The sequence below is a fragment of the Prunus avium genome, chromosome 7 (genome assembly GCF_965620075.1).
Source record: "Prunus avium chromosome 7, drPruAviu1.hap1.1, whole genome shotgun sequence".
Classification (NCBI taxonomy): Eukaryota; Viridiplantae; Streptophyta; class Magnoliopsida; order Rosales; family Rosaceae; genus Prunus; species Prunus avium.
In genome coordinates this window covers 25897059-26034831 of record NC_142290.1, presented here as the reverse complement: position 1 = coordinate 26034831, position 137773 = coordinate 25897059, and the positions used below count along the sequence as shown (strand labels likewise).

The 137773-nt window shown below is 37.5% G+C and overlaps 20 protein-coding genes and 2 pseudogenes across 28 annotated transcripts; 6 read left to right on the top strand and 16 right to left on the bottom strand.

Moving 5' to 3' along the window:
• The first annotated feature begins 725 nt into the window (after positions 1-725).
• Positions 726-3052, top strand: LOC110746782 (large ribosomal subunit protein eL6x). The gene is made up of 4 exons (XM_021947027.2): positions 726-1059; positions 1165-1271; positions 2135-2316; positions 2738-3052. The coding sequence occupies exons 1-4, from the start codon at positions 803-805 to the stop codon at positions 2891-2893; spliced, it is 702 nt and encodes a 233-aa protein (XP_021802719.1). The 5' UTR covers positions 726-802; the 3' UTR covers positions 2894-3052.
• A 171-nt stretch (positions 3053-3223) lies between these two features.
• On the bottom strand, positions 3224-6695 carry FTIP1 (C2 calcium/lipid-binding plant phosphoribosyltransferase family protein). The gene is made up of 2 exons (XM_021947024.2): positions 6197-6695; positions 3224-6102 (listed from the first exon to the last, which is right to left on the bottom strand). Exon 2 carries the CDS (start codon positions 5932-5934, stop codon positions 3547-3549), a length of 2388 nt encoding a protein of 795 aa, XP_021802716.1. The 5' UTR covers positions 5935-6102; positions 6197-6695; the 3' UTR covers positions 3224-3546.
• A 14432-nt stretch (positions 6696-21127) lies between these two features.
• LOC110745411 (polygalacturonase inhibitor-like) lies at positions 21128-22792 on the top strand (annotated as a pseudogene). The gene is made up of 2 exons (XR_015837062.1): positions 21128-21920; positions 22001-22792. The product of XR_015837062.1 is annotated as a polygalacturonase inhibitor-like (transcript).
• A 2656-nt stretch (positions 22793-25448) lies between these two features.
• Positions 25449-27185, top strand: LOC110745412 (polygalacturonase inhibitor-like). The gene has a single exon (XM_021945495.2). It carries the CDS (start codon positions 25538-25540, stop codon positions 26528-26530), a length of 993 nt encoding a protein of 330 aa, XP_021801187.1. The 5' UTR covers positions 25449-25537; the 3' UTR covers positions 26531-27185.
• A 2789-nt stretch (positions 27186-29974) lies between these two features.
• Positions 29975-31319, top strand: LOC110745413 (polygalacturonase inhibitor). Its single transcript, XM_021945497.2, has 2 exons — positions 29975-30561; positions 30709-31319. The coding sequence occupies exons 1-2, from the start codon at positions 30021-30023 to the stop codon at positions 31158-31160; spliced, it is 993 nt and encodes a 330-aa protein (XP_021801189.1). The 5' UTR covers positions 29975-30020; the 3' UTR covers positions 31161-31319.
• Positions 31320-31377: 58 nt separating this feature from the next.
• On the bottom strand, positions 31378-34587 carry LOC110745414 (alpha/beta hydrolase family protein). The gene is made up of 5 exons (XM_021945498.2): positions 33797-34587; positions 33077-33161; positions 32797-32966; positions 32281-32555; positions 31378-31822 (listed from the first exon to the last, which is right to left on the bottom strand). Exons 1-5 carry the CDS (start codon positions 34170-34172, stop codon positions 31646-31648), a joined length of 1083 nt encoding a protein of 360 aa, XP_021801190.1. The 5' UTR covers positions 34173-34587; the 3' UTR covers positions 31378-31645.
• Positions 34588-37885: 3298 nt separating this feature from the next.
• On the bottom strand, positions 37886-39900 carry LOC110745409 (3,9-dihydroxypterocarpan 6A-monooxygenase-like). Of its 2 annotated transcripts, none has more exons than XM_021945494.2 (2): positions 38838-39900; positions 37886-38498 (listed from the first exon to the last, which is right to left on the bottom strand). In XM_021945494.2, the coding sequence occupies exons 1-2, from the start codon at positions 39800-39802 to the stop codon at positions 37904-37906; spliced, it is 1560 nt and encodes a 519-aa protein (XP_021801186.1). In that variant the 5' UTR covers positions 39803-39900; the 3' UTR covers positions 37886-37903. The 2 variants fall into 2 exon arrangements, with proteins under 2 accessions (XP_021801186.1, XP_088112170.1); XM_088256044.1 differs by having other exon boundaries at positions 37886-38529; positions 38875-39899.
• Positions 39901-41793: 1893 nt separating this feature from the next.
• Positions 41794-43927, bottom strand: LOC110745416 (cytochrome P450 93A3-like). The gene is made up of 2 exons (XM_021945500.2): positions 42972-43927; positions 41794-42486 (listed from the first exon to the last, which is right to left on the bottom strand). Exons 1-2 carry the CDS (start codon positions 43884-43886, stop codon positions 41851-41853), a joined length of 1551 nt encoding a protein of 516 aa, XP_021801192.1. The 5' UTR covers positions 43887-43927; the 3' UTR covers positions 41794-41850.
• A 2274-nt stretch (positions 43928-46201) lies between these two features.
• Positions 46202-48444, bottom strand: LOC110745415 (cytochrome P450 93A3-like). Its single transcript, XM_021945499.2, has 2 exons — positions 47429-48444; positions 46202-46946 (listed from the first exon to the last, which is right to left on the bottom strand). The coding sequence occupies exons 1-2, from the start codon at positions 48341-48343 to the stop codon at positions 46311-46313; spliced, it is 1551 nt and encodes a 516-aa protein (XP_021801191.2). The 5' UTR covers positions 48344-48444; the 3' UTR covers positions 46202-46310.
• Positions 48445-54029: 5585 nt separating this feature from the next.
• LOC110773140 (cytochrome P450 93A3-like) lies at positions 54030-56217 on the bottom strand. The gene is made up of 2 exons (XM_021977650.2): positions 55250-56217; positions 54030-54835 (listed from the first exon to the last, which is right to left on the bottom strand). Exons 1-2 carry the CDS (start codon positions 56153-56155, stop codon positions 54203-54205), a joined length of 1539 nt encoding a protein of 512 aa, XP_021833342.1. The 5' UTR covers positions 56156-56217; the 3' UTR covers positions 54030-54202.
• Positions 56218-58113: 1896 nt separating this feature from the next.
• Positions 58114-60082, bottom strand: LOC110773142 (3,9-dihydroxypterocarpan 6A-monooxygenase-like). The gene is made up of 2 exons (XM_021977652.2): positions 59124-60082; positions 58114-58899 (listed from the first exon to the last, which is right to left on the bottom strand). The coding sequence occupies exons 1-2, from the start codon at positions 60039-60041 to the stop codon at positions 58270-58272; spliced, it is 1548 nt and encodes a 515-aa protein (XP_021833344.2). The 5' UTR covers positions 60042-60082; the 3' UTR covers positions 58114-58269.
• Positions 60083-61972: 1890 nt separating this feature from the next.
• LOC148293232 (uncharacterized) lies at positions 61973-63591 on the top strand (annotated as a pseudogene).
• Positions 63592-75216: 11625 nt separating this feature from the next.
• UVI4 (uv-b-insensitive 4) lies at positions 75217-77941 on the bottom strand. Its single transcript, XM_088243921.1, has 3 exons — positions 77794-77941; positions 76947-77361; positions 75217-76160 (listed from the first exon to the last, which is right to left on the bottom strand). Exons 2-3 carry the CDS (start codon positions 77346-77348, stop codon positions 75774-75776), a joined length of 789 nt encoding a protein of 262 aa, XP_088100047.1. The 5' UTR covers positions 77349-77361; positions 77794-77941; the 3' UTR covers positions 75217-75773.
• A 1364-nt stretch (positions 77942-79305) lies between these two features.
• RABA4D (RAB GTPase homolog A4D) lies at positions 79306-81869 on the bottom strand. The gene is made up of 2 exons (XM_021945320.2): positions 81323-81869; positions 79306-79909 (listed from the first exon to the last, which is right to left on the bottom strand). Exons 1-2 carry the CDS (start codon positions 81547-81549, stop codon positions 79468-79470), a joined length of 669 nt encoding a protein of 222 aa, XP_021801012.1. The 5' UTR covers positions 81550-81869; the 3' UTR covers positions 79306-79467.
• A 2151-nt stretch (positions 81870-84020) lies between these two features.
• LOC110745232 (transcription factor bHLH130-like) lies at positions 84021-87003 on the bottom strand. Of its 2 annotated transcripts, XM_088243919.1 has the most exons (6): positions 85943-86998; positions 85178-85281; positions 84936-85103; positions 84647-84712; positions 84482-84550; positions 84021-84398 (listed from the first exon to the last, which is right to left on the bottom strand). In XM_088243919.1, the coding sequence occupies exons 1-6, from the start codon at positions 86499-86501 to the stop codon at positions 84324-84326; spliced, it is 1041 nt and encodes a 346-aa protein (XP_088100045.1). In that variant the 5' UTR covers positions 86502-86998; the 3' UTR covers positions 84021-84323. The 2 variants fall into 2 exon arrangements, with proteins under 2 accessions (XP_088100045.1, XP_088100046.1); XM_088243920.1 differs by lacking the exon at positions 84936-85103 and having other exon boundaries at positions 85943-87003.
• A 2769-nt stretch (positions 87004-89772) lies between these two features.
• Positions 89773-90542, bottom strand: LOC110745236 (defensin Ec-AMP-D1-like). Its single transcript, XM_021945322.2, has 2 exons — positions 90408-90542; positions 89773-90220 (listed from the first exon to the last, which is right to left on the bottom strand). The coding sequence occupies exons 1-2, from the start codon at positions 90469-90471 to the stop codon at positions 90027-90029; spliced, it is 258 nt and encodes an 85-aa protein (XP_021801014.1). The 5' UTR covers positions 90472-90542; the 3' UTR covers positions 89773-90026.
• A 2618-nt stretch (positions 90543-93160) lies between these two features.
• Positions 93161-93823, bottom strand: LOC110745235 (defensin Ec-AMP-D1-like). Its single transcript, XM_021945321.2, has 2 exons — positions 93691-93823; positions 93161-93558 (listed from the first exon to the last, which is right to left on the bottom strand). The coding sequence occupies exons 1-2, from the start codon at positions 93752-93754 to the stop codon at positions 93365-93367; spliced, it is 258 nt and encodes an 85-aa protein (XP_021801013.1). The 5' UTR covers positions 93755-93823; the 3' UTR covers positions 93161-93364.
• A 5295-nt stretch (positions 93824-99118) lies between these two features.
• Positions 99119-102831, bottom strand: LOC110745231 (Leucine-rich repeat protein kinase family protein). Its single transcript, XM_021945318.2, has 2 exons — positions 101180-102831; positions 99119-100015 (listed from the first exon to the last, which is right to left on the bottom strand). The coding sequence occupies exons 1-2, from the start codon at positions 102489-102491 to the stop codon at positions 99378-99380; spliced, it is 1950 nt and encodes a 649-aa protein (XP_021801010.1). The 5' UTR covers positions 102492-102831; the 3' UTR covers positions 99119-99377.
• A 2468-nt stretch (positions 102832-105299) lies between these two features.
• On the bottom strand, positions 105300-109925 carry WDR55 (transducin family protein / WD-40 repeat family protein). 2 transcript variants are annotated; one of them, XM_021945313.2, is made up of 15 exons: positions 109585-109925; positions 108933-109213; positions 108777-108841; positions 108605-108692; positions 108448-108520; positions 108262-108368; positions 108104-108146; positions 107941-107997; positions 107717-107793; positions 107486-107534; positions 107348-107394; positions 107182-107255; positions 106614-106669; positions 106244-106364; positions 105300-105591 (listed from the first exon to the last, which is right to left on the bottom strand). In XM_021945313.2, the coding sequence occupies exons 2-15, from the start codon at positions 109058-109060 to the stop codon at positions 105509-105511; spliced, it is 1068 nt and encodes a 355-aa protein (XP_021801005.1). In that variant the 5' UTR covers positions 109061-109213; positions 109585-109925; the 3' UTR covers positions 105300-105508. The 2 variants fall into 2 exon arrangements, with proteins under 2 accessions (XP_021801005.1, XP_088111980.1); XM_088255854.1 differs by lacking the exon at positions 109585-109925 and adding an exon at positions 109302-109422.
• A 393-nt stretch (positions 109926-110318) lies between these two features.
• On the bottom strand, positions 110319-115181 carry LOC110745229 (OVARIAN TUMOR DOMAIN-containing deubiquitinating enzyme 4-like). Of its 5 annotated transcripts, XM_021945316.2 has the most exons (9): positions 114967-115181; positions 114833-114852; positions 113596-113647; positions 112605-112934; positions 112359-112469; positions 112106-112227; positions 111672-111712; positions 110842-110940; positions 110319-110652 (listed from the first exon to the last, which is right to left on the bottom strand). In XM_021945316.2, the coding sequence occupies exons 3-9, from the start codon at positions 113618-113620 to the stop codon at positions 110481-110483; spliced, it is 900 nt and encodes a 299-aa protein (XP_021801008.1). In that variant the 5' UTR covers positions 113621-113647; positions 114833-114852; positions 114967-115181; the 3' UTR covers positions 110319-110480. The 5 variants fall into 5 exon arrangements, with proteins under 5 accessions (XP_021801008.1, XP_088100321.1, XP_021801006.1 ...); XM_088244195.1 differs by having other exon boundaries at positions 112359-112934; positions 113596-113661; XM_021945314.2 differs by having other exon boundaries at positions 112359-112934; positions 114967-115180.
• Positions 115182-115889: 708 nt separating this feature from the next.
• LOC110745227 (uncharacterized) lies at positions 115890-121433 on the bottom strand. The gene is made up of 13 exons (XM_021945312.2): positions 121167-121433; positions 120985-121089; positions 120728-120883; positions 120459-120575; positions 119866-119976; positions 119622-119684; positions 119400-119526; positions 118333-118415; positions 118006-118222; positions 117625-117752; positions 116827-116901; positions 116531-116651; positions 115890-116110 (listed from the first exon to the last, which is right to left on the bottom strand). The coding sequence occupies exons 1-13, from the start codon at positions 121302-121304 to the stop codon at positions 116007-116009; spliced, it is 1545 nt and encodes a 514-aa protein (XP_021801004.1). The 5' UTR covers positions 121305-121433; the 3' UTR covers positions 115890-116006.
• Positions 121434-124321: 2888 nt separating this feature from the next.
• LOC110745226 (Cornichon family protein) lies at positions 124322-126642 on the top strand. Its single transcript, XM_021945309.2, has 4 exons — positions 124322-124396; positions 125101-125282; positions 126317-126439; positions 126564-126642. The coding sequence occupies exons 1-4, from the start codon at positions 124322-124324 to the stop codon at positions 126640-126642; spliced, it is 459 nt and encodes a 152-aa protein (XP_021801001.1).
• Positions 126643-137773: the final 11131 nt, after the last annotated feature.

Sequence of the window (137773 nt, the reverse complement as noted above, 5' to 3'; positions counted from 1 at the left end):
ATATATATATATATAAGATGAACAACATATCATATCACCAAATATAATCATATCACGAAACATAATCGTACCACCAAATATAATCATGCTTTTATTGGACACATAACCAAACATTTGCATATTTATTCATACCATCCTTTAATTTTTATTTTTATTTTTATACTTATTATTTTTTAAAATTATTTATTAAAATGTATTACGGTCTAATTATGTAATAACCTCAAAAATGATACTTGGTTTTATTATTTTTGTAGAAAATTTTATTAAGTTGTGTGACTTTATTAGGTGTTTTATGAATTTGGTTTGATGTGAAAATATTGAAATTAAGTGAGTTTAATCTCAAATTTGGACTAAAATGCCCATATGATTAAGTTTATGATTTTTTTCGATTGAAGTAGGCCCGTTTTGGCCCGGCCCATGAGTCGGGCTTGGGCTTTGAATTTTCTAAAAAAACCCGGCCCGGCCAGGCCCATTGACGAGGGTCAAACTTGGTTGTGTGTGTGAGAAATCCCCTCGCAGTTTAGACTATTGGTTGTATAAAAAATAAAAAAATAAAAGACACAAAAAAAAGCCCCAAAAATTGGTCCCAAATGGCCTGCTGCAAAATTTCTCAGATCTGCTAACTTTAGGGCTTGTGAGATTGATACAGAGCCCAACCCAATGCATCTTTCAACCAGCCCAATAAAATACAATTCAAAAAATAAATAAAACCGCAATTAGGGTTTTCCTTCAACCCTGCTACACTTTCTCTATCGCAACTTCGCAAGCCGTAGGTTTCAGACAGAGACTGTGCGAGCTCGCAATGGCGGCAAAAGCAAGAAACCCCAGGAAGACCCGAAACCCAGATCTGGTTCGTGGGGTGGGTAAGTTCTCGAGGTCCAAGATGTACCACAAGCGTGGTCTTTGGGCCATCAAGGCCAAAAACGGCGGCGTTTTCCCACGCCATGACGCGAAGCCAGCGGCTGAGACCCAACCCCAGAAGCCGCCCAAGTTCTATCCTGCCGATGACGTCAAGAAGCCGCTTGTCAACAAGCGCAAGGCTAAGCCCACCAAGCTCAGGTTCTTTTTTCCCTACTCTTATTTTTTTCGAAGTAGAGAAAATGGGTTTGATTTGTTATTAATTTTAATATATTTTTTGTTTCTGATTTGTTTGTTTTTATACAGGGCTAGTATTACACCAGGGACTGTGTTGATTATATTGGCTGGAAGGTTTAAGGGCAAGAGAGTTGTTTTTCTTAAGCAGCTCCCATCTGGGTTGCTTCTTGTTACTGGTGAGCTTGCACTTCCGTTTCTCTTTTAAACATTTTCTGTTGTGTTTATGGTTTGGTTTGTTTTTGGTTTTGGTTGAATGGTTCTGGAAGTTTCAAATGAATTTTATGACTTTTTATTTTTATTGATGTTACTTTAATAGGTTAGAAATAGCATATTTCTTCATTTTCTCAATGACGAGTTTGATAAAATCAATCCTGATTTCTGCCAAATGCCAACAACCATGTTGTATAGCAGTACCAGTAAATTTGGCGCAACAAAGGTAGTTCCTTTTGTTGTAAGTTATTGCAAACCGCCCCCCTCCAATGCACACTGAGCTTGTGCCCTCTCTTGTTGAATCGGATATTTTGTAGGTTGGGGGCTTTGAGTGGGGTATGTTCAAATAGGGTAGTGGGTAAGGTGTTGCTAATTTTGTGCTTATGAATTTGAAACTATGCCGGAAGATGAAATTCTTCTTGGGAAATAATGATCTATTACATGAAAGCGGAATATTTTTGGGGAAAGAGAAAGGCATGAACATTAAAGGAATTTCCCTTCTGTAACAGCATAGAGAGATGTGAGTGTATCAATTTGTGAATTGTCATCTAATATCTAAGTTACATGGTACTTTTATGCTGTTAACTTTTATAAACATAGGTTTGGCATTGGTTTATCCAGTGATTTGTTCATTTTTTCTTATCAAAAGATTTGTTCATTGTTGTGTTTAAGTTGAGTGCTTTTGTGGATTTGCTCATTTTTAAACCATTATTTACTTTTTAATTGCAGTGGTGGGGAATGGGTTTCTAGTTTCTGGTGCTTGCCTGCTCCTTGACAGAACATGTTTAAGTGTATTTCTAACTTGATAGCTGGTTTTATGCCATTGCAGGGCCCTTCAAAATTAATGGTGTTCCTTTGAGACGTGTGAATCAGGCCTATGTGATTGGCACCTCCACCAAGGTTGACATTTCTGGGGTGAATGTAGAAAAGTTTGATGACAAATATTTTGCAAAGGAAGTTGAAAAGAAGAAGAAGAAAGGGGAGGGAGAATTTTTTGAGGCAGAGAAAGAGGTTAGATTGATTGTTTCTTCACTTATACTCCTCTGCCATTGTTACTACTGTCTGCATGGAATTTAAAGTCGTTCTGTTTGGCAGTGCCATCATGGTTTTTTAATTTTGTCTATTATTTTTATCATGGCTCCAAATACCATGTAATAAAGTACTATTCTTATACTGTTATTTATAGGTTCCCCTTGAAATTGTTTCGCTCCTCCCCCTTATTGATTCTTTTGGTTTCTCTCTACCATTTTCATTTGCTTTTATCCATGCAAAACACTCATCTGTTAGCTACAAGCGTGATTTCTTCTACTTGTCATGTTCAAGTTTGCTATTGGGTAGTATGTAAATTAGTGGAGAATAATGTCCATCATCGTGCCAGCTTCTGTTGGAATTTTTCATTCTTTATAAATAATATTTTCCCAACAAATTGTAGGAAAAGAATGTGATCCCACAAGGAAAGAAGGATGATCAGAAGAGTGTTGATGCTTCATTGATAAAGTCCATTGAGGCTGTCCCAGACTTGAAGACATACTTAGCGGCGAGATTCTCTCTTAAGTCAGGCATGAAGCCTCATGAGCTCGTGTTTTAGACCATTATCGCAGATTATCAGTGACTCTGTATTTTCATTTTACCAGAATATCCAAAATTTTGTGTTGATTGGTTTTACATGCATTTGGCCATTTTGATTTATGGTAAGACTTTCGTGGTTCAGTTGATATAATCATAAACAGATCTTGGCCTTTGTCAATGTTTGTGTTCATTTTCCGTCCACTCGAGTAATGTTAGCTCAGAATGAATGCTTTTTATATGAAGCTTTAAATTAATTTTCCAAAAAGAGTAAAGAAAAGCATGAACATATCTTCATGTTATGTCTAACCATCGTCAAACGAATTTTCATATACACGCCTAAAGCAATATGGAAGCCGACACCAGTTAGTTTCTTTCTTGTGAATATTTCTTGGCATGTTACATTGGTGCAAATTAACACCGCAAATTTACATTTAGATATTTTTTTTGGTTGGCAACACAGAACTGGAAATCCTGAACATGGCAACACAGGATAAACTTTTATTGCCTCATTTTAAAGGGAATTTAATTTCTAAACACAGATGTTACAGAACCACAATCAAATCAAATGATAAAATACTAGAAAGCCATGTTACTCAAATAGATACAAAGAGTCCGGATGTAGGAATTAGCATGCTCTACTATTTGGTTATCTACCCCCCTTATATATGATTCTTAGAGCATGCTATCGGCACGAGATGGCAGCCTTCGGAAGAAATTGCTTGGTACTGAAGGTAGCTTGCTTCGGAATCTAGGATGCCTTAGCCAAACCATCCCAGCAGCCAGAGCAATCATCTTAAAAGGTGTCACATAGAGCACCACAGCAGCAATAAGACACAAAAATACAAACAAGCTACTTGCTCTTGGATCTCTCCAACTGAGCACAGCCTGGAACCTCTCCCCCTGAGTTGCAATGTCTCCAACCACTGTCTGAATTCTTCCTGCCACGCTCCGTAGTCTGTCGTATCTCATCCGCACCACATCTTGAGCCTTCGAAGTAGGGAAGGTGTCAAACTCTTCATCCATTTCATCCGGGTGAACTGCCTCTGCCCATGAAAGTTTAGTGTCCATGTGAGGTGGATGCCTTGGACGGAAACGAAAATTCCATAATCCGATGAGAAACATATAGAGAAAGATAGTTGGCAGGATCAGTTCCGGGTAGCAGATCAGTAGGAAAAACAGGAAATGGACTAAAACTGTAGTGATTGGGTTTTTCCAGTGACGAACTTCACCGAGCCAACTGCTCATGGAGATAAGGCCAGAGAATAAAGAGACAATTCTGAAAAAATTAGCTTTGCTTCTTCTCATGCTCCACATGTGGGAATCTACATCTAGCATGTACTCCACAACCTCTTTCCTTAGTTGTGGTTCAGCCCTGGCAAGTCTCACAGCCACAATGTTCATTGCCTGATATCTCAAACTGTCTAACTGGTTTACAGTGAATGGATGCAGATAATGCATTTTTGGCAGTAAGGGGTGGCCATAGAGGTAAATTATATTAGCTAGTGAGAGACAGGTAAATCTTACTGCTAATTGGAGTTCCCCCATCTTTTTTAATCCGGTTGGTTGTAGAACAAGAAGGGGATAAGAGTTTGTGTAAATCCGATCCATTTCCAGGGTTGATAGCCGGATTCTTACCTTGCCAATTCTTGAATCATTTTTACCTCCACTGCCAGAAGTTGGTTTCTCATTTCCACCGAGGTGGCAGTTGTCGAAAACTCCCAATGTAATCACCGTGCAAGGGTCGTAGACCTCCCATGTATATTGTTCATTCCACTTGGGATTGAAGCTTTCAATGATTGTTCTGGTCCTCACCCATTTCTGCCCATACTTGGCTACACAGTAAGCATCTGTTGTTGCTTTACCATCCTTGTTTTTCATTGGAAGAAGACCTTGAGCGCTTAAGATCCCGACTTCAAGAATCCCAATTGGCTGCTTCCATAGCTCCCTAGCAGTAGGCCTCACATCGCTTATGTACAAGGTCGATTCATCTAGTACGTGGTAAGCACCCTCAAGACAGACTCTGAGATGGACCCTGGTTGAAAACTTGAGTTCATGCCTCTTGTCTCCCTCCAGCGCACCGAAACCAAATTTTTCAAGGTTGAACCAACGAGAATGGATTGCCCTGTGATCCAAGCGCCTTTCAAAGATGGTCAGGGGAAGGCTTATTTTTCCCACCTTTTCATCTTTTGCGGCACTCACTTTATTTTCAACTGTAAGTACAAGATGTTCTTCAAAAGGTTCTGCTGCTACAAAGATCAAATCTTCGTTCCACATGGGATTGGCTGTCCTTGTTGGACATATCTTTGTTTTAAGTGTTTGATTTCCAACATGAGCCTTGACATAAGCTTGTGGTGGTTGGCTTCTATCATGTGGCTGCACATCCTGAGCTTCAATGACATTAACTCTGAGATACCACAGCTTTGGTGAGACATAAACCTTGGACCGAATGCTGAAAACTCCCTCTCCATGAACTGACGAAGCATCTGAGTGCCAGGCTTCTGGGAAAGCTTCATCAGCCTGTGTACCCATCCAAACTGCAAGCATAACCTCTCCTCTAACCTTAGTATCGCCTTGCCGGTCTTCTAATCTATACCATTGAGGTGCCAAAGGACTATCTGGTGGAACTCTAGTTGGCACTTCATTCATGTCAAACAACACCTTCCCCACATAGTCATCTCTTGCCACCATCGCTTTGTCTTTGACATAAACTTCAAGTATGGAAGCTTGAATCTTCTCTTTTGAAAAAGCAAACACTTGGTTCCATTCAGGGTTTGTTTTCTTCTCAAAATGCTGTGTTTTGCCCTTATAGTTCCCCAGCTTCACTCCTACATATGGATCACAGATTCCTGTCACAGGGTTTGTTGGAAGATCTTTGGCTTTTACAACTCTGACATACAGATAAAACATCTGCTCAACAAGGTCATAAGTGCTTGTAGCTCTTTCGCTGCTAATCCACCCTCCTCCACCGCGTATTCCTCCATGTGGCCAGCGTTCTCCAAGATGGGGTTTCGTGTCCTTCAATTTGTAGTCCTCTTGGTTAGGTGCTGCTTGTGACTTCATTGGTCCAAGACTAAATGCTTCCCTTCTGGAAATGAAATGTCTGCTGTTATATATTCGGTACCAGCAACGTTTTCAACAAGTCTTCTGTTCCCCTCTTGTATCTTGCTTAGTTGGAATATGATTGGAGTGGTGGTTCAGTATCCTTCAGAGCTCCAGAAGCTCTAGCCCCTGAAAAAAGTTTGTACATCAGTATTAATTATGGCAGGTATGCTGCAAAAGAAGAACTCTATTATTCAAATATAGATTTTGAGGTTCCTCTCACCTTTAACATACAAGAAACACTTCAATGCCAAGGATTGCTGCCTCAGAAAGAAATTCCCAACCCTGAAAATGCGCTTTTACCGGCTTTATTGTTGTGATTATGAGGAACTTGAGATCTTTGAGATTAGAAAGGAGGTTCTGATTCTTAAGGCTTAAGGTACAGTGCTCTGAGTTCTGTTTCTCTGGTTTTAAGAGCCACCCTCTACAATCAAGTTAGATAAGATAATCCTTCATTTTTTGGGCATCTGCCACCTCCACTACCAGTTTGGCATTGCCTTTTTGGCTGCTGTCATGTAAATTAAAAAGGAATTTTTTATATTTGAAGGCATGATTTGATTGAGAATAACTGATGCATAGAGCCAGGAAGTGTGAGAGTGAAGGTATTTGCTATTTCTTTATGTATTAATTTTTGTAATGGACCAAGTAATGCCACTCAAAAACTGTAAAGAAAAACAAGAGGGTTGATTAGTTGTCCAAAATTCCATATTTCTGGAAAGAGATATAGATGCCCTACTTGAGAGGACAAAGATGGTCTTTTAGACTTCAAAGTTCAAAACGTAGTGACAGTGCAACTTCACTTTCCTAGATTCTTTCAGCTTTTTTTGTTGTTCTTTTATAAAATTGTCAAACTTCATAAGGAACAACTCAGATTGCCCTTTACTCTACCTTCCTTGTTTTGTAGATTTCAGCATTCATGACCAGGGCATTCTTGTAAGTTTGTTCCAAGTGCATCGCTTGGACTGTTATGGCAGTTCTCTTCTTCTTCCTGCAGAGCTAAGACAAAGCAAAGCAAGAGGAAAAAAAAAGGAAAGATAAAGAAAATTAAAGAGCTAAAGCAGTTGTGGTGAGCTTAAAAGAAGCGCAAAAGCATTGCAGAAAGAAAGCTTAAGGGCAAGTCACCTTGCACACAAAGATGCTTTGCCCATTATTCTCTTTAATAAATGTATAAATCTCTGACTGAGAATGTTACTTTTCTTCCGTTGATTAAACGGAAATTTCAGGGACCCTTCTCAGTTGGTTTGCAAAACTTTTTACATGCAACAGGTGCTTACACACATCATCATTCTCATAATAACCCCGTCCGTGATCAAAAGAGACCGTTTTTTGTGAGAAATATGTTATGTACAAGAATTATTTCTTGGTTAGGTTAGGTCTGGAGATGACATAATTCATCTAAGCAGGGGGCGGAGCCTCACTTCGACCTGTATAAGGATGTTTTTCTCCTATTGTTGCCCTCAATGTAATAATTTATATCGTTGTCCCCACGAGAAATAAAGCTAGCTCCACCACTGCAGCTAAGACACTTTGTTATTAACTTGAAGCATATTGTGCTGAACCACTAATGCTTTGTTCAGAAGAGTCTGAGCAATACCTTCATCTTCTGCTGCTTTTTGTTTTTCCTTAAAAAAGAAAAAGAACAGTGAAAGGTTCGATGGAGGTTTTTTTTTCCCGTAAAGCTAGACTGCTAGAAGATATAAAGAGGCCACTTTTAATTGGCAATATAAGTCTGCAGCACTTGTTGCCATCATGAAGTCATGATTTGTCCTTCACGAATCTTTGGTAGCTAGAAAAGAATTATCTAGCTGCTCAACTTATAATAAAGTGTTCTATTAGTATAATCATGTCTATAATCAAGCGTTATCATTACTTTAATGTTAGAAAATTTGCAAAATAAAAAGAATAACCTCCTTTTGTTTGAAAAAATAAAGAACGCTTTCCGCACTTCCAATAGAACACTTTATTTAGTATATAAGTGGTCGCAAAATGTACTTGAGTTGGGTTTTGCACCGGTCGCACTAGGGCCCGTTTGGTTCATGGGAAAGGAGGCTTAGGGATGGGAAAGGAGGCTTAGGTATGGGAAATCAATTGCTTTCCCATGTTTGGTAAATTCGGGCATGGCAAATGGTTGTCTAGCACATGAGAAAGTAGGGGGGAAAGTGAACCTCTCCTCTCAACTTGGGTTTTGTTTTCCCTCATCATGGGAAAGTTTGGGAAAATGAGCCAACATTCAATGCACATTTTTCATGACAATTTTGTCCCCATGAACAATTTAGAATTACAATGTATCATTAAATGCATTCTTTTTTTATTTGATTTAATATGGGTATAATTGAAAAATTCTTGGATGAGACTGTGACATAGGGTATGTAGCCCTATACTAGAATTTTTCTAGCACTGGAAAGTGGCTTGGACAGTGAGTTATAGCATTTCTGGCCTCAGGCTGACCATGAAGAAATAAAAATGTAGCATCTATCTAAGGTTTAGAGGTCAACAATACACAATAAAGCAAAAATAGATCACCAATTTCAACTCACAGAAACAAAGAAATAAAATTCTCTGCTTGATTGCCCAACAATCATAGGAACCAATTCAAAAGTTGAAAAAGCTTTAAAATGCAGTCATGCATGCATAGAATAGCTTTAGCCAAACAAAGCATAGCAATATGAAATCATGTTGATCCAAACCCATAATGTGAAAGAATCCAAACCTGAAAGTTTTCTTCTCTAACCAAAGAATTGGATTGAAAGTTTGACGACATTGAGCAAAACTAAGAAAACCAAAGATCTAGATTTGGCAAAGAGCGAAGAAAAACAAAGAAAAACAATATTAACAATGAGGGGTTAATGCTTGTGAATGCAATTATGCAAGCATGGGTTTGGCAGAGAGCCATTGGCGCTGCTCCATTAATTTTAAGTTTCTTAAGTCATTGGCCTCCACAAAAAGAGAAGGCCTTTTTTGTTTTTAATAATTTGTTATTTTCAATTTCTTTTTTTTTTTTGTCTACGTAGACACGCATAGGCTTAAACTTTCATCCATCCAATGCGATTGAATATAAAATTTCTTCCGACAAAGTAGAGACTAAATATCACTTGACTAAATAGTCAATGATTTATCTCCTCTTCTTTAGCTATCGTTTTTTTTTCCCTAACTTGTTCTTTCGGTTGAGAGGTGGACCGAAGGTGAAACAAGCAGAGAAACAAACTAACACAGCACAACCCTGCCTAGGCCATTCCTCCTATGCCATCATCAGCTAGGGAAAAAAAAAAACAGACAAAAACCTTACCGTTTCATCCTTGGCGGACCCAGGATTTGAAAATGACATGGGCTAAATTTACCTTACGTACAAACTTATTGAAAATTTGACGGTACGAATGAATTTCATTGATAACAAAAAAAATTCACGAGGGACATAATGAGCCTTACCCCTCAAAAACTCCGTATCCGATACCGCTATTCAAATAACATATATTTAAAATAATATATATTCAAAATAGTCATTTTCCAAATTAGCATAATTGTTACTAGAATTCCCCAAAAAACAATAGCCCAATACAAAGGTGGAAGTAAAAAGACCTTTGTGGAGTTGAGAAGAAGCAGCCTTGGAACTGGTACAATCGATCGATAAGAATGTTGGTTTTTTTTTTTGTTTGGTTAGCCAGCCTAGTGGGGATTAGTTAATAAGATTGGCCTATGCTAGGGTATTATTTTAGTCTTTGAAAAAACAAGTCTCCTGGGCTATAGCCCAAGTTAGCTTGTTAGTAGTATCGTCCCTAATCATTAGAGGGTGATTAATTAAGTCATCCTTTGTAGTCTTCTAGATTTCAATGTGGAGAGAGTAGATTGTAAAATGGTAAATTGGTGTCCAAAGACAATTAGTTTGAGCTGAGGGAGTAAACAGAAGGGCGTTGTTGGATGATTAGTAATTTTGTTGTTGTTGTTGTTGTTGGATGGAGTAAACAAATTAGTAATTTTGTTTTGGTGTTCGGAAAATGTTCCCAAATATCAAGTAGTGTCCAAAGAAACAAGGGTATCCAAAGACAAAATTGGGTGTGAAAAAGTCGCAAGCCCAACTGAAAGCTATGCCCAAATTGGACGAATGTTCAAGAGGTCCATTTTTCTCCGATATGACGAGCTTCATAACAAGGGGATATGTTGATGGGTGTATCTGGCCATAATAATAGCTCTGTAATTGATTTGAGAGCTATTAACGACTCTCTTATTATAACCCTCAGTACAGTCTCTCTGCTCTGTTGAAACCAATTGTGTCCCACATCGGAGAGAGGGAAGGAGAAAGAGTACTTTAAATAGAATTACCCCACTCCAATTAATACCGAGGCCTTTTGTGATAAAACCCCACACCTGAGGATTGTGCAGGTGGTAAAGTGGGGACAGTATCGGTGTTGTTGGAGTGGGCCCTCGGCCCGTTAACCTGGAAAATTTGACATGGTATAAGAGCCTAGGTTTTCTTGTGACCTGTGTTTGCGTTCTCCTTGCAATTGATGTGCTCTCCTCCCCTCCTCTTCAAGGGGGGGAGGGGGAGTGAAAATGATATGTTTATTGACGTATCCCCATTACCTTGATGTATTCCCATGAAGATATAGCCTATTTCTTGACTCTGACGACCTCTTCAGGGGGAGAGGAGGAGTGAAGAGAAGTTGTTTGTGTGAATTAGCTAAAGTTGATATGGAAGAATTGTTGCTATTGCTGTTGTCGTTGTCGTTACCTCTACTACTGTCGTTGATGTTACCGTTGCCGTTATTGTTGCCGACTTGAGAATTCGAAGTTAGGCCCATCTGCTCTTGTAACTATTAACTTGTTCTATCATATTAAATGACCCTATTGTTATGATGGTGTTGTACAGATCGAATATAATTCAACATGGTTATATAAATCACTTTAGATGTAAGGAATATAAACCCCCATCTTAAGTAATCGGGTTATTCGCAGCAATGGTCCTTCAACTATACCCGTAGTTACACTTTGGTCCCTCAATTCAATTATTAGTTGCAGGGGTCACTCAACTAGGTGCTATGTTGCACCAGTAGTCCTTGTTTGTACCCAATTTTGGTCAATGGACCAAGGCCTAGTTTGGGATTGCTGTCACTTTTAAAAAAAGTTGCTTATGCTGTGCTTTGAAAATAATTAGCTGTAAAGTAAAGCAGCTCCATGTTTGGTAAACAATATTTTTAAAGTGCTGTTAGTACAAAAAGTAGTGTAAAAGCGTTTGGTAAATTTTAATATAAAATTGTTGTAACTGTGAATAATGACTAAAATAGACATGATGTTAAAAGTGTTATGTACTAATCATGTGGTGGTAGTTGTAGTGATGGAGTGGAGGTGGTGGTAGTGATGAAGGTGGAGTTGGTGGTTGTGGGGATGGCGGTTGTGGAGGTGGTGGTGGTGGTGGCAGTGGCAGGATGGTGGTAGTTGTAGTGATGGAGTAGAGGTGGTGGTGGTGATGAAGGTGGAGTTGGTGGTGGTGGGGATGGCGGTTGTGGAGGTGGTGGTGGTGGTGGCAGTGGCAGCATGGTGGTGGTGGTGGTGTTGGTTGTGGAGGTGGTGGTGGATTTGGAGGTTTTGGAGGAGGAGGAGGAGGTGGTGGTGGTGGTGGTGGTGATGATGTTGGTTGTGGAGGTGGTGGTGGATTTGGAGGTTTTGGAGGAGGAGGTGGTGGTGGTGGTGGAGGAGGAGGTGGTGGTGGAGGTGGTGGAGGTGGTGGTGATGTTGGTTGTGGAGGTGGTGGTGGATTTGGAGGTTTTGGAGGAGGTGGTGGTTGTTGTGATGGTGGTGGTGGAGGTGAAGGAGGAGGTGGTGGTTGTGGTGGTGGTGGTGGAGGATGAGGAGGAAGAGGATGTGGTGGCGGTGGTTGTGGAGGTAGTGAATGTGGTGGTGCAAGTGGTGGAGTTGGATGTGAAAGTGGAGGTGGTGTCATTTTTTAAAATGAATGATGGTATTTTGGGAATTAAAAAAATTCATTAAATGTTCATCTCTGCTTCTTTTGAAAGCAGCTTTGAAAAGCAACTCAGAGCCTGCTTTTAAAAGCTGCTGTCAAAAGGCCATTGCTTTTAAAATAATCGGGATATTTTCTTTTTACCAAACACCTTAAACTGCTTAACTTTAAAGTGAAGTAGGTTTTTGGCGAAAAAAAGCAATCCCAAACGGGGCCCAAAACTGGTTACTTCCCCAGAAAAAAAAAAAAGAATGTGGCAAGGGCCCAAGCCCAATAATTGTTTATGAGGTGTTTTCTTCAAAGAACTTTTTATGATTTGTAACAAACACCGAAATAACCAAAACTGAGGCCCAAGAGCAGAAGGCCCAAAAGGATTGGACCACTGACAAGTGAAAAAATTGGAAATTGTTCCAAACCCACACGAGATTAGAGAAGGAACATCAACATTAAATGACGATTTGACTTTTCTCTCTTCCAATAAGAAAAGCCAGCCGCCGAAGGAAGCCACCAAGCCAGAAGCCAACTTGCACATCAAATCGCCAAGGACGAAGACGCTTCAAACCAAGAAACCAACTTGAAGAACCGGTGGTTCTCGTCAGAAAGATCGATCTCCCCCTCTATGGACCAGTTGGACGTCGAATCAGCAAGCTGACTTTGGACAACAGGCAAATATCCTTGCTCAGTCATCATCACTTAAGGCCTCTTCTGCTCCTATAAATAAAGAGCTTCCAGCACAGAAGAAGGGGACTCTCTCTCCAAAAACCAGACGCAACGTCTTAAAAAAGCACTCAAGGCATTCCAGTCATCTCGTTCGGACTTCAGATAGCCAGACGATCCCTGTGTTCATCTTTTTATTTCTCTGCCATTTCCATGGTATGATTAACTTCGGAAAATGTTCAGTTTGAATTTGTATAATTTAGCCGGCTATGAACCCTAAATCACCATGATAATGTACTTTTTAGTTTGGAATTAATAAGCATGGATCTCTGTTGTTTCTGTCATTAATTTAAGAACTAAGTAAATGAGAATGATGGAACCCATATCTAAAGAACTCTATTCTGCTTATGTTTGCTTCCATTTTCATATCTGTGATATTTAAGCCATTTCCCGCTTTCTTTTAGTTACACTATAACATCACGAAAGGTTTTAGCCCGAATCGGGCCGCATAGGCTTGAGGGATACAAACCGGTTGGGCCCGAAAGTCATATAGTTGGGCCCGAAATTGTGGTTAAATTATATATAAAAATTTAAATTCAGACTTAGGTTCGTAAACCCGCGTGAGGTGTTTGCTGACCAAGAATTTTGTCTTTTTCCCTTGCTTGGATAGGTGTTGCTCGCACCAGCCATAGCCGACATATACACGAGAGAAAGAATTGTGAAGTTCTCTTAACTGGGGCATAGAAAAGAACCAAATCAGGCCAGTACCCCACCTGGTGCACAATGGCTTGAATAGAAGTTCAGGAAGAAGGCGCAGACTCCACAAAATATCAACCACGCTCGCTCATACTAGGTCTGTTGGACTGGTCATATACCCAACAGTGGCACGCCTATAAAGCAGAACCCATGAATCAGAAGAATTTCAGGAGTTAGGCCCAAGACAGGGCTGGGCTGGATTTCTTGTCAACCTGATTCAACTTTCAATTTTGTTGAATATTGAAATAGCATCTGCGTGGGCCAAAAAGGAAACAATCGGGGCATTGGTGTAGGTCTAATAGCTCCTGTATTCTTTCGAGCACGCCCACTACGACATTGGGCGAAAAGAATACTTGACAGGAGAAGAGATCCAACAGTCCTTCCGTCAAATTCTGTTAAATTTTCTGTCAAAAGTGAGGGTAAATTCGGAAATTCATACACAATCCTCCTTATCCTCCACAACTTTAAAATTTGTAAATTTGGAAATTTGGAAATTCAAATTGAATATCAAATAATTAAAATTCCCACGGATCTGCTACACAAAACTTCAAAACCCTAACCCACCAACCCCTCTTCCCTCTCAACCTCCCTTCTCCTAAATCACATCGGTCTTCCATAATCTTCAAACCCAATTCAAATACACCAATTTAAAACCTGACCCTTTTGCGGAACACACTTCCTGAAAATTGGTTGGTGCACTCTTAGTGACGAATCCAATGTCCTTTTTGCAGATTAGTCATGAAGCTCCGGTTACTGGAGGATTTGGTGCTGAAATATCTGCTTCAATTGTCGAACGTTGCTTCCTAAGGGCAAGCACCAGTCTTCGCCACTACTTTTTTCTATTTAGATATTTCAGTGGTTTGCTCTTAAGCTCTTGGAGGATAACTTGATCTTTGAACTTTTGTGTAGTTGGAAGCACCTGTTGCGACAGTATGCGGTCTGGATACCACATTTCCTCTTGTATTTGAGCCCTTCTATATGCCCAACAAGAAGAGCCACTAAATCTGACTCATGGGTGCTAAAATTTGTAGACTTTTGAAACAGAAACGAAAAAGGGTAAGTGCTGAAATGATGAATCTTTGGACCTCCCCGAGGGAGCAAACAAGAATGGAAGGATGAACCATAGGTTCGGCACAAGAGGAATCTTTCTTAGACTCGGTTCGCCGTCAGTTTGCAAACCATCGAGAGGTTGAGAGGGAAGAGGGATTGGTGGCTTCTTCTTAATTGAATTTTTTGGTGTCGGCAAGGATTGAGTTGCAGCAATGGAGGGTTGTGGAGGAAGGGGAGGGTTGTGGATGAAATTCCGAATTTATCCTCACTTTTGACAGAAAATTTAACAGATTTGACGGAAGGACTATTGGTGCAACATAGCACCTAGTTTAGTGACCCCTGCAACTAATAATTGAATTGAGGGACCAAAGTGTAACTACGGGTATAGTTGAGGGACCATTGTTGTGAATAACCGTAAGTAATCAAACAAGATTTTATGAGATTTTAGTATAAAGTATACATTGATTTATTGAGGTATCAATATTGGTATATAAACTGTATCTTATACTGAATTGGATTTTCACATTTTGATTTGTTAGGCCATCTCCAACCATGTTGGGGCTAAGCTCAAATTTCCACCCTCCAAAATACAACTATTCATATATTTTCAGGACTCAAATTTTTTTTTCCTCCAACCTTGCAGACTCATAATTTGAGTCTGCAACTTTATTAAATTGTTTAAGAATGATTAACCATTAATTTTTTTTTCTTGTTAAGTTTTCTTGACATTATTTTTGTTTCAATACTCGTGATTTAATTTTCTAAACATTTTAACCTAAAAAAAATTAAAATTCCAAAACATAATAGAATTTCACTTAAAAATAAAAACAAGTATAACACCATACGTATGCCCGGAATAATTCGAACCCTTCATTGAAGCCATTGCCATAATTTTCTTCCATTTTTACTTTTACTTTTACTTCATTGGATTCCTTTATCCTCATTCAATAATGTTCTGAACTTTTGCCCACCTCCACTTGTGTTCTTCAATTATTTTCTGAACCCTTTCCCATCTCCTATTGTCTTGTTTCAATCATGTTCTGAACCATTGCTCAACTTTGTCCTTCTCACTTTATTGGATTCCCTTATCTTTCCCTATCTTTTCCTATCTTCATTCAATTATTTTCTGAACCATTTCCCATCTTGTCTTGTTTCAATCACGTTCTGAACCATTGCTCATCTTTGTTCATCTCATTTTATTGGATTCCCTTATCTTTCCCTATCTTTTCCTATCTTCATTCAATTATTTTCAAACATGTAGGTTATCTCATTCTCTTGTCTATTTAAGAAGTGTTATTCTACTGAATTGACCACACAATCTCCTTCAATTCTCCTTCTTACAATGAATTCACGTGGGAAGACTATACAAAATTTCTTCAATGATGATTCTGATGATGATGACCTTCATCAACAGAGGGTTGCCGTTCAACACCATACGTTTTTGCTGGAGCAATATGCTCAACAATCCAAACATGGTGGTTCTGTTGCAGGCCGTGAATACAAGAATCGGAAGAGAGAAAAACATCATAAGAGTCTCATGGAGGACTACTTCTATGAAAGACCACTTTATTCCCAAGTAGACTTTCGCAGGCGGTTCCGCATGAGAAGAGAGCTTTTCTATCGCATCTTGAATGATGTTGTTGCACATGAGCCATACTTTACCCAAAAGATAGACGCTTGTGGACGACAAAGTGAATGGCTATTTATAGAGTTTGGAATAAGTTTTGGGGTTGGATCTAACTTAGATTAATTATAAATATTATTTTGACCGTTGGATTTAAATTTAAGCCGTTGGATGTGAAATTTTACTGTTGTGATTGCCTAAAATGAATCATAATCGTTGATTTTATAGCTGTTGGAATATATATATATATATATATATATATATATATAAAGCATATTAGATTATTTGAAAAAGTAGCTGTTGGCCATCAATAAAGGAAATGGGAATATGCTTTTTTGCACCTATCAGTGGGCTGGCCATCACGTGGGCTTCCAGCCGAAAAAAAAAATTAAAGCAAATTTTGGGCCCACAAAATTATCAGTCCAGGCATAAAAGAGACTGGAATTCCAGTCTAGTTTTGAGATTTCTCAAATTTTCACCCCCCAAAATACATGGGTTGGAGAAGATTTTTGAACTCAAAACTCAAAATTTGAGTTTCCACCCCTTGGGTTGGAGATGGTCTTACAGACTCATAATTTGAGTCCGCAACTTTATTAAATTGTTTAAAAATGATTAACCCCTAAATTTTTTTTCTCGTTAATTTTTCTTGACATTATTTTTGTTTCAACATTCTTGATTGAATTTTCTAAAAATTTTAACATAAAAAAATTAAAATTCCAAAACATAATAGAATTTCGCTTAAAAATAAAAACAAGTACAACAACATTTTATTTCATGGACTTTGAAAGTAAAAACAAGTAGCACACAATTTATTTTAAAAACAATGGAACCACACGATTTTTTTAAAAGCGGCCATCTTCAGAGATAGAAACCCACCCTTTGCACAATGCCTCATCTTCTTGTGGTTTCCAATTGACACCTCTTTGGGGTTTTGGGGCCATTCTCAACAAGAATGAAAGTAGAATGAAAAAATATAACAAAGGGAGAAAGGAAAAAAGAAGAAGATTTTTTAGTGGATTATTTACCAAATGAATGACTATTTATAGAGTTTGGAATAAGTTTTGGGGTTGGATCTGATTTATATTAATTGTAAATATTATTTTGACCGTTGGATTTAAATTTGAGCCGTTGGATGTGAAATTTTACCGTTCAGATCCTGATCGTTGATGTAAAATATAGCCGTTGGAATTATAAAAAAAAAAAAAAAACAATACAGCTTTTGAATTCAGCCGTTGGAATCATCTTTGCTGGAGCTGCCAGCTGTTGCGCACAAAGCTGCTGGCCAGACAGCTTTGCTATCAAGCGGGGCCCAGCTCTTTTTCTTCTTCACATGGTCTTCCAAACAAAGCTTTAGGCTCCACACAAAATACCAGTCAAGGCAAAACTTGGACTGGAATTCCATCCCAAAGTTGACATTTCTCAAATTTCCACCCCCCAAAATGTCACATCCCAGGATCGGCTCCGCCGTAGCACAATATTGTCCGCTTTGGGCCCCCCTCTCTACCCTCACGGTTTTGTTTTTGGGAGCTCACGAGCAACTTCCCAGTGGCTCACCCATCCTGGGATTGCTCTAGCCCCCAACTCGCTTAACTTCGGAGTTCCCATGACTCCGAAGCTAGTGAGCTCCCAAAAGGCCTCGTGCTAGATGGAGGCGGGCATGTACATATAAGGCACATCACCCCCTCTCCGTTAGTCGATGTGGGATCTTACAATCCAACCCCCTTAGGGGTCCGACGTCCTTGTCGGCACACTTGCACCACACAGCAAAGTGGCTCTGATACCAAATTGTCACATCCCAGGATCGGCTCCGCCGTAGCACAATATTGTCCGCTTTGGGCCCCCCTCTCTACCCTCACGGTTTTGTTTTTGGGAGCTCACGAGCAACTTCCCAGTGGGTCACCCATCCTGGGATTGCTCTAGCCCCCAACTCGCTTAACTTCGGAGCGGAGTTCCCATGACTCCGAAGCCAGTGGGCTCCCGGAAGGCCTCGTGCTAGATGGAGGCGGGCATGTACATATAAGGCACATCACCCCCTCTCCGTTGGTCAATGTGGGATCTTACACAAAATACATGGGTTGGGGAAGAATTTTGGACTCAAAACTGAAAATTTGGGTTTCCACCCCAATTGTTGGAGATGGTCTTAGGAATTTGATTTTCTAGTATTTTTAATTGAATCCAAATGGGGATACTTCTATATTTACATTTTAAATTACAGTAAATGTAGTGATATAAAAATATATTAAAATAAAAAAAACAAGATATTTACTTAAATGCTTTGGATGGAAATAAGGAAATATGAAGCAAGGTCTTAAATATCGATAGTTTCGGAAATATCGGTGGTTCAAAAACACGGAAATATCGATGGAAATATCAGGAAAATATCGATATCGATAAAAATTGGATAAAACCACGGAAATTATGATAAATACATGGAAATTTTTAATGAAACTTTAGAAGAAGTTTATTTAGTCAATCATCTATTATTTTGACACAAAAAATTGGAAGGAAATGCATTGCATAGTGGGTTTGAGTGATTTTTGATTATATTGCGAGCTGACAAACACGGTGACTTAGAAAATCTGGAGTAATTAATGAAAGATAATTAAACAACCCATAGTAATTTATTTATTATTTTTTAGTACAATATTTTACACTTTATAAATTGCATGGTAAGATACATGAGTAACCTTATTTCACGTTATTCACTGGCCATGATATTCTTATATTTATTATTTATCAAAAATTGAAAAATAATTAAAGATGTAAACCAACTTGATTTGTCATGAAAATTAGACACTTTATCATGCTTAAAAAATAATAGTGAAGATTGAAAATTAACTAAGAACATAAATGAATTTATCCAAGGAAGAATTAAATAGGAAATAAAGAAAATGATTATAGAGATTTAAGTAATTAAGCAACAATTTGAATGGGAATTTAGTAATGTAAGTACTTATAATGAATAATAAAATAATCAATAACATTAAATGGATTAAATAAAAAAGAAATAAATTATATTAAGTAATTAAGTAACTGATCAACAATATAACACAATAAGTAATTATGTTAATTTCTATTTTGAGAAACAGCTCCCAGGTATTATAAATACGAGATTCCATAGTTTATAATCATAAAGTGATGACTAGCGTGGTGGTTAAGAGGCTACAAATCTTGGAATGGGGAGAGTTCGAAACCCTGTGTGCGTGCTTGAGTGACTTTAATTGATTTCTTTAATTTTTGAAAGTTCATATCACAATATTATTGATATTTTGTTCCTTGATATAAAGCAATGGGCGAGCCGTCTAGGCTTGTGGGTAAACTAGCCTTGTGGGTAAACTAGCCTGATCCAGAAAGCTCACCTAAGCTCAGCTCGATGTGCAGGCCCGAGCTGACCCCTTTGAACCCTCGGCTCGGCTAGAAAAATAAAAAAAACCCATAAAAGCCTAGCTTGAATTGAAAATTTTCGCCGTACGATCTCTACTTGGAACTATTAACTTGTTCTTTCATATAAAATGATCATATTGTTGATTCATTATGATGTGACTTTGTGAGAGCAGTAAATTATTTTAGGCTGAAAACAAAGGCTAAAGGCCGTTTGGTAATGTTTTTAGAGCCCATATCCCGTTTACGTTTCCTGTTTTTGGGCAAATACATGTTCGGTGGATCGTTTTCGTTTTCCCTTAGAAAATATTTTTTGAAAACAAATCCAACTTTGTGAACAAAAGTTGAAAACGATAAAATGTTGTTTTCAATTTCAACATTTTCGTTTTCTGAAGATACGAAAATTTATTTTGTCCCTATCTCTCTTTCTCCAATTAACTAAAGAGCACCACTGTGAAAACCATCTCCTCCGATCCAAACCAATCATCGTCAACAGCCATTGCTGACCCTGAGTTCAGGCTGGTCTACCCATTCCAGTTTGCAGTGCCGGCACCGCCAGAACTAATTGATGTTGGAGAACCACTAAACAGTGAAACCAAGAAGAGAGAAGAGATAGATTAATTTTAATTTTTTTTTTTTTTTTTTTTTATAGAGAATAGGGATAGATACAGTACATCAAGGTGGGATCTGGGAAGGAAGAAGAAACGAGAAAGGAGAGAAAAAAAGGGGGCCTAGGAAGGAAGAAGAAAAGAGAGGAGACAAGAGGAAGAAAAAAAAGGAAAAGAAATGGGGCCTAGGGGAAGGAAGAAGAAAAGAGAGGAGAGGAGGAAGAAAGAAAAAAAAAAGGTGGCCTGGGAAGGAAGAAGAAAGAGAAAGGAGAGAAGAGGAAGAAAGAAAGAAAAAGGAAAAAAAGGAGAAAAAGAACATAGATAGGATAATTCTACCTTTAAAAAACATTAGAATTTTTTACTTGTTAAATTATATATATAAATTTTTTGTTTATAATAATTTCAACCTTTAAAAAAAATCATATTTTTTGGGGGTTAAATTATACATTTTTCATTGTTATGTTACCATACACGTTTTCACTTTTGTTTTTTTAGAGTGTATTCTAATTAAGCTACCAGATGTATTCTCAAATTTTGAAAATGCAAATTCATTTTCTTATTTTCATTCTCTAAAAATATTCTCATAAAACATTCTTCGAAAACGTTACCAGACGGGCCTTAAAGAGAAGAAAAGATAAAGAAAATTCAAGCGGAAGCATTTTTGGTGAGCTCAAAAGAAATGCTTTTGCTTAAAAGAAGCGCAAAAGCATTGCAGAAAGAAAGCTTTAAGTCATAAATCGCCCGCCACCAATTCATCAGTATTTTTTAAAGACATAGGATCAAAAGGATATATATACCAAGGTTTCATATACCATACAATCAATTAAATTATCTGAGATTTAAAGAGATACAATCAATTGAATTAGCCAGATCTCAGCACACAATATATAAACATTAAAGTGAGAGCCCTCATTTTTCACTTGTTGAAGTTCTCAGCACAACATAAGTTGCAGCCAGCAAACCTAAAGTTTTATAGATTTGGCACACAGTCTTGAATGGATATATATATATATTAGGCCCTCAGTTTTGGCACTCCACCTTTGGCTACCCAAATCATGTTCCAATGGATTCCACATTTTTAATTTCCTAATCGTAGTCATATATAAGTGAATTGGTAACATATTACACTCAATCTAACCTTCAGCAAATGAGAGAGAAACCATGTTCCGTTGGATTCCACATGTTTGAATGTACTACATGGGGCAAGGCATGGTACTTCTGTGATATCCATTAATGCCTCCTATAAGGCCTTCACCTAGTGTCCAAACTCCAAAACCTTTCGTCATTATAACTTATGAGCACAATGCAATACCCATAAATATCCAACACTTCTTTGAATCACAATCACATTTCTCATCCAAAACCCAAAAAATGGATCTCAACCTCTCAACCCTCCTCTGCTTAACCCTACTTTTCTCCACCATCCTAAACCCAGCTCTCTCCGAGCTCTGCAACCCGAAAGACAAGAAAGTCCTCCTACAATTCAAGAAAGCCTTCAACGACCCCTACATCTTGGCCTCATGGAACCCACAGACAGACTGCTGTGACTGGTACTCTGTCACCTGTGACTCCATCCACAAACCGCATCACTGCTCTCACCCTCTTCTCCGGCGGACTCTCTGGTCAAATCTCTCCCCAAGTTGGCGACTTGCCATATCTTGAATTGAAACCCTAATGTTCCACAAGCAACCCAATCTCACTGGCCCAATTCAACCCTCCATTGCCAAGCTTAAGAGCCTCAAGGAGCTGCGCCTCAGCTGGACTAACATCTCAGGCTCTGTCCCTGACTTTCTCAGCCAACTCAAGAACCTCACCTTTCTTGAACTCTCATACAATAACCTCACAGGCTCCATCCCCAGGTCACTTTCTCAGCTTTCAAACCTCGGCGCTCTTCATCTAGACCGTAACAAGTTCACAGGTCTCTTCCAAATTTTCGTATAATTATCTTGATGTCGATTTTCTGTTAACATCCATATTTAAAGCCTTGCTTGCTTACAGGTCCTATTCCGAAGTCATTCGGAGAATTCCATGGCAGTGTTCCAGCTCTCTATCTCTCCCACAACCAGCTCTCAGGCAAGATACCAACCTCATTAGCCAAACTGGACTTCAGCACCATAGACTTCTCCCGGAACAAGCTCGAAGGTGATGCATCCATGCTCTTCGGATTGAACAAGACAACCCAGATTGTGGGTCTGTCGAGGAACTTGCTGGAATTTGATCTGTCAAAGGTGAAGTTTTCGAAGAGCTTGTCTTCCTTGGATCTCAACCATAACAAGATCACAGGCAGTATTCCAGTATGGCTGACCCAAGGGGATTTGCAGTACCTGAACGTGAGCTACAACAGGTTGTGTGGTCAGATTCCCGTGGGTGGGAAGTTGCAGAGCTTCGACTCCTCGACGTATTTCCATAACCGATGCTTGTGCGGTACTCCACTCCCAAGCTGCAAGTAATTCCCCCCGGCTATGGAAGATTAAATTTGGCCAGCAATTTCATTACCACTTTGCAGTTATATACTTCTGTTTGATAAAATAAGGGCTTCATGCAATAATCTACTAGTGCGAAACAGGCTACAGCTTCTTCTAATAACCAAGTAGTAAGGAATTAATAAGTTTTGTTTTGTGTGCCAACAAATCACTTGCTCAAAATGAAAATAGAGTAATGCTTGGGTGAGAGGGCAGCCCTATACTAGAATTTCAATGGCACTATAATCTGGCTTGGCTTGGACAGTGAGTTAAAGCACATTACATTGAATTTGCCAATAGCTTTGGTATCTAAGGTTTAGACGCCAAAACTACATAATAAAGCAAAAATAGATCACCAATAATTTCAACTCATAGAAACAAAAAGAAATAAAATTCTCCCAACAATCATATAGGAACCAAGTAAAATTTTGAAAAAATCTTTGAAATGCAGTCATACATAGAACATATAGCTTTAACCAATGCGAAAGAATCCAAACCTGAAAGTCTTCTTCTCTAACCATGGGCGCTGCTCCCTTAATTTCAAGTTTTTTTTAAGTCCTTGGCCTCCACAAAAAGAAAAAGCCTCTTTTGTTGTTAATTTGTTATTTTCAATTTCCTTATTTTTTTTGGTCTACGTAGACGCACATAGGCTTAAACTTTCATCCATGCAATGCGATTGAATATAAAATTTCTTCTATAAAATAGAGACTAAATGTCACTTGACTAAATAGTCAATGATTTATCTCCTCTTCTTTAGGTATCGTTTTTTTCCCTAACTTGTTCTTTCGGTTGAGAGGTGGACCGAAGCCGAAACAAGCAGAGAAACAAACTAACACAGCACAACCCAAGCCTAGGCCAGCTATGCCATCATCAGCTAGAAAAAAAAAAAAAAAAAGAACCAGACAAAAATCTTACCGTTTCACCCTTATAATCATCAGAGGGTGATTAATTAAGTCATCCTTTGTAGTCTTCTAGATTTCAATGTGGAGAGAGTAGATTGTAATGGAAAATTGCTATCCAAAGACAATTAGTTTGAGCTGAGGGAGTGAACAGAAGGGTGTTGTTGGATGATTAGTAATTTGTTTTTTATTTTTTGTTTTTTTTTGTTGGATGGAGTAAACAAATTAGCTAGTAATTTGGTTTAGGTGTTCAGAAAATGTTCCCAAATATCAAGTAGTGTTCAAAGAAACAAGGGTATCCAAACACAAAATTGGGTGTGAAAAAGACGCAAGCCCAACTGAAAGCTGCGTCCAAGTTGGCCGAATGTTCAGGTGGTCCATTTTTCTCCAATATATGACGAGCTTTATAATGAGGGAATACGTTGATGGGTGTGTTGAGGGGTTGGATTTGGCCATCTAATAATAGTTCTGTAATTAATCTTATAGCTATTAAGGACTCTCTCATTATATAACCAACTAGACAAACTCTAGCCCCTTCTCTCCCAAAAAAACACTCCTAGAGCCGTTTTCACTTTGAGGGGGGAGGAAACCACTGTTTTCCCTTCCCTCTCCCCTCTTCTCTTCCGCCCTTTTCCTCTTCTCCCATTTTTCAGAGACAATGATTTACCTATTTGTCTTCGTTTTGTTATGATTTTCCTCCAACCATCACAAGCGGCTACATCTCGGCATCAGATCTCCACCACCATTCTTTTTGCGGTTTCTTTATGTTCGGAATAAGTCGCATAGACTCTTTGGGTTCTCTGTATAGTTTTCACCTCTCTTTTTGTGAGAGTTTTTCACATCTCTTCCGTGAGAGCTTTTGGATTGGTTTATCTCTTTTTTATTATTCTGAGTTTGCAATCTTAGTTGGGATGCCTATGCTAGAGTTTCTTCGATCCTACGTGATCGTTAGTGGAGGTGGACTAGATTGTCTTAATTTTACTGTTAGATTGCTCTGTTATTATAATGGCCTTTTGTGGCTAGTTTGTATTAGCCTTTTATGACTAGTGGCTTTTTTGGCTGAATTATAAATTTAATCCTAAAATTTCTATTAAAAAAGGACTCTCTCATTATAACCCTCATTACAGTCTCTCGCTCACTTGAGAACTCAAAGTTAAGCCCATTGCTCTTGCAACTATTAACTTGTTCTGTCATATAAAATGACCCTATTGTTATGGTGGTGTTGTACAGATTGAATAGAATTCAACATGGTTAGATGAATTATTTTTTATAATGTGAGTTTGTGAGAACAATAAATCATTTAGGCTGAAAACAAAAGCTAAGGCTCTGCCGACACAGAATGCTTTCATATCATAGTCAAGTCATACTACAAACTAAACAAGCAAAAATCATTGACTTTCCACCAAGTTAGGGTTGAATTAATTCGGCATTTTTGTAAGGATATAGGATCAAAAGGATACCAAGGTTTCATATACCATACACCAGTTGAGGAAGACAACTTGGTGAAGCTCAATGTGGTGGAGGTTTATATGAGATTTTTAGAGAGATACAAGCAATTGAGTTAGCTAACTTTAGCATTTAAAGTCATCTCCATTTGCCAGATCTCAGCACACAAAAGATAAAGATTGAACAGAAGCCATCATCTTTGACTTGTTCCAAGTTCTCATAACAACAAAGTTATGCAGCACTCCACAAATATCAGTCTTGGTTAGAATTAGGCCCTCTGCTTTTGGCACTCCACCTTTGGCCAATCAAATCATGTTTCCCACATCGATTCCACATTTTTTTACCCTTCTTCCTCTCCTCTTGTCTCAATTTTACTTTCCCAGATTATGTTACTTGAGCGTTATAGTATATGAGAGGATTGATAACATCACGTGATGATATTACGCTTACACAGCCTTTAGCAAATATACGAGAGACTGGCTATGAAATTAACAAACACATAACATGTTTGAATGGTCTATGGAGCAAAGCAAAGCATGTTACTTGTGTGATATCCATTAATGCCTTCTATAAGACCTTCACCAACTGTCCAAACTCCAAAATCTTTCGTCAGTGTATGCACATCATCCAAAATCATAAATACTTTGACTTATATGCATATGCAATACCTATAAATATCCAACACTTCATTGAATCACAATCACATTTCTCAATCCAAAACCCAAAAAATGGACCTCAAGCTCTCCACCCTCCTCTGCTTGACCCTACTCTTCTCCACCATCCTAAGCCCAGCTCTCTCCGAGCTCTGCAACCCGAAAGACAAGAAAGTCCTCCTACAAATCAAGAAAGCCTTTAACGACCCCTACGCCTTGTCCTCATGGAACCCAAAGACAGACTGCTGTGACTGGTACTCTGTCACCTGTGACTCCACCACAAACCGCGTCAACTCCCTCACCCTCTTCTCCGGCGGACTCTCCGGTCAAATCCCTCCCCAAGTCGGCGACTTGCCATATCTTGAACTCCTTCAGTTCCACAAGCAACCCAATCTCACTGGCCCAATCCAACCCTCCATTGCCAAGCTCAAGAGCCTCAAGGAGCTGCGCCTCAGCTGGACTAACATCTCAGGCTCTGTCCCTGACTTTCTCAGCCAACTAAAGAACCTCACCTTTCTTGAACTCTCATTCAATAACCTCTCAGGCTCCATCCCCAGCTCGCTTTCCCAGCTTCCAAACCTCGACGCTCTTCATCTAGACCGTAACAAGCTCACAGGTCATATTCCGAAGTCATTCGGAGAATTCCACGGCAGTGTTCCAGAGCTCTATCTCTCCCACAACCAGCTCTCAGGCAACATACCAACCTCATTAGCCAAACTGGACTTCAACCGCATAGACTTCTCCCGGAACAAGCTCGAAGGCGATGCATCCATGATCTTCGGATTGAACAAGACAGCCCAGATTGTTGATCTGTCGAGGAACTTGCTGGAATTTAATCTATCAAAGGTGGAGTTTTCAAAGAGCTTGACTTCGTTGGATCTCAACCATAACAAGATCACAGGCAGTATTCCGGTGGGGCTGACCCAATTGGATTTGCAGTTCCTGAACGTGAGCTACAACAGGTTGTGTGGTCAGATTCCAGTGGGTGGGAAGTTGCAGAGCTTCGATTCCTCAGCATATATCCATAACCGGTGCTTGTGCGGTGCTCCACTCCCAAGCTGCACGTAATTCCGGCGGCGATGGAAGGTTTGGCCAGCAATCACTTTGCAGTTATATAGGTGTTTGATAAAATAAGGGCTTCATGCAATAAGCTACCAGTGCTACACAGGCTACAGCTTTGTGTAACCAAGCAGTAAGGAATTAATAAGATTAGTTTTGTGCATTATGCCAACAAATCACTTGCTCAATTAGGTAACATAGAAAACTTTGCCAGTGTAAGGCCAACAGTTGCATGCTTTAATACTCCCTCACAGAAAGCCACAACAGCAGAGTGTGGAGAGAGAAAAGGAAGGGTTGCAACAGGTGTAGGGTGCAGTGATCCAACCATTGCAGCATGCACTCCTCCTAGATTCCACAGAATGTTTTGGGCAAACCCAACTGAAAGCTATGTCCAAGTCGCCCCAAAGGTCAAGAAGTCCAATTTTCTCTGATATGACGATTTTCATAATGAGGGGATATGTTGAGGGTGTGTTGTAACCTCATTATAACCCTTTGTTAAAAGTTAAAACACACATCACAGTCTGCAGCACTTGGTGCCATCATGAAGGCATGATTAGGAATCTTTTGCAGAATAGCATTGTCTAAACTTAGTATGATATCATGTTCTATGTAATCAAGTGTTTCATTAGTTTAATGTTAGAATTTCTTGGGTGAGACCGCGACAGAGGACAGCCTTATACTAGAATTTCTCTGGCACTAGAATGTGGCTTGGACAGTGAGTTAAAGCACATTACATTGAATTTGCCAATTGGCTTGGGCAGCAGCAGCTCTCTGGCCTCAGACTGACCATGAAGAAATAAAAATGTAGCATCTAGGGTTTAGAGGTCAACAATACATAATAAAGCTAGCTAACATAGATCACCAATTTCAACTCATATATAAACAAAGACATAAAATTCTCCCAACAATCATAGATAGAAACCAATTCAAATTTTGAAATGCAGTGATGCATAGAATATAACTTTAACCAAGCAAAGCATAATACGATGACTTTGATCCAAACCCAAAATGCGAAAGAATCCAAAGCTGAAAGATTTCTTCTGTAACTGAAATTGAAAGTTTGATGACATTGAGCAAAACTAAGAAAACCAAAGATCTAGATTTGGCAAAGAGCAAAGAAAAGCAAAGAAAAACAATATTAACAGTAAGGGTTAATGCTAGCTTGTGAATGCAATGGGAGCTGCTCCATTACTTTCATCTTGCTTAAGTCATTGGCCTCCACAAAAAGACAAAAGCCTTTTTTTTTTTTTTTGGCATAGTTACGTATAGACTTAAATTTTCATCCATGTGATGCAATTGAATATAAAATTTTTGTTCGACAAAGTAGAGACTAAAATAGTCAATGATTTATCTCCTCTTCTTTAGCTATCATTTTTTTTTTCCTAACTTGTTCTTTCGGTTGAGAGGTGGACCAAAGCTGAAAACAAGTGGCTAGGGCTAGTGCGAACTCTCATATATCGTAGTAAATCTATGCCACAAATAAACTATTTCATTAATCATTAACAAAAACTCTCCCTCGTGCTAGTGGCCTAGTACTAGCAACACCGATATTGTCCCTAACTTAACCACCTACAAAGCCTAGTATGTGTGAAGCTTTATCGCAAAAGGCCTCGATTATATTAGTAGTGGAACCATTCATTATATCTTGTATTTTATTTAGTCAAATTTCTGTTGTGGGACTTATATTCTTCAACACGCCCTCTCACATGGGACCACTACATAGTGGGTCACATGTGGAGCCAGGTACGCATAGGAGTCAAACATTCAAGCCCAACATGTGAATGCCACATGGGTAAGGGTAAAACCCAATAATTCAGGCCCAATCAATCAACTCACTCTTATACCATGTCAAATTTCAGAGAGACGGGCTAGTGCCCCACTACTAGCAACACATATATTGTCCCAAACTTAACCGTTTACAAAGCTCAATAAGTGTGAGGTTTTATCATAAAAAGCCTAAGTGATATTCGAGGTGGAACCATTCATTATATCTTTATATTTTATTTAGTCAAATTTTTGATGTGGGAATTATATTCTTCAACCTGCTCAAGTTGGATGAATGGTCAAGAGCTCCTTATTTCCAATACTTGACAAAACTGAACAGCGGCTTTAGAATCACATTCCACCTCAAGTATAGTGTTCCTGAACAATTTTTTTTGTTCTTTAATATGAAAGTCTGAAAAAGAATTTAAAAACATTGTTAAAGGATTTTCATTAAAGAAGAAGATGATGGACTCATTGAATAAATGCATGATTTATTAGCAAAATTATGCAAGATAGAAGCATACTTAGATTACACTAGTTGACCAGGATTACAAAATTATTAATTTTTACAACATGATATCATATAAAATGATGGTGTTGTACAGATTGAGTAGAATTCAACATGGCTATATATCAATAATTTTTTATAATGTGAGTTTGTGAGACCAGTAGATCCTTGGGCTGAAAACAGAAGGTAAGGATCCACCGACATGATAATGCTTACTCATCATAGTCAAGTCATACTACAAACCAAACAAGCAAGTACCATTGACTTTCCACACGTTTATTCCCGCCACGAATTCTGCAGTTGAGGAAGACAACTTGGTGAAGCTCAATGTGGTGGAGGGTTATCTGGGATTTAGAGAGATACAATCAATTGAATTAGCTTTCAAAGTCACCTCCATTTTCCAGATCTCAGCACACAATAAATAAACAAAGAGAGAGCCTTCATTTTTGACTTGTTGAAGTTCTCAGCACAACAAAGTTATGCAGCTAGCAAACCTAAAGTTTTTTAGATTTGGCTCCTCACAGTAACAAAATAGCAGTCTTGGTTAGATATAGGTCCTCAGCTTTGGCACTCCACCTTCGCCGCAGGTGCGGAGCTAGGATTCAATGTTTGAGGGGCCTATAAGTTGAAATATAGTATGAAATTTTATATATCAACCTTATCATCTCCTTCTGGATGCTATAGATATACAAAAGGAATTGAAAACAACGGGGGAGACAGGGCCACTTCTCGCCTAGGCCTCCCTCCCCCATTGTAGCCAACCAAACCATGTTCCCATGGATTCCACATTCTTTATCCTTCTTCCTCTCCTCGTCTAAATTTTACTTTCCCCAAATAACAGAGATTATGTGTAGAAAGAATTTATTTTCTTAACCGTAATGATATATAAGTGAATTAATAATATCATGTGACAATATTACGCTCACGTCGAGAATTTACTGCAGATTATGAAAGCAGCCTTTAGCAACTTAGAGAGACTGGCTATTGAATTGCCAAATATATATCATGTTTGAATGGACTACAGCAAAGCATGTTACTTTTGTCATATATATCCATTAAATGCCTCCAATAAGACCTTCACCACCTGTGCAAACTCCAAAATCTTTCGTCATCATATCCATCATCCAAAATCAGAAACACTTTGACGTATATATGCACATGCAATACCTATATATATCCCAACTCTTCGTTGAATCGCAATCACATTTCTCATCCAAAACCCACAAAATGGACCATAAGCTCTCCACCCTCCTCTGCTTGACCCTACTCTTCTCCACCATCCTAAACCCAGCGCTCTCCGAGCTCTGCAACCCAGAAGACAAGAAAGTTCTCCTACAAATCAAGAAAGCCTTCAACGACCCCTACGTCTTGACCTCATGGAAGTCAGAGACAGACTGCTGTGACTGGTACTGTGTCACCTGTGACTCCACCACAAACCGCATCAACTCCCTCACCATCTTTGCCGGCCAAGTCTCCGGTCAAATTCCGACCCAAGTCGGTGACTTGCCGTATCTTGAAACACTTGAGTTTCACAAGCAACCCAATCTCACCGGACCAATCCAACCCTCCATTGCCAAGCTTAAGAGCCTCAAGGAGCTGCGCCTCAGCTGGACCAACATCTCAGGCTCTGTACCTGACTTCCTCAGCCAACTCAAGAACCTCACCTTTATTGACCTCTCATTCAGTAACCTCACAGGCTCCATCCCCAGCTCGCTTTCTCAGCTTCCCAACCTCAACGCTCTTCGTCTAGACCGTAACAAGCTCACAGGTCTGTTCTTCCTTGATATATCTCTTTCTACCAAGCGCCCAGAAAGAAAGATACAACTTTGTTCAAAATTTTCATATAATTTATCTTGATACCGATAGTTAATATTTTCCGTTAACTTCCATAGTTAATACCCTTGCTTGCTTACAGGTCATATTCCGAAGTCATTCGGAGAATTCCACAGCAGCGTTCCAGATCTCTATCTCTCCCACAACCAGCTCTCAGGCACCATACCAACCTCATTAGCCAAACTGAACTTCACCACCGTAGACTTCTCCCGGAACAAGCTCGAAGGCGATGCATCCATGATCTTCGGATTGAACAAGACAGCCCAGATTGTTGATCTGTCGAGGAACTTGCTGGAATTTAATCTATCAAAGGTGGAGTTTTCCAAGAGCTTGACTTCGTTGGATCTCAACCATAACAAGATCACAGGCAGTATTCCGGTGGGGCTGACCCAATTGGATTTGCAGTTCCTGAACGTGAGCTACAACAGGTTGTGTGGTCAGATTCCAGTGGGTGGGAAGTTGCAGAGCTTCGATTCCTCAGCATATATCCATAACCGGTGCTTGTGCGGTGCTCCACTCCCAAGCTGCACTTAATTCCGGCGGCGATGGAAAATTTGGGCAACAATTTCATTGACACTTTGCAGTTATATAGGTGTTTGATAAAATTGGGGCTTCATGCAAATGAGCAACCAGTGCTACAGGCTACAGCTTTATGTAACCAAGAAAGGAATTAATAAGATTTGCTTTGTGCAATTTGCCACCATATAATGAACAAAAATACGAGCGAGTAAACTTATGCCAACAAATCACGTGCTCAAAATGAAAATAGAACAACTTTGCCAGTAAATGTTGTCCATACAATGTTAGGTACCTCGCAAATGAGAATACAACAGGAAATGGATGTTATGAGAATACATCAGGAAATGGGTATTTCATGAAAGCGCCCCCTTTTCCCCATTCTTTTAGGGGGTGTTCCAGATGTCAGCTGTATCTAGTTTTTTACAAGTTTGGTGTGGTGAATTAGAGCTTAAGATTACCATATCAGAATCAGTACAGGGCCTTCACATGTCATGCCAATGTCACAATGGAGCCTCCTTCCATTGCAATCTGTCAAGTCCATCCACAATGGCCCTGCGGAACTCACCGTTGTGGAGAAGGAAAGATGAAACATGGCCACCAGTGACCCATCTTACTTCTGAACCTGGCCAAGCTTTTTGCAGCTCCAGCACAGAGTGTTTTGGAATGTACCCATCATCCTAAAACATGAAACAGCCGAAGGAAAAAACTTGTAAAGCTAAGCAAGACACAAAAATCAGCAAACTAAAGAAAATCTGTGAAATTATTGCACACTACAGAGATCACTTATTTATCAACAGTGAAATAGAGAGGCCAGTTTATCTCCAACATCAAAATTTAGATGGAAAAAAACTTTGAACACTAGAAGCCTATTAAGTAATGCAGAACTTCTACATTCCACAATGACTTACATTACATGGGAGGACAAAGAGAAACAGGAAGAAGAAGCTTCAAAGAATCTTTACATATATAATGGCATTTTTCGTTTTATTAGGAGTAGCATAAATTGGTAGGTTATCATCAAAAGTAGGAACTTGGTAGGTTATCATCAAAAGCAGGAAGTGGTTCCTACGAAGAAATGGGGAAAAGGTAGCCTGATTTGATAAATACTGAAATCTGAAATCTGAAAAATACTTACAGTGGCAGAAACAAATATCACAGCATTGGGACTTTTTGGAATCGGAAAGCGTGTGACATCTGTGAGAGATAGAACATTGCGCATCCTTTCTCTCACCTCCTCAAGAGTCATTGCAGCCTTCTGCACTGCAAGATCCTTTCTCAGTGCCTCCCAAGCAGTGGCATGCTTTAATATTCCCTCACAGAATGCCACAACAGCAGAGTGCGGAGAGAGAAAAGGAAGGGTTGCAACAGGGGTAGGGTGCAGTGATCCAACCATTGCAGCATGTACTCCTCCTAGATTCCACAGAATATTTTGGGCCAAAAGAAGATTAATTAAATTGTGTGTGAGTGTTCCACTGCCAGGGGAAAACTCATTTGATTTATTTGAAAGGAATGGACGAATGCATTAATTTATAGCAGGTATAAACTAAGTAAACGAGTTTAAATTTAAAAGAAACAAATATTTAAACCAAGGAAAGAGAGGAACCAGTTGTTCTGACACTTCAGCTATAGAAAGAGATCTAGTGATTCTTACCCATACTAAGTCCACAAACACCCATCTTTCCGAACCCTGCCTCAGAGTCTAACCAATGCAGGAGACTGCGAGCTTCTTCAATGGTTGCCTTTCCTAATAAAAGCAAGTCACTCACACACAAGAGTTTTGCCCCATGCTGCATCACAGGACGTCTTTGTCCATAGAAAGGGCTGCAATAACATATCTACCTTAATAGAAAAGCTGGAAACTACGCATAGTAATCATGTAGAACTCTGATTTCAATTAGAAAAAGTGTCAGACTGTGCAGTTTGATTTATACCTCTCGAGCACCATGGTTGCAATGTTTTCCTTCAACAATGGTCCACCAAGACGCAACCTTCTTTCAAATGTATGGTCCCCTGTTCCTGCAAAAAAGAAATTACAAATTGTAACCCCAAAGGCTATATAAGTAATTCCATGAAGTGCTACTGTGAAGGAATTCTATTAGCTTGTATTTCCGGGGCTTCTCTACTAGGTTGAATGCAGAAGGACCAGGTCATACCAAAAAGTAATAAGTCATCAGTTATCACAGATTATTCTGAAGACATTTGAACAGATATATAGTCATCCAAGAAATTCCTCCCGACGTTCTCAACATTACCACCCAAAGAAGACCTAATTACATTTCCCAATCAATCATATAGTTACCAGCAATGGCATACTTGAGATAAACAAAACAATTACATTCTGCAACCATATTCATCAATCTTTCAAGGAAAACAAGAACAGTTCCAAATATGGTTTCCCAAAACTGGTTAGCACTTTATGCTAAATATTACTCTTTGAAAACAGTACACAAGTAGAACAAAGTCCTATTTGAATTGTACCCATTTTAAAATAAATAAACAAATCATACCAACAGTTCAAATTTTCTAGCAATTGATTTCTAAATTCTAAAATTTCAATGCTCAACAAATGAAACAGTGAAATCACCCAATGAAATGATTTGCTATACTACAATCTTAGTTATTGCACAGATAAATAGAAAACCAGACAATACCTGCAAGATGAACCACACACGCCATTTTCTGAGGGGGCACAGATTTTGGGACGAGAAATGCAACTCTTGCACTGTGACTCTCAGGAGGCAATGCACTAAGAAGCTGCTCATCACAAGGTGTCCTGAAAACCCCTTCTCTAAGAGTAGCTGTCTGGCTCTCCCAAACTGTTTTCCAATTGGGTTGGATAACAGTGGGAGGCCAATTCTGACCTGCAACTTCTGGGAACAGCTGCTTGATCATTCTCTCAAGCAACTCAAGCTTTGTACCTCCCCACCCTCTTGAAAAAAATTGTGGGCTTATCTTTGTTCTATGCATGAATGCACCATATACATGGTCCAATACATAATGGAGCATTCCAAGATTCACTGTCACCATATTTGAGAGATCCCCAAAAATTCAAACACCAAAATTTTCCCAAAAAGATTTTTTTATTAATCAATTTAAACTAAACCCAAATGGTAATATTTGCAAATTCACTTTCTATAGCTCAAAATCTTATATGGACCGATAAGAACCCAGAATCCAAAGTGTTGAGAAAAATTAGAATTTGGAAACTTTCTCATATAAAAATCATGATTTGGGATGAACAGATTAGAAATTACTTAACCAGAATAAGAAAATTTTGAATCTTAGAGAAAGCGCTAAAACTATAGCATTATAAATCAATAGGCATTCATAATCCAAAAATCAAGGAGAAGACGTGAAGATGAAATTGGTGAGACCAAAGAGACGATAGGAGACAGAGGTGGTGAGAGACGAGAGAGAGAGAGAGAGAGGGAAGAGATCTACCAAACAAAAACAAGCGAACAACAAAAACTATGGGCTGAGAATAGACCTGTCATTGACACGGTGGATTGGGTCCACGTGCCAACTCATGCTTTATCCATTCTTATTAGTTTATTTTGTGCTGCTTTCGATGATTCTAATAATACCTTTTTTAAAAAATAAAAATTTTAAAAAAAACTTAGGATAGCTTGGGGTATATTCCCTTGCTTGTTTTCGTGGCTGTTCTTTTGTGAAGCTTTTGGCTTGATTGGAACTTGGAAGTGTCGGGGCAAAGAAGTGAATAGGAAGTGTTGGGTCTTGTTATTTTGCGTTTGTGTGTAAACCTAGTTAACTCTAACCTTATTCGTATATAATCGTGTCATGTTCTGATTGGCCCTTATTTCATATGAACAGAAAATTAAACGCTGAATTTCCTTTTTATCTTAATTAAAATTCGTACTTATACATGTGTGTTTGAATAGGATAATAAGTTGTCCCAAGTTGAAAGACTATCACTTCTCATCTCACTACACTTTGATTGTGCCTTAAACTTGCTAAAAAGGATGAGGGTTAGAATTGGACTTTACTTCAAACTTCTCATTGTTTTGCTATATCCTTATCGTTCTTCAATAATACATTCTTTATCCAATAAAAACTAACTTAATCCTAAATACTACGTATCAACATAATAAGAAATAATTCCATAATTATACCATTACTCATAAAATATATATTGAAAATAGGAAAATGAATCATATGTTCCATATAATAATAGTTAAATGTGTTTGTCATCTCAAAAGAGAGTTACTCATTTTTCTAGTGGGACTTATCTGGCTTGGGCTAGGTCCAGATCTGGCCTCAAATGAAAAAAGACACTTTCTAATGCATGTGTTTGGCCTAAGACAAGATAAGGGGTTGATTTAGCCCAAGTGCTGGCCTGAGCAAGAGTGGGCTCTACAATTAGCTTTTTTTTACCAAAAAGGGTCACATCTTTTCCAAATGCAATGGCCTATGAGGCTCTGCCACATGGCCCTCCAAAAGCTATTTTTTCAACGGCAAATTGTTGGGTTGTTCTTTTTCTTTATATTTTTTGTTTGCAACAACTAGTTGCTTCCTAAGCTGTTTTATTTTATTTTTACAGTTTGCAATGGCTAGTTGCTTGATGGTTTTTTTTTAAAAAAAATATTTTTTTTATAAAGGTTTCAAGGCTAGTTGAGCCTTGTTTTTACCTTTTTTAAAAAATAAAATAAAATATTTAATATACTCCAAACCTTTTTTACTTGTTTATTCTTTTTATATTTCTACATTCAAACCTTAATAAATAGGCTTTCATCTTCATCTTTTTCTCTTATCTCTATACTTCAAAATCCAACACTTGGATATCTTTTCTTATCATTTCATAATGAAGAGATTGTTCAAGAAGATGAATCGAATCGTGAAGAAGATGATGAGAGTAGACGTTAGAAAAATGCTTTTATCCTTGGGACCATGGAAAAATTTCAAAGCTCCTCCTCCAATTTGCCCACCAAACCAGGTTCTCAAAACGGTCGCGAATACATCAACCGATATAGGGAAGACAATGACAAGATGCTCAGGAGAGATTATTTCATGCCAAGACCGGTATACTCATCCACTTGTGAAAACATTTCCAAATCCCAATAATGAGAGGAAAAATATGTTTTCCAAGTACCAAGAGGCATTGCGTAAAGACGTTGAACAATGTTTTGGTATATTGCAAGCTCAATTTGGCATCATTCGGGGGGGCTATTCGAATGTGGAATAGGGCCACCCTTCAAACCATCATGATAGTTTGTGTAATCCTGCACAACATGATTGTGGAGGATGAGCATGCCGAAGATGAAGAAGATTTAGATGTAGAAGAAGTTGACGCAATGAACCCAAGGAAAGTAAGAATATATGAGCGACTAGATGATGAAGAACTCGAGCCAGTGGGTGAGACGGACAAAATCTTGGCGGCTTTATGGATCGTTATGCACAAATTAGGTCTAATTATGTTCATGATAGTCTCTAAAATGATCTAGTTGAGCATGTGTACCAAAGGCACGAATATATGCTATCTTAGTAACTACAAAATTAAATGAAAAAGAAAAAAAAAAGAGTTTGTCTTTTTTCATCAAAATTGTTGTTCCAAATTATGGCTCAAAATTGTTTCCAAAAATAAATTTTTGTGTTGTTTTTCTTATGCTTTGAAATTATTTTTTTTTTAAATCATAAATAAAATAATAATAAACTAACATAAGAAATTTTGAGTTTTAGCCCCTAGTCCCTAGCCCCTCACCACCACTAGAACCACAAAAAATTTAAGAGGTTAGATTTTGTAAATAGTACCATTTTGAGGGACTAAAACAACACCTAGCCCCTTACCACTTGCCCTTGCATTAGACATGCTCTAACCTAATTCATTCATTATTCGTGTTAGTTGACCGTGTCATATACATGTTGGATCTTTCAATTGGTTGGATTTACTCATGTTTGTCTGCAAGTCAAGACCTTTTTCTACTGGACTAGACCCCGTTGACAAGTCTATGTTGGTATTAAATTGTGTTTGCAAAGACTACACACCATGATGGAAAAACCCCATAGATTTGTTAATGAAAAAGATCCCTTGTTGTTTCAACAAACAAAAAAAAAAAAAGATCCCTTGTTGCAACTTGTCATCATGATCTCTTTTTTTTTGGTCGGATCATCATGATCAAGTATTAGGTTGTGTGGCAAGTGGCATTACATTTTAGCCTTTGCATAATTGTCCCACAGACTACGCAGATCTTAAGCTGCATCTTCATTTTTTTTTCCCAAAGTTATTCCATTATTGTGAATTCCACTTTTGATTTTATAATCTTATCTTATTGTGTTGCCTTAAATTATGGTCTCCCACTAGTTGTTTGGACTGAATGCAATATTCCAAATTTGCGTTATTGTTTTCATCCAAAAAAAAAAAAAAAAAAAAAAAAAAATTTGCGTTATTGCCAAACTGCACATTGGGTTGGTGGACCTGGCTGGAAGCCTGCGGTAGGAGAGATAGGTATATGTATGAGGGAAGCCCCAATTTAGATTCAAGATCACATTAATCTCCCACCATTCATTCATGTGGTATTTCTTAACATCTATGATCAATCATATCAGCTCAGACCAATAAAAGGGGAAGATCAAAACTCAAACGGGTAAGAAAGGGACATAAAAGAAGAACCACATTAATTTGATAAGAGTCTTTGAATTTTTCACCTCCTCTATTTAAAACGTGGGAATGCAGTAATGTCCCAAAATCTTCATTTGGTCAAGCTTGTGAAAACTTTTTTGCCATAACATTAATTGATCTTTGATCAACAAGATAAAAAGGGATTGAGCCTAGCCACTGGAACACAAACTAAGGGATGAGCCCTTGGAAGTGTTAAGCCAGGTCCCTCTTCCATGTCAACAATACCACTACCATTTCCTCCCTCAAGTTTCCATTCAAAGCACTGAATCATAGCAGCAAGGGTTGGCTGAACAACCGCTACTGCAAGTGAGATTCCAGGGCACCCTCTTCTTCCACTACCAAATGGCAACATATGAAAATGTTGTCCCCTCATATCTAACTGGCTTTTCAGACTTCCCTCTTCAGTCATAAACCTCTCCGGCTCGAACTCCAATGGCTTCTCCCAGTGGTTCGGGTCTCTGTTGATAGCCCACACATTCACATACAATCTGGTTTTTGCTGGAATCTCATAGCCAACAATGTTGCAGGCTTCAGTTGACTCTCTGGCAATTAATGGGCTTGTAGGGTGAAGCCTTAGGGTCTCTTTCATTATGGCTTGTAGGTAAGGAAGGTTGGAAATGTCTGATTCTTGTACTAGTCTGTTTTTGCCAACTATGGAGTCAATTTCTTGTCTTGCTTTCTTCATCACTTCTGGGTGGTTGATTAGCTCAATTTCTTGTCTTGCTTTCTTCATCACTTCTGTGAAAATGTACCCAATACTAATTAATAACCAAGAATTGCTTGATTTGCATATGCTCATCATAGCACTTAGAAATAATCAATCTATTTCAATCAGTGAAAACAGTAATGCTTTGAGCATGTACATTTTCAGGAGCAGAGAAGAAAAGGATTTCTTCAATTACTATTTCATCTACAGATCTGGTGTTACATTAATTTGATAGCTTTGACAATGACAATCATTAGGAGCTTAATGCAATGACCTCAGAGTTTTAGCCTGATTGTTGTCCTTTGACAAATACTACATAATGAATGAAAGAATGAATGCTTTAACAAATAACAGATAGTGAAATTTTGTGTCAAGATCAGAGTTATGTACCATGATGAAGGCCTTTATGTTTATTCTACTCAATCTAAACTCTGAGGTCTCATCTTCGGATATGTCAAGTAAAATGTCAAGCAAATCCTTAACGGCATCACCACCTTCACCAAGTTCCTTCCTTTTCTTCCTTGCCTCTTGATGCTCCTCTATAACCCTCTCCATCATTGTCTCGAACGTATCGCGCAATTCCTTAACCCTTTTCCCAAAGCCCTGCAAATCCAAGTTCTTACAAAACCAAATTAAATCCGACAAGTTAAGCCTCCCTTTAAGCTCAGCAGTAGCTTTCACCACCTTCCTGACCACATCAGCGTCTCTTTCATTTGTAGACCAACTCTGCCCCATAGTCATTCTTGTTATGATATTATTCGTTATCGTCATAAGCGCTGCTCCAACATCAACAGCCTCAGCTGCCTTGGCCTTCTTTCGGATCAATTGTACAAAACTTGTCAACTCTTCGCGCCGGATGGGAAGGAGCTGATCCAGTGTTCTTCCACCAAGAAGCTCAGAAACACATAGTTTCTTCATGAATCTCCAGTAAGGTCCATAAGGAGCAAATGCAAAATCAGACGATCCATATGCGAGGTAATCAACAACAGCCATAGAAGGCCTGCTGGAGAAGGAACCTTCATGAGTCTTGAGGAACTCTTTGGCCATGTCTGGTGAGGAAGCAACTAAACAAGGAACAGAACCAAGAAAGATGTGAATCAAAGAACCGTAGCGGCTAGACAGCTTGTGAAAAGCTTGGTGAGGAATTGGAGCAAGGAGGTGGAGATGTCCAATGACTGGTAAGGCCATTGGACTTGGTGGAAGCCGAGGTTTGTTCTGAATTTTGGTGAGTATGGTTCGAACCAGAACCATGGAGACAAGGAAAAGTATAATGTAGCCTTGGAAATCTGCTTCCATGGTTGATTGAGGGTTGCTCATATGAGAAGCTAAAACACTAAGTCATTTGCAGGGGTTTAATTCCTGAGGAATTAGATTTCCTATATATTAATGTTGAGACTTTGAGCCCTCTGTACACCTGTTATATAAAGAATGAACTTTACTAAGTGGAAGAACCACTTTACTAAGTGGAATAGAGTGGGTAAGATAATATACGGATAAGAACCACTTGAGATTAAAACATAAACGAAGAGCTCGTGCTTGAAAAAAAAAACAATAATTTTAGTGACATGCGCAAAACATGATGAATTTATAAATTACTCAACTAGCATACCACTGCCAAAGGAGGCTTCAATAACAGATTAAGACTACTTTGGCTCTTTCTACTCTTTTAAGAAAGAGATGTTGAGTCAACGGAATCTAATTTAGTGGAAAAGACCCTTGACTTGCAGACCAATAGTCTCAGGTTCAAACCTTCAAGGCACATTGGTAGTGTGCAGAGACGGACCCAGGATTTGAAAATGAAGTGAGCTAAATTTACCTTGAGGTACAAACCTACTACAAAGATATGTGCGTGAAGGCGGGGAGTGGGGTTATGTGCAGGGACGGACTCAGGATTTGAAAATGACGTGGGCTAAATTTACCTTATATACAAACTTATTGAAAACTCGATGGTACGAATGAATTTCATTGATAACAAAAAAATTCACGGGGACATAATGAGCCTTACCCCTCAAAAACCCCGTATCCGATACCGCTATTAAAATAACATATATTTAATAACGGGGGACATATGAATTTTCAGACACCACAATTGATATCAAACTAGCCTATTCTCTTGCACGGTATAAATTTTCTGACACTACATTTGATATCAAATTAGCCTCTCTTAACGAGCTCCCATGTGCGAGAGGCCTATGAAGCGCAAGCACGTTAGTTTTTTATTTCGTTTATACTATTGTTGTGTTGGTTAAATGACAGGGGTTCGAAACCCGTTTGAAGTACTTTGTGGCAAGAGGCAAGACGAACCTCGAGCGGGGATTAATCCCACCCTTTGGGTGTGGGGACACCTCGTGGTATTTACCAAAAAAAAAATGACCTGTCTATCTTGCATATGAAACATCATTACAATGAGCTCATTGCACAAATTGGAGGCTGCTCCATTCACCACATATACAGAGACAGAAATTATGCTGCAGCTGCTATTGCAAATTGGGTTATAACTTAGCGCTAGGTGGATGTCTCCTTGATGAGGCCCCAGGCTGGCTGGAAAATATCCTTATTGATGATATCCTTGGGATCGCTACAGCCCGCATGATACCTGCTGCTGCTTAGTTTGTTTTGTTTGGGGTTTTCCCCCCCTTTCTCACGAAAATAAAAAAAACATCATTACAATTTTGCGAGATGCCTCTTTTTAATCATACACTCGGAAGCGCAACATTTTTATTAATTTTGTAACACAAAAAATGTTACTTATTTTTATTAAAGCTATACTCTATTACAATCAACCTTTTCACAATGAAAATTAATACTTGGTCAATCTAAGTTCCAAACGAGGCTTTTTAGTGTGCTCCGAAAATATATAAATAAATAATATAAAAAAAAGAAGAAAAAAAGAAGTAGAAATAATTAGCAATGGAAACAACTGCCAAAGAAAAAATTAAAGCAAAAGAAATTAACTGAGAAGGCACATGATGTCGTTCATCCGTAGAGCCTTGTGATTGAGCTTTGTCTTGAACTTTCTCTCTTTGTTGGACTTTTTATTTATTTTTGTTCTTGAGTGATTTGCAGATAATGATTCGTGAGATTGGGTGGGGTTTTTTCCAATGTGAGCCAAAAGTAAATAGAAAGTAGCACAATTTGATAGAGTAGATTAATTATATACGACACTGCTCTGGAGAGCCAAACATATAAATTATAGTCTAATACGTACACAAAAATAACTCATTAAAATTATAAAAAGAAAAGCTTTTACATACATATCAGACTGTAATTTTTCTGCAAAAAGAAATAGTTCGTTACAATAATTTTTCTTATATTAATATTCGAGTAGACATTAATCTGCTTTAAATTTGATTCTTAATGCCGGATCAAGAAGATGGGAAGGGGTTGAGCCTAGCCACTGGAACACAAACCAAAGGATGAGCCCTTGGTAGTGTTAATCCAGCTGCCTCTTCCATGTCAACATTATTGCACCCTCCTTCAACTTTCCACTCAAAGCACTGGATCATAGCTGCAACTGTTGTCTGTACTACCTGCAATGCAAGTGAGGTTCCAGGGCACCCTCTTCTTCCACTACCAAATGGCAACAGATGAAAATGCTGCCCCCTCACATCCAACTGGCTCTTCCCACTTCCCTCTTCAGTCACAAACCTCTCCGGCTCGAACTTCAATGGCTTCTCCCAGTGGTTGGGGTCTCTGTTGATAGCCCACACATTGACAAACAATCTGGTTTTTGCTGGAATCTCATAGCCACCAATGCTGCAGGCTTTTGTTGACTCTCTCATAATTAATGGGCCTGTGGGGTGAAGCCTTAGGGTCTCTTTCACTATGGCTTGTAGGTGGGGAAGGTTGGTAATGTCTGATTCTTGTACCAGTCTGTTCTTTCCAACTATGGAGTCAATTTCTTGTCTTGCTTTCTTCATCACTTCTGGGTGGTTGATCAGCTCTGCTAGTGCCCATTCTATCGTGACAGCGGATGTGTCGGTTCCAGCTGTAAATATATCCTGTGAACATGTATCCAAGGCTAATAAATAATCAAGAAGTGCTTCATTTGCTTATGCTCATAGCATTTAGAAATTTATTGTGATTTTAAGTTTTCCTAAGCAAGCTAACGTCCGGCCTTGTGGAAAAAATTTGTGTAAGCCGGTTATGCATGTAACCTTCTTCTTACATCATGCATATTGTAACAGAGAGCTTGTACAGAGGGAAGCAAAACTACGCTCCAAGTCAATTTAACAACATATAATCAGTGATTGTTTATGCTTTAATGAACTCAGAGTTTCTTGAACTTGAAGCAGTGTTTCATCTACAGATTTTGTGTTACATTAGTTTCATGGATCGAATATTTCTGTCAATCATTAGTATATTACTACATCACTTACCATTTAACAAATACTAATTAATAAATGAATGCTTCAATCTTAAGTAGAGGCATTAGCTATCAGGGAATGAGCAATGAAAGTTGTGTGTAAAGATCAGAGTTATGTACCATGATGAAGGCCTTTATGTTTACCATACTCAACCTAAACTCTGAGGTCTCATCTTCTGATATGTCAAGTAAAATGTCAAGTAAACCCTTAACTGCATCATCACCCTCACCAAGCTCCTTCTTCTTCTTCCTTGCCTCTTGATGCTCCTTTATGATCCTCTCCATCATAGTATCAAACCTATCGCGCACTTCCTTAAGTCTTTTACCAAATCCCTGCAAATCCAAATTCTTACAAAACCAAATGAAGTCTGACAGATTAAACTTCCCCGAAAGTTCAGATGTAGCTTTCACCAGCTTCCTAATCTCATTAGCCTCTGTCTCATTTGCAGAGCAACTCTGCCCCATAGTCATTCTTGATATAACATTATTTGTTACCGTCGTAAGCTCTACTCCGACATCAACTGCCTCAGCTGCCTTGGCCTTCTTTAGAATCAACTGTACGAAACTTGCCAACTCTTCACGCCTAACGAGAAGGCATTGATCAAGTGTTCTTCCACCAAGAAGCTCAGACATGCAAAGTTTCTTCATGAATTTCCAGTAAGGTCCATAAGGAGCAAATGCAAAATCAGCTGATCCATATGTGAGATAATCAACAGCAGCAATATAAGGCCTGTTGGAAAAAGACCCTTCATGAGTCTTGAGGAACTCTTTCGCCATGTCGGGTGAGGAAGCGACTACACAAGGGACAGAACCAAGAAAGATGTGAATCAAAGATCCATAGCGGTTAGACAGCTTGTGAAGAGCTTGGTGAGGTATCGGAGCAAGGAGGTGGAGGTGTCCAATGATTGGTAAGGCCATCGGACTTGGTGGAAGGCGAGGCTTGGTTCGAATTTTGGTGAGTACAATTCGAACAAGAATTGTGGAGACTAGCCACACAAGGAAAAGTATGATGTAGCCTTGGAAATCTACTTCCATGGTTGATTGATCTTTGTAATAATCTTGCAAAAAGGCGTTGATCTAAGGCGTTCTTATATAAGGAGATGAAGCACTGTTTTGTTCTCTAAAGTTTTTAGTTCTTGAGGAACTGAAATTCTTATGATTTGAGAATCTGTTTATTCTTGTAAGACTTGTTATAAAAATCATATCGCTATTTGTTTACATTTTAAATTGTTTGTTTCTGGTTACATTTGAAAGCAACTAATCATTGGAAAGCCTGTTGTGTACTGTTCTAAGGTTGGGGAGCAGAGGCTGGGTCAGCAGCTGTGTTTGGTGCAACATGGGAGTTTAAATGACAACAAGCGTGCATGCATGTATTGATTACAACGTTGTTCTTGTCATAACTTCTTTGTTTCAAATTTTCAATTGGTTTAAAGCCGGCTATTTCCAAGTTTTTATATGCAAGCATTTGGTCATTCTTGCTAGTTGCCATCTGCAGATGATTAGGTCAAAGACCAGTTTTCTCCTTTTGGTGGGGGGGTTGCAGGATTTCAACCCACATTCAACTTTTGGGCTTATTATTGCAATATTCAGCAACTTCTATATCTTGAGGATTTATATGAAGGTATAGGAAACCCGTATTCTATTGCTTCTTGGGTTTAACTTGAGGTTAACACCATCTGACTTCTTGATACTGAAGAAATACTATCCCAACAGTACCAAGCAATTTTACTTTGATGCTGCTATTCTTCTTTAATCTTCCTCTTTGGGCTCTAAGTAGGCACGAAGCCCAACAACTAGAAGACCCTGCAGTATCTTGAAACAAAAACTTGCCTAAAATAATAGAGAGACTGTAGTGAGGGGTTTTAACTAGGGTTTATAATGAGCTAATCCATCCTTTCATACGGAATTATTGGGGATAAGTTCAGAAATAGCCCAAAAATCACGATACCACACTCGTTGTTCTCTATCTTTCAGATCCTAAAATCTTTCTTTTTAATCCCTCTCTCTAGAATTCACGATCTAGCGGATCCAACAATTGGACCAAAATGTAATTTCATGAGTAATTTCAAGTAATGTTGCTCCTAAAAATTGACCAATCTTATGTTATTATATATATTTTTTAAAGAAAGAAATGGTAGATCTTCAATGTATTTTTGCCTTAAAAGAAAAATTATTTTTAAATATAAATTGTGTATACGCATTTATAATTTACCATTCAAATTCAACTTTATTTTGGAAATTGTTAGGTGAAATATATCGGCCAGTGGATGTGGACAATGCCATTATGGTATGCAACACAAATGGTACTCATCACCCTGTTATAAATAGTGACTCAATTCTACAATTCTTGTCATCCTTGATAGAAAATCCTCGTTAAATTCTTTAGTATATATGTATCCTTTTTTTCCTTTCTCTTCTAATAGGCATATTTTATCCTTTCTACTGCAATAGGGTCATCTTGCGAATTCTCTTTTTTTTTTTCAATTCTAAGTCAATCGCTCCCCTTGTATCTTCTTATTAGAGGGAATAAAAGGGGAGTTTTAGAATCATGGAGGAAAATACCTCCATCCTTAGATTTTCGAATAGAAAGCGAGTCCAAGGACAACTCTTAGTTCAAAGTCTATTAAGACATCAGATTGACGATTTACCAGAAATTCAATTTATGTCTTCCCTCCAATGTATATTTTCTTTCTCTATAATTTCTGTCATTTACAAATTCGACATAAATAACTTCAAACACTGAAATTATTAATTGCCAAAAATTTAAAAGACGGATATCTAAATTTCGTCATTTAAGAATTCTATGCAATTTTCAAGTCCTTCATCCAAACGGAGGGTAAGTTACTTATTTTTATTAAAGCTATACTCTATTACAATCAACCTTTTCACAATGAAAATTAATACTTGGTCAATCTAAGTTCCAAACGAGGCTTTCTAGTGTGCTCCGAAAATATATAAAAATAAAAATAAAGACAAGAAAAAAAGGAGAAGAAATCATTAGCAATGGAAACAACTGCCAAAGAAAATATTAAAGCAAAAGAAATTAACTGAGAAGGCACATGATGTCGCGTTCATCCGTGGAGCCTTGTGATTGAGCTTTGTCTTGAACTTTCTCTCTTTGTTGGACGTTTTTGTATTTTTGTTCTTGAGTGATTTGCAGATCGTGATTCGTGAGATAGGGTGGGGGGGTTTTTCAATGTGAGCCAAAAGTAAATAGAAAGTAGCACAATTTGATAGAGTAGATGTATTATATACGACACTGCTCTAGAGAGCCAACATATAAATTATAGTCTGACACGTACACAAAAATAACTTATTAATATTATAAAAAGAAAATTTTGTACATACATGTCATACCTTAATTTTTCTGTAAACAGAAATAGTTCGTTACAAGTATTCTTCTTATATTAATATTCGAGTAGACATTAATCTGCTTTAAATTTGATTCTTAATGCCTGATCAAGAAGACGGGAAGGGATTGAGCCTAGCCACTGGAACACAAACCAAAGGATGAGCCCTTGGTAGTGTTAATCCAGCTGCCTCTTCCATGTCAACATTATTGCTCCCTCCTTCAACTTTCCACTCAAAGCACTGGATCATAGCGGCAAGTGTTGTCTGCACAACCTGCAATGCAAGTGAGGTTCCAGGGCACCCTCTTCTTCCACTACCAAATGGCAACAGATGAAAATGCTGCCCCCTCACATCCAACTGGCTCTTCCCACTTCCCTCTTCAGTCACAAACCTCTCCGGCTCGAACTCCAATGGCTTCTCCCAGTGGTTGGGGTCTCTGTTGATAGCCCACACATTGACAAACAATCTGGTTTTTGCTGGAATCTCATAGCCACCAATGCTGCAGGCTTCTGTTGACTCTCTCAAAATTAATGGGCCTGTGGGGTGAAGCCTTAGGGTCTCTTTCACTATGGCTTGTAGGTAGGGAAGGTTGGAAATGTCTGATTCTTCTACCAGTCTGTTCTTTCCAACTATGGAGTCAATTTCTTGTCTTGCTTTCTTCATCACTTCTGGGTGGTTGATCAGCTCTGCTAGTGCCCATTCTGTCGTGATTGCGGATGTGTCGGTTCCAGCTGTGAATATATCCTGTGAACATGTATCCAAGACTAATTAATAATCAAGAAGTGCTTCATTTGCTTATGCTCATAGCATTTAGAAATTTATTGTGATTTTAAGTTTTCCTAAGCAAGCTAACGTCCGGCCTTATGGAAAAGAATTTGTGTAGGCCGGTTATGCATGTAACCTTCTTCTTACATCATGCATATTGTAACAGAGAGCTTGTACAGAGGGAAGCAAAACTACGCTCCAAGTCAATTTAACAACATATAATCAGTGATTTTTTATGCTTTAATGAACTCAGAGTTTCTTGAACTTGAAGCAGTGTTTCATCTACAGATTTGGTGTTACATTAGTTTCATGGATCGAATATTTCTGTCAATCATTAGGATATTATTACATCATTAACTAATTAATAAATGAATGCTTCAATCTTAAATAGAGGCATTAGCTATCAGGGAATGAGCAATATTAGGCAGTGAAAGTTGTGTGTAAAGATCAGAGTTATGTACCATGATGAAGGCCTTTATGTTTACCATACTCAACCTAAACTCTGAGGTCTCATCTTCTGATATGTCAAGTAAAATGTCAAGTAAACCCTTAACTGCATCACCACCCTCACCAAGCTCCTTCTTCTTCTTCCTTGCCTCTTGATGCTCCTTTATAATCCTCTCCATCATAGTATCAAACCTATCGCGTGCTTCCTTAAGTCTTTTACCAAATCCCTGCAAATCCAAATTCTTACAAAACCAAATAAAGTCTGACAGATTAAACTTCCCCGAAAGCTCAGCTGTAGCTTTCACCAGCTTCCTAATCTCATTAGCCTCTGTCTCATTTCCAGAGCAACTCTGCCCCATAGTCATTCTTGATATAACATTATTTGTTACCGTGATAAGCTCTGCTCCGACATCAACTGCCTCAGCTGCCTTGGCCTTCTTTAGAATCAACTGTATGAAAGTTGTCAACTCTTCACGCCTGATGGGAAGGAGTTGATCGAGTGTTCTTCCACCAAGAAGCTCAGACATGCAAAGTTTCTTCATGAATTTCCAGTAAGGTCCATAAGGAGCAAATGAAAAATCAGCTGACCCATATGTGAGATAATCAACAGCAGCAATATAAGGCCTGTTGGAAAAAGACCCTTCATGAGTCTTGAGGAACTCTTTCGCCATGTCGGGTGAGGAAGCGACTACACAAGGGACAGAACCAAGAAAGATGTGAATCAAAGATCCATAGCGGTTAGACAGCTTGTGAAGAGCTTGGTGAGGTATCGGAGCAAGGAGGTGGAGGTGTCCAATGATTGGTAAGGCCATCGGACTTGGTGGAAGGCAAGGCTTGGTTCGAATTTTGGTGAGTACAATTCGAACAAGAATTGTGGAGACTAGCCACACAAGGAAAAGTATGATGTAGCCTTGGAAATCTACTTCCATGGTTGATTGATCTTTGTAATAATCTTGCAAAAAGGCGTTGATCTAAGGCGTTCTTATATAAGGAGATGAAGCACTGTTTTGTTCTCAGAAGTTTTTAGTTCTTGAGGAACTGAATTTCCCATAATTTGTGAATCTCTTTATTCTTGTAAGACATGTTATAAAAATCATATCGCTATCGCTCAGGGGAAGATTGCCATTAGATTAAGACAAGTTTAATCTATTTGTTTACATTTTAAATTGTTTGTTTCTGGTTACATTTGAAAGCAACTAATCATTGGAAAGCCTGTTGTGTAGTGTTCTAAGGGTGAGGAGGAGAGACTGGGTCAGCAGCCGTTTTTGGTGCAAAATGGGAGTTTAAATAACAACAAGTGTGTGTTAATCTATGTATTAATTACAACGTTGTTCTTGTCATAACTTCTTTGTTTCAAATTTTCAATTGGTTTAGAGCCGGCTATTTCCAAGCTTTTACATGCAAGCATTTGGTCATTCTTGCTAGTTGCTATCTGCAGCTGATTAGGTCAAAGACTAGTTTTCTCCTTTTCTTTCTTTTTCCTTTTGGTGGGGGGTTGCAGGATTTCAACCCACATTCAACTTTTGGGTTTATTATTGCAATATTCAGCAACTTCTATATCTTGAGGATTTATATGAAGGTATAGGAAACCTGTATTCTATTGCTTCTTGGGTTTAACTTGAGGTTAACAGCATCTGACTTCTTGACACCGAAGAAGTACTATCCCAACAGTTCCAACCAATTTTACTTTGATGCTGCCATTCTTCTTTAATCTTCTTTTTTGGGCTCTAAGGAGGCACGAAGCCCAACAACTAGAAGACCCTGGGCCTCGAGACCCCACAATATCTTGAAACAATTCTTGTCATCCTTGATAGAAAATCCTAGCTAAATTCTTTAGTATATATGTATCCTTTTTTTTTATTTACTTTCTCTTCTAATAGGCCATATTTTCTCCTTTCTACTGTAATAGGGTCATCTTGCGAATTCTCATTTTTTCAATTCTAATAAGTCACTCGTATAGGGAATAAAAGAGGAGTTTGAGAATCAAGGAGGAAATTACCTCCATCCTTAGATTTTCGAATAAAAAGCGAGTCCAGGGACAATTATTACTTCAAAGTCTATTAAGATATCGGATTGATGATTCACCAGAAATTAAATTTATGTCTTCCCTGCAATGTATATTTTCTTTCTCTGTTGTTTCTCTTTCCCTAGTACTTTGGTGTGCTTTCTAGTTTGGAAAATACTTCCCTTCTTATCAAGTAAGTAGGAGCTCCTACATTCCTGCCATTAGCAGTGTGACGTGTGTGTAGAAGTTTTTCTTTTTGTGTTTTTTATGAATTATTTTTGTATATGTGTCAAATTGTGATTCGCATGAAGGAGGAGTATTTCCTTACCGGTAAGGAGTCAAGTAGTATACTTCTAGTTTTTATTTTATTTTATTTTATTTTATTTTATTTTTCATAACATTCTTTCTTTTCATCAAAAGGGGTGGTGAATTTGAACTTGAGATCTCATCTACCATTAAGAAGAGCGATACTACTAGACTAAGAGGTAGTTGATTATTATTCATAACATTCTTAAACTGTTAATGTTTTTTATTGTTCTAGTTTGTGCTTTTTGTTTTCCAAACCATTATGGAACCAATCACTGCAGCCACTGCAAGCGCAATTGCTATGTAGCTTAAGCTAATTACAATTGCTTCAGAGAGGGCTCGACTGGAGGAACAACTGAAAAGGCAATAACCATCTCTATCAAGTTTAAGAAGATGGCGGATGAAGATTCACATAGTGAGAACACCACATAGAGGAGGATATTACCAGGTATTGAGACCGGACCATAGAGCCTTAAACTTAAAGGGTGGAAGTTAGGGGTGGGACTGCCGGGAACATGTTTATGTCAGGAGCAGTGGACATGTTTCCCATTTCAATACTGATTAGGGGTGGGTATCGAGACTGGAAAACAGAACACCGAGCCGCACTAGATAAAAAAAAGGGGGGGAAAAATCTGTGTTGACTAAAAATGTCAACAAATCGGCACAGAACCAAACCGGTTCCGATGCCGATTTCATACCTTAAAAAACCAGACCGATTGCTTTTTTTTATATATTTATTTTAAAATTATTTAAGTTCAATGCTTAATTTCTAATCCTATAACTAATATTTCCCCAAGCCCAACTTCAAAGTACCTTTCTTTTCTAGGCTCAATCATCTCTCTTTACATAAAATTGGATCAATTGTGAATTTTTAATCCCAAAAATTAAAATTTTAGTTGGAATTTATAAAAATAAATATTTTGAAAAATAAATAAATAAAATATTCGTTTCGAAACTGGAAAAACTGGAAACCGCATTGGAACTAGTTTAAACCTGACTGGTCAGTTTCATAAATTTTTTTCACCAAAACCGAACCGAACTACACTGGTTAAATAGTACCGATTCAAATTTCGGTTTGAGGTGGAAACTGAACCGACTACAATGGAAGAGGGAGAGCATATGGACTGCATCCATTAGATCTTGATGAGAATGGATCTATATCTAAAAAGCCCATATTTCTTTTTCTCTAGTTGATGTATAAACACAGGGGCGTTTGGTTTATGGGAAATGGGGCTTGGGAATGATGTGCCATGTTTGGTGAGTCCAGGCGTGGAAAATAGTTGTTTGGCATATGGGAAAATATAAGGGAAAATGAAATCCTTAATGCACCTTTTTAGTGACCATTTTGTCCTCATTAACAATTTAGAATTACAATATAGCATTAAATGTTTTTTTTTAAATCTAATATGGGTATATATAATTGAAAATTTAAACAAGCTTTGTTGTACATTCCTACACAAACCAAACATGGAAAAAAAAATATAAAGTGGTATTTCCTAGTTACTTTCTTAACATTATTAAACATGAGAAAAAAACATTAATAGACACGGGCCTTAGAATTCTCGTATGTTTCTCGTATGTTCTTTTGCTGGTCATCATGAGCTACCGGAGTTTCAATCTAAAGCCCATGCGTTAATTCTTATAGTGGATTTTGTGGATCTCGTGACAATGTCAATGTTGATTATAAAGTAGTGATTCTTCTTCTAACAATGTTCTTGTAGTCTCCATAACCGTAAGTGCATGAGTTAAAAATTAAAACTTGAAAATAATACTTTTTTTAGTACATATATAACATATAAATAAAAGAGACCTCAAACTCACGATTGTAAGTTTAAATAGCTATAGATTTTGGTTTAATATATGGTCATTAGTCATTAGCCATAATGACAGAGTGTTTCCAAATACATATGGGAAAATTGGTGCTATAGTAATAATACAACCAACTAACTAACCGTATTTTAAACAAGAAGTCGTAATTTCAAGTGTCAAACAGGCAACGATATTGCACATAAATTTAAAAACCAACAGATTTTTGAATAAATGATATGCGCGCGCCTTTTTTATGAAAATAAAGCAACAGGTACCTTGATAGACAACAATTACGACTCTTTGAACGATAGTAAAATATGTTAAACATTTTTTACTTGTGAGAAAATCATTGTTATGGAAATAAGTTAATTATTTTTCTAAGTTTGAAAATTAAATTTTCATACATTGTATATTTACCAATTAGCATTTATTTTGTCATCCTTTATATAGAAACTATTTGGTAAAATTTTTGCTAGAAGGATATGGATACAATGCCAGTCTGTTATGCACAGCCACTAGAATTTTCTTCTCAACGTTATAAATAAGGACTTGAGACTACACTCCTCATTCCTCCATAGAAATATCGTAGGTCTTTTCTTGTGTATTCGCATTTCTTGTTTCTCCTATCTCGTGCTTCTCCTGGATTTCATGCTATAGGGGAATCAAAAGTGAGTTAGAAAGTAATGGAGGAAAATGACTCCATCCTTAGGTTTTCAAATAAAAAAACAAACAAAGATGACTTTGTATCTCGAAATCTGTTGAGAGCTTATCGAATTGTTGATTTACCAGAAGAAATTATTGTGTTCCCCCATACGGTAATTAATTCCTCTTTTTCTGCTCTCCTTTCCCTACTATTGAGTGCGCTTTCTGGTTTGGTAATATTTCTGTTTCACATGCTATGATTCCTTTGGTTGACATTTTATTTTGTTTTTAGACTGACATTTTCTCATCTAGATACTTTCAGTTTATCTACTTAGTTTTCTTCTTTGTTGGTAATTATATCCCTGTATTTCATGTGCAGGTAAAATATTGACGGCTTTGCACCGACTTTTTACCAAATCAAGGTCGAAAGGAAGAAGCGGCAAAGAAAAGCACGCACATGACCTTTTTTTTTTTTTTTTTTTCATCTCATTTCAATACTGATTATCAAGTTCAAAGAGCATATAGAATGCCCATTGCAAATTGGTTTTGAAGTTGTTTGTACCATATCTGATCCTCCACTCATTCAGTGACATGTGGATTAATGAAACTCCCCAACTGCCCAAGGCTCCTAAAGCTTTATCCTTGCTTTGCCAAAAGAGCGAGATCGAAAGCATACATGCACTTGAAGCCTAATCCCCTGGTCGATTTTATAATCACAAGGATTTCATTTATAGTACATGTTGATTCTTCTTCAAGGAAAAAGCATTTTATAGCAATAAACTTAAATATTTTGCTAAGTAAGTTAAAATTTTCATTTTTCAAGAATTTTGTATTCCTCATTAACCATTTAAATTCAGCTTTGTATGGAAATTATTACCTAAATTTTTTTGGCACGTTTGGTATTTAGATAAAATGGAAAACCTCACCATGTTATAAATAAGGAGCAAAGTCCTTGTCATCCTTCATAGAAATCCTAGCTAAGTCCTATATATAGTAGGTCTTGTTTTCAAGGGTTTGATCATTTTCTCATTTCCTGCAAATCTGGTTTATTGAATTATAGGTTTCCTCAGAAAATAATGGAGGAAAACTCCTCCATTCTTAGGTTTTCAAACAGAAAGAGAGTCAAGGGACAATTATTGGCTCAAAACCTATCGAGATCTCAGATCTCATTGAATCAATGATTTACCAGAAGAAATGACTCCCAATTGAAAGTATATTCTCATCCTCTGCTCTCTTTTTTTCCTACTGTTGTGTGCTTTGCATTTTAATTTTACTCAATGTTGATTTGTTTTTCACAAGTTATAAACTGTTCACTGGTGATGAAAATTTTCAGGTTAAGTCAGATTGCAAGTTTTGTTGGTGTCATCAGTTGCAGAAGCAGGATATCTTGAAGAACTTTATGTCTCAGCATCCAGAGTTATAAAACTTACTATCACACAGCCAATACCCCGGGCACTATCAAGGATGAAGACATACAAGCGTTAGGGACTACACTTGGATGCCAAAAGCCAAGCTCTAATTATGCCAGTGTCGTTCCATCCACCATGCATATAATCTAGTTTCTGACCAACTCTCATTCACTCACCGGTGACATCTGACCATATGATGTTGTAAAATATAGAGCTTATCGAAGGGAGAAGTCTTTTTTTTTTCTCTTTCGGTATACGTACTATTATCAAACGGAAAGTGTATGTGAAGTGAATTTTTCTGTCTGGAGATGGCTTAGAAGTACTGATTGATTAATGAGAAAGTTTTCCGCTCTAATTTCTTACTATAAATTTCTTTACTTTGTGCATTGACTTGTTTATCTTTGAAATCTATCCAATATATATGGAAACACAGAGAAGCTTCACTTAGCTTGGTAATTAGAAGACTCAAAATATAAAGAGGAACAGTTACATAAACTAAACATTTCTGCATAGACCCTTCTTATAACAATTAAACAGGGTGACATAGAAAGCGATAGCTAGTTTTTTGAAGGATATATCAAGCTTTTTGGAATGCTTAATTTTGAAATTAATGTAAATCAGGTTGCTGGAAATGGGCTAAGCCTGGCCACAGGGATACAAACCAAGGGATGAGCCCTAGGAACCGTGATCCCAGGCGCCTCTTCCATGTTCACAGAACCTCCACCCTTAACCTTCCAATCAAAGCATTGAATTATAGCAGCCACAGTTGCCTGCACAACCTGAAGAGATAAGGTAGTTCCAGGACAGATTCTTCTTCCACTCCCAAAAGGCAGAAAATGAAAATGCTGCCCTCTCACATCCAAAGGGCTCTTCCCACTGCCCTCCTCAGCAAGAAACCTCTCTGGCTGGAACTCAAGTGGGTTCTCCCAATGATTTGGGTCCCTATTGATAGCCCACACATTCACAAAGAGCCTGGTCTTTGCTGGAATAGTATAGCCATTGATAGTGCACTCTTCTGTGCTCTCTCTTACAACCATTGGGCCTGCTGGGTGAAGCCTCAGCGTTTCCTTTACTATTGCTTGGAGGTAGGGAAGGTTAGCAGTATCAGATTCTCCTACCAATCTACTCTTTCCCACTACAGAATCAATCTCTTCCCTTGCTTTTTCCACCACATTTGGGTGGTTAATTAGCTCTGCTATAGCCCATGACATTGTTGATGAAGATGTGTCAGTCCCAGCACCAAACATGTTCTGTAAAAGTTCATATGTTAGATATGTCAGTTTCCTTATAGCCCCAAAGCCAAAAATAAATACCAAAGTTTTTGAGCTACCATGGAATCATGTAGACAATAATGCCGATACACAAACTTAAATACCAAAGTTTTGGGATCTTAAATGATATATTGGGTGACTTGAGAGCACGTGTGGCCGTTATGCCCAACATGTTCTGGTACTATGAAGAAAGTTAAGGTTTCACCCCAAAACCAACTGTGAGTATGGGACAGTAGCTAAACTCCTTATAAGTCCATCATTGGTCCCTTGACTTTCTAACGCATGACAAATACTTTCAACACAACTTTTTCATATTTGTTAATTAATTTGGAAAATAAAATTTTGACGACTCTAGTCTCTAGCTGATAAATGTATGCGTAAAAGACTATTTACCATGATAAAGCTTTTAATGTTTTCTCTTGACAATTTGATCTCTGAGCCTTCGTCTTCATATATATCAAGCAGAATATCAAGCAAATCCAATCCATCGTCACCCTCCCTTTCCTTAATCCTCTTCCTCCTTGCATCTTCATGCTCCTTTATGATCTTTCCCATCATGTCATCGTACCTATCCCGGACCTCTTTAAGCCTTTTCCCATATCCTTGCAAGTCGAAATTCTTGCAGAACCAAAACATATCTGTAAAATTAAATTTCCCAGCAAGCTCATTCATCTCTCCCACCAACTCCCTCACCTTGTGGGCTTCTTCGTCTTGTTCTGAACACCGTCGTTTTAGTGCCATCCTCGATATGATGTTGTTGCTTAGCCGCACAAGCTCTGACCCAACATCTAGTTCTTCACCTTTATCAGCTTTGCTTAGCACAACATGTAAAAACCGCTTGATCTCGTCATGGCGAATCGGTAGGTTCTGCTCTAGGATTCTGCCTCCGAGGAGTTCAGTCATGCAAAGCTTCTTCATGAACTTCCAGTAAGGTCCATAGGGTGCCATGGCAAAGTCCGTTGAGCCATAAGTGAGGTAGTCTACATTCGCCATCTTGGGGCGGTTCAAGAAGGACGTTTCATTGGTTTTGAGGAATTCTTTGGCCATTTCTGGTGAGGAGGCAACGACACATGGTATGGAGCCAAAGAAGAGGTGAATTAAAGGTCCATAGCGGTTTGAAAGCTTGTGCAGGCCTTGGTGAGGGATGCGGCCAAGGAGGTGGAGGTGGCCAATGATTGGTAGGGCTCGTGGACTTGGAGGGAGACTTCTAGGCTTGGTGAAGATGGTTCGGAACAAGATGAAAGAGACTAACCATACGAAGAAAAATACAAGGTATTCAAGGAAATTAGCCATAATCATTTGACTACTGGACTATTAACAAAGAGTGCTAGAGGTGATTAATTCCATGAAAAACACTTATTGATAGCTCTTATATATAATCTTCTAAATTATGGAGGTGGAGAGCTAATCACATCAATGAGATGACGATCAATGTGCTAATTAACAATTAACGATAATAATTGAGGCATATAAGCTCACATCAATTGCCCCACTTAATCTAATGCGTAAGAAGGTGGTCCTTTAGCATTGTCCTAAAAGATTAATCTTTTACAATTAACAATGGGTTATCTGCCTATGTGGTTTCATCATGTCAATATCAAGAATGCGCTTGAGAGTGTTTCTTGGTTGAAACACTTCAAATAATCAGAATGAATTTTAAACAAAATGGACATGAATGTAGCCTTTTTTATGTTATTCAACAAATGTCGCCATAAGATTTAACCTTAAAACTTCTTCAACAAAGTGGAGACTAAATGTCACTAGACCAAATGATCATTGCCGATCATCCCAAATTACGGTGTTGAAGTCAATCTTAACAAATAAATTGCAAGACCTGCTGCGACTAATTGTATACTGGTAAATCAAAGATCAAAGCGGATAAGAAATTGTGAGATTCGCATCACATATATGCGATAATACAAGTATATATATGCAACAAAACTGTTTCTTATCGATTTGGGGATCATTGTCTTCTCTGGTCATCATGTCCTCCCCTCCATTATTTTATAATGTGAAACAAATATCCGTACGCCCATTAGCTGTTTGATGTCAGCCAATTTTTTGTCAAAAAAACTAAAGAAATAGGATTTTAGGACCACAAATAAAAATAGGGTGATTCTAGCTAATGTGGTCCTTAAATCATTAAACGTACTTTATAATAAAATTGTAATTGAAGTCACCCCAAAAGAATAAAACTTTAGATGTATAATAGACATCTGACCTAACATCGTTTGTATTAGGAGGACTGTTTTTGGATAAAAGCTTTTGGACTTCCTTAATTTTCAATATGATGTAAGCCTAGGGACCAGATGACTAGGATGGGCAAAGATTAATTAAGAAAGATACTTATCTTCATGACCTTCTGTCATTGATTGAAGGACTATTTTTATTTAATTGATGTATTTTCAATAATTGATCAAAGAAAAGGAGTGACTTTTTAAGTAACACAATTTTAGCGCGTAAAGTTCATCTTCGAAAACAATGAAATTGATATGCGGATTTCATTAACAAGTTAATACTTCTAACGTCTCATTAAGCATTTTACACTGAGAATTCAAAGTCAAATCTCTTGTTCTAAGTAAATTCATAGTTCTTGTGGCACTCATTTTCTTGGTTGCTGAGTTTTGGATTCTGCTTTGTGTTCTTTTTCTTTCCCCTGTCTTGCTTAAAATGGGCCTTGATCTTTTGCAATCAAAAACCACCTTCATGGAACAAAGAAGAGTGACTATGGTAGTCTGGATTAATTGCTTTGTGGCAGCTTCGACGGTCAAGTATGGAACGGTTGAACCCTGAAAGGGGATTATTTGGGTAACCGCTCTAAACAAAAATTAAGTACATAAATTTTCGGCAATAATTTTCATTACTCCATTAATTCAAGTACGTCAACTTCGGTCAATGGGGCTAGTCTAGTGGAAAAGGGCTCCCATTTCCTAACTTTGGCAACAACAACAAAAAATGATGGATGGTGTACCCGGAACATGGAAAAATTACTCCAACAGATAATGAGCTATATCATTTATCTCCTACGAGGTAATCTCAATTTTTAAAACTCATCATTTACTACGTTTTGAACATATTGGTCCTTGCCTTTTCCACGTCCAGCTCAATGCTGTTGAATGACAAGTAATAATAGGTTCAATCAGTCAAGAGGCAATTGCTTCCACAAACTTCATTTTGCTTTACCAATCGGTGGGCAATTGTTTAATTATATATGATTATGATGAATCGTGATACAGACATTATTAGATTGATATCTGTACTACTGAATAACAATTTCCTATTACTTATTTGTATTTGATAAAATAAAACAATCTTTACAATAACCAAACTTAACCCACACACACACGCATATATATAAGTAGCCCTTCATACAAAACACCTTTTTATTTGAAATATTCCACAATGACATATGCTTAATACGGATTGAGACGTGCTATAGGGTATAACACAAGTGGTCTTGCCATTTCTGCTGCAAACCCTGACCCTAATTCCAAATCAATCTTCTCCCCATCCTTGACTTTCCAATCAAAGCACTGTACTAAGGCTGCAATCGTCGAGTGCATCACCAGCATAGCAAGAGATGCACCAGGGCAACCTCTCCGCCCGCTTCCAAACGGGACGTATCGAAAATTCTGGCCCTTCAGCTCCATTTGATGCTCTCCAATTTTCTCGTCTGAACTATCCAGAAACCTCTCTGGTATGAACTCATCTGGATCCGTCCACAAATCTGCGTCGCGCATGATTGCATAAGCATTGATTAGGATGCGTGCTTTTGCCTTAACAATTGAACCATATACCTTGCAGTCCTCACCACATTCCCTAATGATGAAAGGTCCTGAAGGGTGAAGCCTTAGGGTTTCCTTGATAACAGCTCGAAGATAAGGGAGATTTGGGATGTCTGATTCTCTGACCAACCTCTTAACCCCCACAACCATATCGATCTCCTCCCTGAGCTTCTTGTAAGCTTGTGGATGACTGAGGAGCTCTCCCATGGCCCATTGCATGGCTGCTGATGACGTGTCAGTGCCGGCCATGAATATGTCCTAAATAAGCACATTCAAAATTATCAAACAATTGGGTCAGTAACAAAAAGTGTTTTCTTACTCGATATCTGATAAGTTATGTTATCACACTGTAAATTTGGCAATACACTTTAAAATAACATTTCACCTAATTAATGGTCTAAATTAATTGTATGTCAATGAAAGGGAGACAGAGACAAAGAGAGAGAGATCAATATAGCCTGCCAAAGAATTGAAGATCTTACAAGCAAGAAGGACTTAATGTCATTCCTTGATAACTTCACTTCAGAAGTAGGGTCTCTATATATCTCCAACAGTATATCCATCAAATCTCTCCCTTGCTCTCCTACTTCAGACCTTCCTTCATGCTCTTTCATGATTCTCTCCACCAGCCCATCAAACCGCTGTAACACGGATCCAAGCTTCTTCGCAGTACCGGAGAAATCAAATATCTTGAGAGGCCCCAACACATCACCCACACTCAACTTGGCTCCAAGCTTCATGCACTCATCAATGAGCTTCTTAATCTCCTCCGCCTCATTGTCACTTCCCGAGCATCTCGTGCTCATCACCATCCTACATATCGTATTGTTCGTCAAGGTCGTTAGTTCACTGCTCAAATCGCAAGGTTGTCCCTCTCTTGCCCTCTTTGTTACCTTCTCCACAAGATTCGCCACCTCCTCCGCGCGAATATCAACGGATAAATTGAGTTGTGGGGCAGCCAAAAGCTTATTCATGCAAAGCTTCTTCATAAACCGCCAGTACTCTCCGTAGGGAGCCAAGAGAAATCGAGAGCCTCTATAAATGAAGTGCTCGGAGGAACCAAATTCAGGCCTCGAAGAAAATATGATGTCATGAGTCTTGAAGATTTCTCTGGCAACTTCAGCACTTGAAACCACAATGCATGTGGCAGCTCCGAGGCGTAGCTGCATGAGAGGGATGCCATAGCGGCGAGCTAGTGTTTGGAAGGACGTGGGGAGGACAGAGCCAATGAGGTGGAGGTGACCAATGATGGGTAGGGCTGGTGGACTAGGTGGGTCTTCACTTGAAGGCTTTGGTTTCATATAGCTTTTGATGAAGAAGTGGACAAGGAAGGCAAAGATAAAGCAAATGAAGAATGGCAAGTAGAAATAGGGCATGTCAATAGGAATATAAGTGGCCATATGGATTTGTGGTAGAGCAAATATTGTTGATATGTTAGGGTTGGGATTCACAATTAGCCTAAATATATAGTATATGCTTTCCCTTTTGTTTTTGGGAGTGGGGTATCAATAAGGGCAGGCTTTCACTATCAAGAATATATTTACACTTTAACATTTGTCCCGTGGCTTTCACTACAAAGAAAGTTGGTATGGTGATGGGGTTGCTGGAAACCCAATTAGAATCTTGTTCCCCAATTTTGCTTTGTGGAAAAGACAAACAATAATAGAGTTTAAGAAGGTCCTTAAATTCTAAAATTTTGAATTGGGGTTTTGATCAGAGGACTGACCGATTGCAAAACCTAAAAGTCTTGTGTTTGGTGCTCTGCTAGCTTAGATTTTTATTATCTTCATCATAATTGAGTGGTCCTCGTACGAATGGTTGTGGTCCTAGAACATTGTTTAATAAGATAAGAAGATTAGGGCACCATCATTATGTGTCATCTCATCCTTAATTAAATTCCATTCATGTAATATAAAAATAAAAGTAAAAACTTGAACAGAATTAAACAACATCAAAAAAGAGGAAGAGGTTTTTTTTTTTTTTTTTTGTCAAGCTTGAATTTCATTAGATAAATAAAACTTATGGTAGATTACTCTTTGACAAGGCCCAAAAGAGTACATAGCTCACTGCCAAAACAAACAGAGGCCCAACAACAAAAGAGGCGCAGCAGACAAGCAAAAAATAAAGCAAGAAAACCTTAGTCACCATGAGTTATTTTATTGATCCAACGATTAAGAGACAGGATCTCATTTAAAGGCCTTATATAAGACTCTTATTGTAAAATTCTTGTAGCCGGCATAAGCAAGGGGAAGCCCCAATTGCCCTTTTTTATATTTGGGCTCGGTTTGAAGTCCTGGTCTTGGATTTGTCTTTTATCATTTTGTAAGATGAATAATTTCTTGTTTTTCTTATTGAAGAAATGAAAATCAAGCTAAGGGCCCATTTGTCATTCTACTTGGATCCAATTTTATAAACTCAAAAACATATTTTAAGTCCAAAGCCAAAAAATTATGTTTGATAAGCCCATTTTTAACAACCCAAACCCAAAAAAACTCAAAAACACCATATTATTGAAAACAAAAAAAGTGAGGTTTTACAGTTTTTTTTTTTTCTCTCTCTCTCTTATGGCACCCGATCCGGTTTGTCTTTGCGAACCAATAACCACCAAAACCACCGAAGCAAGTTCAAGCTTTGGGTGATCTTCGGGCCAAGTGTTGTCGGCTCCATGTTTAGAGCCGGTTGGTGGTTCTAAGTGTAGGGGCTTTTTCGTTCCGACAGCTACTGCGAGCCTGGGCTGCTGTGAATAGCCAAACGTGTGAAATTGCCCCTTGTAGCTTATTGATACATGTGTAGATTTCTATATAGCTTATTGATACATGCGTGCCTGATAATTGGTTCATATCTAAATTAATTAGTTGCAATGTAGATAAGTTGAAGATAGTCGCTGGTATGGAACTTGAAAATTGATTGCCATACAATTTAAATGTTTGAAGTTTGGGGAAGGACCCAAACCACGATGGAATGGATCCCATAAAGTTGTTGAATCCGAAGTTAATCGACTTCAGGCGACACAAATAAGACAATTCGTGGGGCAAGGTTATTAAGAATTATTATTGTAATATATTTACTTTTCAAGTTAGTCTAGGGTAAATCCCACTAAAAGTGGATCTCGGCTTGTTAGCCTTAAAGTTAGACGTGATTGAATGTTGTATCTGTATATATACTTTATTCTGTTGATATGAGAAAAATACAAGAAAATATTCATCCAATTGTCCATCGTCAGTTCTATAACCCTTAAACCTACTTTGGTTTTCTTAAGATGGTATCAAAGCTCCATCCTGGTGCATGATTTCCTGATTATTTCAAACCCCCAGCCAACTTCCAACGCACCATGCCAAGTGCAGATCAAACACCACCAACAAACAACAATTCCAGTTCCAAAAATTCAAGCAACAGCAACAGCAACTCCAGTATGGATACATCAAATCCATACTATGTTCATTCTTCAGACCACCCTAGTCATATGCTCGTTCCAACAAAATTGAACGGTGCCAATTATCCATCTTGGAGTAAATCCATGATTCATGCCCTCACAGCCAAGAACAAAATTGGCTTTGTCAATGGTTCCATTAAGCCGCCCTCAGAAACAGAAAAGCCGACAAAATACGCTCTCTGGAATCAATGCAACAGTATGATTTTATCATGGCTTGCTCACTCTGTGGAACCTGATCTAGCCAAAGGGGTAGTCCATGCCAAGACCGCTCATCAAGTGTGGGAAGATTTCAAAGACCAATTCTCACAAAAAAATGCACCAACAATCTATCAGATTCAGAAGTCCATCGCCTCTCTCTCACAAGGCACCATGACAGTCTCGGGCTATTTCACAAAACTCAAAGGCCTTTAGGATGAATTACAGACGCATCACACTCTTCCCACCTGCAACCAAATGAAAGCACACAATGAACAAGCCGAAGAAGATCGGCTGATGCAATTTCTCATGGGTCTCACTGATACTTACAGTGGAGTTCGCAGCAATATTCTCATGATGACTCCATTACCTAATGTTCGTCAAGCCTACTCTCTCGTCATTCAAGATGAAACACAACGACAAATGACATCGGGATCAACTGAAAATTTCTCCATCACTGCTACAATCCAGAGTCAACCAAACAATTCTTCAAATAATTCCAAGGGGCATTGTGAATACTATGACAGAATAGGCCATACAATTGACACTTGTCGGACCCTAAAGTTTCATTGCAAATTCTGTGACAAAAAAGGCCATACTGAAGATAGATGCAAATTTAAGAATGGAGAATGGATTCTTAATAGTGCAGGAAACCAAGGCAGCCGATACAAACAGCAGCCACAGCAACGTGGGACCCAAGGAAGACGTTCTTCCTTCCATACTGCCAACGCTGTAGACTCTTCTGCAACCCAGGCACAAGACTTGCATGCGCAAGCCCAGACTTCCACTTGGGCTCAGCAGCCACAGGTTTTCCACAGTCCTACCCAATTCTCTAACTTACAGTCTTCTCAACAAAACCCATTAAATGGGTTTTCTGCAGAACAGCTTCAACAACTTGCTCATGCCATGTCCCTGATGACTCCAAACCATACTTTCGGTAATAACCATGCTTATGCAAATGCAGCAGGTCTATCTTCTTTACCCATTGCTTCAATTAATTCTATATTCACTAAGCCTTGGATTTTGGATAGCGAAGCTACTGACCACATCACTTTTGATTCCACACTTTTCACTAAGACAGAATCCTCACCAATACCTATTGTTAATTTACCAATAGGTTCTTCGGCCCCAATAATTTCCACTGGCACCGTACCATTCAATTCTGATATCACTTTAGATAAAGTTTTATGTGTTCCTTCTTTCCGCTTGAATCTCATGTCTGTGAGCAAAGTAACTAATTCTCTCAATTGTTGTGTCATTTTGTTCCCCACCTTTTGTGTCTTGCAGGACTTGGCTACGGGGAAGATGATTGGTGTGGGTAAATAGCGTGGTGGTCTCTATTACATGTCTCCGTTACAAAAGACCCATGTCTCCTACCAAGTTTCCCAACCCTCCAATTTATGACATATGCGGCTTGGACATCCATCACCTTCTCGTCTTAAATTAGTGTCTCCATTATTGTCTCCTCATGGTATTTCTTTTGATAATAATTGTAGTGTTTGTCCAATGGCCAAACAAACAAGACTACCATTTTCTTTAAGTTCAATCTCAACTCATGCTCCATTTGATTTGTTACATTGTGATATTTGGGGTCCACACAAAATTTCCACACATTCAGGAGCACGTTTCTTTCTTACCATTGTCGATGATTTTACTAGATGCGCATGGATTTTTTTTATGCAACATAAGTTTGACACTCAACACATTTTAAAATCTTTTGTTGCATTTGCTCATGCTCAATTTCATGCCAATATTAAAGCCATCCAAGTTGACAATGGGTCTGAATTTTTTTCAATGAGGGATTTCTTTCAAACTTATGGCATTGAATATCAACACTTGCGTTCACACTCCACAACAAAATGGAGTTGTCCAACACAAGCATTGCCATATTCTCACTGTAGCACGTGCCTTACTTTTTCAATCCCATTTACCACTTTCTTTCTGGGGAGAATGTGTCCTGACCGTTGTTTATCTCATTAACCGCCTCCCATCACCATTATTATCCACTAAATCACCTTATGAATTGTTATACCACCGTCCACCATCATTTACTCACTTGAAAGTTTTTGGTTGTCTATGTTATGCAACTGTTGTCCATCCTACTCACAAATTTGACCCCCGTGCTAAACGTTGTATCTTTGTTGGATACCCAACTGGTCAAAAAGGTTACAAACTTTATGATTTAGACACAAAGAAATTTTCGTAAGTCGTGATGTTAATTTGTGAAAGCACTTTTCCATTTTCTTCTATTTTGCCACTACCTGATCCCAATTCTATGTTGTCCTCTTTCTCCACTGATGTCACTGACAGTGGGCCCCCACCACCACTTTTTCCCACCACAAATCCACCTCCACAAGCCCAGCCAACCCCACAGTCCCATCTACCTGACCCAACCGAGATAGCCCAGATGTCAGCTAGCCCTAACCTACCAGACAGTCTCCCTGCCCACGCGCCTGACCATCACACCATCCTTGCTCCACCCGTGACCCCCCAGCCCACACCTTCCACACCCTCTGATACAACCACACACTCAGTGAACCAATCCCCTATTTCTTTAGCACTCCCAGATTCTTCCACACAATCCATACCCCCACTTTGTCAGTCCCTACGTCCTAAGCAACCTCTAGCATGGCATCATGACTACCACATGTCCAACCACGTCAATCACTCTGCCTCGACGCCTCGTCCTACCTCAGGTACTCGATATCCTCTTTCTCATTTTCTTTCTTATTCTCGTTTCTCCTCTGCCCATTGTGCTTTTCTAGCTAACATTACAGGTCACACCGAGCCCACATCTTATGCTCAGGCTCTCCTTGATCCTAATTGGTGACAAGCCATGAATGCAGAATTAGAGGCATTACAACACAATAACACATGGAGTATGGTTCCTCTGCCCGTTGGTCATAAACCGATCGGTTGCAAATGGGTCTACAAAATCAAATACAAGTCTAATGGCACCATTGAGCACTACAAGGCTCGCCTTGTTGCTAAGGGATACACTCAGGTTGAGGGAGAGAACATTTTCCCCTACCGCTAAACTCACAACCCTTCGATACCTTCTTATTGTTGATGCTACTCGTCATTGGTTCATCCAACAATTGGACGTCCAAAACGCTTTTCTTCATGGCGATTTGCATGAAGTGGTTTACATGGAGCCTCCTCCTAGACTTTGCTGACATGGGGAGAACATTGTATGTTGGCTCAATAAGTCCCCCTATGGACTCAAACAGGCATCCAGAAACTGGTTCTCCACATTTTCAGATACCATTAAGAAAGCAAGTTATCAACAATCAAAGGCTGATTATTCTCTTTTCACCAAGGCTCAAGGTACTTCATTTACTGCAATTTTTATCTATGTTGACAACATACTTCTCACAGGAAATGATCTTCAAGAAATGGAACGTCTCAAAAAGTTTCTTCTCAAACGCTTCCATATCAAAGATCTTGGAGATTTGAAATATTTTTTGGACATTGAATTCTCTCGTTCCAAGAAAGGCATTTTCATGTCTCAGAGAAAATACGCACTAGATATTTTGCAAGACTCGGGACTTCTCAGTGCACACCCTGACAAGTTTCCAATAGAGTAGAATTTGAAACTCACTCCTACAGATGGAGCATTGCTGAATGATGCAACTAAGTATAAAAGACTGGTTGGCAAACTTATTTATCTTACTGTCACAAGGCTTGACATAGTCTATTCTGTTCAAATATTAAGTCAATTCATGCATCAACCTCGCAAACCTCATTGGGATGCTGCCATACGAATCCTCAAATACATCAAAGGTACTCCTGGTCAAGGTTTGCTATTTCTTGCTACAAACAATTTTGCCTTGAAAGCTTTTTGTGATTCAGATTGGGGTGGTTGTTGTGCCACCAGGAGATCGGTTACAGGCTACTGTGTTTTTCTAGGAAATTCTCTTATCTCATGGAAATCTAAGAAACAAGCCAATGTTTCTAGATCTTCAGCAGAAGCCGAATATCGAGCTATTGCTAACACATGTTTGGAGCTGACCTAGCTATGCTATATATTACAGGATTTAAAAGTCCCACAAATAGCTCCTACACCATTGTTTTGTGATAATCAGGCGGCTTTGTACATTGCAGCAAATCCAGTTTTCCATTAGCGTACAAAGCACATTGAGATAGACTGTCACCTAGTTCGAGAAAAACTGCAAGCTGGAATGATTAGTCCTTCACATGTATCTACGCGCTTCCAATTGGCAGATGTATTTACAAAGGCCTTGAGGAAAGATCAATTTGTGGCACTGCGCGATAAGTTGGGAGTTCATGACATTTACTCTCCAACTTGAGGGGGAGTATTAAGAATTATTATTGTAATATATTTACTTTCCAAGTTAGTCTAGGGTAAATCCTAATAACAAAGTTCAATGAAGACATAGGAAGAAACTTTGAGAAGAAGCTTGCAATTTCTTGTATTAATTTTCTTTCTTTTTCAATCTGCTTTACAATGAACAGTATCTAATATTTATAGGACATAAGCACTTTGCTTCTCAGCTACGACTTAACAAACACGTGAACCCACGTGAACTTCTAACTAAGTACACAATTCAACATGCCATGTCAGCATTATATACATGTCTTTTGCCAATCATCCCCCCTCAATCGCAGTGGTGGCTGGACCAACACTAAGATTGTGACAGTGTTTCAAAAATAATGGACTATGCAGGCCCTTTGTGAAAATGTCGGCAACTTGGTCTTCAGTATTGACATATAGAACCACCAAATCATGACGCTGAACCCGTTCTCTGATAAAGTGAAAATCAAGTTTTAAATGCTTTATGCGAGAGTGCAAAATTGGATTACAACTTAAGGCCAATGTTGATAAATTGTCACTATATAAGACTGGAGCTTCAGGAACAACAATATGTAAGTCTTAAAGAACATATCTGATCCAAGAGATATCAGCAGCACAGTTGGCAAGAGCTCAATACTCTGCCTCTGTGGAACTACGAGAGACAGAAGATTGCTTATGAGAGGACCAAGAGATAGGATTCTGCCAAAGAAATACAATGTACCCTGTAGTAGAGCGACGAGTATTGGGATCCCCAGCCCAATCCGCATCACTATAACCAACCAAAACAGAAGAACCATATGTAAATGTCAAACCATAAGATAAAGTGCCTTGCACATATCTCAACATACGCTTAACTAAAGTCATATGAATATCAGTAGGAGCAGTCATAAACTGGCATACAGTGTTCACAGCATATGCCAGATCTAGCCGTGTGAATGTGAGGTATTGAAGAGCTCAAACCAAGCTGCAAAACATTGTAGGATCAGTAAGTAATGTACCATCAGTTTTTAGAACATGACAATGAGGCTTACAAGGTGTAATTGATGGTTTACAAGTTTCCATGCCAGCTCTCTTAAGTAAATCACGAGCATATTTAGCTTGGTTGACAAACAAATCACCATTGGACTGATAAGAAACCTCCAAGCCTAAGAAATAAGTAAGCTGGCCAGTATCTTTCATATCAAACACTTGTCCCAAATCATCAATCACAGATTGCACAAGGTTAGAACTTGAACCAGTGATGATAATGTCATCCACATACAGCAAAAGAATAACCACATTACTACCATCATGCTTCACAAAGAGACTAGGATCGAAGTGTGAAGACACAAAGCCCAAAGCTGGAAGATATCCAGTGAATTTGGCATTCCAGGCACGTGGTGCCTGTTTAAGACCGTAAAGAGACTTTCGAAGCCGACATACATAATCTAGATAATGATCATCAATGAATCCCAAAGGCTGTTTCATGTACACTTCCTCCTGTAGATCACCAAGAAGAAATGCGTTTTTAACGTCCAATTGACGCAAAGACCATCTATGAGTTGCAGCTAAACTTAAAATCAATCGAACTGTGGTATGACGAACTACATGACTAAAGGTTTCGTCAAAATCTATACCTTGTTCTTGACTAAAACCTTGTGCAACTAAATGAGCTTTATATCGAGCAATACGTCCATCAACATGTCTTTTAATTTTGTAAATCCAACGACAACCAACAATATTCTTATCAGAGGGTGGAGGAACTAAATCCCATGTACCTTGAGTTTGTAATGCTTGAATTTCCTCTGTCATAGCCTGCTGCCACTCAGACTTTGTACTAGCTTCTCAAAAAGTATGAGGCTCATCATGAGCAGTAATTGTAGATAAACAAGTGGAATAACATTGAAAATCACCAAAATCTTTCTTCTTGCTAATACCACTTTTAAGACGAGTTTGCATAGAATGACCATGCTGTGGAATGGAAACATGTAATTGCGCAGGATCCAAAATAGGTTGCATAGTCTGAGCAGAACCTAAGACCTCTTGAGCCACGGATGTAGATACTAAAGAAGATGAATTCTCATTTGAACATGGGAGAGGAGAGTGATCAGACTCCGTGGTAGGAACATATCGATGAGGCAATGAAACTGTTATAGCTGAAGGAGATAATTGTGTCATGACAGAAGAAGATTGGGTTGAGGATACTGAACAATTCTTCATTGGAAACTGAGTTTCATCATGAATTACATGTCTTGAAATAACCACTTTATGAGTGTCAGGATGAAAACAAATAACACCCTTATAACCAAGAGAATATCCAAGGAACACATGCTCTGCTGATCGTGGCTCCAACTTGTGAGAATTATAGGGTTGAAGAAGTGGATATACTGCAGATCCAAAAACCTTTAATGATTGAAGCTCAGGATTATGACCAAACAATTTCAAGTATGGAGATGTCATTTGAAGAAGCTGACAAGGCATACGATTTATGAGAAAGGCAGCATGAGCTGCAACATAGTACCAAAACTTGTCATTCAAGGCAGCAGTAGCAAGTAATGTAATCGTGGTTTCAATAATATGCCTATTCTTCCTCTCAGCAACCCCATTTTGTTGAGGGGTATAAGGACATGAAATATGATGGAGAATGCCCTTATAAGCCAAGAAATCTTTAAATGCTTTACTATTATACTCCCCACCGCCATCAGATTGAAAATATTGCACAAAAGCTTGAAAGTGCTTAGTAATATACGCATGAAACTTCATAAATGTGGGAAAAACCTCATATTTATTGATTAATGGAAAAATCCATAGAATCGAGTACAGTCATCTATTATTGACACATAACATCTATATCCACCAAATGCTACAGAGGAGGAAAAACCTCATACATCAGAGTGTAAACACTGAAAAGGTAATGAAGAGCGAGACTGTGAAGTACCAAAAGGAAGGCGGTGCATTTTACCACTCAAACAAAAACTACATAAACTCTGAGAGGAATCTGAAACACTATAAATTTGAGACTATTTCAACATCTAAGTAAGAACTTCATTGGACACATGACCAAATCTCTGATGCCAAAGAACTGAAGATACTGGTTTCCCAAGTAAAGCTGTTGGAGTAGATACTAGTTTCCCAAGTAAAGCTGTTGGAGTAGAGGCAATCCCATCAGCCACAATTGGTGAAGACTTGGTACTGGATCTTATTGACAAAGCACCAAGAGCTTGAGGAATTGGTTACAGACCCTTGTTACGACGACCCTTGTACAGCAGAGCCTTCGTTGCTTTGTCCTGTACATAGATATATGAGTCATCAAAAATCACCCAGCATTTATTATCCTTACACAATTGGTAAATGGATAACAAGCTGGCAGCCAACTGAGGCACGTGATAAACTTGATTGAGGCGAAGAGAACCGGAAATACTAGGAATGGAAGCATTGCCAACATGAGCAATGCACAGACCTTCGCCATTTCCAACAGTTATTTTCTCATCAGCGGTATACGGAGCAACTTGAGCCAACTGAGTCACATTATTGGTCATATGATGAGATGCACCACTGTCGGCGATCCAAAACTCATCAGCAGAAAATGAAGGAGAGGTTTAAGTTGTCATTGCATGGAGCTGAGCAGGAGGTGCAGTGCCTTGATAGGCAAAGTTAGTTCTATGGTAGCAGTCCAAGGCTGTGTGACCTTTCTTTCCACAAATCTGGCATTCCACAACAGGATTAGTCACAGAAGAATTGTCAGGAACTCGATAGAAGCAGTTTGGAGCAGTATGTCCTCGTTTGTTGCAAATTTGGCACTCAGGAATTACTTGAGACTTTTGAACAGAGGAACCAAAAGAAGGACGTGATTGAAAATTCCCCCTTGGATTTGAATATTGTGGTGATGAGTTGTAATTGCCTCTGCCTCTAACAGACCCTGAAGAAAATCCTTGAGAGGGTTGTGGATACCGGGAGTAAGAATTCGATTGAAAACCAGAATGCCCCGACTGTCTCACTCCAGTAAAACCACGAGAAGGCTGTGCATGAATAATACCAACAGTCGATGTTGAGAGAGAAGAGGACTGTGAGCTAGAGCCTGGAGTGGAAGAAACAAAACTTATGAGACTAGACATTTGATGAGACAATGCCATCACCCATGACTCTATTGTGCGCTCAGCAGAAAGCAATTGTGCTCAGAATTCCTTCATAGTGATGGGAGTCTCACGAGCAAAGATAACAGTCCTGATTATATCAAACTCAGCAGGAAGACCATTAAGAGTTGCATATCATCGTCAGTCAGCTTGACACCAGCAGCCGTCAGTTGATCTCGAAGATGTTTAAGTCTAAGTAAGAAACGTTCAATAGAATCTGCACCCTTACTAATTGTGTGAAGCTCAGTTTTTAACTATGTGACACGAGACCTTGATACAGATGCATAACAGTTTGTGAGATTAAGCCATGCGTCTCTAGCTGTCTTACAACCAACAACATATTCAATCGCATCATCTGAAAGAGTTGCAATCAACAAACTCAATAGAGCTTTGTCAATTTGTATCCACTGCTTGTATACTTCAGTAAGGTCACCAGTAGCGCCCTCACTTTCTGTGACAACATACTTAGGTGGACAACTACTAGAGCCATCAAAGTGACCATAGAGATCATAACCTTGTAGCACTGATTGGAACTGAAAGTGCCACTTAACAAAGTTATCCTCATTCAAATGAATGGTAAGAATTCCTAAAAGTCCTTCGATTTTAGGCATCACAAACGTCATTGTTGCAAAATAACAAAATTGATGCAGGCTTCGTGCCTAAACAATTTCCAGAGAAAAACAAGAAACAACTTGTCTAAACTGAGCACAGAAGAACAAAGAACACAATCACCAATCAATAATCGTTGATCTCAAACAAAACCTAGGAGGCTTCGTGCCAAAAAAAAAAAAAAAAGAAGTTGAAATCAGATGCAAGAATAGAGATGCTTTGTGCTTCAATTGTAAAACAAGATCAAAAGGGCTTCGTGCCTGAATCACTTGCAAGAACAAAGATGCTTCGTGCTTCAATTGTAAACTAAGAACTCAGTGGCTTCGTGCCTAAATCGCAAATTGCACAATTCCAAACAAGGATAGAATCATACCAGATCACTGAATTAGTGCGAGAAAAGATAAATTCCACTCGAGACGATGAGAGAGCAGAATACCTCCATAATCGCACTGAAAAAGTTGAGAAGAATCATCGCTATTTTCATCCACAGCGAGCACAGAACAAGCGCCATCAAGAAGTGTAGAGATAAGAAAAATTCTGATGAACAGAGATCACGCGGAAGCTATTGGATCAAGAGCCGAAGCTCTGATACCATTGCCAATTGGTTTTGGGGTGCAAGGGCTTATAAGGAGTTGGGCTACTCCCCCCATTGCCAATTGGTTTTGGGGTGGAACCTCAACTTCCTTCATGGTATCAGAGCGGGTTAGCCCACATGTGAAAGCCCAACGGCCACACGTGCTCCACGTCACCCAATATGTCTTGTCCACGTGTTAGGCTTGAAAATTCGCCACACGTGCGGGGGCGTGTGAGAATGTGAAGGTAAAGAGTCCCGCATTGGAAAGTTGAGAAACCTAACAAGGGCTTATAAGGAGTTGGGCTACTCCCCCCATTGCCAATTGGTTTTGGGGTGGAACTTCAACTTCCTTCAAATCCCACTAAAAGTGGATCTCGGCTTGTTAGCCTTAAAGTTAGACGTGATTGAATGTTGTATCTGTATATATACTTTGTTCTATTGATATGAGAAAAATACAAGAAAATATTCATCCAATTGTTCATCGTCTGTTCTATAACCCTTAACCCTACTTTGGTTTTCTTAAGAAAGGTGCCATGGAAACTGTTGTTCTTGAATTGCAGCTCTACAAGAAACGAGAGGTTGCCTAAGTGTGGTGGAATGGTGCCGATGGGTCCCATGAAAGAGAAGTTCAAGACTGAAACTCTAAGATGGTGAGCACCACAGGTAACGCCAACCCAGTTGAAGACGGAGGTGGTGGTTGACCAGTTGACCAAGATGTTGTGAGGGTCACTAGTGATATGGGATCTCAGAGCAAGAAGAGCAGACTGGTCGGTGGTGATGTTGGTTTGTGCTGCACCTGTACCTACAGAAATGTAGTGCAGCACCAGCAACAACGTTATTGAAAAGAGGAAACGACTTGTCTCCATGAGCATCGAAAGCAGAGAAGTTCCAACTTCAAAGTGTTTTTCCTTTTCTTTTCTTTTTGTTTTCTCCCACAATTGAAAACTTGAAATGATTGAGTAATTTGTTGCAGTGCCAATTTATGAAGGCGGAACAAGTTGCCAAAAGAGTGGGGAACATGATTGCACCCTCGGGGAAGAAATTCGCAAGTAGCCAAATGTAACGACTTAGACTTTTAATGAAGGAAGAATGGACAATTGGGCATCTGTTTCTACGCACCATCATAAATGTAGAAGGGCTTGCTATACATATTTGTCTCTATATATTCCGCCAATCAGATATGGATGGTCTTTGTCATATGAATAATATAGAATAATTTAGAAAAATTGAGAGAAGTTGACAAGTTAAAGTCACTAGAAACATCCTACTAATTATATAATGTATTATAACTAGATAAATCTAGAATTAGAAGACAACTTGTGGCTGAAAATAACTTTGGTAAAGTCGGATACTCTGCCCAAAGCAAAGTTGCCGACTTAGTATTCTTATAAATAGCCTACAGCCTCTCAAAGTACTTAAGCTAAAAAACTACAGCTGTCCAACTCTAGCCATCAGCCAACTCAAGTATTAAAGCCTTGTATCTTTCCTATTTCAATCAATAGAATAAAACTACTTTGTTACTCTTTCAAAAGTTTTCCTTTCCAAGTTAAGCTAATTGTCCTAAACACTACCAACCATTCTCTAAACTTCTTCTCCCTTAAACTAACACTTCCAAATACGTTGGAATTTATTTGATGCAGAATTGCAGACTCCCCTTACGCTACGTTTGGTTTGGTTCATGGATAGTGATTCATAAACTAACCTCCACCATTCTGAGCAATCCCAGCTCATCCATGAATAGTGATTCAAGAGAGCCACCAAGCGCATAGCAGAACATACATGCTATGCCATTACATCTTCATCCCAATAGTCAATAGTGGCACAGTCACATTATTGCATCCAATCAGCATTGACCATATCGTCAAAACTCGGCATCTCATGATATTTGAGATTTCAAATCTCATAAATGAATCCAAACAAGGATAAGGTATATACGTCTTGAACTTAACTCACAGGACCAGTATTAATAATTAAAGGGTATTTTAGGAATAATGATGGATAGAAAGATAGGATTTGTGTTTTTTAAAATTAACATGGTTGGTGGGAAGATAAGGTGAATATGAAAATAAGACAGGGATGGAAATAGCAGCACTCAATATTTATTATAGGCTTTTTATCACAAATGGTCCTTGACGTTTACGAAATTATCACGAATGGTCCTTGAGGTTTTTTTGTGACACTAATAGTCCTTAACGTTTGGACTTTTTATCACAAATGGTCCTTGCCGTCAAAAATTCTGTTATGTGTATGATGTGGAAGATAAGTGGAGCCCACATGTACAATCACATCGTGACATGTGGATTAAATAAATAAATAAATATTTTTTTATTATGAAAATCCATTAAAAAAACCATTTAGAGAGTAGAGAGAAAGAGAGAGAGAGAGAGGCTAAATGGTTTTTTAATGGATTTTCATAAAAAAAAAAAAATATTTATTTATTTATTTAATCCACATGTCACGATGTGATTGTACATGTGGGCTCCACTTATTTTCCACATCATACACTTAACAGAATTTTTGACAGCAAGGACCATTTGTGATAAAAAGTTCAAACGTTAAGGACTATTAGTGTCACAAAAAAACCTCAAGGACCATTCGTGATAATTTCATAAACGTCAAGGACCATTTGTGATAAAAAGCCTTTATTATATAATGAACCAATAATAGAAGCTAATGAAAATCTGAAAGTAGAGCATTGATTGCCACCATTGCAAACATCCAATACTTGTTCTTCCTCTGGTTTGGTTCTTATCTTTTGTTCATGGTGAATATCCATACCACAAGACATTACCCTACCAGCTTGCAGCTTGGTTTTTGGAATCACTTCAATTGGTAATGGCAAATTTAAACTCGTCCCACATAATTCCAATACTAATTCACTTTTTGGATTAAACAATCCCACTTCCCCTGTTTCACTGCACTTCTTCCACTTGGCCATATAACTTACCAACTGTAAGAGTAAAAATGTGGAGGAGGCTTGACTTTGTATCGAGCGGAACTCAAGTAGCAGGTATGCAGTAATCTGAATGTAGACATGACATATCTCAGCCTGCTGCTAGATTTATTTCTTCTTTCTCTGTGATAGGTAAATATTTCCTTCTTACTTTGTTTTTCCCATAAATTTCTTACTGTATTAGCTCAATATTTTAGTGTTATTGTATTTCCCATCAACTTATTCATTTTTTTCTAATTCCATAGTATATACTCAAATCAGCAACCGAAGTTTCCGTGATTTGTGTTGGAACCTGAAGTTCCGAATTAGATGTACAAATCTTAAAACCATTGTATACAATGACATTCTCACATTTAACAGCTGCATCTATGAATGAACATCAAATTCCAAAACATTAGAGAATCCAACTGCATTTGATAAGAACAAATGGTTCACATCATAAACGAAAAGTAATTGGCCTCATTGTACATGAGAAATTATCTGAACAAATACAACAAAGATGGAGATGTGGCCCTATATATACACCATTTCAACCACTTATCTACTGCTAAGACCATCAAAGAATGATGGCAACTAGACACAAGAATATAGTAACCTCACACTGAGAACTTTAGCAGTGATAACTGCCCATGTATACTAAGACCTTAAGCACATTAAGTTTCAAAACAAAAACAAAATCTGCTAAGTCAAAGTAAAGTTATCACCAGAAGATGATAAAAGTCATATGGTAGGCAATATCACCAGAAGATGATAAGAGTCATATGGTAGGCAATATCACCAGAGGATGATAACCGTCTAACTGAGGATCAAAACGGTATCACCAGAAGGTGATAAGTCTAACAGAGGGTCAGAAATGTATTGTATCACCAGAAGGTGATAAGTCCCAACTGCGTTAAACCTTGTCCAATCTCCTATGTTCCAATGCTAATGTTGTTGCTCCCTCATCGCATTGACATCAAAGTTCGAACTCTTTTCTCCCTCTCAGCCTTCTTAGCACTGGGGGTCCTCTTCAGCCTCTGAAGTTCTTCCATCACCACTTTCTCAACCGTGTCAATTGAGTTCAATAGTTTCTTCTGTGGTGTAAGAAATTCTCCTTCAGCAGTCTGAGTGTTAGTGGCTTCCCTTATAATTTTCTGCACTCTACCAACGGAAGGAGGTGGGTATTGCTTGGTTCGAACAGCTGAATATGGAGTAACAGGAACACCATGCTCAAGTTGAGCACCTGGCACTAGCAGATACTGATCAAGGATATTCCGGCCCTGTGGAACTTGACCCTCAGTGTGTTGGCCATCGTTCTCACCCAAGCGTGCTCTTCTCCTTTCAATGGCCTGCTTAAAAGTATTAAATTGGGCAATTGAAGTATGGAAAGAGATACTCATATTGTATAACAAGTATGAGCTAATCAATGAACTAATCAATGCATTATACCACAACTAGTATACAAAGTACATACAATAGAATAAATGTGCACACTATTAAGGCCATAAAAGCTGAAACAACACACAATTAACGCTAAACCACCTGTTTGCCAGGAGAACTGGGACCTCAGATTCCTCATAATAAAAATTAAAATAAAAAACTACTCAAATAAATTTTTATACAAATTCTTACTATACACCAAACACATGCACATGTGTTTTTCACCTTTATAAATTCTAAACTGCATGACAACAAGACATTAATGCAGTCCAAGAGAACACAACAAATCAAGATTTAGGGAGACATGCGCTCAACACATTAATTGCTACAGAATAAGAATCAATCAAACCCAGAACAAATTACAATAAAATTAATACGTCAATTACTACAAACAAAGAAAAAGTGAAACCCATATGATATATCAATCAACCACGAAATGGATTACTTCAAATTAATCAAACAGACATGAAATTAACTCAATTAAATTAAACCAAGTTAAACTAAGAGCCATTCAATAAACCAACCAAGAAATGGGTCACTGCAAACTAATCAAACAGACATGAAATGAACTCAATCAAATCAAACCAATCAAACTAAGGCCATATTCAAACGTCAGATAAACGCAATTAATCCTTCGCTCAATAAACTAATCAAGCAACACAGAAAGAGTGAAGGGTCAAGAAAGTGACTCTTACCCTCACAACAGCACTGATATCCTGGAGAGGGGTTCTTGGGTACCAAGAAGGTAACACGCTGTTACTGGATCTGCCCCTTCTCCGGCGAGAACTCCCGGCCGGCGGCGTGTTCTCTCTGGCCGGTGTCGTAAACCCAAATGGGATCCGACCACGCGCATTTCCGGTCCTCGAAGTCCTCAAACTGCTCCTCAGGAGCCCTCCACCACCAACAACTCCGGTGGCCCCAAACCCTAATGCTGTTGGGGCTCTCTGTCTCGCTGGCGTTCTCGACAAGTCTGGAACAACCTGAAGAACCTGCTCTGGCGGATCTATGTATATACTGCGATTGCGCGATAGCCATTGAGCATAGGTGTCTGCGAGATCAACAGGCGGCCTTGACAGTCTATCTCTTGCTTCAGCCATTTCACGATACAAACTGAAAAGGAAAAAGGAAATTTAGATCAAACAGAGAACAAGAGCTTTCATAATGAAATACAAAGAGAAGAGTCGCACTTTCCTAGAAAATCAAAGGGAACTTCGCAAGAAAACCCGGCAATTTCCTGACCCAGATGACATATTCATCAGATCTGAAACTATTCAGAAAATGCAAAATTTTCTGAGGGAAACTACTATCGGAACTTCTAATTTTAAGTGTTCACACAAATAAAAAGATAGAGAAGAGCTCTCACTTTCCCAGAAAATGGAAACTTTCTAGGAAAATTAGGGGTCATCACATCAAGAAACCCCGAAAGTTTTCCGACCCAGATGACATTTCAATCGGAAATGATAATCTTAGGGGAGATCCAGATGCTTCATTTTAGTATACAAATCGACCTAAGAGAAGAAACCCAGATGGCCATTGATTTACCTGGAGCAGAATTAGGGTTTTGGAGCGTTTTCGTTTGACAGCGTAAAGTGGAGGGGGGTCTCTGAAAGTAGAAGAAGAGGAAGCTTGGATTTGTGAGAGAGCGAATGGGCAAATTTTCAAACTGGAAAAATGGGCGGTCTTGTAGACGCCCAAAACCCAACCCCAAATTTTCGCACGTGTCGGGAATTTTCGCACGTGTATCGGGGTTTTGGCCTTTTATCTTTTACTTCTTCTAAGCGGGATCCAAATTTCGAATTGTTTTTGTCCAATAAATTTCAAATTGTCTTAATGAGCGGGATAAACAAGCCAAGTTTGTTTTTAGATTTTGGATCTCGAAGTTATTTTCTCATAACTAGATTTCAAAGTTTAAATAAATTGTTAGATTAGGAAATAATTGGTTTTCTCGACTATGGTCAACTCTTCTCTTAAAAGCCATCAATTTTGAATCTGAATAAACACAATTGTTTGGCAGTACGGTCTAGGCTCTCTACCCTATTATAAAAACTAGGGCTGGGCATTCAAATCAGTAATCCTATCAAATTGCCCAAACCAAATCGATGGTTTGGGTTGGTTTGGTTTTTTTTCAATTTTTTTTCAGTCATCAGTTTGAACTCAAATCAAATCAAAATATATGGTTCGGTGTACGGTTTGCAATATTCAAAATCACAGTTTAAACAAACCAAACTTATGGTATTAAAAAAATATTATATATAATACATAGTTTGAATCTTTTCTTTTTCTTTTCTCTACATCTCTCTGTTTGTCTTGTCTCCATTAGCCCCTCTCTCTCTATTTTTTTTCTTCTCCTTCTTCTTACGTCTGTCTTCACTCCCTCTCCCCGTCTCCCTCTTTTTTTTTCCTTCTTCTTCTTCTTCTTCTTCTTCTTCTCTCTCTTCTTCTTCTTCTCTCCATCTCTCCCTCTCTTTTTTTCTTCTTCTCTTCTATGTCTCTCCCTCTCTCCATCACTTTTATTTCTTATCACTTTCTCTCTCTCTCTCTCTCTCTCTCTCTCTCTCTCTCTCTCTCTCTCTCACACACACAAAAAGCCAAAAAACTCAAACCGAACTAAACCAACCCACCAAATTCAGTTACCCGAAGTGGTCGGTTTTCATCATTTATGATTTGATTTCTGTTTCCAAAATAGCCAAACCAAGGCTTACGGTTCTATGTTCGGGTTGAGCCCAAAACCGAATCAACCCAAACCAAGCCCACCCCTAATAAAAACCTACCGAGTTTTGGTTTCATATCTCATGAACGAGACTTTGTTGTACAGTTAATTAAATTAAAATAAGTATCATATTAATTTATGAAACAAAAAATTGCAAATTGTAATCATACTATGCCTTTCCAAGTCAAGAGACAAGATGTAATAACAGTCAATGGACAATTAGTTCCTCATGATGATACATTTTAAACCTGTTGCTATGCAAAACACACATAATTAAGAACTGAAATTTACGAGAACATAAATCAAACAATAATTTTTTAAAAAAAAAACTCTTGAATGCTGCGCTTGAAGTGACCAAAATCCAAATCATACATCAATTCTGATAAACTTTGTACAAAAGATTCTATATTCTAAAAAAAACAAACAGCTTCCAATTCCATATACTAATGGAGGCTGTTTTCTGGAAATTAAGCCTCAAAAAAATTGAAAGTAAAAGTTTGATAAAATTAGGAGGAAAAGCAGCAGCCCCCCTTCCTGGAGGCATCCGACTCTGGACTAGGAACGATAATCGCAGTTCCCTTTAGAAGCCCTGAATCTCCACCATCTTGACCATTGGAAGCAAGGGTCTTCTTGCTCATTATCCGGTATATCTCCATTAAAATCATCAAGAAGGCGGTTTCAACATTGGTGGCTTCAAGAGCAGATGTCTCCATAAAAAATAGGTTCTCTCTTTGAGCAAACTCCTGAGCATCTTCAGTTGGCACTGCTCGGAGACTTCCCAAGTCGCATTTGTTGCCAATGAGCATTATAACAATGTTCTTATCAGCATGGCCCCTTAATTCCTCCAACCACCTAGCCATGTGATCAAATGATTGGCGCTTTGTCATGTCATAAACCAGCATTGCTCCGACTGCGCCTCGGTAGTATGCACTCGTGACAGCTCTGTACCTGAAGAGATAATCAAGGGGATGAGTTCTAGAGGCCATAAATTATAATCAAAGACGGAAAGCTAACAGTTTGCAAGGTAAAAAAATAACCAAATTGCACTCTTTGTGTTTTGCAAACAACAAATGTTAGATTTCTTGCAATTACTCAGTCCAAGCTATCGCTTATTAGGACATTTTGAGGTTTCACAATTCTATGTTTCCCCAAAGGAAACCAAAGTCTGTTTCAAGCTTTTCTACATTTCATATAAAAGCAGCTTCAACCACAAATTCCATAATTTTCACAGAATCATGAAGTATATTGATAATATCCATTTGAAGCTGTCATGTAAAAGATTCTCCTTGAAAGACGATAAGCGCTTCCCATGTCCATATAGTACACCTACATTGGAAACCACTGAGACCAGATTGTAGCAAGAAATGGATCCTAAATAAGCAATCAATGTGATGTAACCCGGTGAGATCTCATTCAGTCCACACAGAGTGCATTAGTAGAGTCCCTAACAAGTAACAACCTAGATCGAAATTAAGATTTGTTTTCGGTGTGCAAGTTTCCAAAAAATCAGTCATTCATCTTTAATTAAGTCAGAAGGAAATGGAAGCTAGGTGAAGGAAAGGTGATCAAGAATGATGCGTGGAGGAATCAACAGATGTGTTTGGAGGGTTGTACATGAAGGTGAAGATGGAAGAGCAAATGCAGCTCCTGAGGTAGCAGACCTCTGTCTACACCACCATTTGTGAGCAGCTTGATGAGATGCATAAGATCATCACTGATAAAGAGGATCTTGCTGGCTGGAATGAGGTGGGGAAGCTATATTGCAATCCATCAATGGCATCTGGTGGCCACAAGATAAATTCAAGGTAGCACAGCAGAGAACCCCAACAACTATGCAACTTCAAATTCTTAAAAACTGTATTTCTCAGAAGATCGAAGAGATAATCGTGAGGTAATTACTAGCTCTGCATTGTCATAAAAGCAACATTCATCTCAAATTTCTGAACTGCCTTCAAGCTAAACATCTGTTTTGTGTCTCTACATCATTGCTGTGTGCAACATTAAATGCATCACCATTCTATTTCATATGCTTTCGAAAACCCGAGGCCTCCCCACAAAGATAGTATTCATAATTCCAGACCAGACATTAGATCCAATCCTTGAAATCTGCTCATCCTGCAGCACCTTCTGTTTTATTGATTGATAAACATTTTTGTTTAAGAAAAAATGGAACAGCAATTCCAAAACAAACACATTTGGAGCCCTCCAACTAGAAATACAGATCCTTTATTGTTACCATCCATTTAATTGGTATGCCTTGTGCAACAAGATATCCTAGATGATCTACAAATAGTAATTAAACAAAATTTTCATCATTTTCCGAAAATGAAACAAGACAAGTTATTGGAGACAATGGTGCACCTTTCTTGGCCAGCAGTGTCCCAAATCTGCGCCTTCACCGTTTTGTGATCGAGAATAAGAGTTTTCGTCTGAAATTCGACCCCGATTGTGGCTTTCGAGTCCACACTGAATTCATTTCTAGCAAAGCGCGCTAGCAGCTGTGTTTTTCCAACCGCCGAGTCTCCAATCAACACCACTTTGAACACATAATCAATTTTCTGATTGTAATCTCCGTACAAATTCGACATCCTCACCGCGATCAAACCACACCAGATTGCTTCTCAAACCCACAATTTGGAACATAAAAACCAATATGAAACAATGCTGAATTTTTCCGATCAACCATGTGGGTGCATTTTGTTGGACATGAAAAGCTTGTGCTGCAGCAGAGCAGGAATTGGGGTATGTTTGGAGAATTAGTGAAACAGAGAGGGAGAGAATGGGAAATGTGGTAAAATTAGGGTTTGAAAGGAAGAGGAGAGTTTGTTAGGAGCTGGAAATGGTGGTTTGGTCAATTGTGGAGAAGGGGAGGGAGAGAGGAGTTAGAGGCGGGGAAACCATCGGCTAGTACGGGTCCCATTAACGGTTTTTCAAGTTCACTGTGAGAATAGTTTTGAGTGTACTTGCCGGTACAACAGTTTTGGTACAAGTGGTGAGATCTGGATCGTGCGTTTGATAGGTAGGGCCCATGGGCGCCATGTGAAACATTCTGGCTAATGCCCTGGAAATTTACAACAACATAAATTTTTATTTATACAAATGATAACCTAAACTACTCTAAATTAATTTAATTTACAAGATGAGAATTCGAATTTGGGTGGAAGGAGACAGGCTCATTGCCATAGTCAACTGCCCTAACACACATTTACCACACATCAAAATCTTAGTTTGGTTCAATCACCCAACATTTGCCTCTAAGTTCTAAGGCCCCGTTTGGTTCATGGGAAAGGAATCTTGGGGATGAGAAATCAATTGCTTTCCCATGTTTGGTAAGTCAGGCATGGGAAATCATTGTCTGACACATGGGAAAGTAGGAGGGAAAATGAAGCCTTCCTTCCTCCTTGGGTTTTACTTTCCCATCAAATCCGTTCCGTGAACCAAACGGGGCCTAACTTTCGATGTCGTTAGGGTGGAGTGAGGAATTGGTAGACTTTGGATTTAGATCCTGTTAAAAATATAAAAAATAAAGATCATAAAACATTTTTTTTGTGGCTGACCAACCACCAATGTTTTTGTTTGCTAATTAGTCTCCCATGCTGGGGTTTTATCATTCATGAGGGTTTAGAAAAATTAGAACACCTCCCCATGGGAGATGCAATTTTGGGGACGTAAAGCTTAATTTACATCTCCATTTACATTTCTGGTAGAATAAATGGGATGGAAATTATTTTCTTGTGCTACAAGGGGGAGTTTCTAAATTTTGAAATCTGGTTTAATTTGGGCTGTTGGATGTCAACAAACATTAAATCTCAGCCCTTCATTTAGAAGCAGTTGAAGGGAAGAGAGAGAGAGAGAGAGAGAGAGAGAGCAACATCAAGCATGATGCGCTGCCCGTAAAAAATCTCATTATTCTCTACATGATGACCACCAATGATAGTCACATTATTTTATTATGAACTTGACTTTGTAACGTCGACATCATGTCACATGCTACATAAATTGATATATAAATTTATGTGATTAAGTTGATGTCCATAGTATTATTGAGAAAAAAAAAATGTTGGAAGTGATTGAGTATTTTATAGCTACAGTTTGGGAAATAATAAAAGTCAATATCTTCCAACACAAACTAGATTTCCTTTCACAGTGCTCACGAGCCTCCCTAGTATTCATGGTCCATGGTCTACGCATTGCAAGGCCTCCTACGTCCTCGTCAATTATTTTATATCGTTACTAGTTGGGAATAACAAAACAGTATTATTCTCGTTTCTTCCAAAACAATAGGTCAGCGTTTCTTCCAAAACAATAGGTCAGCAGAGTCTACCAGCTAAAGGCTTAGGCAGGACCATTCTTTTTCCGAAGAAACCTAGCTACACAGAAATAAAACTATCCCTTTTTATCTTCCAAAAAAGGACAAACAAGATGGTGAGATCATGGGCTTTGATACTGCAATTTTGTTTTGCTAACTGCTTAATATTTAGTGCTGAGCTTACCTTTCGAAAACAGGATAAGGTTCAGCTGCAAAAGCAAAAAAAAAAAAATATCTGTAACCAAAAAGGAAAAAACTACGAAAAAAAAGTCTTCAAATCATAAATATGTGGCTGGCATCAATAATTAAAGGTATCCACGATCATATAGATGCCTTGAGAATTCAAAAGATCTTGTACAGAAAACCAATCTATTACCATAAACTAACCTTTCTTCACCACATTGATTCTGTGCCAAACTTTGGTTTTTCCTTTTGCTGGATAAGTTGGATAATCAGTTCTTCGATATATTTCTTGTTGGAAGTATTAAAACAAAGCAAGCAACTAAAGTCAGCCTGAAATAGAAATGTCTATGTTCTGTCTGTCTCACTAAATAGAAAATGCCAACGGGGTTTAGCCCAGTGGAAAAGTACCCCATTGAAAAGAACATATTGACTTGCAGTCTAGTGATTTCAAGTTCAAATCCACATGGCACTTGGGTGTGTGTGAGAAAATTCATTTCCAGTTATAGTTTAGACTATCACTTGTATTCAAAATAAAAGACACTCAATAGAAAATGATATGCAAGGAGATTGAATTTAAAGGACTTGATTATTAGAACATGTCCTGTACTTTCTTTTATGTTTATTTCATATACTGTGTAATTGGGAATCAAAAGCTTGCTAGCTTACAAGGCCTGGTCCCCTCTCCGTGTTGTGGTGGAAAATCTACCAACCTTCTACATCAAACACACTAAAAACTACAATACCTTGTAGCTTCCTTTCTATCTCTTTTTTACTTTCTACTTGATGTTCACTGCTTAAAAAGAAAATATTATGTGGTTTCAATCCACTTCCTCCTCATCACTCTCCTGGTTTCCTGTACAGAAAAGCACGTCAAACTATCTGATTTGAAACCGGCTTCTTCTGCATGTTTAAACACTTGCAGTTTGCTCGAACATCGCTAAGAGTCTGCAAAAGAATACACGTTGTTTGTGATTAAAAACTGATGCTTGTCCACAATGCAGACACTCTTGATTTAAGTTCTCTCATACCTTGAACTGCTTCTGAAGGTCTTTAATATACTCAACAGCCAAATCTAACATGTCCGCTGTGTTGGTTTGCTGCCAAGAAATTTATAAAAAAATATTAAATGCCATGAGTTTCCAAGGATAAGTAGGAAATAGATCTGAGGGTAAAATGCTTGTATCAAATTCTACCTTGTCCATGTTTGGGACAAGCTCTTGTAGTTTCCTCATTCGTTCACTGATCCGTGTTCTTCTAACCTGTAAATAAATTACCCCGTAACTGTCATCTTTTAATTCATGGGTAAAGCCACAAATACTTCATTCAGTAAATAGAGAATGTTCTTTTTTGGAGCAAAGACCAAGAAGAAAAATCAAAATTTTAAGTGATATGGTGAACATACCAAGTTACTATGTATGAAAAAAATTATTTTTCTCACTGACAAAAGATTTTAACTGGCTATGGATATAGGAAAATATTTACTCTTTCTGCAATGCTTCGGGGATGAGTGGCACAACCTCGCTTTGCTCTAACTTTACAAGGCACAGAATCTTGGAGTTGCAAGAACTTTTCCATGGCAATTTCTGCTGAAGTCTTTGGTAAACTCAGGTGGTGGGATAGTATATGAATCCGGTTTTCAAGCTCTCCATTCTAAGCATGAAAATTATTCAAAATGATATGCATAAAAAATTTGAGGAAATTCAACCACAAACACAAATTAGTACCTGAGGAACAGAAAATAACTTCCCGTCATTATCTTGGTCCCTTCTCATGCCACCTAAATTTTCAGCAAAATTTGATGAATCATTCCAAGTTCCGAATGGGAATCCTGTACCATAAAATCGAGTATCAGCATTGCAATCTCCAAGCTGTCTGTGCATGGATTTAGTTCTCCATTAGTACCATTAGGTCCATCGTTTCTTCTACCTTTAATGGTGGCATGGCCTGAACTTTACTTTTAAGATATTCAATTATTTAATGTACCTTGCTAATTGTGATCTATCAGCCGTTAATTAGGACTAATTTTCCCAATACTAAGAGTATCCTAGATAAGTGTTGTCAATAATAGTACATCTTCTGATTAAAGTCATTTCCTCAATTCCTTTAGCCCACTTCGAAGTTGAACTCGCAACCGATTATTTCCCATAAAATTAATCACATGGATGCTAAATTTTCAGCACAAAAAACGTGTTAAAGAATGTAAAGTCCGCCGGTCCGCCGGTCCGCCTCTCTGAAATCTTAACAAGATGAGCCTAATGCACTCTGCCTAGTAGAGGTTAATATCACTCCTCCAAATTACATCCAATCTCTTACTCTTTTTGTTTCTCGTTTGTTAATATCTTCTCTCAACTCAACCAAAATGCAAACGAGCTTCCCAAATCAAATTTCATTACCTATAACCTAATACTAAAATGGAAATCTTTAAACAACTCAAATTACACAATGACATGGAATCATAAGCTAATGAAAGAGAGCATAAAAAAGATTACCATTTTGAACAGAGCTGTTGGAGAAAAGCCCAGCAGGGGAGCTACTTTGTCGAACAAGATTCGAGTGAACGGCCTTGGGTTGAGTGTGATGGTTCATTGCAGCCGAACCCACCAACCCATACGAGCCATTGAACGAGCTCTGTCTCGGATAATGAGGAGGGAGCCCAGAATAGCCCTGCTGCTGTGAGCTCATACGGCTCTCCGTCGCCGTCACTGTAGACTTGTCGTCTAACTCTTGAAAACTCGACGGCCAAGAGTCCGAGTCGTTGGTGTGGCTGTAATTCGCAAATCTAGAAAACAATCTCTCTGACTCAGAACCCTCAATTGGGTTTTTACCAATGAGGCCCAAATTGCTGTTCTCGTTGAAATTTGCGAGCAGTGAACTCGGAGCAGAGCGAAATCTCAGTAACCCAGAATTCGGTTGGTGAGTTTGGTGCTCTTGGGAGTGCAAGTTCTGATGGGTATTTGAATCCATGAATTGTGGTTGCTCTGTTTGCCACTGTGGGATTTGAATTAATGGGCTCGTGCCAGAATTTGATGCTGGAGGACCATTATACATACACTGCTCACGTAGCTTTTCCGAGAAAATTCTGGGAATTTTTTTTCTTCTTTTTTTTGTTTCTTTCACTTTCTGGAGCAAAATTTCAGCTTAAATTTTAAGCAGAGTGGGATAAGATCGTGTAGAAGAAGCAACCGAATGGAAAAGCTAAGCTTGACCGAAGCGTAAGCCACAGAGAGACAGAAACCTTAGCTAGAAGATAAGCAGGCCCGTAATTAAATGGAACCTTGAGGTCTGTGTTGTCTGTGGAAAACAGAGAGAGATGCAGAGGCTATTATGAAGCGAAGGGAGAGATTGACTGCAGCCTCAGATTAGCTTTTCATAGCACCGAAAGCTAGAAAGATCTTGAGCTGAGAGAGAAGGAAAGGGAGAGAGAGAAGGATAGAGAGCAGTGGATTTAACTTCTTCTTGCTTGTGATACGAGTTGGGATGCGGCCAATGGAAAAGTACAGAGAGCTATCGATCTCTCAAGTCTTAAGTCTCACTCTCACCACCTAAGTGTCTCTCTTTTTTGCTTCTTTTGCTAAATTGCCCTTTGCTACTTTTGTACATGGTACTTTCGGGTTTCCTCTTTTTGTTATTTATATGATCATTATCATTGATTTTACATACCTAGTGATTTTCAGTTTTAAATAACACACACCAATAAAAGAAGCATTTGATTTAGAATATTGATTCCCAAAGTTAGGAAAACTAAAGTGCAATTGATATTGACTTCCACATCAGAGATCTAGTCCAGTGAAAAATGACGTTGACTTGTAGACTAGAGGTCTCGTATTTTAGACTATTGCTTGTAAAAAAAACTGCAAATGCTATTCAAGTATTTATAATTTAGAATAACGATAAAATATGTCTTTTTCTTATAAATGTGTATATATTTTGAATAATTTCTTGTAAGACATCATTTAATTTGTATATTAACAACTTAGGTGGCATGTTGCTTATATATTTACCTTATCGAAAAAGTTGGTCACTTCAAGTGACTTATTTCTTTTGGTCAAATAATGAATTTCATTCTGAAAACTCACTCGAAAAAGGATGGCACAAATACAACAAAACAAAGCAACCAAGTAAGGAAGCTCAAAAGTACTCCACAATACCAGATAAATAGGGACTGTCCCAGATAATAATATCAACAGATAAACAAAATTAAAATTGACAAAAGACTAATCGAATTAAAGACAACATAACAATATAGCAACACAAACTATACAAAAACATGAACACCACAAATCTGCCACTATAAACCAACAACTCTCAAAACAACCCAAAGCAAAACAAACATAATCATGAAACATGAAGGAGGTGGTGCAAGCACTCAAGTCATGGCAGTGTCGTAGCTCTACACATCTTCCAAGATATACGCGAGAAATCGTGTTTCGGGTTATCAACTATAACCAAAAGATGAAGCCAATTCAAGAGGAGAGAAAGAGAGGGTCATAGTGATGCACGACACCAAACTGAGAAGTCATAAATCCACCATATCCAAACTCATCAATACACTTAGAGGAGAGTAGGAACCAATTGGAGTACAACCAAATGACAACATTGAAAGGATTGGAATGGTGAAGATTATGCGGCGCTAGATGTGGAGGTATCTATTTTTGCTAGGTTAGGGGGTGAAGCGGCGCTAATACACATTCTTTTGGTCACTTCAATTCAAGTGGCTAGGCAATGCAACAATGTATAGTTGTGTTGGTCCCAACAAGGATTAAATATCATATTTTATCACAGAAGTGGGTGGGATCCAACATGCCTATTTTTTTCAAGTAGACAACATGCCTATTTATCCCTAAACCCTGAATTAAACAGATTTTTATATTTTCTTACATTATGTAAAAGGATGCCTCAAAGTTCATACCCTAAATTGAACAATAATTGAGAAATTCTTCCACTCTGAAGAACTTTTCAGATAAATATAACGTCAATTTCGAATGTGTAAGGATTAGGGTTTGGTGTAAAATAGTTGACATCATGGAGAGAAATAATTATTTGCTAAATAGTGCCTGAAGAATAGTGTCAAGTTGTGGTGAGAGCTATGGCAGCGAGAGATGGCTGGTGGCGAGGATAAGAAGGGCATAACTTCTGGTACGCTGTGACGTCATCCTTCTTCCCGTGAGCATCAGATTCAGGCTGCATCTGATTCTTCTCGTCGTTTTCTGGCTTTGGATTTTGCCTCTAAAACCCCAGACGCCGCCTTTCCAAAAAACCTCTCCTGTCTGTTAAATGCATGTTCTTTTTTTTCTTCATTTGGTTTTATTGTTGGCTTAAAAAATTAAAATTTTAATTTAATTATTCTTCAATTTTTTTTTTTCTTGGGGTCGTAATTTGGAATATTTTCTGCATTGTTGTCGACCAAAACCTACTACTATATAATTAGAGAAAGAGCATTACTAAAGAAAAAATCAAAGGAGAATTTATTCTTCTGTGTGTCTAATCTAATGACGACACGAGCATAAACCACTGAATATATGTGAATTTTAGTTTTTTTTTGTTGAAAAGGCCAAGATACTAGAAGATAGAGCATCTTAGTAAAATTTCAGACAAAAAAAGCAGTTTTTTAAATTATAATTTGGCTGTTCTTTTGTTTTCACGAATGACTTTTTGAAGGGCACGTAAAAGTACATGATTCGGATTATAAAATCATGTTGTGACATGGAGAAGAACTTACATGTAAATGGAATGTCACTGTGGTGGTATCCAAGTCAATTATGCATTGCCATGTCGGAAAGTTAAAACACATAGCAACGGGTGATTGGCTCGGGATAGCGCCACTGTGATATTCTCGATATAGGTAAGTTTTTCTCTGTGACATGGGTAAAAAAATGGACTTTCCACAAGTAGGCCCATACTAACATGACATATTATATACGAGAAATTCCTTAGAGCCTATTTAAAGAGAAAAACCCAAAAATAGTCACTTGTTATTTTCTAATGACTAATTGGTTCTTATAAAATTTTAACACATTAAGAACCAATAAGAAAATGACAAGTGGCTAACTTTGGGGTTTCCTCTCCAAATAAGCTCTATATGAGTTTTTGTATAATATGTCATGCTAAAATGAGTTTTTGAATAACTATCTACAAAAGAATAGTTTTTGTGCCATATTAAGTCACTTAGTGATGTAGATATGAAAGTTTCCAATGTTGTACATATAACTAATTTGGATCAATTACGTTTTGCATATCTCCGTGGCTTGAGGTGAGTGAGAGTTACAAATAGTATAATCAACATTACACATTGGTAAAAAGTTTAAAGTAATGCTAGAAAGATCACATTAAATTTGTATAGAGAAAAAAAAAAAAAGTATCATTACATTAAGAAATGAACAATTTATTTATTTTATTTTATTGATTACAAAATAACTCACACGCTATTAGTGCATAAGAACAAAAACAAGGACACAACCCCAAAATTTATATTAGGGTTAGTCATTTATTCTCTTAAACTAAATGAAAAAAAAGGGCAATACATTTTCTTTCTTCTCAATCCCACGCACCAAAATAAGTTAGTGTGTTATATCACTAACATTTCTTAGTGCATGTACATCTCCGCCTGAAGCCAACACATTTGCCTTCTAGGAAGCCCTCTTTTTTGCAAGTATCAGCACAGTGGTTTGATCGGAAGCAAAGTCCCTTGAATTTCATGCTTAGAGACTCACAAGTCCTCGACTTCCCCTTTGTTGCGACCTTGCCCTCAGCAACCATTGGACCCGTCCCTGCCAAACATTCGTCGATAAAAATTAATGAGAGAAGGTGGATTCAAACTTGAAACATCTTCCAGCATTGGAAAGAACTATATCATCAATTTTGATTTTCTTATATCATTATAGGTAACGGTTCCAGTTTGTTTTGAATTTTTATCAAAGATAAAGACGAAATTAAAATGAGGAAAGAGAGAGATACCAATAGCCACAAGGAGCAGGACGAGGATGAAGACAGTTGAAAACATACGTCTGGATCCCTCCATCTTGATTTTTGTTTGTGTGTACGTGCACGCGTGTGAAACGGAAAGACAGACAGAGGGATGTTGAATGTTGATTCAAGATGCCTTGATTCAAAGGTGAACCTTCCAAGGCCTTTTATATAGAGTTGTTATGAAGCAAATTAAGTGCATTTCCGTGAAGGGCGGTACACGGTGAAAAATAGAGAGTGGAGGAAAATTCAACCTTTGTTATTTTTACCTAACACTTAATTAGCCCATTTTGTGTGGACATGCATGATAAACCTGAATTAACACAACAAATAAGAACTTATAGAAAATCTTTAACCTTCTGTTTAGCCATTTTTTTGTAGGACAGATTCTATTCAACCTTCTAGTATAGGTGATGTGTCAACTCTTTTTTTTTAAAAGATGGATGTGTCAACTCTTTAATCATTTGTAATTTGACCCACAAAAGGGCCAATAGTGTAATAATTTATAATTTGAAGGGTCGTTTTCCTACTTTTTAAAAATACGGAAACCAAACTGTTGCATGCCTCAAATCACAATTAATTAATAATTATGGTTGATGAGAGTTTAAAACTGACCGTACATAATTCCATCAACTCTTTGTGGGTTGGATGTTTATTTGTGTTTTAGTCTCTACTTGTGAGAGTTAGTTGTCGCTGAAGTTGTAATTTTGGGCGTTGTATTACATACTTTGCTTAGACATGTGACTGTTACGTTGAAATGTATTTGGTCTTTTGGGGCTATTAGTAAAGATACAAGTTGTGCAATGTTGCCAATATATCCTCTTATATATTAATTAATCCTTTGCGATTACTGTGCGTACATCTTTGTATCAACCCTTTATGAGTATTTGATCTTTGTGCCAATTTATTGAATACAATTATTCGCTAATTTTTGAAATTAAAAAAAAAAACCTGACAGTACATATTCAAGCATTATTAAAATGGACTTGCCCCATTATTTTGAAATGCCTCCTTTAATCACTTTCCCCCACCTTTTTCTGTATTTGTTGGCAACAAAAGGAAGTTGCTGAAATCATAGCCTGCAACCTAAACTTTACGCCAAAACAATCATGTTCATGTATAAGATTTTCATCTATTTCTTCAATTTCCTTTTGATTTAAAAAGCTTCTGAATCTTTGTGAGTCGAGTTCAATACAAACATGAATGCAAACTATAAGTCGCCGGCAAGAATATATTATGTCATTCTATTCGGATATGGCAATTGATTAGCATGCAAGAATTATTGTCAAAATGAATGAAATCATTTTCTTTTGTCTTGACAAAAGACAATTACCAATTGATATGGATACTCAATGTGGAATCGAATCCACTAGCTAGGTGCAGTGACCACCTAACTAGAAATATCACATGCATAATCTTTATATATATTTTTAATAATTATTCTCTTGGCTTTTCATTTTGCTAGTAAAATTCAAGGTTTTTTTTTTTAACCACAATGATACCTAAATTTATATCTAGTTTTATTTTGGTCCTTCAGATCTCGTACGTGTTCCAATTTAGTTATTTTTTCAAATTCAGTCAAATTGAGGGGTAAAACTAATAATTTGGATTCAGTAATCCTTAAAAAAAACAATTTTATTTTATACTGAAATAACTAAATTAGAACACATTCGAGAATTGAAGGACCAAAATGAAATTTGTATAGTTTCAAGGATCGTTGTGGTTAAATCCAAAAAAATGGTCTTTCCACAAGTAGGCCTATTCTAACATGACATATTATACACGTGAAATTCCTTAGAGCCTATTTGGAGAGAAAAACCCAAAAATAGTCACTTGTCATTTTCTAATGACAAATTGGTTCTTATAAAATTTTAACACACTAAGAACCAATAAGAAAATGACAAGTTCACTTTGAGGGGGGAGGAAACCACTGTTCTTCCTTCCCTCTCCCCTCTTCTCTTCCTCCATCTCTTCTCCCCTCATTTTCAGAGAAAAAGGTTTTCCCTATTTGTCTTCGTTTTGTTATGATTTTCCTCCAACCATCAAAGACGGCTGTATCTCGGCGTCAGATCTTTACCTGTGTTTCGACGTCGAATCTCCACCATCATCCTTTTTGCCGTTTCTTTATGTCCGGAATAAGTCACAGAGACTCTTTGGGTTCTCTGTATAGTTTTCACATCTCCTTTTGTGAGAGCTTTTCACATCTCCTTTGTGAGAGCTTTTGGTCTCTCCTTTGTGAGAGCTTTTCATCCCTCCTTTATGAGAGTTTTATTTGTATTGTTATGGCTTGGTTTTTTCAAGCTTTATGTCTTTTTGATTATTCTGAGTTTGCAATCTTAGTTGGGATGCTGTCGAAGTTTCTTCGATCCTGCGTAATTGTTAGTGGAGGTGCCTCAGATTGTCTTAATTTTGATGTTAGACTGCTTCGTTATTGTAATGGCCCTTTGGCTGAATTATGAATGCAATCCTAAAATTTCTCCAAAAAAAAAAAGAACAGTTTGTGTGCCATATTAGTCACTTCGTGATGTAGATATGAAAGCTTCCATTGTTGTACATATAACTAATTTGGATCAATTACATTTTGCATCTCTGTGGCTTGAGGTGAGTGAGAGTTGGTTCATGGCCTCTAAAAACTAACAAAAGCAACCCCTAAAGTTACAAATAGTATAATCAACATTACACATTGTATAAAGTTTAACGTAATTCTAGAAAGATCACATTTGTATAGAGAAAAAAAGGTATCATTACGTTAAGAAATGAACGATTTTTTTTATTGATTACAAAATAACTCACACGCTGTTAGCGCATAAGAACAAAAACAAGGACACAACCCCAAAATTTATATTAGGGTTAGTCATTTATTCTCTTAAACAAAATGAAAAAAATAGGGCAATAAATTTTCATTCTTCTCAATCCCATGCACCAAAATAAGTTAGTGTATCATATCACTAACATTTCTTAGTGCATGTACATCTCAGCCTGAAGCCAACACATTTGCCTCCCTTGAAGCCCTCTTTTTGGCAAATATTTGCACAGTTGCTTGATCGGAAGCAAAGTCCCTTGAATTTCATGCTTAGAGACTCACAAGTCCTCGACTTCTCCTTTGTTGCAACCTTGCCCTCAGCAACCATTGGACCTGTCCCTGCCAAACATACATCGATAAAAATTAACAAGAGAAGGTGGATTCAAACTTGAAACGTCTTCCAACATTGGAAAGAAATATACCACTAATCAAATATAAAGATAAAATTACAATGAGGAAAGAGAGAGATACCAATAGCCACAAGGAGCAGGACGAGGATGAAGACAGTTGAAAACATACGTTTGGATCCCTCCATCTTGAGTTTTGTGTGTGTACGTGCACGCGTGTGAAACAGAAAGATAGACAGAGGGATGTTGAATGTTGATTCAAGATGCCTTGAATAAAAAGTGAACCTTCCAAGGCCTTTTATATAGAGTTGTTATGAAGCAAATTAAGTGTATTTCCGTAAAGGGCGGTACACGGTGAAAAATAGAGAGTGGAGGAAAATTTAACCTTTGTTATTTTTATCTAACACTTAATTAGCTCATTTTGTGCGGACATGGATGATAAACCTGAATTAACATGTCATATGGACAACAAATAAGAACTTATAGAAAATCTTTAACCTTCTATTTAAACTTTTTTTTGTTGGACAAATTCTATTTAACCTTCTAGTATAGGTGATGTGTCAACTCTTCTTTTTTTTTAGATGGATGTGTCAATTCTTTAATCATTTGTAATTTGACGCATAAAAGGGCCAATAGTGTAATAATTTATAATTTGAAAGGTCGTTTTTCCTACTTTTTAAAAATACGGAAACCAAACTATTGCATGCATGCCTCAAATCACAATTAATTAAAAATTATGGTTGATGAGAGTTTAGAACTGACCGTACATAATTCCATCAACTCTTGGTGAGTTGGGTGCTTATTTGTGTTTTAGTCTCTACTTGTGAGAGTTAGTTGTCGTTGTATTTGTAATTTTGGGCATTGTATTACATGTCTGATTTGCTCAGGCATGTGACTGTTACATTGAAATGTATTTGGTCTTTTAGGGCTATTAGTGGTGATACAAGTTGTGCAATATCGCCGGTGTATCCTCTTATATATGGATTAACCCTTTGCGATTACTGTGCATACATCTTTGTATTAACCTTTTATGAGTATTTGATCTTTGTACCCAATTATTAAATACAATTATCACTAATTTTTTAAATAAATAAAAAAACCTGACAGTACATATTCAAGCATTATTAAAATGGACTTGCCCCATTATTTTGAAGTGCCTCCTTTAATCACTTTCCCCCACCTTTTTCTGTATTTGTTGGTAACAAAAGGAAGTTGCTGAAATCATAGCCCCCAACCTAAACTTTATGCCAAAACAATCATGTTCAATTTCCTTTTGGTCTAAAAAGCTTCTGAATCTTTGTGAGTCGAGTCCAATACAAACATGAATGCAAACTATAAGTCTCCAGCAATCAAGAATATATTATGTCATTTTATTCGGATATGGTAATTGATTAGCATGCAAGAATTATTGTCAAAATGAATGAAATCATTTTCTTTTGTCTTGACAAAAGACAATTACCAATTGATATGGATACTCAATGTGGAATCGAATCCACTAGCTAGGTGCAGTGACCACCTAACTAAAATTATCACATGCATAATCTTTATATTTTTTTTAAATAATTATTCTCTTGGCTTTTCATTTTGCCAGTAAAATTAAGGGGGGGGGGGGGGGGTTTAACCATAATGATCCTTAAATTTATACCTAGTTTTATTTTGGTCCTTTAGATCTCGCACGTGTTAGAATTTAGTTATTTCTTCACATTTGGTCAAATTGAGGGGTAAAACTAATAATTTGGATACAACAATCCTTATAAAAAAAAAGGGGTTCTTCGATCTAAGTCCAAAATTCCTAGTCGTCATTGGGTTTAGTCCACACCTTTTTTGCTGTAGATTTGGGTCCATTGACTTTTATTATTTTTTTCATGTGTCAATTTTACCCTTTGAAATAAATAAGGAAAGAATACTAATTGGAAATCCAAATTAATGTATTGATTCTTTCCTTCTAAATAGATTTCATATTTTAACTTTTGAATCCTTCTATTGCCGCCATGACATAAAAGAAGTTCATATAAAACAATGAAATTTGGAGAATTATTGATGATATCTTCCCAACAAATATTTACCTGACTACTAGGTAAATATGATATATTATGCCTAATTATTAGGTAAATATAAGATAATATACCTAAATGCTAGGTAAATATAAGATAATGTACCTAAATACTAGGTAAATATAAAATAATGTACCTAATTACTAGGTAAACAAACAAACAAAAAAAATTAGTGAATAACAAAAGCTGTCGCAAAGAGTAAAAGAATATTTATGTACTATGTGTACAGGTTGCCATAGTGCAAGAATACAAAGCCACAATAGAACGAAAGTCAACGTTCATATAGGAGCATGATTGAAATATAATAGTTATTTCAAAAATTATAGGAGACTGATTTGTGGCAGTATTTTCTGTTTATATTATTTTGACAATATCATAATTATTATGACAAAAATTAATTTCTTACTTTATTTAATTTTTTGGGGCATGATGGGAATAACAAAGTAATTTAAAAATGAAAAAAATAATATGTAAATATCAAAAATCAAAAAAAGGAATGTAATCATATGTGACACAAAAGTCAAAGGACTTGTATCAACAACAACAAATACGATGATTGCATTCAACTTCTGTTTTCGATTTTGGACTTATACCGAATTTTCTTTAAAAAAAAACAAATGTTTTTTTTACTTAAATAACTAAACTAGAACGCGTGCGAGAATTGAAGGACCAAAATGAAACTCGTATAAGTTCAAGGATCGTTGCGGTTAAATCCCAAAACTAAATTTTCAGAGAGTAATCTTTATATTTTTGTATAATATCAGATGAAGTTTAAAATAAAATAAATTCAAAATTAGGATAAGTAGAGCATCTAGATCCTACGATATGAAGGACCACAATTTCACGAAGTCCTTGTGGGATGAAATCAAAATCTTCTTATTGGATTAGTAAACTTGGCTTAATAAAGTTGAATTAAGCCGTCAACTTTTTGCGAGTTATTTGTGGTCCCTTCTGCTTTGTCTCGTGGTACCTGTGATAAAAGAAGAAAGAAAGTAAACCAACCCAAATAAAAAAAGTCAAATAAAAAATGATAATTGACAGTGAGAGATACAAGACGATGCCTTGAGGCCCCTTCCTACATTGAAAGCTCTGATAATTTTAAAAGAATTTAATAAATAAATAAAAGCAAAGGCCATAGGGTTCATGTTTGTGTGGAGGGCAACAAAGCCACGCTTCAAGGAGTTTGCCCTTAATTAATTATTTTTATTTTTGACAAAAAGTCGTTTTTGGTCTCTGTAGTTTGCCACTTTTATCGCTTTAGTCTTTATCGTTTCAATTTGATCAATATTGTCCATGTAATTTAAATTCCGAGCAATTCAAGGACAATTTTTTTTTTTTGGGTCTAATTACTTTAATATGGAGGGGCATTTTAGTCCAATCTTGTATCCCCTCCACAACTACTCCCTAGCCACCCAAGCAACCCCTAATGTAGCTTTTCTTATGCTTTCAAGTCTCAAGTCCCCACTTTATCTTGGGTTAATGATGAGAAGTTTTAGGCAATGCATGTAATTAGTTTTGGAGTTTGATGAGAGAGAGAGATGGTTAGGGGAAAAGGTGGTTGTGGAGGGAGGGGATAAGGTGATTGTGGAGGTGGTTGGGTCGTGGCTATAGGATAAGGAGTGGGTTGAGTTAGGAGGAGGAGGTTGGGTGGGGAGGGGAAGGAGGGATAAGAGAAGGTTTGGGTAAGGGGGTGCTAGGTTTTTATGGGGGTGGTTGTGGAGGGGCTGTAAGTTGGACTGAAATGCCCCTTTATATTAGAGTAATTTGACAAAAAATTGGGAATTGTCGTTGAATTGCTCAGAATTAAAACTACAAGGATAAAATTGATCAAATTGAAACTATAGGGACCAAAGTGATAAAAATGATAAACTATGGGAACCAAAAATGACCAAAACCCTTTATTTTTTTAAGTTTTCAACACAAACACCCTCGCCCCACGAGAAAAAACCAATTTCTTAAAAAGGGCTTCTAATATAATCCGAGTTTGCGTAATGTATTGCTGGAAAATCACTTTTATTTTTCCTGCTTTTGGGAGTGAATGGTGGGACCCAAAAGAGGCATGAACGAACTATGCCAATTAAATCACTTAAAGTTAAAGGCCACTTTCATTTAATGATTCCCCTGTCTTGTAGAGGATATATAGAAAGCAATTTCTATTTAGGGAATCCATAAGATTTGGTGCTGCCTTTATGATAAAGATTCTTTGTTACCTCCACTTTTGGCTATGGTTGCCCGCGATCCAATTTGCTTTAATTGTCTTATATTCGAGAAAACAATAATAATCTACGATTCAAATATAAGTGTTCAACTCCACTCCTAATTGTATCGAAACAAGTTCAAATCCAACACCTTGGGATTCATTGGGCCTAACTCAACTCAAGTATTGGACCCAGATGGTTAAAGTTGAAACAGCATTTGAACATGGTTTGGATTGAGAAATGTTGAGAGATGCGACATCAAATTCGAATAATTTAGGGATTTATTTTTCAATATTGAGTAGTTGATATCAATGTGTAGACATATATAGTTTAATTCGTTCTAATATTACAGTTTTGTAGTATAAAAATCGAATCAAATCCGATCGAATTGACTTGATTTGACCTGTTTGGATAATTTTTTGGGCACCCCTATCTTTAGATAAACTTCAGCCAAACACGTTATTATTGCACAAACAGAAGATGTCACCACCAGAGAAATTGTACACATGTTAAGCATATTATGCATGGGCCTCCCTCAGATAATTAACATGGGCTTTCATGCCTGCATCAATACATTGCTAATTACAGAGATTTTGGGCCTCACCGATAATGTTTGCATCGAGAGAAAAACTTCCATGAGATGGGAATAGCATTATTTTGCTATCTTCAGCTAATAATGTTATGACATACATGAAACACGTAACATAGCATTATTGGTCGGGAATAGCAAAACAGTATTATCCCCATCGCAACTAAGTTTTTCTCCTACATTGGACAACTAGTTAGAAGCAAAGCAGTTCAGGTTAATTCTGTCAGCTCCCAGGCCAACATTAGCAAACATTCTGAAAATGCAACCCCATCTGCTAATAGAATGACTGTCATATCAACCAGATTTTCCATTGTCCAGCCGAATATGGTTGAAGGCAACGGTCCCAACCAATTGTAACTGATTCTGCCACATGTAGCCAACTATTTTCTAATAACCTATCTGAGCCTATTGCATTGTAATAATCTCTTAGCCATGTAAAATTTGTAAATCTTGGTCTCGTTTGGTAGCTCGGTCTAAATTAGATTTTATCAATTAAATTGAACTAGTGTTCTGGCCGCTATTTAGTAAACTAAAACAAAGGAGACGACATTTATCACATTGAACAACAGTCCAACATATCATGTATTACAAGAAGTGGCTTGGACTCAATTCCAATCAGGCCAAAATAAGAACATTGACCACTTGGCACTGGTTAACTTCAAAGAAAACAGAGATACTATTCAACATTAGCCATTAGAAATTCCAACCACCCGAGCAAAAGGAGAATTGCGACAATATGATGAGAATAGGGCACGAACATGTCTTAAAGAAGAGAAAAAGAATACATGCCTGTCTCTATTGAACTCAAACATTAGCATTCAACTAGAGAACCCATATAATACATCTAACCCATCAAGCTAATGGATTTTCTAATAATCTAATCGACAAAAACCTACATTGAAACACCCATCCGAGACCATTGTCAGCACCAAAACCAATTCCAGATGAGCAGTCAGCTAAGTTTCTGTTCTTAACATCGCAATTTAATGCGATCGAGACTCTCTGAAACAGTTTTCATCCTTGGACGCAGTTCAGGGTCGAGTTCAGTGCAATTAAGGGCAATGTGAAAGGCTTCAACAACTTGCTTCTTTGCGTAGACCTCTTGCAGAAGTACAGGGTCTATAATCTCGGACAAGGGGCGCTGATCTCTGAACGTCTTCCTGACTAGACTCTCAAGTCCCTTACCACCATTTTCGAGCCCTTCGTCTGGCAACCTGCCAGTTAAGATCTCCAAGAGCACAACCCCAAAAGAGTACACGTCACATTTCTGAGTGAACTTGCTGCCAGAAATTCGAGCCTCAGGCGCCAAGTAAATGGTTGAGGAAGTTGAAACAGTCAAACCAGAGGCTCCAATGGATTGGCTTGAGTTGTGTTTTCTGGATGCTGAAGTGGTGAACTTTGAGGTCCCCAACATAAGGCGCGCCAATCCGAACCCTGATATGTAAGGTTGGAGATCATCATTGAGAAGGATTTTTGTTGATTTAATGTTTCCATGAACATACTTTCGAGGGCTGTGTTCATGTATGTACATCAATCCCCTTGCGGTCCCCTGAGCAATTTTTAACCTTGCTGTCCATGTTAATGGAGGCAAAGAAGTGGATGGTCCCCCTGCAATAAATTATATGACCACAGAAGTTTGAGAATATTGCCAACTAAAAAGAGTCTTCTTTCATTTTAACTTGGCAACACAATTGAAAATGTGCATTTCTGAATCAGAATCAACATGCAGTAGATCTGTGCAGGCAGTTTTGAATTATAACATCAAAACTATTGCTCCAGGCTTTCAGTGTCATTGTGTTATTGGACGAGATAGCAAAACAGTGTTATTCACGGTATAAGTAAGTTTTTCTGCTAATTTACTTGTGATTGCATAGAAAAACTCTGCAACTGTCAGTCATTATAATGGAGTCTTAAAGAACTTTGAATTTAAGCAGACAGATTAGTTGGGGCCACCAGAGCAGCTCTGAAGAGTGAATAAATGTCTAAGGAAACATGCATTTCAGTGTACAAGCAGCACAAAGAGCCAACACATATTATAAAACCGTACATGTCTACCCAAGTGAATATAAAACCATCACCTCAAAACAATAGCAAAGAAACAAAATCAAAATTATAACGAGGTTACAAGTAAGATATAGGAGGACCATGTATTCACCATCGCTTTGGAATCTCCCTTATTAATTTGAGGTCTTATGGGTCATCAAGTAATACGAGCAAAAAGAAATCATTGTCATGCATGCATGTGAAGATACAATGATTTCAAATCCAATGGAAAAGACAAAATAAAAAGTGAACTCAAATGCTGTGTAGCAAACATGAAATGATTTATTGCATGTGGCAACCTAAAAGCTTTTTGGGACCCATGATATCATTGTCTGAGTGTTTTATAAGGTAATGAAACCTAATTGATTTACCAATTTGTTGTTTTCTAAAGAACACCATAAAGAATGGAATGAAATGAAAGATGAAAATAATAGTACAGAAATGTGACATAAAACATCATAAAGCATGCTTTGACTTTGGTATATAACCAACATAAATCATATTTTTTCTAACTTAAGATGAACGCATTTAACCAACTAGCATTTGATCTAGCGAACAATTTTTCTCAATATTTACAATATTAGAAGTGTCTAAATTCGAATTCGCCTCTTTACGACCAAAATTAAAAATAAGAAGACTACCTAAACAAAGCAAAAAAAATTAACCGTCCAAAAAATACTTAAAATATTTGAACAAAAAAAAAACAACAAGCAAAGGAAGGAGAATTACCGTGGAGTGCATTGTACAAGCTGCCATTGCGAATGAAATCGGTGACCAGGAGTTTCTCATCATTCGCATAATAATATGCTCTCAAGCGCACAATATTCGGGTGGACTACCTTCCCTATGGCCTCCACCTCAGCCTCAAACTCCTTGAACCGCCACGTGGCATCACCTTCGCTTAGCCTCCTCACGGCCACAACTGCCGGTGCCGCACCGTATCCCTTCCCAGCACTCCCGGCGACGACCCTGTACGTAATCCCAGTCCTGCTCTTGCCCACCACGTACGCCGATGCCCTCAACAAATCCTCTAATTCCAACCCAAACCCCTCGTCCAGCACCACGAATTTACCATTTTGCCCCTCCCCCTCGTCCTCAACAACCACCACCGCCTTTTCCACCTTCTCTTTTACCGTTTTGCGCTCCTTGGCCCTCCTCCTTACCCGAAACAGCCACACCGAAACCGAGACTGCCCCGATCACCACTGAAAGGCCCGAAATGATCGGAACCGTCACCGACCCACCTCTCCGATTTTCTCTTTCCTCGACCCCATTCACCAAGCTCGGGTCGGTGTTGAGAGGCCTTTGAACGTCCTCGGCTCCGCTTTTGGAGGCGTTTGGGTTTTGAGCTTCCGGGCACGGAATCTCCAACGGAAACCCGCAGAGGCTAGGGTTGCCGGAGAACGCGGTGGGGCCTTGGTTCACAAGCGATCCCACCTGAGGCACTTTTCCGGTAAGATTGTTGTGCCGGAGGTCCAGGCTCACGAGCACCGGAAGCCGTCCGTATGACGCCGGAACCTCGCCGGAAAATTTGTTGTACGAGAGGTTAAGGTTTCCGGCGAGGGACGGGAGCTCGGCGAGAGACTCGGGGAGGGAGCCGTTGAGGAAATTAGAAGACAAATCGAGGTGTTTTAGGGCTTTGAGGGCTTCGATTTGGGCCGGAACTGGGCCGACGAAGGAGTTTCGAGAGAGGTCCAGAGAAATGAGGTTGGTGGCGTTGAAGAGGTGGGCGGGGATGAGCTTGGAGAAGTTGTTTCCGGACAGACTGAGTCGCTTGAGCGAGTCGAGGTGGCCGAGTTCGGAGGGAATGTAGCCAGAGAAGCCTTTGTTGCTGAGTAAGAGGTCAGTGACTCGGTTGCGGGTGCAAACGACGCCGTGCCAGTGGCAGGGGGTCGGGTCGGAGTCGAACCAGGAGTCGAGGACGCGGGCCGGGTCGGTTTCGATTGCGGATTTGAGGGCGAGGAGGGAGAGACCATCTGGGTTGAGACAGAGCACAACTTCAGCAATGAGAAGAAGCAAAGCAATGTGTAGAAAAAGAAGCATCTTTATTTATGTAATTGTTGGGAAATTAAAAAATGCCAGTGTGTCTCTCTCTACTGGTTCATATGGTGCTCTGTTTTTACAGCAGAGGAGTTGCAGAGAAGCTGAGAGATTACAAGGAAGAAGGAGGAAGAAGAAGAAGAAGAAGAAGAAGTGGGTGAGTTTGAATTGTGAAGAGTGGTTTGGTTTGGTGGGGGGAGAACTCGAGGAGGTTTGAATTCCGTCTGAGCAGTTAGGCTGTTTATGCACTGAGAGACTGAGCACATCCTAATCTTCAATCTAATTTGCTTATTTTTATACAATATTTTGGTCACTTATGCAGCTTGGATTATTTTGAATTGGTTTAACGTGCAGGTCATGACAATTTCTAATCCCTTTATAACAAAAGAACAAAACGTGATTAAATTTTGTTAATTCAAAACAAAACAAGCACCAAGCTGAATTTTAGGAATTATGCTGGTTTATGAATTCAAGATTGATTGCTTATTATAAACCAACTGAAATGGATAATTGAATCTGTTTTTCTTTCGTACTATTCTTATTATTATGGCCTTTATTTCATTTTCAAAACGACATAATGGCATGGCACCCACTCTACCCATTTTCCTCAAATTCAAATTCATAGCCATAACACTAAAAAAAAATATATTGAAAAAGGGTATTGACTTACAGATCAGAAGTCTCAAGTTCGAACTCTCATGGTATCTTGGTAGCATATGTGTGAGAAATTCCTCGCTATCTAGTTTAGACTATTGTCTGCAATAAAAAAAAACATAGGACAAAGAAATGCGATAATTTATGTACACGTAGTTTTCGATCTTCACACTCCAATTGTAAAAAGGGCAACCACAAATTTTCTTAGAAAGAAATTGATATACATAATTATGTTGAACAATTTTATGTTCACTTGGTATTTCTACCATGATACTACTAGCCAACAAATTTCAAGCACACCAAAACTTTTGTTCATAGGTATTAGGTCGGAATGGGATGTCACAACACAAGAGGAGAGGAAAGGGTTATCCAAAAAAGTGTCTTTGTAAGGACTGGTTTGTAATTTAGTGAAGGTGTCAGCAAATCATTTGACAAGGACACTATTTTACACATGCAGATGCAAGCATGCTTGCTTTTTTTTGCTTGTGACTCACTTTTTCAGTGTCCACTAACCAAGGCTATTTATGTAAAGTCCGTCAGAAGTTTTGAGATTCAAATTGGTAGTGGGATTTTGTAGCTTCCTTCCACACACGGCTTTTGCTTTCACTTGTTTTATACGACGAGACAAAAACCCAAAGGTCTCAAACAGTTTTCCTATACATACTAGACCTTAATTATTTTTTGAGATATTTATTCATATATCTATTCTTAGCACTAAAATTATAAATAAACTCTATATTATTTAATTTCTATAAACAAGCACACAAAAAACCCAAAAAATAATAGCCGGCCCTATTGAATTTAATTTTGATTATTAAATTACTTTGATGCCCTATTGAGTGTTTTGGGCTTTTTTATGAGGTTTTGGGGTTAAGTTTGTTTTAAGAAATTAATGGTAATTTTGTAATTTAAAAGAAGTTAAAAGCCTTTTGTTATGTTGTAAATGGGCTTTGGATGTGTTTTTAAAGTCTATTTCATATATGGTTTTTTTTATATATTTTATTTTATTTTAAACATTTATAATTTGGGCTCCTATATTGGGTATAATGACGAGTCTCCCATATTTTTTCCTTCAAATCCAAGTTCATTTATTATTTAACCATTGTTTTAACCTCAATTTATTTTACCATCAATTTTCTCTTGAGTTATATTTTTATTTTTATGAACATTTTCACTTGAAAAAAGAAAATCAAATTCATAAAACAAATTTATTTCATGAACATGGCATCAGTTGTGTGTGTGTCTGAATCCCCCTTCCTGTAGTTTAGACTCTCACTTGTTTTTTGCTTCTTGTTTTTAAAGTTAAAAAAACGAAAGGAGAATGAAAAAATTTGAACTCCCTCATTATAACCCACTCACTATAACCCATAATTACAGTTTCTTCTGAGATACTCAGCATGAAGCCATTTCCACGTGGGTTGGGTTTCAAAATCCTTAGGCCCCACCATTTATGATAGACCAAATCCACTCTAGGATTTGGACCGGGCCTGTAACACATTTCTTAATTTGGCCTCCTCCTATGCATGCATTGGGTTGTGTTGAGGCCTTGCCAACCCGAACCAATACCGGTTTTTAACCCCAATTTTAATATGTTTTAATTCAATATATATTTAAACATATATACTCACTCAATATGCATACATTTTCGGATGATTAAGTAGTTACTCAGCATCCATTGTACACCCAGCAAAACACAATTACTACTCATACCCTAGTCTAAACGTTTTGAACACCCCATCCTTTCTTTTGCATGATTTTTCTTAGTTGCAACTTTGCAGGGTAAGTAACTTGTTTAGTTTTGGAATGAATCAACATATTGTCCTTTTTGAATGAAAGTAATGTTAACATTGTAAAATATGTGCCAATCAAGTGTAGCTCAATTGGTTAAGCTCTTCCACCTCCATCCATCTGGGCAAAGATTCAAAACCCCAAGGCACCCAATTAATATTGGTGTAAAGTCTCCTCTCCCAAATCGGTTGTACTAAAAAAAAATCGTTGTAAAATAGGTTGGTGTTGGATCGAGCCCATGGGCTGAGTTTGCAAAACCATAAAGGTGGGCAACCCAAACCTAGCCCAAATTCGTCCCAGGTTGGGTTAATTTGTTTTGAAACCCGAACTTTCATTTGGAAAAGCAGAAAAACAGTGCTACAAAGCTAATGGGTGAAATACCATAAATTACTTGTGGACGCTGCCAATCTGCAAGTGAAAAACATTTTTAGCAGCCCTACCTCACATCATAAAAGAAAACAAAAAACAAAAACTGAAATAATACAATCCCCTAAAGCACGAGAGTGATGATTAACAGGTATAGCATTAGGCACTTGTTCATCGACGAAAATGTTGTACCAAAGTTGAACACATTGCATTCAACCATCCATCTGTAAATCAGCAAAAAAATTGTTTGAACTGCCCGAAACATGAGCTTTGCTTGCATTTTTCCTCTTTGTCCCTGCAAAGATTGTAACATCAATTAATTACAACCCAGAAGAATGCTTTCAATAATATTTGATCCATGCTTTATTCCTTTTGGCACTCAGCATGCAAAAGGCACAAGTTAGTAGGCTCTGACCGCTGTGGTATTACATAGCATTTGGAAACACTCGGACTAAATTGCTTGCATTGGACTGAATTTGCTCTCTGAATAGAATGAGGACTTTGAATTTGCTCTCTAACTCATTTCTCGAGTTATAAAAGTAGTGGCCAACCTAACCGCCAGGGCCAGTAGCCTGCAAAGAACCTCTTCTTTTTTTTTTTTCTATCCTCAAACCAATTAAAAAGTGGGGATAATTCTGATTTTAAAAAGGAGTCCAGGGAAATCTTATTTTATCAGATCCTTATGAAAGATTTAAAAACTGTTTACTTTGTTTAAAAAGATTCTGATCAATTAGTTTTTCTAAGAAAGCGGCCACAAAGTGAGACCCAACATGATGCAAAAGAATCAATCATTTGCCAGTTATGTTAGCTTAAAAATCTCTAATTAATGTGACGGGCATAGATGAAAGCTTAAGGGTAGTTCTTCCTAAAACTCACGACTATGTCCAGGGCAAGGGCATCTATGGAGGATGCAAGATAGTTTTTTTATATTAAATAAGAGTAAATACCTTTCTTAGACTTTGGAGGATTATTATCCATATCCATCTCATCACTATCACTGTCTTCTACAGCTGCTTGATGCTTTAAAGTCTTTGTAGAACCTTGCAATAAGTCATCCATATCCCAAAGCTGCATGAAACGATTGTCAAGAGTGAAATCATAAAACCACTAAGAATACATATCACCAGAAAGTATGTTGAAAACTATTACACATATAGAGTTAAAAACTTTGTAAGCAAGAAGCCATAAAGGTGACTAAGAGATAAAAGCAATTTTTCACAAAAGATAATGTATTAAAGAAACAAGGTTACTTCACAATCCTTTACTTCCCAGGCTACAGAATATAAGCAAAGTTGCGAGAGAGAGAGAGAGAGAGACCTTCAACATCTGATCATGTGCTATACTGCCCAGAAACTTTTTATCATGGGAAAAGGCTACAAAACCAAACAAGACAGCTTGTCAACCAACCATAACCTACGGAGATAAGTTGCAGATTCAAGGAGAGACCACAAGGCTAGAGTATAAATGTAATAAATATATAAAACAGATAAGAAAATTTGATTTTTGGTTGATGGTAAAGATTCAACAATGAGACCATAGTCAACTAAGATCATCATTAGACCATACATGTTAAAAAGCACTACTTGTATGGTCGTTATAAATGAGTCTATCACCATAGTGGCTTTTCTGTGAATAATTATCCTTTAGAAAAACCTCAATCTTCCTCAAAACAACGAGAAAAATGGAATGGAAAATGCTAGAGGCACCAACTTGCTCACCAACTCTCTAATAGAGCGTGGGACCCGTTGTATTGGCGGGCTCCACCTCTATTAGAGAGTTGGTGAGCAAGTTGGTGCCCAAAGTTGGTGCCTCTAGCACCACCCAAATGGAATAAAGAAACACACTTTGATTACTCAATCCTCTAGAAAAGAAAAGAATGCATTACCAAGACCCTCAACAGGATATTCTGAGTGCTCTGCAATTGGTTGGATGACTCTGTTGGGTAATATACCTACTAGGCTGAAAGAAATTTGTTGGAAATTAATCTTAATGCTAAAAAAGTTAATAAAAACAATGAAATTATAATTAATTGATTCTGCATGAAATTTCACCTGATAAGTCCAGTCTCAGATCCAGTGATCAACCTATCTTCATCAAGCTGACCCAAGAAAATTCAAAATGCTTCAACAGACAAACTCTTAGAAGAATTAAATTCCAATAGAGGTAAAATAGATATATGACCTACTCACCTTCAGCAAAACATCAACAGAATTTGGAGAGAAATCAACAAACCGATCACTGGAATTCAAAGGGTCATCCATAAGGGAAAATCAGTGGTGGGAGAGAGAGAGAGAGAGAGAGGAGCTATAAAATTGAAAGTCTTTCTATCATGATTAAAGACAAAATCTCTAACCAACTTGGTTACCCATCAATTGCAATTTTCAGTTTTTCATACATGGTTAAAAATTATAATAACATACCTGCAATCATTGAAACAGCCCCATGAATACAATAATAGATTCCCAATGTGTGAGCTGCAAACAACTTTCCGACCATTCTGACCACACGAAAAAAACGAAAAAGAGGCTTGATAAAAGAAAAAAGAAAAAAAAAAAGAAGAAAAGCAAGAGGGAAATTTATATGATTTTGATGAAACCATAAAATTACTAGAAGAGCTTAAAGAGAAAGGAGAAAGCAATGCAACCTTCATGATAACCACAGACAGTAGCTCCTCTTCTGAAAATTCAGATTGCGCTTGGACCTGTCATAACCGTAGAACCAACAAGTTAAATTAAAAATGTTTTAGGAATCCACTATGAGCGTTGAGCTTGTATCTTATGACAGTTTCAGAAAAGAAAAACCCTTACTTTATTTCTTCGAAGATTGCAAACAGAAAGAGTCCCATCTCCACTTAACAATGCAAACGAATAAATGTAAATAAATAACAACAACTCTTGAAGGTATTGCATTTGCAGAGTAAAGGGAATACCAAAAAAATAAAAATAAAAAGGCAAGTAGGGAATACCTAGTTCCCAGGATTTTCATGGAATCAGCTGCAAAAGTCATATCAGAAATGTACTCTTCATGAACTTTAAAAGAATTGCAGCAAGATTGTTGCCTGGTATCCCACACCTGCACAATAAAAAACGTCAGACAAATGAAAAAAACAGTAAAAACAACAGAAAAGGAAGCACATGTAACACAAAATGACCTTAATACAGCCTTCGTCATCTCCAGAGGCAACCGTGGACTCTGTCAAGTTGATAAGCTTATTGACTGCACCCCTGCATTAGATTAAGGTAATGTTCAGATTATGACCAAAATGAGCATTCTTGAGAACTGACTGATAACAGAGCAGAGAGAGAGACCCATGAGCATCTTCGAGGCGAGCAATAGCAGCACCAGTTTCCACATCGGTTGCAAGAATTGAGCAGTCGGGAGACCCCGTCAAAATGGCTGATATCATCCATCAGTAGCTTCTAATTAGCACAACTAGTTATTGTACAAAAACAATATCAAATAACTAACACTTAAGAATACCATGGCCATTATTGATGAACCGAGCAGCTCTGCAAGATTCACTGTGTGCATGAACTTGCAACACCCTAATATCATCATCATCAAAAAAATAATTATATAAGAACTCAAACGAGTAATAGAGAGAAATAAAAAAAGATAACTTCAGAAAATATTGACCTTTCAGGTACAGAATCAGATGTGTATCGGTATAAATGAAGGTCTCCGTTGATAAGACCTGTAGTCACCAACTGCTGTGATGGATGAAAATCAATGTCAAACGCCAATTGCCCCAAATTTATCTCCATTCCTTTATCACTTCCCTCTTTCTTTCTCACTTTACGCAGCGAATAACTGGTGCTTACTTCATGCACGCACTTATTTCTCTAGGGTTGTACGACGGTTGGTAGGTTTTTCAATATAACCCAATCCGATCTTGGACTAGATGATTCGTTTTCTTGCTACAAAAAACATATAAAAAGATTAAAAATTGCCATTGAAACCAATCCAGTTTTTCCGAGCAACCTAAACATTAACCATTAAACTTACAGCTGAAATCAAATAGAACATGTTTAAACTGAATCATAGCAAAAACAGAGAGCTTAGTGAAGCTGGAAATTTCCAAATTCAACATAAGTAATCAAATAAAAAGCCAGGGCAGTCATTTCAAGCAGGCCAAATTTGAGACTCAACCCTCACACACGCTATCTAGACAGCTCAAACAGAAAAAGTAAATAACGATAATATCAACTTAATGCCAATCAACTACAGCCGATGCATTTCGTTTAATTTAATACTAAAACTCAAAGAAAAGTAATAAGAAAATAATTACCGAGCAAGATGATGACTGAGATGGAAGGAAGGGTGAGACTCAGAGATGGAGGGAAGATCACAAAGTGAGCAGCGGCAGCAGAGAAAGAGGTAGAGGGGTTTTAGGGAGGTTAAGGCACAAGTTGAAATAAACTCGTTATATTTTGTACCCGGAAAAAGGACTCATTATAATTCGGTTTGGGGTCTCTGTTTGGAGGCCCAGATTCTCAGATTATTTGGAGGCCCAGATTCCTAGATTATTTGGAGTCGGAATTGGCCTTGTGTAGGCGAGGCCAGCGACCTAAACCTTGTACCATAAACCCTAAATCTTAAATTCTAAACTCGAATACTTTAGAAAAAGAAAAAAATGGAAGATGCACCCTAAATCCTAAACCCGTATACCTTAGAAAAAAGAGAAATTGGAAGATACACCTGCGAAAATTAGTATTTCTCATACCAAAGTCTCATTAGGAACTTTGACAATCCCTAATTTGAAGTCCCATAGCACACCCAATATTCTCATGAAACAATAGTCAAATTGTAAAATTATAACTTCTTTTTTTTATATATATTTTATCATATGTCTATTCAAATCTGCTTTATCTGGCATGGGTATGGTGATGAAATCTATGATATAGCCTCTTTTGTTGATGTGTGTAATTGGGGTTCAAAAGTCTAATGACAAAGAGGAATGTAATTCACTACAGTGCAGTAATGTAGAAAAAAAGTGGAACATAAATCTAGTACAAAATGGTATTAACAATCATGAAAAGTAAAGCTTTTCAAAGTCTCGTTTAAAACCAAGAAAAGAAGTCCTTCAGTACGACATAAGATACACATGTACACGGTGTTGAGTTGTTATTATTTCAAAGATTTTATTCATCCTAATTTTTTGTCAAATACATCATGCAGCATATGCTAAAGCCTAGATCTACCACCATTCTTTCCGGGAATACGCAAGGCATCGTAATGGCCAAACCCGTGGTAGAGAACTTTGATGGGATTTTCCTTGCCATATTCTTGCCCATACTCAGCAATGGTTATCAACCCACCAGCCTTTTCATCATACATGTACACTGTGATTGGCATCCTGCAGTGATCAAAGGTTACATCATTTCAATGCCCAACAATAAAAAAATATGTAAATAACAATAATTGTATAAAGGGTAAACTATGTTTTTTATGGTTATAGGGTTTTTAGTATATCAACATTTCTATAATTACATCGGCGCACACACATGCCCACGCGCACGCACACGCAGACGAAGAGACAACTTACTTGAGAACATGTGAAGCCATGAACAATTCAGGCTCACCTCCCCATACATGTGGCTTTCTTATTTGGGAAACATATGTGTCAAAATCACCTTCAACAAACCTGTATAAAGACATCAAATACAAGTCCATCAACAAATTTTTTGAAACATGTCCTCATAAGATCACTGTCAATTGGGCAAGATGAATGTCACATGGTTTGGTCCTACAACTGCAAGCTATCCGATTCTAAAGTAACTAAGTCACCCACCCATACATAGGCACAACTAACTTAAAAAATTATGCAACTTAAGTTGTTGGCCAAGCACAAAACCACCATGAGGTCCATCCATGGGTCTTCACCGCATAAGTAAGGATTATTCATTTGGAACTTGGTTCGGTGATTTGCTTCATATATTAATTACCAATGGGAAAAATAGATGAGGGGGAGAAAGAAAGGGAGGGAAGAAGAGAGAAGAAAAAGAGGGAGAGGACAAAGAAGAACAAGAGGGGGGGGGGGGGGGCGCAGGCATCTAGGGTTTCAATATTTCTATGTCTAAAGGAGTTATATCTTAGCTCAGGAAGCATCTAGGGTTTCAATATTTCATTGTCTAAAGGCATTACATCTTAGCTCGTTTATATATGTCAATCCAAGAATCAACTCACACTAAGTCCCTAATCCCATCACTTTACCCAATCAAATCCATAAAATTGTGAGTTGATCATCATATATTATCCTTCCTATATCCTTATTCAAGATTATGACACACAATTCTTTTAGTATAATATAAGAAAATGTGATTGAACATACAAGGTTGTCAAAATGTTTGTTGTTCTCACAATCAGAAAACTCACCATTCTGTCTCTTCCCTCCTTTTGATAAACTCAGCTGCAACCTAAAAATTTGACAAGCCAACAAATCAGGGGCCTGTTAACGCAAATTATTGCAAATAATGTGAACGGCATTACATTTCCCTATACCCCATGTGCCTCCTTTGTGAAGACATGCACAAAATTAGACAATGTATTATCAAGATTCTATAATTATTTTTTAGGCCTAGGCTTTGGCTTAGAAAGTGCATGGGCAGGCCCAGCAGGGTGGGGTGGAAGAGGTAAAAAGCTCGAATATTATGTATACAAGCGAGGTTTAGAGTAGGGAAACCAAAAATTAAAAGCAACTCTACCCAATGAATGAATTATAAAAACAATCGCCATTTCTTTTTTCTTTCTTTTAAAGAATGAATGAAAATTTGAACTCACTACCATAATAATAGAAAACAAAGACATACCCGAGCTCTCAAGTCATCTGCTAATTCTCTCTGAAGGCTCTCTGCAGGAGCTGCTTTCCCAGCTCGTAAATAAGCCCCATGAGCAACAGAGCGGAATAAGCACCTCCCATCTCCAGGTATTCCTGTGGATGTGGAGAAGTTAAACTATGCACTAAGTAGTATCAAATATAGAAGCATTTAAACACCAGTTACAAATCACAGTTTTCATTATCAATAAAAGACATTACGAAAACTAGGAAGACAACGTGCTCACCAATAATAGAGTAGTCAGTGTAAACTTTTTTTCCATGTGAGAATTTCACATATGATAAATCATTGTCATCTTCCTCATCCTCCCTGTGAGCTGCTTCAGCATGTGCTGGTCCTGAACAATTACAGACCAACAATCCAAATATTAAACCAGCAGAGGCACATCCCTGTGGCCAAGATACTGGGCCCACATTACACTTGATTTTGGGAAGCATTCCTTGTCTGGGAACCAAAAGCCTGGTATTCATACCCCGACATGCCAACGATATTTCAAGACTTCCTTTATTAGGTCCTCCAGCATTAACTGTTAATGACCGTGAATCCTTGGAGAAGAAAAACCTGAAACAGTTTCCATGGGATGTTTGGCCAATATTGGATGGACGATTCTTGGAGAGAGGGAAACTGAAATTTTTTGTCCCTGTTTTCCCTGTCTGCAGACCTTTACAACATGAACTGGATGCTCCTCGTGACACCACACTACAGATCTTACTCCCCATCTGCATTTGGGTACAGCCACTCAGGCAGACCACATTCTTTGGAGAATGGTTGATGGGAGGACAAACAATCGTGTTAACAAAACCTAAGGCACAAGAAGAATGCCATTTGCAAATTAGCATAATTTCATTAAAAAAAATGGAAACCTATCTATTTACAGAACTACTACTTTTACAATTTAAATCAATCTAGAAAGGCAGAGGAGAGTTAAATATCAGCAACATAAAAAACCCAACATGCAAAGGTTTTTTATTATTTAGGACTGCACACATTCCTTTTATTAAATGGGTAAAGGTTTACTCGGTCAAGCTTCTACAAGAATTTTATTATTATTATTTTTAATCTTTTACAAGAATCATGGAGACATTCGCCTATATGAGAATAGATTCTACGTGAATTGCAAGACACCTGGCCATTGTCAATTGACAGTTTCATCTCTGCATATTATCAATGTTCCTCTTAAGGCCAGAACTTTAGTATCAAAAAATCTCAGGTTGAATGAGAATAAGGATCTCCCCTTGATGCTATGAAGTGATATTTAGCATTTGGTTCTTGTGAAAACCAGAAGACCAGCAAAATAATAAATTAAATTGCGGCTCTGTTGACTCAATTATCAACCCAATGCTCTAAAATCTCAGTATAATTAGGTTTGTTAACCCCAACAACGGAAGCCAATGACAAATAAGAAGAAATAAATACATAAAAAGGAAGCAATGAAACCATGGTTATGTAAAACATCAAATTACCTTGATAATCAAGATTTACCTTCATGCCATTTCACATCAACAGAGATCCTCCCTACCAGTTAAATACTTGTTATAGAAAGAAAAAAACGAGGGTAAAGGATTTTCAAACATGAATTAAATATGAAATATAAGCTACTAAACAATCAGTGAGACATCAGACGAGAAATACACAAGGGATAGGTCATTATGCTTATGTACCAGCTTAACTTCTATACTAACATTTCTCTTGTAAATCAATTCCTAACACTAAGTTAGAAACTCCTATTGACCCAATTTTTGAGCCTTTAGCAATGACAGTTTTCACACCAAAACAACAACCTGCTTGTAAATAACCTGGGACAAGCATAACACTATCCGTCCTGTATGCGTTGGCCTATTCCCACCACTAGAAAGCCTAACACATGGACTGGGAGGTTGCAATTGCAAGATTTGAACACCTGAACTCTGCTTCAGTTCCATGACAAAGTTTTTCGGTTCATGGCTGTTCCCAACAATTAAACTTCTAGGATGCACGCCAACTATTACTTTCTAATAGTTTAGAAGCTATGCATAAATCTAAATGACAATATATGATAAGTCTCCAATCTACATATCTTCTGCTCCTCTCTTAAATACACTACTATGAGTCAGCAAATTCCAGTTTTTTTAAGTGAAGTTAGAAACTACCCTCATGTCAAGCATACTAAACAAATAAATTTAAAGGCTAAGCAATATACAGGCATAACGTAAAATATGAATTCAATGCTCATAACAATATTCATACACAACATACAACAAACACAAGTGAAGGAACTTGAAACCCCCACAGCCCACATCTTATATCCTAATAAGAATAACCAACCATATTCTATTCCATCACTGAAAAAATACTCTCAACTATGGAAATTAGAAATCACCAGGCAAAATCCTCTAAAATCTCACCAACCAATCCTACAAGCCAACATTATGCAAGTCTACATTTGCAATTAAGGCTGCCAACAAACACTTGTCCTCAGTCAATCACCATAGCCCTTAACCCAACATACAGACACTCATGAAAATCAAGATTAAATTTTTTTTTTTTTTAAAACCCCAAATTTATATTGTGCATATAAGCTTCAAATTGCAATTAGCTTTGGAGGAACCTGAGGCTGAAGGCAAAAAATGCAATATGGTAAACACACAACAAGAAGAAAAAAAAATGCTTATATTGTGAAGAAGGATTTGAATAAATAAAATAAAAACTGGAAGACAATACCTGTGGAAATTGGAACTCAACTGCATAAAGAAGAAAATCATTTTAGAGCAAAGCTTTATATATATATATAGAAGTGTAATAAGTATATGAGAATTCTCTGGAAGAGGAAGGAAGGGTCTGGAAGCAAAGAATACCTGCATCAAAATCACGTTTCAGTGCAGCAGAGCAATGAACCCACCAAAGAAAGAAAAGACATTACGCAATGAAGAAGCAATGGATATATAGAGAAGAAATTGTTCCAAAAGGTTTTTGCTTCTTCTTTTGTGCTTATAATCCGTAAGCTTCTTCTACGCCTTGTGTCATTCAAGTTTGCTTAATCCTCTCCTTTTTTCACTTCTCATCTCAGTTGTGTTTCTCTTTAGAGATCCTAAACGGGTCGGATCTGACTTCTTGGGCTGATTGTAGCTGGTGACTTTGATATGGGCTTTTTAATCTTTACTTTACTTTTTTTTTTCTTTTTTCTTTTTTTAAGACGAATATTTATCTTCCAAGAATCTCAGGACCGAACATCAACTTTAATTTTACAAGCTACATTAAAGGGAAAATTAGTGAACCGCTGAGCATACTTATGCCCAATATTTGCCAAAGCCTCTGCCATCTTTACTGCATATGATTAGAGCACCTCTTTCTGTATTTACTTATCGTCTCTTTTGTCATTTGCTTAAGCCAAATGCATATATTGTTTTTTTGTGTGCAAATGATATTGTTGATGTTGGGTTTAGGGTTGGCTTTAGTTTAGAGTCTGCATATCATTTGCCTAATTTTCAAAGGGTGAGGATTAGAATGTCAAGACCGAAACATTACTTTTTCGGAGTTTTTGCAAACATCATTAGGAGATGTTTTTCTGTCCAAACGCAAAGGTTCAACAGAAAACCTGTCAATTGAGGTTTAGAGTATGGAATGCATTTTGACAACCATGCATGTTTCATCACTATTATTTTAAGAGAACGCTCATTCTCAACGATAATTTCAACTACAAGTGATAGTCTAAATTACTCTAAATTAAACTAATTTATAGGGAGGGATTCGAAACATTGGGGTGCAAGGGGCGAGCTCATTGCCTTGGCCAACTGGGTTAACCCACGTTGATCCTTTTCGAAATTTACATTTTAATTTAAAAGAAGCTTCATCTTCCACATTTTTATGTGACTCAGATAAATAAGTGAATTAGAAGTTAACATGATGAGAAGGCCAGCTCCTGGAAAAACATTCCTCTATGCTCAAAATTTCTAAATTCATCAAAGCTTGCACAACCTGGACTTAGTACAATAGTGTCCCCTGCAATAATGAGAAAAGAAATTAATTAAGTTCCATATCTTTGTGTCGCCAAAATTATAATATGTAGAGAAAAACTAGAAGGGGAGTTTTCAACAATGGAGGTACATGTTGGGGATTGATAGAAATCCTTGATAATTTCCACACCATATATTGTTTCTTGTGGTTCATTTTGTAACTAAAAACGGAGGAGGAAACTTAGTTCTATCCAAATATAATGTTTTGATTTTATACTGAAACAATTTCAAAATTGAAGCAACTCTTCAAACAATGCTCCAGCAAAGCAGTGACTTTAGAAATTTCATTGGGAACCTGCTAATACGCTATTACACAATATTAAAGTTACTAAAAGGCAGCGCGGACTTGCATATAAAAGACATGGAAACAGATTCTGTGGCAGTTTATAGCAATGATGGAACATACCATGTTCTGCCATCCTCCTAGCCCAGCTAACTGCGCCCTTCAGATTTACTGCTCTGATACAGGGAATGCTAAGACCATTTTCAGACAATGTCTTCTGAATCAGCGTTCCGGAAGATCCAAACTTAGAGACATTTATGAACAGATAGCATTAGTATGCCAGAAATTTAGAATTAGTTGGCAAGGAATAATTACAGATACAGGTAGACAGTAATCTGATATTGGAAAACTAACACAAAATATGAAGACATAAGCAGTGATGTGTGTTAAGTATAAATGAAGAGGAAAAGATGATATACAGTGATTACACATCTATGGTACTTCAAAGGTTCTATCAATTGTTCAAAACCATTAGACTCTTGTCCATCTAACACCTGCAAAAACAAGAAAAACAATATCATGGTATGCATAAAATCATGGCCTTGGACACTTGCCATGTGATGGTCCCGGAGAGATGCACACACTCTCAATTCAAAAATCTATAGCTCAAACCAGAAGAAAATTGTAATACATTGACATGTGTGTTTGAAAAAAATAAAATAAAATTGAAGGCCACATACAAGAGAAAGGTACTTTGACTTCATAAAGAAAGCAGACTTACTCCATTCAAATTAATGAAATCTAATGTAATTCTTTCATTCATATATAAACCAAACCCGTCACAGAATGAGAAGAGTAAAATGTTAGGAACATGAGAAATTATTGTAAAATGCTGATGATGCAGCACCAATAGCACATAAACTAACCATTTTGACGTATACAATGCTTTCTTAAATATGAATTTGACAAGCACCACAAACAGGGATTTGTCACATGAATTTTAGATGAAACGTAACAGAATGTAAGTCAGATTCTGGATCTCAATGGAATTAAATGTACAAGTTGGATTAAACATCAACATGCACAATCATTAGCCAAATATATATATATTTTTTTTTGTTTTGTTATTACTAAGTTTTTCTATCTTTTCTTTCCACTTGACAATTGTGGTGAATGCAATAGCATTCTCTAAGCTTTCCATGTATGTAAAAGAAACAAAGGCAACTGAGCAATTATAAGGATTAAAGCAGCATTTACGACAAGCATTTAATTGTAACCTTTGCAAGGCCCCCGAGTAGAATCAGAGACTTTTGTCTCTTCAGACCCATTAGTCCTGCGTATGTTGCTTCAACATTTGTTGCCTTACTGTCATCAACCCAAGTTACTCCACGGATATCCTTGCATACTGCATAACAACACTGAACTAGTGAACAAGGAATGGAAAACTCGGCTTGGATCAAGGATGGGCTCTTGGTCACAAATCTACTCCTTTTTCTTCCAAATCTGATCCCCAGGCCAAAAAAAAAAGTATGCTCGAAATAATTGATTTTATAATTTCCAATCAAAAGAGAATGACAAAAGAACAAGGCACTAAGCTGAAAATGCTTACAGAAAACAAAAAGTTCACTACTTATAGAGATGCATCTGTTTCAGCTTACCAATTTGCATACGATGGGGTGGTGCCCTTAATTTTTCAATACTTGGACCAATGTCTTCAATATCGAGTCCAACATTCAGTCCAACAACAGACAGAGCAGCCACTGCAGCATTGTGATAGTTGTGTATCCCAATTGTGTTCATTGCACCCAATTGCAGTTGTGAATTGACTCCCAATGCAGGCACTTCAAAGCTTGCAATTTTTGCCTCCATATCAATCTTTCCATATATATTACCACAATTAACATCAGAGATGATACTAAATAGACTTTTCCTAGAAAATTTCATAGTTTTTTATAAATAAAATGGCAATACTAAGTAATTCTTACTTTTACACCTGGAGTGGCTCCTATCCAAGCAAGATTAAATTCATTCATGCTTTCCATAATTGCTTCATTCAAGTACTGGTTTCCTAAAATGGATTGTGAGAAAATCTGTTGAGACATATCGAATCTCATATAAGTAACTACATGAGCATCACCGAAATCACAGATTTCTATACAGACAGCAGAGTGAATGAGGATAAGGTGAGACCAACTCAAAAGGCTCTCATCATCACATCTTTTTCATTTTAAACTTGGTTCTAAAAATCGTATGCAGTATTTGATAAGGTTCATGCTTCATTTTTTAAAAAGATGATAACCAGATAGAAACATATAAAATTTGACTCACAGGGATGTAAATAGTTCTTAAACCAATAAACTGTATGGAATTAAATAGCTCTTTTTTTTTAATTCAATCATGGCACTTGAAGCAGTTATGACTTTATCTTTGGATGTAAACATCAGCACATGACAATCTGCCTGAAATGAACTTGATCTACCTTGACCGACTTGCATTCCCAATCTCTGACATGAGGCCCAATGGACTTGGGAGACCATCTTAAGTATCACCAAGTCCACAGCTCATTGGAATGAGAAGTCATCCCAATATCATTTTTAGTAGTAGATTTCTCAAGAAAAAAAGAAGTAGAATTGTCTTGATCAAGATTCAATCTCAACATCCATATATATCTTCCAGGTTGGGATCATTTTCGTCAGGAACCTAATAATTTCCCTTTTTCTAAAAGTTAGCTATAATAAATCTAAGAATTTGTTTCTCGTCAAAAAGAGAAAAATGTAAGCATTCAACCTCACACGTTGTTTCCCATTCCTAAATTAATATTGCTATCAACAAAATGGGTTTAACCATTATGCCTTCGATGCAATGTCCAACCCAACCATACGAGCTCTCTTTTCTTGCATGCTCTCAACTTTTTCCCATATCTAAAAGGAAGTAAATCTTATTAAGAAAACTGGAATAGGGGGGGAAATACAAACAAGTGATGTCAGTTATAATTTCAGACAAATGCTTTAGATGCCAAGGTACATTTACCCAGAAAATGAAAAGTACATACCAAGACAAAGAAGCCCAAGCTTGGCATCAGTCATGTGAAGAAATAACCGGCATTTAATCACTGCATAATCTCTCATTGTGCTGTGCCTTTCTAGATGATCAGGTGTAAGGTTCAACACCACAGCAACCTACAAAAAAAGCCAATAGTATTGGAAGAGGAAACTATGAAACACTACTGAAGCTGACAGGGCCAAAACAAAGCGAACTTTCAAAGACCACTTACGGAAGGGCAGAAACATTTGTTAGGAATCTCCATTTGATAACTGCTAACCTCCACAACTGCAACCTGGAAAAATGTAGCAACATCTTTATATGCCTATGACATGTCTCCTCTGGGCATCAAACACTTTCAAGTTGACCAAACAAATTCATAGTTGATCAATTATTTTCAACTATGCTATTGCAAAAGTCACTTTCATAAATAATATGGCACCGGAAGAGAATGCAAACCAAACAATTGGACTTACCTTAAACTTGGGTTTTAAAGAATGTGGCTGTAAGCATTGGAAAGCAGCCTCTGAGAGTGGACTCCCAAGGTTACCCCCCACAAATGTCTCGATGCCAAAATGGCTAAGCATCTACCTTCAAATGAGTAAAAGAATATTAATTGATAGAATGTGGAACTCCATTTTACAACCGGATAAATTCATGATTTAAGAAAATAGATTTATCCTAGCAATTTCAAGATACTTTACATGGATACGCAGCTTCTATAGGCAACAGACAGGAAATTATGTCAATTGAAAGCAATACAAGTTGGAAGCAATTCTAAAGACAGCTTTATCTTAAATTTTATAAATTATACATGCATTTTTTTCAGTTTTAATTATTCATCCATTTTTTGGAATTTGGGTATTGGGGGAGCATATTTTGGTTGATAAGTAGTGAATTTCACAAAACATCAGCACTTCTTTTTTCTCATTGGTCATTTTTCATTTGGGCTTCGATTAAGGAATTCATTCAAACAGCAATTTGGTTCAGATTATGTTGCCATCAGCAACAATATAAGACATTTACTACTAAAATTACCATGAATAAGCATTAAAAAAAGATGTGTAACCTGTCCAGCAAAAGTGACAACAGTTGATTTTCCATTAGTCCCTGTCACTGCTAAAATCTTGATACTTTTTGGGAGAATTTCGGCAGCAAAATCCAACTCAGACATCACCTGCTTTCCCTGCATTTTGACAGGAAAAAAAAACACCAAAATGTTCACCAACAAAAAAAAAATGACAATATCTCAAGAATAGTAGAAAAAAAGATTTTTGTATTCTCAAAATATTTAAATCACTGCCAATTAACATATAACTTATAAACACTACTACTCACCAAATGCAACAAAGAGGAAAGACCATAGTTTTGTAGGGGAACTCCAGGGGACACGACCACCCTGTCCGCATTATCAAGTAGCTCTCCATCAAATTGACCCAAAATTGTCCTCAATCCACCATTATCATTACCAAGCCTCTCAAAAACCGGATCTTGCTGCAAAAAAATTAGCACTTTAACTACTAAAACTATGCATGACTTTCCTTGTTTATGATGTAAACCCAGTTACAAATGGAACAATGGATTCATGGGAATACCTCTAAAAGACCAAAATTCGGATTCTGGTCAAAGGCTAAAACTGAAGCACCTCTGGCCAGAGCAAGCCTGGCAGCAGCTCTCCCAGATTTTCCCAAACCGATAATCTGCAAAAACCAACTTTGGTTGGCGTATGGAAGTGCAATGACTCAAAGCAATAAGAGAAGGGAATGAAATAGCTCACAGCGACGGATTGGCCTCGAAGGTCCTGTTTTGTAGCGCATGATCGAATGGTTTTTGAGATTTTCGGCTTTGCGGAGCCATTGGGTTTGGGACTGAGAGTTCGGATTGCATATCCTTTATTCAAAGATTGCAGCTTCATGGCGTTTGAGCGTTTACATCTGCTTGTTCACTGATAGTCTTGCTTGAAAGAGCGGTAAATTATTGTACGTATCTCAGTTCTTAGAGCCGTTAGATGAACCGGAAAGAGGGTTTTGTGGAGGTTTTCGTTTCATTCTTTTTTCTTATTAATTTTTTTTTTTTTGTTGAACTCCTCCTTTTTTGGGAATTTTTTATTATTATTATTTTTTTTCACTTTTGGGGTTTTGGGACATTTTCTTTTTTCTTGATAAAAATTTGGGATATTTTTTGAAAGGACCTAACTCAAAGTGGAATTTGAGCCGAACCCTATGAGTGTCCGACACTTGGCAAGTGCCGAGCACACTTGACCAAATTGCCCATCTAACCAAAACAAAATTTATTTCAAGTTGACCTCAAGGTTGACTTCTACCAAAAATTTAGCAGAGTTTCCCTTGTAACTAGTCATTTTCCCAAAATTTCTCACCTGTCAAACAAACATTTATAGATCCCCAAACGTTCAACATGTATTGAGTTATATTCAAGCAATTTAAACTACCAAACCATATGGCCTCATGCCTTACAACAATCCTAAGGCAATTTCTCTAAGCAATACTAGTTTGATTAATTTACAAGTAGAATTCAATTATACAGAAACCCTACATTTTGTTGTGGATTTTTTTAAATATTAATATAGTTATACTAAAATTATTGTAGCTAATGCAGGACGTAGATCTCTATCTCAACGACTTCTCCCTGAAAGTGATGACCGAGTTTGTTGAACTTCATGGTGGATATCATATGGATATAAACTAGTATGTTTGGATATCATATGTATATGGTTGTGCATTATTATTGTTTGTCTTCAATTTAGTATTGTTGTTGCTCTAGTTGAAGGCAAATGTTTAGACCAATAGATGTTTGTTGAAAGAGCCCAAGGCTCATCGTGCCACTTGTTCGTTGCTGGGAATAAATGGGTGAGGGTGTCATTAGGAGTATTATTGGTTATTCTCTAGCAGCATCTAGAAGTCTTTGACAAAAAATGTAGTGATCGAATGTCCAGCAAAAAAAATTACCTATACATTACCATAATCCATTATTTGATGTCTTCACATTTTTAAAATAATTAAAATTTTCCAAACAAAGAAAAATAATTATTATATTTAATAACATTTTAATTTCATACCATTTTGACGTTGTATTAAAAATTTGACTAATTTTTACTACAAACAACTGCCACCTCCAACCACCTCCATATCTCATCGAATTTTCCCTACAAAGAGAGTCACCACCATCTCAGACCACCTCTACACAAGGTAACTCTCTTCTTCTCTACGTATCTCTTACCACACACTATAAGGGGATTTCTTCATGCTCCTTTGAGGTATTTCTATGTATTTTGTGAGTTTTACTGCTGTTGTGGATTTTATGTCTTTTGTGTTGCATTTGTTTGAGCTCATTTTTTGAGTCATTTTGATATAACCGGCTTAACTTGCTGTGCTAATGAAACTTGATTTCAACCCAAAAAAGAAGAAGGATTAACACCTTTCCAATAAGGAGGGGAAAGGAATACAAGAAGGAAAGGAAACTTTTTCAAATAATATTTTTAATACTTAGTGCCTGTTTGGCATTGCTTATTTAGGACGATAATAATTTAAAAAAAAATTTGGGAAGCCCAGCCCGTTTGGTAAACTATGAGAAAATCACTTATTGTTAAAAATTGTTGTGAAAGAAAGCTATAAGGGAAAACATCTAATGAGGTGCTTTCATTTTTTGATTATGCAGAAATCAGTTTCGAAGAGGCGCTGAGTTTAATGATTATGCCGCATTCGGTACCAACAACACTTTTAACAAAAAGTTTACCAAATACCAAATTGGTTTCTCTCACAGCTGATTTTTCTTACAGCAAATCTGACAGTGATTATTTTCATAGCACAACAATGTCAAACTAACCCTTACACTCCATTTTATTTTTTTAATATTTTTTACTATAATAAAAAAGGAAATGTAAGTGGACAAAAGAGGAGTGAGAGTGTACAATTTTCAACAAAGGGAGTGTAAGTGGATAAAAGAGGAGTGGGAAAATCAGCTCCATATTTTTATCTCCAGTATAAATGATATAACTGAAAGAAAAATCGAACTGAGACCTTAAGAAATGAATGATTACTCTTAATTAATTGAACTATAAACTTCCTTAATTAATTGAACTATAAACTTCCTTGCATATATTTTTTTTTGGATGAACTAAAATTTAACTCTCACCACTAGTGCTAGAGCTGATCCACAACCTCGAGGTGGAAAGACTTTTACTCGTGGCACCCAACTATCAGCTGCCATCTACCAGCGGTATTGATGTTTGCATATTACTTGGAAATTAAGGAGATACAAAGTATTATTTTCTAGACTTTGAGGTGGTTCATGGGAAATAAAGTTTGGGGATGAGAAATCAATTGTTTTACCATGTTTGGTAAGTCCAGGCATGGAAAATGATTGCCAGGCACGTGAGAAAGTAGGCGGGAAAGTGAAGCCCTCCTCTTAACTTGAGTTTTATTTTTCCTCCCTATGGAAAAGTTTGGAAAAATGAGCCAACATTAAATGCACATTTTTTATGACCATTTTGTCCCCATTAATAATTTAAAATTACAATATATCATTAAATAAATTCTTTTTTTTATTTGATTTAATATGGGTATTATTGGAAAATTATACAAACTTCGTTTTCATTCCTACTCAAAACGAATATGAGAAAGAAAATAAAATGATATCTTCCGATTATTTTCCTGGTATTACCAAACCTGAGAAATGAATCTTTCATTTCTCATCCCTTGAAAAATGACATGGAAGTGATTTATCCTCAAATCCGTTCCGTAAACCAAACCGGGTTAGACAGTATTTCTTTATTGTCAAAATTTTTTAAGAGTAATTTGAAAAAGGCCAATTGAAAATGGCGCATAACTTGAGAACAGTACCATAGAGAGACTAGAATCCCCTACTCAATACTCTCCAAACCTCCGTCTCCGTGGTGTCGTCGACTCGTCGAGCATGGCTTGGGATTTGATCTATTGGCTTATCTGCTTCTGCATCGACCTTGCCCTCTTCGCCTCAAGCCTTTACCAGGTATTTTATCATTAATCTCTAAAACCCTAATAATGTCGCCACTTTTAAACCCTAGCAACGTTGCTTCTCCTTTTTCTTAATTTTTCTTTTCTTGAGCCTTTTGGCTTTGTTTTTTTAATGCTGAAACGAAGAGCTTTACTGAGATCGGTAAGGTACTTGGCTGAATTTTCATGGGCAAATGGACATTTTTGAGGGTTTTGAAACTTTCCGTCTTAGTTTCCTACTGGTTTCTCTGCTTCCAAACAGCGGTTCATTGTTGCTATGCATTCGGATTGCATACTTTTGCTAATCAATGGCTCTGTTTTTCTTTTTAGTTTTAGAGCTAGAATTTAGACAACTTGACATAAGGAGACTGCCTCACATTACTAGTTATTAATATGAATAAATACAGACAAAATGAGTGGAAATTTTATGATACAGATAGAAGAAATTCTTTTTTGTATTTGTGGGTTGGAGCACTGGGGTTGTGTGAATTTAATTTATGCTGCCTGTTGTAAAAAAATGTTGATGATTATGTTGAACTAGTTCTCTTTTTCTACAATGAGCTCATAAGGATATGTTGTTCTTATGTTACTAGTTTCGTTCTCATAGCCTGAATTTTCCGTAGCATAGTTGCTTGTACTTGGCAGCATTAATGTAATTCATATTTCTGTTGAAGTGAAACACCATTAACTTTAATTTTTCTTCTCATATGTATTTTGTAGTATGTGATGCTAACGGACTTGGAGGCTGACTATATCAACCCTTACGAATTATCATCTCGCATCAATCAATTGGTTGTCCCTGAGTTCGTAGTGCATATAGTCTTCTGTGCGCTTTTCCTCTTGACACAGCATTGGTTCATGTTCCTGATTACAGTCCCCATTACTTGCTATATTGTGATGTTGTAAGTATTACTTGTCATTTAAATATGCAAATGATTGCAATAGATTGTTAAAATTATGCAATGCTATTTCTCAATATAATGCTTGTGATACAATTTGGTTAACTCATATGAATGCACATGGGAATGATAATCAAGATCTAGTTAACTTTTTGAACATGATTGGAATTCTTCCATTTTGAAATTGTGACAAATAGCCTTACTAGGCTTGGTCTGATTGAAAGAATTAAAGTGACCTTGCTTATGAGGATCCATTCACTAAGCCTATCTTGCTTATGAGAAGCTAAGGTGTTTAAAACTAGAAGTAGCGTGTAACTATAGACTAAAACATTTATTACTTCCATGATCGAATTTAAAGGTAACAACTTCTGTCCTAAATAGTAACCAACCATTGCAATATTATGCCTTTGAGAATGTGGTTGAACTGCATTGCTTTTTCTTTTGAATTCAATAATCCGCTGATTTGACATACTCTGTTACTTTTGACTTGCCTCTTTATTTTCATTATCTGTCCTCTTCACATCGGCATGATGTGATTTGTGGATGACCATTTGGAAGAATGAATGAAACTCGTATAGCCTTTGCTCTTTCCTTTAAAATTCATTGATCTCATATCTGGAAATTTTGATTGGATTGATGTATTTAATTTCACAAAATGTAACAAAAAAGCCAAAGCCATTATCGTTGTTCCTCTCCACTGATTTCCTGTCCTAATAGTAGGAATTTTTGTATGTGTATTCGCATCTACACACTAAAATATATTTGGGAAACATCTCTTCTGCTACATGCTATTAGCAGTGACAACTTGGGACGGTTTTTGGTTTTTGGTCTTGTGATGATTATAACTTTTGATCTGCTGTTGTAGTTAAAATGAGTGGTCAAACACGAAGGAATGGAACTTCGCTTTCGTTTTGGCTTATAGTTCATCATATTACATGTGTGCCCATATGCATGTCTTGGAGTGTTGGTACGTTTGTGTTGGGGCCGGGTTGAACTTGCATTCCTGACTGCATAACCATCCTGTTCCTATAATTCAGGTTTGTAAAACAGCAGCATCTTATTGATGTCACTGAAGTCTTCAGGGTTCTTAATACTGAGAAGAAGTGCCGGCTTGTCAAACTTGGTTTCTACTTTTCTCTCCTCGCTATCATCATCGTCAGGTTTGTTCTTTACTGTATAAATAGACAGGTCTTTGTTATCTTCTGTAGTGGAATGAATTTTGCTCTTTGCTTTATCTATTATTTCATTATTTCTAATTAAGTTTTTCTTGCTGTTTGGGTATAGACTTTTCATCTCTGGAATATTATTTCCGAGGTCCGGATCTGAAGAATTTGACCTTCGTGCCTCTTTTCTAGAATTCTAGAACCAACGCTTTGTAATCTAGTTTGAATAATATTCCTAAACCCCATATCTTTCACTTATTTGAGATAGTTTAGCACCTGATAACATGAAGGATTAACTTATTCCTCTGTTTATATTAGCTTGCAAAAGTTTCTCAACTGAGTTTTCTCTATTTCTTTTATCATGATATTGATTACTTTTACAAGTTTTTCTATATATAGTGGTGATGTGTTTAAGATTTCTTGATGACCCCGCAACCATGGTATCTTGTTTCATTATCTTTTACTTGAATTTATTGAGTTCTACCAAGAACTTGATCATCTCCCTGGACAAAAAAGAAAGGACATTAAGCTTCTGAAATGTGATATCCATCCATTAGTGAATGTGTCTTATTCAACATACAGGATTCCTTGTTATCGATCAAATTGTAATAAACACCTCTTTACAATAGGTTGTCTTTCAAGAGCCTGAATCAAATATTTTAATAATCTGATTTACATCAAATAAAGGGGAATACTTGCTTATTGATGAAAATGTGGATAATTTTGTATAAGCAGTATGCAAAGTTCACTGAAAACTCGATGCACACTTGCTTTCATTCCTTTCATTTTGCATCTAACTTTCTTCACTTGGTGAAATTTTTTCTATTTCATTGTTCATGGGAGGTATTTATTTTTCAAAGATAAGAAGGGTTTTCTTAAATAATGTCAATGAGGACATCACACACAGCTATGCTCTTAAAAGAGTGAGAGAGAGTTTTCTTTGTCCACTCAAAAGTGCCATCTAAAAATTGGTGCTCCTTTAGGAATGTTCTACCCCTTCAAAAAGCTCTACAGTTTTGTTTGTGCCATAAGCACCAAAAGATACTCAACATCTTGAAATTGATTTTGTTAAGCCTTCTATTTTCTTTCTTCATCAGTTTATCTGGAAGCAACATTTGTGGTCGGTAGTTGCTTCTCTTGTCTCCCTCAGTGACTTATCGAATGCTGATAACAAATCCTAATTTGCAGGATTACAATAGCTGCTTTCAACTCTTTGACTAGTGAGGAACATGCTGTGAATATATTTTGATTGATCACTGCTTGACAGTTATATAAAAGCCATTCATTGTAAGTTCGTTTTCCATGTTTGTTATCTGTATTACTAAAAGATGAATTCTAGCTCAGGGGAATAGTCAATCTAGATCTCAGACGGTAGAATGATTCAGTGAACAGTCATACCCTTTGTTGTTTTGATATGTGAAGTGTTCCTGGTGATTGATAGATATGAGAAATCCTTGTAGATTGTTCCTTTATATTCGGGATTAATGGTATAGTTGTTAATTCAATTGTCTTGAGCACTTTAATCATGACCCAGGTTCAGATATGTCATTTAATGTTTAATGGCTTTAAAAGTATATCGATGTTCATCCATTCATTATCTGCCCTAATAGAGTGAGTGTTCTATACAAAATGCTTCATGCTAAGGTGTAGTCACAGATGTAGAATCTTTTATGGTCAGTCTATGCATCTAAAAAATTGCACACAACACATTTCTGTATGTGAAGAAAATGACCGCAGAACCTGTCTTCCAACACTCCTAGTTCATAGGACACCCTAGTTGTGTCAAATCATGCACCATTGCTATCCTTGCTGCCTTATTAGTGAATGTTTGAACTTTAAGTTTTGTGTTCAGCTAAATGTTGAACTTATATCTATTGTAATGCAACTTTCTTCCTCTTTTAACCACCCCACAACTCTAGGCCCTGTAATGCGAGAAAAGCTTCTCTATCACCGGTTGCACCTAAGATTTTCTCATGTAATGCAGAGAAAACTCGGTGCTTGTAATTCTAGGTTCTAGGTTGAAATAGCCTATGTGATATTTTAGAGGGCTACCATGATTAATGATTTGGGCTTTAGTTGTTAGACCCAAACTTTGATGTGTATTGTTAGGGCTTTCAGAGATTGCTAGATATTTCTAGAGCGTCCAGGCCAGCCGAAATTGGCAAAGTTGGAAGGCTCCATACCAAAATGACAAAGGCATCAAAATGGGCCCCATGCTTTCTCACCCCAAGTGTCCTCTACTCATCAGCTTGACAGACCAGACATACTGTAGGCAGCTTGACAACAGCCTGCCTTTCTTTGTACAATCAAAAGATACTAATAATGTATTGATTAGGCCCACCTAAAAACATCATCAAGTCCAGTGGGCTCCCTATTCTCAGTGGGCTCCACCCTGAGGGGAAATTTTTAACCACGGATTATATAGTACCCTACACCCCATTGGTCCGTGACTTTTAGCATGCTGGGTCCTTTTCGGGCCCTAGACTTGACTAGAGTTGTCTTCCTGTTTTTGAACTGGGCCCAGCATCATTAAGGCCTATTTTGAGCTACAGAAAAGTGGGTCTTAATCAGGATGGTCAATGGTCACCATCAAGTGGGCCCGTCAGCTGGACAACATCTGACCGTCCGATGTACCAGCCCTGTGTTCTTGCTAATTTACCCAAAAGGACTGTTTGGGTAACTGAAAGAAAAGTGTGTGGAGCCGAAGTCATGTGCTGTCTTCTAGCTGTTGGGGAAAAATATTTCCACAAGGCTTTTGCTTACGTGCTTCCATGTGTTAAGGTATGGGCTTCAACTCTGACCTCTGACATAAAATGAACTCACTTTTAGATTCACAAGCTGCACTTGAAGATTGGTTTGGTTCATTGTTTTTCGTGATCGCAAAATTTCCAAGGTAAAGGATTGAAAAGTAATTTGAATTGTTTTAGAAATTCTTCAGAAACAATTCTCAGCCATTTTCTCTTTTTCCTCTCTTTCCAAACCAATGCAGAGTGCATTTGTGCATGTTAGATTGATGTTGCATTTGTAGTTGTGCATATATTTTTTTTTAAACAAGCTATATTCTATTTTAAACTAATCTAAACTACGGAGAGGGGGATTCGAACTCGAGTGCATAGTGGAGAGGACATCCGCTTTAGCCAACTAGCATATTGAAAATTAAGAATCATGGAATTTTCCCAATTTATTTAGCATTTATGATTTATGTGAGATGGTTCTGGACTATAATATTCCATCCATCAACAACCTCATAATATCCACACCATCTAGGGTTATGTTATCCAAATATTTAATGGTCATGTCTTGGTTGTTGCTTGCTATCACCTTCAGTATGGCCTTTAGATTTTATGCAGCTCGTGCATTGCACCTTTCATTGTTTAGGCCTTGTTTCTTTGCTCTTTGAAAATCACTTTCAATGTTGCATTTATGTTATTTCCATTAGTAAAATTTGAATTTACTGCAGCAAAGCAGTTTATGATTCACCTTATTCTGTGGTATGCTTATGATGGAGACATTTTTACAAGTGCTCTTAGACTTACATGCCTTTTGGATTGGGGTTATGAGTTATTTCATTCAACAACTTGGTTTGGAAAATGGCCTCTCAAGGGGGCGGCCCCCACTTGAATTGGGCACTTGTACGTTTTTGTGGCAGACAGTGTTTTGTAATTGGATGGTAGAGTTAGAGCACTTCATTTTTTGGTGGACATGTTATGTTGTCAGGCTGTTTTTTGAATCATTGATGAGACAAGTTATATATCTGAATTTGTGCTTGCGATTCACAGCCAAGTGTAGTAGGTTTTAGACCCAGTATCTTATATGGTTTCTATAGGAAATGTTATAGACCTGATTTACAACTTTTATCTTTTTGGTCGAAGTTTGGAAGGGGAGGGGAGGTGTCATTAGGGTTCGAACTTGAGACCATTGATAAGCAGGTAAACACTCTTACCATTGAGCTATGGATCCGTTGGCAAATGTGATTTAGAACTAGCACAAAGAAAACTTCTTGTGTTCCTACCAAGTGTGAATGATGCAGGCAATCTTCCTCTAATCTAAGTCGGAAAAGACATTCTAAATTGTCAAATAAATGCTGCTCTAAATAGGCCTTCTAAGGGCCATCTTCACGTGGACTTCACACAGATGAATGTCCAGTGAGGTGGACATTCTCGTGCCTTTTAGCATCATTTTTCCATCTTTCATATGGGGTTACTTTCAAAATCTTTTGTGGTCCAAACCCCAAAATTCCAAATGCAAACCTTTTTGTCAAATTTGGTCAACTTTTCCACCCCATCTGCAAATCAATGTCAACAATCTATCTAATTCCAAATGCCAATTGTCCCCCTTTTCATTTTGTTTCGTAATGAGTTGTTCTTTACCAATTTTCTCTGGGGTGTGGAAGTGACCATGGATATTGAGTCAACTGAGCAATTTATCATTATGGGTAAAAAAAATATAAATACTCTTGTGAAGACCATGCATAGTGTGCCAGAAACAATTTTTCTTTTTCTTTTTAAATGTTGCAAGTATTAAGACGAAAAAAGCTTTATTAGTGTTGTGGTGTAGTACAAACAAGTGGTTGTTATGAATCTTTACCTTATAGAAAAGGGTGAATCTTATTGACTTCATTTGGGAGTAATTCTGAATATGTCATGATCACTTTTGAGGAGAAGCACCTCCCATGTGCTTCTCCATATAATCACATGAAACCATTTCAAGTGATTATATTGAGAAGTGATTCTCCTTAAAAGTACTTTTTGGCCTATTTAGAATCACTTCTAAACGAGCCCATAATAGTTACGTGTAATAAAAGTTTACATTTTGTACATTTGTATATGTTGAGTCAGTCCTCTAGTAAGTTTGCCCTTATTTGAAAGATAAAAGTAAAAATGTACACATTTTCTAGGGCTATACTCTACAAAGTAGTTCAACAATTGGAAATATCTATATTTTGGGTTTTCCTTTAAGGGTCAATTGAAAAGAAAATGCGAAAATGCTGATAATCAAATTAGTAAACTATTTCGCTTTGCCCCATTTTTTACATTGATATTCCTTGAAAGAAAAAAAAAAAGCCTTAAAATTAAACGGTTCTGAGCATGGGATGGCATTCCAAACTTATAACTCCATTCTATTTAGGTCACAATTATAACTTCGGTTTCATCTTGTTTGAGATGTATGCCAAGTTTTATAATTTTTAATTTATTGAATATATCAAAACAATTACTTTTAAGATTCGTTAATAAAAGAACGAAGGGTCGCATTCAAACTCGTCTTAATCAATCCCTTGCATCGAACATTGTTAATGAGAAAGACTCATTAAACGGGAATAACACTATTTTATTATTTTCAGCCAATAACACTATAACATGTGTGATAATACTTTTACGTAATATAATATTATTGGTAAAAAATAACAAAATAGTGTTATCCGATTGCAACTAAGTTTTTCTCATTATGAATAGCAAGATCTGCTGTTGCCTGTGGGCCTTACCAGGAAGAAGCATTAGTGAATAACAAGCGACTGCGTGGCCAACATAGAAACTGACAAAGCATTTGTGAATAACATATTATTGTTGGTTTTTGGCGAGAAAGAAAAATGCAAACTACCAATTTGTTGGTTATTGGGAAATATCTTCTACTGCTAAATAAAACTAGGATACTGCTTGCCCCTTCTTTGTAAGGAGATATTCTTTTCTCATGCGAATCACAGTTTGACACATATGTAAAAGTAATTCATAAAAAATATAGAGAAAAAAAAACTTATGCGAACGTCACATTATTATTAGCAGGAATATAAGAGCTCCTACTTACATTGTAAGGAGAGAAGTATGTTTCATAAAACTATAGTATAACAAATGGTCATCCATATCAATATGGAAAAAGCCTAGCTCCTTCAAATTGAGGATGAGCTCCTCCTTTCAATCAATGTGTTTTTGACACATGTCAAATTGTTTTTCTTCTTTTTTGGGTTGAAACTTTGTCAATATTGCTCGAATTTGACAATGGGAAATCATGAATCCATGATAGAATTTACACCTTATTCATATAGAAGGACGAGTGTCAGTAGCGAAACGTTTTGTCAATCGGGAAAGGTTTTTGTTGACAACACCTAGGTGAGAATGTTGACATGTGGATCGATTGCAACAGTAACAGTGCTATCTTGTTACATAGTGGTACTTAGGGAGCATTTTTCCATTTTATCTAGTTTTGGTTGGACTCACATTAGAATTACGGACAATACCAGGACTATCATTATCAACTAAAACGGGAAAGGGAATCTAATCATCACTTTAGAGCTGCTCAAATTGCAATTTTGTGTTTCTGAAAAGCCAATATCTCCATTCGGGACATATAAATACATCCAAATGCATGTGGAAGATTGTTGTTCCTTAGATATAAGATGTGACAATAGTGTTCCATACAAATTAGACATGACAAGCAGTGCAATGTTGTATGAAAAGATATTTGACATATACGTTGCATAAATTCTTTTCTTTTTCTTTTTTTCACTTTTTTTTTATGTTCAGAATATAATCAATTAGAAAGTTTTAAATTTATTTTAATGTTTTGATTGCTTTTGATTGCGTTGTGCAATTCAATCTTTTTTTTTTATTGGGTTAAATGGACGACTTTATTTGGACGAATCATTGGATAGAAATATTAGTATTTGTGAGCCGGGGTGAGCTACTAAGGTGAGCTATTGGACTATATGTTCTGACCCTGAATCTAGCTAAGTTCACCAATCATGTGAGGCGAGTCATTGAATGATGAAACTTAACGTCCTTACATGGTGTTATCAGATCACACATATTATAATATATATATATTTTTGTTAATATTCTATCAAAAATTTGTCGTTCACTTATATTATAATGCATGACTTAGTAAAATGATTTGTCGATATTCTAGTGCCGGACAATAATTTGTCTATAAATATACACAATTTAGAAAACAAAAGTTTTGCACAAACTATAGAGTTTGAGTATGTTCATCAAATTATGCATACATGTCAATACCTTATTTCTTAGTGGTTAATAATAAATAAACCTAAATTTGAATCAAATTTATGATCAAGTTATTTGGTCAATAGATTTCCCTAACAAATCATGACCAATTCATGATCAAGTTAAGAACGAAATTACAAATAGGAAGCGCAATACTCTTAAAAAAATTAGTCATTTTCAAATTTCATATATGGATGACCAAACACAAATCATAATGGCAATCATGGTGCTTGACATGTTAATTCATGTTTATCGTACAACATCTTATCCCGACCATTGTTAGAACATCAATCATTACTTGCAAAGATGAACAGTTCATGTAATTTGAATCTTAAGCTCATCTTGGAAGAAAAAAAGAAAAAAAGAAAAAAAAAAGAAAAAAAGAAAAGAAAAAAGGAACGTGGAACACAAACTCTGTTGAAAAACAAGCCCACATACATTAAATATGGTAGGGCTGTTGTTGAGAGTGTTTATTTCAATGTTGCATGGTTGTTGAGGACACAAAAACCTACACAAGTTCAAGTACATACATACGCCACTATCAAACTGACATTTTTCTGGTCTCTATGTTTTGTTGTTTCCCATCTCACTTCCTATAGGGCTCAGTCAAGGGTTAAAAACAGATTCACCTTCATTATTTGTATGGATGTGGTAATCACACAAATGGATTACGGAAGCAAGAAATCTCAAATGGATTGAGTTGTGCGACTAGATACAAGTCATGATGCGAGAGTAGTCATATGATTCCATAATTCCATTTTGGAGAAGTACCAATTACACCGAGACATTTTGAGATAAAAACCCACAACTGGATTGGTCCATTGGGCCATTGTAGTATGTAACCATTTATTCTTGGTCAAAAGTCACTTTTGATTCATGTAGTTTCAATTCGATCAATTGTGCCATTGTAGTTTCGTAATTGTAGCAATTGAAGGACAATTTCTTTCACGGGATCAAAGGTATTTTCGTCCATTTATGCCATTTAAAAGTCATAGCCAAGTAGAAACTCTCTATTTCATGTTAGGGTGTGAAAATGGGAATTTTGATTTAGGGCTTTTCCAAAACTTGGGTTCATGTTGTAAGATTTGGGGAAATTTGTCGAGGGCTTGGATTGAGTACAACCTACGAGTGAGATAAATGTAAAAAATGGATGGGAATATCCCTAGCTCCGTGAAAGAAATTGACGAAATTTGCGACTTATCCTTCAGTTACTACAATTATGAAACTACAAAGACACAATTGACCAAATTAAAACTACAGAGACCAAAAATGAAACAAAGGCAAACTACAGGGATCAAAAGTCACCTTTTGCTTTGCTCAAAAACAAATTCTGTTGAGGTATAATAGAACCACCAGTTGAAATTAAAAAGTTTTGAAGGGCATTGAATATGAAAATATGGACCACAGTCCAACAGCCATAGGCTCTGTTTCAAGTCAACTTGCACAAAGCTTAAAAGCAATTAATTTCCTTTGGAGGCACTAATAAAAGGCATGGCTCAAGCCCTGCCATGGCCTCAGCAACTGGGGTACTGGTCAAGTATTTTCTCAATTGAATTACAATAAGCTCCTACGAAACCATTAACGCTTTATATATTAAATGATTGTCATTAACTGTAAGTTACTACATGAATCAAATGAATTATTTGTACAATTGTGGCTGATGACATGAACAAGACCAACATAGAGTCCAAGTTTTTTGCAGACCTAGACGCCGACCGATGGACAAAAACTATTCAATAATGCTAGAACATCAACTTTCATTACCAAATAATGCGACAATTTTTTATCTCGTTTGAGTGTTTTGGGTCTTTTTAATGGGATTTTTGAGTTGGAATTGTTTTAAGAAATTGTAGGGGCGGGAGAAGTGGTGGACCAATCTTGTGGAAGATGTACGGCGTTTGTTGGTGACTTGTGAGGTGTTGGAAGTGATCCACCAGCCGCGGTTTGTGTGGGTAGACGCTGCTCCACCTTGATTGGCGTTTACATTAGCTTTGGATAGGGTTGAGGTTTGAATTTTTTTGGTTTTACGGAAGGCGTTGTGGCACTCTTTTTCTTTAACCAGATTTTCCCCTTTAGGGTTTTATAGCAAGGTTTTAATGAGGCCACATATAGCTCCTTCCCCTATTGATTACTTGGGTTGTATGTCTGTTTTTAGTTGCTAATGAAATTCCTCTTTTGATTAAAAGAAAAAAAGAAAAAAAAATGATGGTAGTTTGTAATTTATAGGAAGTTCAAATCCTCTTCGTTATATTATAAATGGGCTTTGGGTGCATTTCTAAAGTCCATTTCATGTAAGGTTTTTATATAATTTGGATTCCTAAATTGGGTATAATCGTGAATCTCCCAAAAATTAATTGCGTTTTGATTCTTGCTGGGTCTGACTTGACAGTGATAAATCAGAAAACCTTTTCTTCATTAATTTAATTTGGGTAGGGGTTCAGAAAAGCCTGAATGATAGAGAGACTAAGAAAGCTAGTATGGGCCCAAACTAAAATTTTGAACTTATGGACCAAAACACATAATGATGCCTGGGTTGGGCCTGCCTGTATATATGCTGTAAATTTAATCAACGGATGTGAAGTCGCTTCTGTGTTCTAATGCTGGATCATCCACGGCCAATGAACCCCACCACTTAGATCTCTTGCAAGACATAAAGATAAGATTAGCCGTTGATCTGATCACAACCACTCATTGTTGGTGTTAGATTGCTTTCCATTTGCTTAATCCAATCGTATAAAGTACATATTCTTTTCATGTGAATGGAGGCACAAAGTAAAACAATTAAAAAATAATATCAAGAAAAGGACCCACTAGTGTAGTGGTTTGAAATAATTACTTCCTTATGCAAAATTTTGGGTTCGAATTCTAGCATCCGTGTAGTATGTGTGAGTTCACATCTTGAATAGAAATCTGACTCATCTACTGGTAGACCACATCTTGAATAGAAATGTGAATCATCAAATTAAGTGAATATCACAATTATTAAAGATGGAATATGAAATGTGAATTGAATACGAAAAAGACTATTATTTACAATATTTACTGATCACGTTATAGTCAGATTTTCAACTCATTTTTTAAATTTAGTTCTTTCAATTCAGAAATCTAACTCATCTACTGGTAAACCACATCTTGAATGAAAGTGTGAATCATCAAATTAAGTGAACATCACATTTATTAAAGATGGAATATGAAATGTGAATACGAAGAATCAAAGTTATGCTATTGTTTTTCAACAAAAGACATGTTTATGGCATATTTTTATGTGTAACATTGTCCTTTGGTTTCCCAAACTTTTGTTCTTTTTAGCGATGAGGGAAAATGCTTAAAGTCTCAACTTCTATTTCCAAACTTATTTCACACTTGATGTGCACAACGTATAATTACATTGGAAACCAACCATGATAGAAATTTTAACAGGACAATATCATGTTAGCTGGAAAATATAGCATTGTTATTTGAACGTAATCACAATATCAATAAACAAAACACAATAATTACATCATTATCACTAGATTGTGACATATTATAGATTTCTCCCAAACATGTCAAAACTAGGAGGCAATAAAGCAATTTAAACAGAATCTCATATGATATTGCAAGGGCACTCTAACTTCTTAGAGCAGCAAAAGGGAGAAGATGTGGGAAAGCTGAGTAGCCTAATGTTTTTGCACCGAAAAAACCAACTAAAAAAAAAGTTTCAATGTAAGGGGCTTGGATCTTAAGTAGTTAAGAGCATTTATCCATGCACCCGAAAATCTTAGGTTCGATTCCCCTATCTCAATAAATAATTTACTGAGTGAGTCAGTTTGACTCACCCCCTCTACGTTGACTAGTTAGGAGGAAGGCCACTGCTCTGCCAGTTGTGTAAATAAATTGTGTGTGGATGGACAATTGAGGCATAATAATTAAAAGAATTATTATTATTATTATTATTGCTGGGTCTAAATAATTATAAATGCAAGAAAATGACGGGTCATCCTCTCGCTGTTACAAACTCTGTCGGGCCTCTGCTTCGCGGGCGGTCCCCGCCCCGCCTCCTATGGACAGAATCTAATATCAACTTTACGGCCCAACGGAAACCAAAAGTATTCATTCTAAACAATTTTTTTTTTTTTTCCTTTCATGTGATTAAAAGATAGGCCAATCAATGTTATAAACAAGCATCATCGAGGAGGCTGATTTTGTTGTGGATGCGATTATGAATACGGGACATTCTCATGCTTCTTTCTTGGACTCAAAATTACATGTTCCTACTTAAATTTGGACGTATATTTTCTCAAGTTGTTGGGGGGTGTCGTTGACTATTTTATATAGTATAAACGAGAGTCTAAAT

Excerpts from the sequence above, each read along its gene's own strand:
- LOC110746782 (XM_021947027.2), top strand. The coding sequence starts at position 803 with ATGGCGGCAAAAGCAAGAAACCCCAGGAAGACCCGAAACCCAGATCTG. Across the intron at positions 1,060-1,164 it reads GCTAAGCCCACCAAGCTCAG|GGCTAGTATTACACCAGGGA; the intron begins GTTCTTTTTTCC and ends GTTTTTATACAG. Across the intron at positions 1,272-2,134 it reads TGGGTTGCTTCTTGTTACTG|GGCCCTTCAAAATTAATGGT; the intron begins GTGAGCTTGCAC and ends ATGCCATTGCAG.
- FTIP1 (XM_021947024.2), bottom strand. The coding sequence starts at position 5,934 with ATGAAGTCACAAGCAGCACCTAACCAAGAGGACTACAAATTGAAGGAC.
- LOC110745412 (XM_021945495.2), top strand. The coding sequence starts at position 25,538 with ATGGACCTCAAGCTCTCCACCCTCCTCTGCTTGACCCTACTCTTCTCC.
- LOC110745413 (XM_021945497.2), top strand. The coding sequence starts at position 30,021 with ATGGACCATAAGCTCTCCACCCTCCTCTGCTTGACCCTACTCTTCTCC. Across the intron at positions 30,562-30,708 it reads AGACCGTAACAAGCTCACAG|GTCATATTCCGAAGTCATTC; the intron begins GTCTGTTCTTCC and ends GCTTGCTTACAG.
- LOC110745414 (XM_021945498.2), bottom strand. The coding sequence starts at position 34,172 with ATGGTGACAGTGAATCTTGGAATGCTCCATTATGTATTGGACCATGTA. Across the intron at positions 33,162-33,796 it reads GTGTGTGGTTCATCTTGCAG|GAACAGGGGACCATACATTT; the intron begins GTATTGTCTGGT and ends TCTTTTTTGCAG. Across the intron at positions 32,967-33,076 it reads GCAACCATGGTGCTCGAGAG|CCCTTTCTATGGACAAAGAC; the intron begins GTATAAATCAAA and ends ATGTTATTGCAG.
- LOC110745409 (XM_021945494.2), bottom strand. The coding sequence starts at position 39,802 with ATGAGCAACCCTCAATCAACCATGGAAGCAGATTTCCAAGGCTACATT. Across the intron at positions 38,499-38,837 it reads GACACAAAATTTCACTATCT|ACAAGAAATTGAGCTAATCA; the intron begins GTTATTTGTTAA and ends GAAGAAAGCAAG.
- LOC110745416 (XM_021945500.2), bottom strand. The coding sequence starts at position 43,886 with ATGGAAGTAGATTTCCAAGGCTACATCATACTTTTCCTTGTGTGGCTA. Across the intron at positions 42,487-42,971 it reads ACATAAAGGCCTTCATCATG|GATATATTTACAGCTGGAAC; the intron begins GTACATAACTCT and ends ACATGTTCACAG.
- LOC110745415 (XM_021945499.2), bottom strand. The coding sequence starts at position 48,343 with ATGGAAGTAGATTTCCAAGGCTACATCATACTTTTCCTTGTGTGGCTA. Across the intron at positions 46,947-47,428 it reads ACATAAAGGCCTTCATCATG|GATATATTCACAGCTGGAAC; the intron begins GTACATAACTCT and ends ACATGTTCACAG.
- LOC110773140 (XM_021977650.2), bottom strand. The coding sequence starts at position 56,155 with ATGATTATGGCTAATTTCCTTGAATACCTTGTATTTTTCTTCGTATGG. Across the intron at positions 54,836-55,249 it reads ACATTAAAAGCTTTATCATG|AACATGTTTGGTGCTGGGAC; the intron begins GTAAATAGTCTT and ends GAACTTTTACAG.
- LOC110773142 (XM_021977652.2), bottom strand. The coding sequence starts at position 60,041 with ATGGCCACTTATATTCCTATTGACATGCCCTATTTCTACTTGCCATTC. Across the intron at positions 58,900-59,123 it reads ACATTAAGTCCTTCTTGCTT|GACATATTCATGGCCGGCAC; the intron begins GTAAGATCTTCA and ends GTGCTTATTTAG.
- UVI4 (XM_088243921.1), bottom strand. The coding sequence starts at position 77,348 with ATGGCTGAAGCAAGAGATAGACTGTCAAGGCCGCCTGTTGATCTCGCA. Across the intron at positions 76,161-76,946 it reads ATATCAGTGCTGTTGTGAGG|GCCATTGAAAGGAGAAGAGC; the intron begins GTAAGAGTCACT and ends ACTTTTAAGCAG.
- RABA4D (XM_021945320.2), bottom strand. The coding sequence starts at position 81,549 with ATGTCGAATTTGTACGGAGATTACAATCAGAAAATTGATTATGTGTTC. Across the intron at positions 79,910-81,322 it reads GACACTGCTGGCCAAGAAAG|GTACAGAGCTGTCACGAGTG; the intron begins GTGCACCATTGT and ends TTATCTCTTCAG.
- LOC110745232 (XM_088243919.1), bottom strand. The coding sequence starts at position 86,501 with ATGTATAATGGTCCTCCAGCATCAAATTCTGGCACGAGCCCATTAATT. Across the intron at positions 85,282-85,942 it reads CAACAGCTCTGTTCAAAATG|GATTCCCATTCGGAACTTGG; the intron begins GTAATCTTTTTT and ends TTTATGGTACAG. Across the intron at positions 85,104-85,177 it reads AGTTATTTTCTGTTCCTCAG|AATGGAGAGCTTGAAAACCG; the intron begins GTACTAATTTGT and ends TTTCATGCTTAG.
- LOC110745236 (XM_021945322.2), bottom strand. The coding sequence starts at position 90,471 with ATGGAGGGATCCAGACGTATGTTTTCAACTGTCTTCATCCTCGTCCTG. Across the intron at positions 90,221-90,407 it reads CCTGCTCCTTGTGGCTATTG|GGACGGGTCCAATGGTTGCT; the intron begins GTATCTCTCTCT and ends AATGTTTGGCAG.
- LOC110745235 (XM_021945321.2), bottom strand. The coding sequence starts at position 93,754 with ATGGAGGGATCCAAACGTATGTTTTCAACTGTCTTCATCCTCGTCCTG. Across the intron at positions 93,559-93,690 it reads CCTGCTCCTTGTGGCTATTG|GGACAGGTCCAATGGTTGCT; the intron begins GTATCTCTCTCT and ends TATGTTTGGCAG.
- LOC110745231 (XM_021945318.2), bottom strand. The coding sequence starts at position 102,491 with ATGCTTCTTTTTCTACACATTGCTTTGCTTCTTCTCATTGCTGAAGTT. Across the intron at positions 100,016-101,179 it reads CTTGTACAATGCACTCCACG|GGGGACCATCCACTTCTTTG; the intron begins GTAATTCTCCTT and ends AATTTATTGCAG.
- WDR55 (XM_021945313.2), bottom strand. The coding sequence starts at position 109,060 with ATGGAGATAAATTTGGGGCAATTGGCGTTTGACATTGATTTTCATCCA. Across the intron at positions 107,794-107,940 it reads TGTCTGTGGTTATCATGAAG|AATGGTCGGAAAGTTGTTTG; the intron begins GTTGCATTGCTT and ends TCGTGTGGTCAG. Across the intron at positions 107,395-107,485 it reads CTGTTGATGTTTTGCTGAAG|CTTGATGAAGATAGGTTGAT; the intron begins GTGAGTAGGTCA and ends TTCTTGGGTCAG.
- LOC110745229 (XM_088244195.1), bottom strand. The coding sequence starts at position 113,620 with ATGAAGGTAAATCTTGATTATCAAG. Across the intron at positions 112,228-112,358 it reads CACTGACTACTCTATTATTG|GAATACCTGGAGATGGGAGG; the intron begins GTGAGCACGTTG and ends CCACATCCACAG. Across the intron at positions 110,653-110,841 it reads ATGGCTTCACATGTTCTCAA|GATGCCAATCACAGTGTACA; the intron begins GTAAGTTGTCTC and ends TGATCACTGCAG.
- LOC110745227 (XM_021945312.2), bottom strand. The coding sequence starts at position 121,304 with ATGAAGCTGCAATCTTTGAATAAAGGATATGCAATCCGAACTCTCAGT. Across the intron at positions 120,576-120,727 it reads TTTCCTCTTTGTTGCATTTG|GGAAAGCAGGTGATGTCTGA; the intron begins GTGAGTAGTAGT and ends GTCAAAATGCAG. Across the intron at positions 116,111-116,530 it reads TAGGAGGATGGCAGAACATG|GGGACACTATTGTACTAAGT; the intron begins GTATGTTCCATC and ends TCATTATTGCAG.
- LOC110745226 (XM_021945309.2), top strand. The coding sequence starts at position 124,322 with ATGGCTTGGGATTTGATCTATTGGCTTATCTGCTTCTGCATCGACCTT. Across the intron at positions 124,397-125,100 it reads TCGCCTCAAGCCTTTACCAG|TATGTGATGCTAACGGACTT; the intron begins GTATTTTATCAT and ends TGTATTTTGTAG. Across the intron at positions 125,283-126,316 it reads ACTTGCTATATTGTGATGTT|GTTTGTAAAACAGCAGCATC; the intron begins GTAAGTATTACT and ends CCTATAATTCAG.